This window comes from Pogona vitticeps, chromosome 3 (genome assembly GCF_051106095.1).
Source record: "Pogona vitticeps strain Pit_001003342236 chromosome 3, PviZW2.1, whole genome shotgun sequence".
NCBI classification, from domain to species: domain Eukaryota; kingdom Metazoa; phylum Chordata; class Lepidosauria; order Squamata; family Agamidae; genus Pogona; species Pogona vitticeps.
In genome coordinates, this window is record NC_135785.1 from 134,164,721 (window position 1) to 134,308,899 (window position 144,179).

A 144,179-nucleotide genomic window follows, 5' to 3' on the forward strand; every position below is an offset into this window, starting at 1 on the left:
CTACCAAGGAGAATTACTGTTTCTGAAGGCCATACACTGAGGCCCAGGAAATGCAACATAAACATCTCAATGAGATAAGGAGAACCAAAGAACATCCTCTTTTTTACTATTTAAATATTTTATTTTTAAACTACTAGGAATAGGGTAGGGAATACAAAAGGTAAAAGGAAGTGTAAGGGATGGGGAAAGGGTTTTAAGGATAGGAGAACACAGAGTATGCAATCATCCAATCTATTCATATTAGGTGTACATGGATCTGATCTATACATGCATCTGATCTATTCATTTTTCAATGCCAAAAACAACTTTATATTCTTTATAAAGATCTTCTACCTGGTTGAGGTGCTCATTTACCTGCTGAAATCCTGTTATTATTGTCATTTGCATGGTAACCAGCCATTCTATCTGGCAAAATTCCCAATCGTTGATATTTAAAATTTTCGGAGGTTGATAGATAGATAGATAGATAGATAGATAGATAGATAGATAGATAGATAGATAGATAGATAGATAGATAGATAGATAGACAGACAGACAGACAGACAGACAGACAGACAGACAGACAGACAGACAGACAGACAGACAGACAGACAGATAGATAGATAGATAGATAGATAGATAGATAGAGACAGACAGACAGACAGACAGACAGACAGACACACATACACACACACACACACACACACACACACAGTTTGGTTATCCTCTAAATATCAGCTTATATTCATGTTTTAATTTAAGTCTAAGTTATTCCAACTCTATCAGGAAATCAAGACCAGTTATAAAATACATCCCCTCTTTCAATTTCCTTCTGTATTGGATGTACATTCAGCCTGCCTGGAAAGTTATCCATTTCTAGCACTTCCCATATTTTCTCAGTATCCTTCTCTTGTTTCTGTGACTATTTTCTTCCAGTTTTGGGGAGATAAAATTGAATCCAGGACAATAGTTTGATTTTTAACATCACCTTTTCTGACTATTATAGCTGAATAACTCACAGGGTAACTCTTAATCTCATCTACGTTACCTGGCATCGCTCTTAATAAAAACTGTTCTGGAGTTTATACAGTTTCATTTAACTGTTGTTTAACGTCTGATGGTTTCCCTTTCATCACATCTTCTACCTCACTGGTTCTTAACCTTGGGTTACTCAGGAGTTTGGGACTGCAACTCTCAGAAGCCTTCACCACCAGTTGTGCTGACTGGGGTTTCTGGGAGTTGCAGTTCAAAAGCATCTGAGTAATAAAGGTTAAGAACCACTGTTCTACCTGGTTGAGGTGCTCATTTACCTGCTGAAATCTTGTTATTATTGTCATTTGCATGGTAACCAGCCATTCTTTATCTGGCAAAATTCCCAATCGTTGATATTTAAAATTTTCAGAGGTCATTTCCATCTTTCCAATACATATGGTTTGTATAAATAATATTTTTTCTTGATTCTATTATTTTATCAACAAACCAAACCCATCAATTTAAACCTCCCCTAGGTATGTCCTCTCCTCCTTGCCCAGATATTATAGCAATAGTATCAAAATCCACACAGTCCAACCAAGAGAGAGTCCAGACTAAACATCAAACACAGGGAACCAGTCTCTCTCTCTCTCAAAAAAACTTCGTAGTCCTTTAATAACTCCAGTCCTGATTTTCTTAGGCCCTCTGTCTATTTATTGTTATGTTCCTCTCGCTGATGAGCTGATGATTTACTGTCCGTTACTCCCAAAGATTTATTCTTCCTTCTAAAACCAAAGATGCTTCTATTATCAAAGTCCCATTCAACTCTAGTCCTGGCTTCTCCCGCTTTTCAATCTATGTCGCCACACTGATGATTCATCGCCTGCTTTTTATTCCCAAAAGCTTATGCCTCCTGCTCCAAAGACAAGATTTTATTTTCAAAGTCCCACTCAAACTAGGGAGAAAAATCCGGACTACACCGCATTGACAAGATTTCAGTCCCTTGAAGCCTGTTGAGTAGTATTTCCTCCTGGATTTTTTTCCAGATATACAAAATGTTTCCGTCTCACTGTCTATCTCAATGACCTTGAGCCAGCCTGCTAATTATAAACTTGCTGTTTAAGAGTCAGTTCGCTTTGAAGAAACAGGCCGGCAGGCATGGCTCACCGCTTCCTTTCTCTTCTTTTGGTCAAGTATTTTCACTTTAGTTTCTTTTACATCTTAATGAGGTTATTCATAAATCAAAGACTTACTTTGTTATTGCGTATTTTCGGCCGTATTTTTGTTCTCCTTCATTGGAAATTTGGAGGTGGAGTTTTCTCACAGCTTTCTGCCATAAAATGGCCTCCCGTCTCTGGTCTGTGCTTGGGTGAATTTTCAGAGGGAAGAAAGACCCCGTTGCTGCCAAATCTTCTACCTTCTAGGCTCACCATCTGCTTCAGGGTGACCTCTCCTGGCTTCCTCCTTTCTAGAGGGACCCGAAACCTTTCCCGGGAGCTGTTCCCGGGAGCTGCTGGCTTCACTGATATCAAGCTCTGCCTCCCAAAGAGCATTTGACTGCAAAAAACATCCTCTTCAGACATGCAGGCACATCCTGGGCATAGCATGACCTTAGGTCAAGGGAGTACGGGGGCACAGTATGGATATTCAGGTATAGCCTATAGTCATGTTTTACAAACTTCTTAGACCCAATAGGACGAAGGATCCAAACTTGGGATCCAAAGAACCAATAAGGAATGGTTTGCTGTATTGCCCTTTGTGTAAGAACATTATAAAATATCTATGCATTCTTTGTTCGGTGCCTCTTCTCTGCTTTTAAGATGAAGGGCCCAGCTATACTTCTCTAATAAAATTGACTCTGGAATCAGCTGTCTTATGCATCTTAGTCTGTCATCCTTACCAGAGATTCGAACTTAAAATCCAAAGTTAACACTTTCAGTAAGTTGACAAAAAACATCTGCTGCTGAGGGAGTAGAGAAAAGGGGATTAAGAAGACCCTGGTACAAGGATCCTCCAGAGCAAAGCAGATTCCACACCTGTCCTCTTTGATGGAAGACACATTAAGCATTCCATACTAATGTGCATGTCCAGCTGGCAACCTGCCTAAAAAGAATATAAAAAGAGGGTTCTAGGCAGCCATAATTTGTCTACTGCAACCAAAAGGCTTTTGGAACTAACTATTTTCTTTGGAACTTGGATGATGCAAATAAAGAATTCTTCTCTCTTTTGTGAGTATGTATGTGGTGTGAATGTGCTGAATGCATGAAACCCCTTTATTTAGAATTGTAATCAATTGTAATGCAAGCTATGAAGCAGAAAAGGAGAAGACTGGAGAGCATTTGGAGGTGGAATCCAACAGAAAATGATCTAAAAGCTGCTAGGATTGCATCTAACCTTTACCTTGCCAAGGTGAAGGCTGCCAGGAAAACTTACTTCACTGTCTGGATAAGCAAAGCTTCCAATCAGTAGGCAGAACTCTTCCACATAGTACGCAATCTATCCAGAATTGGTCATAATGATTGGCCTCCCCTTACCATCTCACCTGAGCAATTTGCAGCATTCTTTAAATCTAAAGAGGAGGCCATCCACCAGCACCTAACCCCCTATTTGAAAACAGTAGACATCCAGCACACTGTCTTATCTGATGAGAATCACTCAGTTTCAGCCAGTCACATCAGTAGAGGTGGACAAAATGCTTGATCACTGTCATGCCACCACCTCCTCCCTTGACCCTTGCCCAGCCTGGTTAATCAAAGCAGCCAGGCCTGTGACAACTGAATGGGCCACTGCAATAATTAATGGGTCTTTCCTCAAGGAGATGTTCATTAGACCGATTAGGAAGAAACCAAACTTGGTGGCGGACAAGTGGTGGTGGCCCCTCTCCTTTGGAACATCCTCCCCCATGAGATCAGCCTGGCTCCCTCACTGGAAGTTTTTAAGAATAAACTGAAGACCTGGCTCTTCAGGCTGGCCTTCCCTCCTGACATTACTTGGGTTTTTCTATCTTGTATTCTGTTTGCTTGTTTTAGTTTTTCAATTGATGATTTTAATTTTATTGCTTTTTTGGACTCTAAACCACCCAGAGTAGATTCATCTATCTGGGTGGTATAAAAGCCAAATAAAACAAACATCTATGTGTCTGAGTTGCCTTTGTTCCTTTTCACCACTTTGAGGGGAACATTCCCCCTACCAACACATAACATACCATATGGAAAAAGCATTGTGGAAGAGAAGAGCAAGCTAGATAGTCAGCTTTACACAGAGACCCAGTTATCTGAACAACTTAATATAGCTTCTGTCTGATGAATTTGACAATAAGCATACATTAACCCTTTTATCCCCATATGGTTATTTCTGCTTTAAGAGAGAAGTTATTTCCAGAACATACCACCTCAATGAGATGATGATGATGATTAGTTTTATTATACGTCTCATTTCTCCCAACAAAGGACCCAAAGTAGCTCACAACATTAAAATTCACACAATTTAAAAACACAGTAAGTTAAATATTAAAAGATAAATTAAATAATACAGTGCTGCCTCACTTAGCGATGTTAATCCATTCCAGGAAAAACATCGCTAAGGGATTTCGTTGCGAAGTGATTTTTAAAAACCCATAGAAACACATTAAAATGTGTTTAATGCGTTCTTATGGGCTTTAAAAACTGACCTTATGCGAAGATCCTCCATAGTTGTGGCCATTTTCGGTGCCTCTAAATCGAGGCAACACAGCAGGTGGCCATTTTGTTTACCCGGCGGCCATTTTGGAACCGCTGATCAGCTGTGCGAAAATGCGGGCTTTGAGATGATCGCTTCCCCGCGATCATTGCAAAGCCCCCGCTGATCAGCTGTGCAAAAATGGGGGCTTGATCGGCAGGGGCTTTGCGATGATCACGGGGAAGTGATCATCGCAAAGCCTGCATTTTCGCACAGCTGATTGGTGGGGGCTTTGCGATGATTGCGGGGAAAAGTCCATCGCAAAATGATTTCGTCATAAAACGGAGTGATCGCTATGCGAGGCACCACTGTATTTAATTTAACATTAAATTATCTTCAGAGGTCCTTCCATTGATTTTTTAAGTGTGTGAAATTTTAAGGTAAACAAAATGGAAGTAGAAATATTTTTATCCAGGCCTGATTAAACATACTCCCTTTGAGTACAATTCCACTTCACCAGATTCCAATAGTATTTTCAATCAGATTAATTATATATAACTTGGTTATAGCACAATCCTAGAATATTCAGAGTCCTATCAAGTTTAATATTTCATGTACACTATGCAATATCTATTTTTAACATGACAGATATTATCTAATTTTCTCTGTGATGGTAGAATCAGTTTGAGAAGTATGGAATTCTTGACAGAAATTATCTCAGCTGTCAATTTCATCTTGATTCCAGACATATGACCATGACCTGATGCATGATTATTGAAAGTTAATCTTCCTAGGACTGACTGGAGCTTTACCATTCCATGGCTAAAACATTCAGGAAGCTTCATACTATATTCACTACTCTCCAGAGAAGTGTTCCATTTAAATTATGTAATGGCCACAGTCCAATAAAGCTATTTCACATGCTTCACAGTGCTTCCTAGCTGTCAGCTCTGCAAAGTTTCTGTGTGCATGATAATTTGTCACTCCCTTCATCACCAACTGTATTGGATTCAAGGTAATAGGTGCATTGCAATTTTCTGTTTTATCCCCCATTCACAGAGTTTTCCTAGATAAAACATGCTCAAGAAATGTAGTGGTTTTGGACTGTTCATCTCCAACTAGCTGCACATAGACTGTTGAAGAGTCTGCATTGGGTCTTAGATAGTAGAACCATCACTGATACTAAAAGCAATGGACTAAATTGAGTGGGTTAAATCAGTGTTAGTTTCAATTAAGGTTGACACATTGGAACAAATGACACTTTTAGTCATTGTTTAAGCAAATTCCATTGATTTACTTCAACAGTGATATTTTTCTGCAGAATTGAGACAATCTTTGACTTCTCAATTCTCACTCAGAAGCATATCTCTCAAAGTAGCTTTCTAGATAGGAAACAAAAGATTGGGTTTTCTTTGTTCCTTTGCATTTAAAGCAAAGAAACAAATGTGTGGCCTCAGGTGTCCTGGAATGCAGGGACAGACTTCCCTAAACCTCTTTTTCTTACCATCTTTTTTCCTCATAGGGATGCTGTGCCTTTAGCAGCTATAGGCAATGCAAACATTCAACAGTTATAGCTTTTCCTGAAGTGGTGATTCTATATAGTTAGTTTGGGATCCTTCTTGATGGATCAAAACCAATGTATGTAAAATTTGCAGCAGAAATAAGTGAAAACCAGGAGAATTAAAAACAATTCCAGAGTAGGAAAACTTGTACAGCCCAGAAAAAAGTAACATATCTAAAGCACATATAGAGTACTGTATATCAGCAAATTAATAATAATTTTTACAGTCCATTCTATAGTTGAAAAAAAAATTCTGAGATTAGACATCTATAATATACCCAGGGAGTAAACATACTTTTCTACCAAGTACAAATACCCAATTCAGAACAGAAAATATTTCTAGTCCCAAAGATTATTCAAAATACACACTGTGTGAAAGCAAATGAACACAAACACTTCAGTCTCTTCCTCCCTGATCTCAATGCAGGGAAAATGAAGGAGTGGGCAAAATGTTAAGAGTTACTTTTTTCTGAAAAGTTAATTTACAGTGCAATTCTGTACATGTCCATTCAGAAGAAAATATTAAAGAATTCTATGTGACTTATTCCTGGATCAGTTCCTAAGTTGCTAAGTTACTTTGGAATTCTGTTGGAAAAACTGATGCCAAAAGACACTTAGCCCTACCCTATTTTCATGACTTCCCCTCCTCCCTCCTCATAGGAGACTTCCTCCCTGATCCCAATGAAGGAAAAATGAAAGATACCATTGCAAAATGCATGGAAGTGAACTTCCAATAACACTTATTTGGACTTATTCAGACATATTGCAGCCATTTAGTAGAAATACTAGTAAGGGTTTTCTACAGAGATCAGTGGGTCACTTTGCAGTGCCAAAATATGTCATAGCTGTGTTCACTCATTGGCTTAATACACTGAAGGCATGATTGTTTCTTGCACAAGATATGGGCAAAGGCTTTGTCTCATATATCACCTCTTAATAAAGACTTGAGATAATCAGATATATTAGCATTACACTGTGGAATTTCTTTTGTACCATTTGAAATACCATGCGTCCATCCTGAGGAATCTAGGGATCTGTAGCTTCACACTTAAAATTCTCTGCTAGAGAGCTCTAGGTCCACTCTCCTCAGCTACAGCTCCCAACATAGCCTGAATACTTGTCCAAACTACAGAACAAAGCAGATTCAATCTTCAGTCCTTTTTTTCTGAAAGTTCTATGGGACATTCTAAGTACATCACTGAACTATAAATTTCAGAATTTATTCTGATGGAACCATGGCTATTGTCATAATAAGAAATTAATATAACTGCATCTATAAGAAATATTAAATTCTTTAGATTTCTCATCTCCATATTCATTATGCCCTATCAAGTCAATTCTGACTTATGGCAATCCTTATTGGAGCTTCTAGGTAGAGGATACTCAGAAGTGGTTTACCATTCTCTTCTTCTGGGACTGTGCAGCTTGTACAAGGCCACACAGACGGGCTCTACTCTCAGGTGGTACAGTGGGGAATTACACTCCCAACCACTAGCTCTTCAGCCAGATACCTAAATGACTGAGTCAACCAACCAGCTTAACTCCATGTTAGAGTGAGTCAAATTTCTGGTGCTCCTGCCCTAGTCAATGCTTCTATATTACATGTAAAATGTATCTGATGTCCTTTACCTTTGAGAAGCAAAGTACTCAGAAACACAGTAAGTGTAGAAGGACTACCTTAAAATTATTAGAAAAAGCAACAGCCAGACTTGCTGTCGGTAGTTCAAACAATTTGTGCAGTTATGTGAATTGCACCACTTTGCAAGAAAAATTTGTAATTTTGTGCAAAAATATACAGAGGCATATTCCCACTAGTGTAAAAAGTCTATTAATCATGCTAAGAAATTCCTTATCTTCAGTGGGAAGAAGGTTGCATTTCTGTCTTCTTGTGTGCAAGTGAGGATTTATCTCCCTAAAACAGAACTGTGTATATTTAAAATGTGTTAGTCTAAATACTTCAGATCAACTTGTTTTGTTTTAATAATTTACAAAGACCCAATTCCTCAAGCATCCATGTCAAGGATGGGGAACATATGGTGCTCCAAACATTGATGGATTTGAGCCCCATAAATCCCTCATACTTATCTCTCATACTGGCTAAAACTGTTGGGAACTAAGCCCAACAAAATTTATGTGAATGCATATTCCCTATGTTTGAATTATCTAATTACATCTGCCCATATTAGAATTCTTGGGGGGAAATTGCTAGTCTCTGCAAAATTCAACTTTTTTATATTCCTTCCAAACTATTATAAGACACTCTACAACTGCTAGATTAATAACCTCTACTACTGCAGAGAAACCTCAAAATTCATCTTGGATTGTTTTGCCAACATTTGGTAACACTGCAACACCAGCTTCAAGGTCCTCATTGCTCTCTTCTATACTCCATGCCCTGTACTACTCATTGAATTTAGCTGAAGTTGGAGTTATGTGCAATTATTGATTTTGGTGTTGAGAAATGAACATTGGATGTGACAGATTCCCATCTGCCGGGCTTGAGAAATGCTACCTTATAGGGGAGGTCATTGGAGTGTGAAGTTCAGAAAATAGAATTTATACTTTAGATCTGGCACAAACATATTTGAGCTATAAGAAGTGATTGAATATCCTTAAAATTAATTATAACTTAAGATGCTATACAAGACACTGTGAAGAAGGATAATTGCACACTGTAGATCCTAGTTTCTTTTTCTAAGATTTTGATAATATGTAATAGCTTACTGCCCTATGCTCTCCTAAATGCTCCACAGTGCTGGCCATTTTCAGTAATTTTTCTGATATATCAGCTCAATTATATTACAGCAGACTTTTCGTAGGGACAGTCTAGTGTACTGGAGACAATTTTAATGAATATACTATAAATCATATTGGAATCAATGGCAAAACACCTAATGATTCAAAGGGGCAAGAAGTACCGACATGTTACCAACTGAGTTTGCTCAGGGTAGATTTGCCTCCTCCCAATCATTTGGGTAGGAATGGGAACACATAACATACCATATTTCCACATTGTGACACAGAGGTGTGAGAAGGCAGAAGCTTGTCTTCACAAAGCTGGCTCTCTTTTTTTGCACTCATACTTTTTCAGGTCAGTGTGTGAGTAGATAGTGCTATCATCAGGGAAAGGACTGAGCAGGAATGTTCTGGTGTATCCAGATTGACCAAAGGATGCAAAGGTGAATCTTCACATCTACTCGACACTGTCAATGATGAATTGTGATTTTGTTTTGATTATTGACTTTGCTCTTGGTTGTACCTGTAAGGTTGTAGGCAGATGAAAGAGAAGAGAGGTATTACCATCGGAAGTAGCCAGAGACAGCTGAATGGTAAAGAAGTGGGAAGTTCTAAACAAACTTAACTAATTTGAGAGTGCACTAGTAGATGAAGGATCTCACTGATCAACCACAGGCAAACAATAAACAGGAGCAATCATGGTGTACTTGCATGCTAGAGAAAAAGTGGGAAGCATTGATCACAATTTTCACAACTTCAAGCTGTGGTGAAATCACCATAAAGCATCATTCTCTTGTTAACCATAATCTTTGGGAAGGAACCTATGTCCCCACTTCACCTGTTTGATCATTTGGCTTGTTACAGATTCCTATACAGATATGGCTCTGTATGCCATTTGTCACAAAAGATTGACTACTGGATCTTTTGTATCCCAAGCAGAACAATATTAAACAGCAAAGGACCTCACAAGACACATTAATAAATGCAAAATGAATATATTTTGTTACCTATTCATTACAATTCTAAATACAGGGGTTTCATGCACATTCACACCACATATATACTCACCAAAGAGAGAATAATTCTTTATTTGCATTGTCAAAGTTCCAAAGAAAGTAGTTAGTTCCAAAAGTCTTTTTGGTCTCAGCAGACAAATTATGGTTGCCCAGACCCTTCTTTTTATATTCCTTTTAGGCAGGTTGCTAGCTGGGCATGCATATTAGATGTTTCTTTGTTTCCCCCTAGATATATGGTCCTTATCACTTATTGTGAAGTTTGGAATGTTTAATGTGTCTTCCATCACTTAGTGGACAGGTGTGGAATCTGCTTTGCTCAGGAGGATCCTCATACCAGGGTCTTCTTAATCCCCTTTGCTCCACTCCCTCAGCAGCAGATGTGTTCTGTCAACTTAGTTCAAAACGTTCACAGTTCAAAAGTTAATTTCTCACAATGAGGGCTTCTAGCCAGGAATACAAAGTCCATAGTTCCTCTGGTTCTGTTGGTCTCCATCTTTGTGTCCTAACACTCTCTCTGGTTCTTCACCTGATCCAGGCCAAACATGCACACATCTGACAATTTATGTATATTGTGTCATCATTCTGGTGGGTGCTCAATGTATTTTCCCAAGGAGGTAACACACACACAAACACACACAAATAGTGCAGATTAAGTTTACTGGTGTGGTTGTTATCACTCTCTTACACTTCCCTGTTCTATTTGCTTTATCTGCTTTGTATTCTTTATTGGAGAATAAAAATACTGGAAAAATTGATGGCCACAGATTTATTAGACATGGAGTTATTAAGACCACACCGTTGCTCATGGGGAACTGCTGTAGTGTGCTGCCAGGAACTATATATTACAGTGGTGCCTCGCTTAACAGGCGCCCCGTTTAAGGACGAATCCGCATACTGATGCGGATTTTGCGATCGCATTACGATGTTACCTATGGGGAAAAATTGCTTTGTGATTTTCCCCCATAGGCACCATTTCCCCCCAGCTGACCGGCGGGGGCATCAGAAGGACCGCGGGGGAGGGCTTCCCTGCAGTCCTTCTCAAGCTCCCACCAGTCACCTGGGGGAAAATGCAGGTGGGAGCTTGAGAAGGACCATGGGGGAGCCCTCTTCCTCCCAGGAGGCGGCGGCGGCCACTCATCCGAAGGCCGGCGGCGAGCGGTACTTCAGCCGGCTCGCTCCTCCTGGGCCGTGGAGGGGGAATGAGGAAGAGAAAGAGCCCTGGCACGGCCAGGCGCCTGGCTCCGCCTCCCCCTTCACCTCCTCCTCTTCTTCTTCAAGCCGGCAGCCAGCGGGCTTGTTCCTTCCCAGGCCGTGGAGGGGGAATGGGGAAGAGAAAGAGCCCTGGCACGGCCAGGCGCCTGGCTCCGCCTCCCCCTTCACCTCCTCCTCTTCTTCTTCAAGCCGGCAGCCAGCGGGCTTGTTCCTTCCCAGGCCGTGCAGGGGGAATGGAGAAGAGAAAGAGCCCTGGCGCGGCCGGGCGCCTGGCTCTGCCTCCCCCTTCACCTCCCCCTCTTCTTCTTCAAGCTGGCAGCCGGCCGGCTTGTTCCTTCCAGGGCGGCGGCGGCGGCAGGGGAAGGGCCAGGCGCCTGGCTTCCCATCTCCCACTTCACCTCCTCTTCCTCCAGAGGCTACTTCTGAAATGCCCGCCGGCCAGCTGGGGGGAAATGCCAGCTGATCGGCGGTTCCAAAATGGCTGCCCGCTGTTTTCTGGACAGATTCCTCGCTTACCGAGGCGGCGAAAATGGCCGCCCCTATGGAGGATCCTCGCTGAACGGTGAGTTTTTGCCCCATAGGAATGAATTAAACAGGGTTTAATTCTTTCCTATGGGGGTTTTCTTTCCGTTTAGCGATGTTTTCGTATAGCGACGTTAATCCTGGAACGGCTTAACGTCGCTATGCCGGGCACCACTGTATAAATGCAGCAACTTCTGATTGCAATCATGCTTCATACAAGAACATTTATCAGAGAGCTTAAAGACATCACCTGCATCTCTCATTGCAGGCCTTTGAAGCAATTGTGCTTGGGTCACATATAGTCTTCCAGATACTGGAAGAATATCAGCCTTAATCACTATCGCCTTATTCATTATAGCTAATTGTAAGGAATGAGCTGCACATCAACCATAATGGGGATGTTCCAGCAATCCTACTGACAAATGTGAACTACTGACCCTATAGTGAATATTACAACTTATACAGATGTCGGGGAAGCAGCCCTATGTACCAACAGGGTTAATTGGTTGAGGGTCAAACAGTACATATAGAGTAAATCTCAAGCAGACTTATTGCAGCCAAAGGCAAGAGATCCCCATCAAACTATATAGCAGTATGTATGTATCTCTGATCAAAGGCACTAATGCACTTTCATAGGGCTTTTAGTGGAAGGTTCCAGTACAAGCAATTGTGCATGTGCACATTTTCATACATTATCTGAAGACATAAGCAGCCTGTGAAAAGACAATGTGTCTCTCCCTGATAAGTTAACAGCTTGCATTGTGCTTATCCAGGGAGAGCTGCTAGTTATTAATGTTTAAAAAAAGAGTTTATGAGGTGCAGCAATGTTACCTTAGAAATGAAAACAGATTTTTAAAAGATTCTTCAGAGGTGCATTAAAAGTGAAACTACAGTTGAAAAGTTATAGCTGCACTATATATTACAAAAACTAAGATAGCAGGGCAGAAGATCATTCCATTTTGTGCCACTTTTTGCAGCGAATGAAGTAAACAATAGACGTAATGTGAACAGACAACAACAGTAAAAAAAGGAGTGCATTTTAAACTGCCACTTGAGCTGTGTTTTACCTAAAATGCTAATAAACAAAGAGATACCACAAAACAGATGTGATAACTTACATTAAACAAATGAGAATAACTATATTGTACAAGTTTTTATAGAATAGTATAAAAGGAGAAAAGAATGAATGTTATTTGTTCAATAAGCAAGAAGAAAAATGAAGGTGCCATTCATTTTATAAGGCTTTAGGCTGATAATTAATAATAATTAAGTTTTGAAATGAGTATAAAATCATATTATCTTATGTAACATTTATGGATGAATAGGCATTTGAATTGTATTGTATTGCCATTAAATTATAACATTCTAGCAAGTACGACTCAAGCAAGGGGGAATTTAACTCTGACTTTGAAACTGCCAAGGCTTGAAAAGGCCTAGAACTGGGCTCTCAAGAAGTTCGACCATTAGATCTGCGATGAGCAGATCTTGTGACCTTCAATATTTGAACTCTGACAAAAGTTTATTTTGACTACCGACAGGGAATGAAGTATATAAATATAGGAGGGATACACATTATTATGAATGAAGACATGGCTTATCCAATGAGGAAAAGCAAAGCAAAGCAAAAGCAAAGTGTGCTGCTTATATACCGCCCCATAATGCTTCAAGCACTCTCTGGGTGGTTTACAAGTTAATTATGCAGGCTACACATTGCGCCCTCCCCCCCAGTGAGCTGGATACTGATTTTACCGACTTTGGAAAGATAGAAGGCCGAGTCAACCTTGAGCCGGCTACGTGGGAATGAAGCCCGGGTCATGAGCACAGTTTTAGCTGCAGTACATCAGTTTAACCACTGTGCCACGAGACTCATCACATCACAAAATAGAACATAAGATACAGAAAATTGCTGGACATGTATTTTTACAGAATCAAAGAAGATGTAGCAGCACAGTTGGCAAGCTCTGCTGGCAAGGAACTTTGCCATGCAGATCATCTTTGCCCTCCTGACCGGAATATTGCGAAATGTGAAATTCACGTCCTGGCTATCTGGAGGGAGGGGGAGGAGTGCCTTGTTTAATTGGTGCTCCTTTCCCAATTGGCCTCTTTCGAGACTTGCACACTTCAGGAGAAGGGTGCTGTGACAGATCACTGTGCTTTCAACTTCGCTGTGATGCAGCAGCAGTTTTTGTAATCTTCTGAGGAATTGGGGGGTTGCATCTGCACATCCCACTGGTTTGGATTGGGGATTTCTCTGCATACATAAAGTTATATAGCATACAAAAAAGATAGAATTAAATAATAATTACTTGTGTATAAGAGGGTATAGGAAGAAAGGGGTGGGAAGTACAGAGGCAAAGACCTCCAAGGGTCTCACCCCACTGAGGGGAATGGCAGCAGACTGAAGCCCCCTTATTCTAGGAAAATAGATAGATAGATAGATAGATAGATAGATAGATAGATAGATAGATAGATAGATAGATAGATAGATAGATAGATAGATAGATAGATAGATAGACAGACAGACAGACAGACAGACAGACAGACAGACAGACAGACAGACAGATAGACAGACAAGCAAGCAAACAAACAAACAAACAAACAAACAAACAAACAAACAAATAAATAAATAAATATTCCTGAAGTCTTTCTAATGGTTGTTGAGAGTTTTTCAGGCTCTTTGGCCATGTTCTGAGGGTTGTTCTTCCTAACGTTTCACCAGTCTCTGTGGCCAGCATCTTGAAACAAACTGCACCAGAGCACGGAGTGCTACTCCTGTCCTCTGAAGATGCCAGCCATAGAGACTGGCAAAATGTTAGAAAGAACAACCTTCAGAACACAGCCAAAGAGCCCAAAAACCCACAACAACCAACCAACCAACCAACCAACCAACCAACCAACCAACCAACAACAAACAAACAGACAGACAAATAAATAAATAAATAAATAAATAAGTAAATAAGTAAATAAGTAAATAAGTAAATAAGTAAATAAATAGAATGGAGATAGAACATTATCCTCTAAGGAAAAAATTATTGACAAATTTTAATTAATTGAGGTCAGGGGCAAGGCCTTTAGAGGGCTCAGCCCTTTGAGTCTGAAGCAGTAGGCTGAGGGTCTAGGCAACTGGTGGAGAACTGCCCTCTTTTTTTCCAAACACCCATAAAATAAAAATAATAAAATAAATACAAAAACAAGGGGAAAGGATTATTGCATTGAATAATTAGTTTAATAATTAATACTAACTAAAAGGGTGGGGGAATTGAGGCAGCTATGATATATTTAAAAAAACAAGAACGGAAGGAGCTCTCCATCAAGCTAATTGAGACAGAGGGCCCACCCCTTCCCACATTTCATATTTTATGAATATATGAATACATATAAAGGAAGGCATTAGGAAGCTACCACATTTGAAATAGTGTTGTTTTAGAGGCTACTCCTGCAGATACACAGGTAAGGGGCTGTGGAAGTATTAAGGTTAGGCAAGTTGCCCTGTAAGGGTTATTGTTTGTTTAAGAAAGGGATAGTGAACATAACTATGGGTCCCAAGGAGGGCCAGCGTAAAGGAAAAGGAAAACAGCCAGCAAAACATAGGGCTGCTCATGCAGTCTCTCCACCCAGATCATCTTCAGACGAGGAGAGCTGGCCAGCTTGGGAAGTGTTACAAGCTAAAATTTTGGAGTGGGAGGCTGAACGTGCAGCTCAGAATAGACAAGGCCTTCAGCTGGACCGAGTAGGGCCAGACCACATCAGAGCAACATGGCTGGTCCGTGCAATATGTTGACGGAACCAGTCCAGGTCACCGAGGTGGTGAGTTTAGGGCAGGAGCCAGCTGTGGTTCCCCTTACAGGTGAGATAGCAGTTGCACCTGACACTAAGCCTACTCTGGTCACATGGCCTTAGTCTGGCTTTAGCCAGGCACAAGTGCCCAATACACAGCAGTATAGTGTGGGGAATCCAAGGAGCTCATTTTGTCAAGCACAGGCATTACCATTACAAGGATGGGCAGCTGGGACATGGAATGGACCTTCTCTGCTCCACTTGGGCTTCCTCCAGGAGTGGGGTTTTGGTCATATCCCTTGATGCCGAACACAGGTTATAACCCTGTTCCACTTAAGGCACTCACATTTGGGGATTATGCCATGGCCTTGGGGGAATCACCTGACTCCAGCCACAAAAGAAAAAAATAGCAAGGAGACTATGTTGATCTTTTCTGTTAAACAGAAAAGTGGATGTAAAGGATATAGAAAAGGAGGATAAAAGGAAGAAGGAAAGGCATAAGTGTAAGAAGCCTGAACGTTCTTGGGTGAATTGGTTGCCTGGTTCCCTCATCTACTTTGGGGTAATTGTGAAGGCACATCCTTGGAGTTCCCAATTGTTAGTACAGTATCTGGATTTGATCTATAGGGCATACGTGGACTACCCAGGCCACACATGGCTTCTTTATGATCAGGCATTCTAACATGCATTGGGATGAGTCTAAGCCGGGCCTATGGTTGCAGTTCATGACACCAGTGAGGCCAGCTGTGGAAGAAAGATTTGATAGTGGACATCTAATTCATAGAGCAGGCCAACCCAATAATCCCCATGTAGCCACGGGGCAGGTGGTTCAACCCCACCTGCTATGTTGGGAATTTAATTCAGCGAGAGCTGCTCTCGAAAAACATGTCAATATAGACACGAATGCTCTGTTTGTGGAGGCCAGCACGCAGGCTCCAATTGTTTTAAGAGAGGACAGAGAGCCAGGGGCAAGGAAGTATGTAGTGGAAAGAAAGCTGATGGGGGTAGGCATCCTCCTGTAGAAGGGCCCCGGCCCCATTAAGGTATCAGTGTTGGAAAGGTGGTTGAATTCTTATCCAAGGAAGGATGAGGCAGAATACCTGTTAGAAGGATTCAAATTTGGCTTTAGGATACCTGTAGTAGGGGAAAGAAAGAGTCTGTGATCTGAGAACTTGAAATCGGTTACGGGTATGGAACATGTAGTTAGAGAAAATATTGATAAGGGAGTTCATGAAGAGAGGATTTGGGGCACCTTTGAACAGTCACCCATGCCCCATCTTCTGATATTGCCCTTAGACATGGTACCTAAAAAGGTGTAGGGTTTAGATTGATACATCATCTTTCTTTTCCAGAGAGAGATTCAGTAAGTTACACCATACTTTGGGAGTTGTGCTCCATACATTATACATTATTTGACACCACAATATGCATGGTGAGGGCAAAATCAGACATTAAGTTGGCTTTTCATTTGCTGCCAGTACATCCAGGTGATTGTGATCTCCTTGCTGGGCTTCTTTTTCAAAGGTGTGTATTGTATAGAAAGGGCTCTCCCTATGGGCTGTTCCATCTCCTATGTGGCATTTGAGTGTTTCAGTTCCTTTTTGGAATGGAACCATAGATGCAGGACTGGACTGTCCAGTATGGCCCATTATTTGGATGATTTTTTATTATGAGGGGGGGCTTTTGAGAGTTTTCTAGGACGTGACTCAGGAATTGGGGCTGCTGTTAGCAGAAGAAAAGATGGAGGGATCATCATCGATTCTGACTTTCCTGGGAATAAAATTAGAAACAGAGACACAGACGTGTCATCTCCCAGATATTAAACTTTGGGAGCTTATCATGGGTAAGAAAAAGGTCACACTCAGGGAACTGCAGGAAACAGTGGGGCATTTGAAATTTGCTTGTTGAGTGGTAGCACCAGGCTGGCTTTCCTTAGGAGGCTATGTGATACCATGAGTGGATTATGGAGATCTTTGCATAGAACCAGAGTTATAGGAGGTATGAGGCAGGACCTACTGGTTTGGAACAAGTGTTTAGATGGCTTTAATGAAGTTTCGTTTTGGATGTCAGATTTCCAATGGGTGCTGACATCCATGTGCAAACTGATGCCTCACGTGCACAGGGTTTTGGCATTTACTTTAGAGGAAGATGGTACACAGGCAGGTGGCTGGTGAGCTGGCATGATTCAAGTTCACAATGACATTTCTGGAACTATTTCCTATTGTGGGAAAGAGGAGTAGGCCAATTCTGTAGTGTGCTTTTAGTATGACAACCATACAGTGGTTCATGTAGTTAACACTCTTTTGTCCAAGTCAAAACATGTCATTAGGTTGGTGAGAATGTTCACACTGCGCACCCTGCAGTTTAACTTAGTAGTACAAGCAAGGCATATTCCGGGGCTGGATAACAGTAAAGCAAATGCCCTGTCATATTTACAGATAGAACAGTTCAGGAAGTTGGTGCCAGGAGCCAGAAAGTGTCTTGAGAGTCTTTCTCTGGAGAGCTGACTAATTTGCACGATGAAGCCAAGTGTGCAATAGGGCTAACATTGGCTCCCAGGACTTGTAAGGGGTATTCAGCTGTGAGTTTAAAGACAGTAGTAGTAGGTCTACTGTGTGATTACAGGTGATATGGCCAGCCCCGATAGAACATTTGCAACTATTTGCAATATATCTGCATAGAAAGGGCTTATCACTTAGTTCTATTCAACGTAAGATGTTGGCTTTAGCATTTTATCCAAAAGTACAAGGATACCCCAATCACACAGGCAACTATCTTATTAGGAAAATGATTGAGGGATGGAGTAAGAAAAGGGTCAGGCTTCCAGATGACAGAACTCCATTTACACCTGCAATTCTAGTACAGCTTAGTGAAATTTGGGCAAATATCTGTATGGATAGTTTTGAAGTGGTTCTGTTTAGGGCTGCATCATTGCCTTTTATAGGGCTCTTCGAGTCAGTGAAGTTGTTGCCGCAAGTAAAACAAAAAGGAGGCTGGTAGCATTATAGAACGAGGAAGTACAAATGGTAGCAAACAAGGTTTCTATATGCATTAGGCACTCTAAGAGGTAAGGGAGTCAATAGCACTTCGAGTCAATGTTCAGTTAAAGAAATATGCCATGGTAGCTTATTTGACATTGAAGGGGGATCATCGCGGGTATTTATTTTGCCATAGCAATGGCCTCCCACTTACTTAATACCAATTTTGGAAGCTAACGGAGTTAGCACTGCAATGTATTGGGTTGCAAGAATTGCATTTTGGGACACACTCATTTAGAATAGGGGCAGCGTCTATGGCTGCTGCACTGGTATATGGTCCTGAAGCTATTAAAAGGATGGGGTGTGGGAAGCTTCTGCCCAAGGCCCTTAGCTGTTATCTGTTACAGTGAAGAGCAAACTCTCCTGGCAGAGAAGTGGCAGCTGCCAGCAGGTGGGGCGACCTACTCATTCTGCCTTTTCCCTTAGAGTTAGGGAATAAATTCAAAGATTTTCTCCAGCCAATCCTAGTGGCGATTAGGTAACTAGTGTCCTATCTGAATTCTTTCAATATTCTGTGTAATCGTGCTATGTTAATAAAAAGAGTTCTCAGGGCATCGCCTTGTGATCCCACTGGATTCAACATCTGTTGTTGACACTTCTTTGTTTTCTCTTTGAAGGCTAATTGCCTTCCCTTTGTTCTGTGATCACCCACATCATTTCAACCTTTGCTCCGTGATCATCTACAATGGGGCATTGATCATCAAACAAATGTCAGTTGTACATTCATATGCTATTACAGATGTAGGCTGATTGCTGGCCATCTTTGTGTTTGTTTTACAGGTGCAGGGAACTGTAGCAGTTGGAGATGATTTTTTTTAATTTTTTAATTTTATTTTCAAAACTATTGGGTAATGGGGAAGGAATACAAAAGGCAAAGGGCAGTGGGGGGATGGAAAAAGGGTTTTGAGAATAAGAAAACATCAAATGCATAATCATTCAATCTTTCATATCAAGTATATAAACATCTAATCTTTTCATGTTCCAATAAAGGTTCATCTTTCTTCTTCTTTTTCTTCTTCTTCTTTTGACTATTTTGTCTATGTATTAACCTCTTTAGCTTTCAACTTATACGTGTAATACAGCTTAAATCTATGTTATTCCCACAGCATCAGAACACCAAGGCCAATTGTGAAATATATCCCCTCTTTCACCCTCCTTTTTTCTTGAGAATACACTCGACAGACCCAAAATAATATAAATCCTGCTCTCCCCTCCCCTTTCCTCCCTGTGCTTGTTTTGTTTCTGCGACTCTTTTTTCTTCCATATTTTAAAAGGGGAAACAATATCATTCAAAGTTTGCTTTTCAACCTCAGTTTCCTTATCTGCTATCGCTACATCGCTTACTGGGTGGCCCTCCATCCCTTGTATATTATCTGATATCTTCATCAATACAGCCGGTTCTGAGATCTCTTTTTGGTGTAATTTAACCTCCGCTACCTTCCCTCCCCTAGAGCCTCCAATCACGTCTTCCATCTGGTCAATATAATAATTTACCTGCATGAATTTTTGCAACAGTGACATCTGAAAAGAGGTTTTCCAGTCTAGCCACCGATCTGTAATTTTCTCAGGGGGAGGTTCCATTTTCTGTTTCCACTATTTTCACTTAAAATTCCCTCTCCCCTTTACCCCAATACACAGCCAATATTTCTAATATTTCACCTTGCAACTATACCATATTAGCAATAAGATAGCAGGTACATTCAAGTAAGAGATGGAATCTAAAACATAAATCTCTCAAGTGTCTTTGTAGTCCAGTCCTTTTACACGTCGCTGATATCTTCAGACCGGTTGCTTCTTCTTTTCCCTTCTTTTCTCTTCTCCAAGTTTGTTTTAACCTTCACCCAGCAAGACTCTATTATTAGAATGTCATTTGTCAAGATCCCAGTTCAGTTCAAACCACATAGCCCCCAGTTCACAGCTCACAGTCCGTTTCTTCCTTTTACTTCCAGAGACTTCCTTCTCCTCCCCCGAAAAGGGAGGTCCAGCAATCAGAGTCCCGGCAAATATATTATCCACGGAAAGCAGAGTCCCACACAGTCTAAAAATATATATCCAAAGAGGAAAAGGGTCCAAAGTGAACAGCTTGCAACAGAATTTATTTTTTCAAAGCCTGTCAGTTGATTCTTCAAGAGTTATTTTTCCTCCTTTAATGGAGACACGAGCTATTTCTGCCTGGCTGTTCCTTTAGAAATAACTCGACCTTCAGCTTGAGTAAAGCTGGTATGCTAGGAATGCCGCTCCTTATCTCATTTGGTCATAAATTTGCACACAATCACTTGTTCTTTATTTAATGAGGTTTTTCATAGAACAAGGGCTTCCACTTACTTTGATGTATACTTTCGCCGTGCTTCTGTTTTCTTATTCTCGGCGAACGGAGCTGTCTTTGGCTAGTTGCCAAAAATGGCGCCCGTCTTCGTCTGTGCTGATGTGAATTTCCAGAAGAAAGAAAAATCGAGTTGCTGCCCAATCTTCTAACTTCTGTGGCTCACCAGCTGCTGCAGAAGGGTCTCTCCTGACTCTTCCTCGGTTCCCCCGTTTCTGGGAGGGTCCCAGACCGAAGTGGTTCTAGCTTTCCCCAGGAGCTATTCCCGAGAGCTGCTAGCTTCACCAAGACGAAGCTCCTCCTCCGCAGTTGGAGACGATTTAAATTGTTTTGGCATAGCTTCGTGTTCTGGGCAGCACAGTATGCCGGCAAATCATCCTGGGGGAGCAACTTAAGTCTAGGGGCTTCAGCGTTTATAGAACAGAAAGGCTGGACATCACTTCCGCTCGGGAGGGATGCACAGGTGAGAACTGGACCTCCATATTACTGACATGATAAACTAATTTTAAAATGCATTTCTTCCTATGGAAGACTGCTTTTATCTGCATAAACCTTCAAAGGGAAATACAGTGGTGCCTCCCAAGACAATTTTAATTCATTCAATGAAAATCGTTCTCTTGTGAAAAAATCGTCTTGTGAGGTTCCCTATGCATTGGTCTCCACAAAAAAAAAAAAATCTTGCGAAGCATCAGTCTAAAAAAACCAGCCCTCTTGCTGAAGCACAGTCATAGAAAAAATGTCTTGCGAGGCACCACAGTGATCGCAAAAAACAATCATCTTGTGGGTTTTTCATCCCACGAGGCAATCGTCTAGCGAGGCACCACTGTATAAGGAATGTGTACTTCTAGTTAAATTCTTTAAAGACTGTCTTGATTTAAAGTTGAACACTATTTTTGCTTTTGGGTCTGATAAGCTGCTAGAGTTTCTTTATAGCCCTGCTTCTGATGAAAAGCTTGCAACAACAATATTCACTCCTAAATTTACTATATTTAATGTGATTATATGAGTATGATTTGTACAAGACAAAGAGAGAGAAAAGTAAAGAACAAGAATAAAGTAGTATTCAATAAAACAGAAACAACCAACAACAATATCAAAAAATTAAAAGGGGGAAAAAGGGGGGGAGAAATATATATGTGCTCCTGCAGTGAAAATCAAATACAATCGTCACTTAAGGCATCCCCTATTCTAATGATAGTTTATCTCCCACTCATACTTGGGCCTTTAGTCATTCATCCTGGGCCACTTAAACCATCTTTTATAGTTTATATAACTCAGAAATGAGTACTCAAGTATCTTTCCCAACCTTAGCCCTCCTTTCCCTGTTCATATTGCTATTTTGGCAGTGTGATGTTGGTTCACCTTAAACCTGAGTTTTCCATTGAAACTAAGTTAAACTTAGTTTAACGCCAGTTCAACTGGGCAGGGCTTATAAGAGTGCAAACCACAGTCCTAACACAAACATCAGTGAACAAGAGGAAAAATGGAGAGAAATGATCCAATGGATTTGCTGAGTTTCAAAAGCCCTGGATTACGCAGCAAGGAAATAAACATCCAATGTAGGCCATTATCTTTGTTGGTCTGAGGGGCATTAATTCTAAATGGTTGACACTAATTCTAAATTATTGTACTTTAAATTTACAGTGAAGAAAGTTCTTGAAGCTTGTGTTCACTTCTGGGGAAAAGAAGAGGGGATGATGATTCTTGATTGATTGGATAATATAAATAAATTATTAGCCCTTACAGTAGCAGAAAAAGAATTAATCTTCTCAGTACAGTGAAATTAAAAGGTTTTGGCTTGCCTGATCTGAACAAAGTATGATGAATTTTTAATACTGTGAATTAATTAGGCACATAATGAGGAATAGTCAGCATTATAGCTCTAATTCTGATAAAGAGCAAAATAATCTAAATCCTGAAGGAAGTAAATACAATTCATCATAGGAACACTCAAAATTTGGTTTTCGGAGAGATATGAATGATAATAGCATCTACAAGAAGGTATTACAATAATTTGATTTGTTAGCTTTGCATTATGTAAAGTTATGTTATATGCAATTATGTTAGATGTTAACCCATATTTATAACTTTTGTGACATGGCTGTTAGGATATTACTCATTCTAGAAGGAGCTAATGTACCATAAAGGATGGGTATTATTATTAAACATATTGTCTATGCCAGGTGTTAATGTATTATTTGAATTTATTCAGAGAATTATTAAAGTACTTATACATCTTTAAGACTCTTGTATTTTCATCCTATAATCTGAACAATTGGCAAATCTAGAAAAAGTTAATACCCAGAGGAAATACATATCATTGACAGCAACAGGAAATTCAATACAAAACTAAACAGGTCTTCTCAGATGTAAGCCACATTAGGTTCAGTGGAATAAAAGGACTGTAGCTAGTAGCTAGAATCTTGTTGCATTACTCTGCATGCACAACATGATGTCATAATTACCTGCAAGTTGCTACTGATTAAAAGCAAATCACCATTGATTAAATACTTCCAAAATTTATTTTATTTATTAAGTCTCATTTGTAGACTGCCTTTCTCTGGATGGGAGGACTCAAGGGTGCATTCAGCTCATTCACAATGCAAAAAAGTTGTTTGTACCCCAAAATCCACAAAGGAAGCCTTTAATCAGAGCTGGATTTCAGCCAATGAATTTTGGTAAAATCCAATTGTGTTTACACAGCAATAAGTCCCTTTGAGCTGTGCAGGGTTTATTTCCATCAGCAGGGAAAATATAAACCTTCTACAATTAGAGAGGAGAAACAGATGCAGAAATATAAGAAGGGTGACAGTCAGCTTGGCTATAATAGATGCATGTGAAAAGTAGTTTGGTAGACCGTAGGCAGAAATCATAATGGGGCAGGCAAAGCCTGGCTGGAGGGGAACCTAGAGTGCTCAAGATGCTGTCGCCGCATGTTGAGATGGTCATACTTGCCCAGAATATTGTCAGTCGCAACAGATACACATTGCTATCTGGACAAACTTGGTGAACGGGCAAGACAGGAATCCAAGGAGCTACTGGGCTAGGTGGGCCCTAAAGGAAGGCAGGGCTTTTTTTCACATGGTACCTCATTAAAAGGCTTATATTGGAAGCAACTCCAATTTTTAATACAATCAGTATTGTGCAGAAGAAGTGATTTCTGAAAGCAAACAGGACCTTATTAAATCACCTTCAAGGAATCCCTTACCAATAAACAAGAGTTCTGCAGATATAGGCATGCTTTGAAGTCAGAGCTCACAATGCTTTGGGATGCTGCTTTTCATGGCATAGATAGAGGTCCTTTATTCCCCACCTTCCCAGTATGGTGAAGCCTGTCAAGTAAAATTTAATCTGGAGAAAGGAGTAGCTTTACAATGTCTTAAGTGGGATGGTATGAGAAACAGAGGGCTTACATGAAATCTCCTCCAAATCCAGGTGGATTATGAAAGCTTTCTAGAATTTTGTGGAAATGACAGCAAACAGTGTTGCAAAGAAAGCCCTTGTGAGGGGGATTCTCTCTCTCTCTCTCAGAAGGTATTCTCTATGTTCTATGGCCTGCTTCCTCACAGTAACTATTTCTTCTTGCCTCAGAAAGGAGAATAAAAATCCTATTTCCCTCTCTATTTTTCATAAGAACTTTGTTTACAATTTTATGTCAATGTGTTTTATTCCTAAAGCTGTCTCACAATTCCTTTATGCAGCCATAATTGGATGCAGCAGGACATGTGTGTATAATCGGGAAGAGACCTTGGTGACTGATTATGCATGAAGCACATCACACTTTAGTCTCTCATATTTCTTTCACGATAGATATACTTGGTGCACAACATACAATATAAGAATGTTATAGTAGAAAATCGGCATTGGAGCGCTATACAATGCATTAAAATCCTACTATTGTGTGTTAGCTTATGCATTCAGCAAGGTCATATGTTAAATCTTTTCCTGAATAGTACTGTTTTAACTTTTCATTCATTCATTCATTCTTTCTTTCTTTCTTTCTTTCTTTCTTTCTTTCTTTCTTTCTTTCTTTCTTTCTCTTTCTTTCTTTCTTTCTTTCTTTCTTTCTTTCTCTTTCTTTCTCTTCCTTCCTTCCTTCCTTTTTTGTCATTCATTCATTCATTCATTCATTCATTCATTCATTATTTATTTATTTGGTGTTTTCCCCATTGGAACGCATTAAACAGGTTTCAATGCATTCCAACAGGGGAATGGTTTTCGCTACATGATATTTCGCTAAACATTCACGGAATGAATTAACATTGTCATGCTGGGCACCACTGTATGGTCTTTGGTCTACAGCCTGATGTGGGAATTTACAGTTTCATCCCACTGCTTGTGTAAACTGGCATACTGTGTACTCTGTGTGTGTGTGTGTGTGTGTGTGTGTAAAAGTAGATCTAGCAGAGGTTTTATACCTATATCCTCAGATTTTTATTAATCAAACTGTCAAATTTCATTGCAAGTATCATATGCAGTAAAAAAAATGCTGCTCAAAGAAACAGAGACTTGGTTGGATGAGGCTGGGGGTATCAATCTCACCCATCTTTGTCCACCAGGATTTTCTGTGCAGCAGCAAGCAAGACCTGGGAGGTAGAGTTGCAGTGGTCTATTGTGGTTCTATCACCCTCACGAGGTGCCACATCCCCCCCAGTTTTTATTTATTTATTTATTTATTTATTTATTTATTTATTTGATTTTTACCCCACCCCTCTAGACCATGTCTACTCGGGGCGGCTTACAAAATAAAACAAAACAGTATAAAAATATATAAAATCATAAAAATTACAACTACAGTTTCAATTTAAAACAATTAATTTAAAGAGAGGATTACCAAGATGGAATAGCAAAGAAAAAGAAAAAGAGAAAGAGAAAGACTTAATTGACTGGAGGGAAGGCCTGCTTGAATAACCAAGTTTTTAACTGGCTTTTAAAAACACCCAGCGAGGGTGCCAGCCGAATTTCTGTTGGAAGGGCGTTCCACAGCCGAGGAGCCACCGCTGAGAAGGCCCGGTTTCTTGTTTTTTCCTTCCGGGCCTCTCTCGGCGTCAGACCCCTCAGCCGCCCCTGCTGGCTATGTCGGGTGATTTGGGTAGATCTGGGTGGGAGAAGACGGTCTGCCAAATATTGAGGTCCCAAACCGTTTAGGGCTTTATAAGTGATCATTAGCACTTTGAAGTCAACGCGGAAATGGATGGGTAACCAGTGCAAAGCAGCCAGGGTGGGGGAGATATGCTGGTGTTTTCTCACCCCACTAAGGAGCCTGGCTGCTGCATTCTGGACCATCTGAAGTTTCCGCGTCAGCCTCAAAGGCAGCCCCACGTAGAGCGCATTACAATGGTCTAATCTCGAGATTACGAGCGCATGGACTAGAGTAGTGAGGGCCCCCCGATCAAGATATGGTCGCAGCTGGGCAATCCGCCACAGATGAAAATAGGCGGAGCGGACCACGGACGCCACCTGGGTTTCCATGGTAAGCGCCGGGTCCAGATGTATTCCCAAGCTGCGGACCTCACTCTTTGCGGCAAGGGTCGTCCCTCCAAAGGAGAGGGAGTCACCTATGTCGCTGACGGAAGGGCCGCCCACCCTCAAGACCTCCGTCTTGTCCGGGTTCAGCCTCAATCCATTTGACTGCATCCATTCCAGTACAGTGTCCAGGCAGCGCTGCAGGGACCGGACGGCATCCACTGAAGTTGGTGTAAAGGAGATGTAGAGCTGTGTGTCATCAGCGTACTGATGACACGATGCCCCACACCCCCTGATGACCCCGCCCAGCGGCCTCATATAGATATTAAACAGCATTGGGGAGATGATCGACCCCTGTGGAACCCCACAATTGAGATTCCACGGGGCCGAGACTCTCTCCCCAAGCTGTACTCTCTGGGGGCGGTCCTCCAGGAAGGAGCGGAGCCAGGTGAGTGCCAGGCCACCGACTCCCAACTCGGAGAGCCTCCCCAGGAGGTTACCGTGGTCGACGGTATCAAAGGCAGCTGAGATGTCGAGGAGGACCAACAAGGACATGTTGCCCCCATCGGCCTCCCTCAACAGGTCATCCAACAGTGCGACCAGTGCCGTCTCTGTACCATAGCGCGGCCTGAAGCCCGACTGAAATGGGCCCAGAGCATTGGTTTCATCCAAGAGCGCCTGGAGCTGATCTGCCACCACCCTCTCAACCACTTTGCTGAGGAAGGAAACATTGGCGACGGGCCTATAATTGCCAATTTCGTCCGCCGCCAAATTTGGTTTCTTCCTAATGGGCCTAATGAGTGTCTCCTTGAGGGCGAGGGGGACCTTGCCCTCCTGGAGAGACCCATTAATTATTGCAGTGGCCCATTCAGTTGTTACCGGCCTGGCTGCTTTGATTAGCCAGGCCGGGCAAGGGTCGAGAGAAGAGGTGGTGGCCCGACAGCGATCAAGCGCCTTGCCTACCAAATCTGGTGTTACAGGCTGAAAGGAGTCAAGAATAACCGGGCAGGACGGAGTGCTGGACATCTCTGCTCGATCCATTGTATTTAAAAAAGGAGAAAGGTCACGGCGGATGGCCTCCACTTTGGATTTAAAAAACGCTGCAAATTGGTCAGGTGAGATGCTAGTGGGAGGCCCTTCACCCTGACCAATTCTGGATAGATCGCGAACTATACGGAAAAGTTCCGCCTGCTGGTTGGAAGCTTCGCTTATCCGGTCAGCGAGGTAAGATCTTCTAGCAGCCTTTACCTTGGCTAGGTAACGGTTAGTTGCGATCCTGACAGCTATCTTACTATAGTCCGTCGGTTTCTTTCTTCAAGCGCACTCTAGCCATCTCCTTATTCGCTTCATCGCTCGTAGATCCTGACTATACCAGGGTCCTGGCCGAGCTCTGCTTCTGAGAGGGCGTTTGGGTGCGATCGTGTCAACAGCCCTAGTAGCGGCGGAGAACCAACCATCGACCAGAGCTTCGACAGGAGCGCCAGACAGTTCTGCTGGAATCCCTCTCATGGTATCCTGAAAACCAATTGGATCCAGTAACCTTCGAGGGCGGACCATCAAAATAGATCCATGCTCCCTCCGAGGGGAGAGCGCCATTGTGAGGTTACATTTTATTAGGTAATGGTCTGACCATGACAAGGGGACTGACACAAGGTCAGTCACCATCAGACCACGCTCATTACACTCGGTGGAAAAAACCAAGTCGAGCATATTGCGGTCTGAATGTGTGCATTTGAAAGTGGAAGCCCAGGACAGAATAGGGATTCTGTTGGTGTACTTTCAACCCTGTTGCTCAGCAGTCTCCCTGCCTGAGCTTGCTGACCTGCTCTCAAGTGTGGTGTTGTAGTCCCCCTGGGTTTGTTATGCTGGGGCACAACAACATCCATGCTAAGGCATTGGCCTCCATGACAATGATGAAGCTGTCACAAATGGCATCTGCACACACTCATGTTGCAGGACACACTTTAGACTTGTTTTTTCTATACTGGGGTAAATGTTGGTGACCTAGCTGTGGAGGAACTATCTGTAGTTCCATTGTCATGGATAGATTGTTATCTCACTGGAACATGGAGCATCTGCAGAATGGGGGAACATTTAAGACCGTCTGCCCTAGGAGGATAATGTATTCAAATGGTTTCCTTGTGGCTCTTGAGGAGTTTCTGTCAAGGATTTGGTGACAGGAAAACGCAGAGTTATTGAAGACACTTACAAGTTCTTCTTCTTTTGCAAGACGGTTGTATTTACAGTATTTACAGGCAGGCATCACATCAGCATGGCAGGACATCATTACACAAATGGACATAGTGGATTGCAGCAAATGGTGGAGAGAGAAGAGAATGATACAAAGACACTGTTCACTTATATACATATACATGGCATCTCTAGTCCAATCAGAATACACATGACTTCATCTTCTGCACCTGGTGTCTTCTTATTTCCAGACATTGCATCATCTTCAGAGTGACTCAGCATACTCACATCTGTGCACAGTGGCAGCTCGTTAATAATACAGTTATTCAGGTTCAGGCCTACAAAATTTCTGTATTCTGACAGTTTCCTGTCACCTTGGCAGACGATTCTGTTGAAGCTCTGATTGATTTCTAGAATGGGAAAATGTCCAAGGCTGTTGATGCAACCACTCCTAAGCATCCTCTCCCATGCAATGGAGTCAAAATGCCTCCCTGGTTTATGCGGGAGCAGGTGGTGATGAAACGAATGGGACAGAGAATAGAGCGATGATGGCAGAAAACTCAGAGTGTGTCATGGAGTTGAAGCAGTGTGGGATATGTAGTCAGAGCAATATAAGATGGAGTCAGACAGGTTCTTTGTGAAGATTACTTGAGAGACATTGGGATGTGTTTTTCTAAGTGCTATGAGAGTGTTTTTCTGAAGAGTGGTACAGCATGGTTTGAGATAAAGCTGAAGGTAGGACCAAGGAGCCCGTGAAAGACTCAACATTCCGAGGCAATTGGAGAAGAGATAAAACACCTGGATCTCCATGGGAATTGAGGGAGGAGGAAGGTGTTATAGCCCCTTGAGGCTAATTGGTTAACAGCCATGAAGTGTCAAGAAGAAGGGAGGAGTTAGAGAATGTAGAAAATGATGGGAGAGAGAAAGAACTTGATGGCTTGAGTATGTGGCTTGAAGGAGAAAGAATGTAAGTAAGGAGAAAGAAAGAGGTGGGGCTAGCCCACCTTAGCCCAGCTTAGTAGTGTTTATTATTTTAGTGGGGATTAGTTATTTTATTTAACTGTAATGATCTTTGAATATGTTCTTTATGCTAAAGCTTGAGCAACATAAACTGATTCTGTGAAACAATATTTTTCTAATAAAATAATTGTAAAAATTCTTACAAAGGACTGGTCTCTTGCACAGCAGGGTCTGGAGAGGGCCACAAACTAGATATCATTAAGATTCCTACCTAACTGAGCTGTTGTGAGTTCTAAGGAATCACAAAGCCTATGTGTCTGTATTTGCAAAGTACTGGGTAAAAGTAAAGTGTTCTTTTAAGGTCAGACTTATTCAAGGGGCTTACGCTACACACTGCTGAGGTCTTGGGATTTGCCTCAGCACAAAGGTGGTAGGAAAGTGGCCTGTTGAATGCTCTGGCCGAGTGCTAAGCACTCAGGGAGGCTTGGGCACCACAGAGTGAATCTGACTGAACATGTGCTAGAATCCCTTGGAAGACCTATTCCATGGCAGTGGTGGCGGCTAAGAAGTCAATCTTCTCTGCTACCATTGCATCTGCATAGTCGCCCGTGAAATGGCCTTTTACATCCCAGCCCCCAGGAAGAGAATAAAGGCCACACTAGAGCTCACTGTGAGGAATTTGCATGGCACTTTGAAGGCAAAATCAATCAGATCTGCTCTGACTTAGATGCTGTAGTTAATACAGGTTCTGTAAATGTAACTGTGGCCCCTGCTTGTCTTTTATTAATGGATATCTTTCAGTTTTTGCAGCCTGATGATGTGGATAGGATGCTTGGAGAAGTGAAGGCTGCCACTAATCTCCTGGACCCCTGCCCTTCCTGACTTATAAAAGCTTTCAGAGAGGAACTAGACAAATGGGTTTGAGGAATGGTGAATGCCTCTTTATAGAGAAGGATCCTGGCATACTTAAAGGAGGTAGTAGTAAGACTACTATTGAAAAAAAAAACCCTCCTTGGACCCCACGGTGTTGTATAATTACCAGCCAGTCTGTAATATTCCATTCCTTGGCAAGATGCTGAAGGAGGTTGTGGCTTCTCAGCTTGAAGGGTTTCTGGAGCAGATGAAGTATCTAGATCCATTTCAATCTGGCTTCAGGCTTGGTTACGGCATGGAGACTGTTTTGCTTACATTGGTGGATGAACCTGTGCTGGGAACTGGACAGTGTGTCCCTTTTGATTCTGGAATGGAGGATCCAGAGGGTGTTTCTTGGGAACTCCTGCTTGACACCATGGCCATTGGTTTGTTGTGTCTCTCAGGGTTCTGTTTTGTTCGACATCCACATGAAACCACTGGGAGAGATTATTTTGAGTGTTTGGCTTCAGTTTCACCAATATGTGGGTGACACCCAACACTATCACTCCTTTCCATCTAACTCTCAAAAAAGAGAGCTTTTTTCAGCTCTAAAACAGTTTCTGGTGTCAGCAATGGAGTGGTTGAGGGCAAAACTTAATCCATACAAGACAGAAGTGTTCCTGGTCAGTTGAAATGCAAATCAAAGAATAGGGATTCAGCCTATGCTGAATGGGGTTACATTCCCTCTGAAAACACAGGTGTGCAGTTTGGGGGGTGCTCCTCGGTTTGTCTCTAAACCTGGATGCCCAGGTTTTGGCAATGGCCAGGAGTGCCTTTGCACAGTTAAAACTAGTGTGGCAGCTGTGCTCGTTTCTTGAGAGCTCTGATTTGGTGATGGTGGTGAAAAATGCCCCAGTTACATCTCAGCTTGATCACTGTATCACACTCTACTTGGGGCTGCCTCTGGAAAGTGTTTGGGAACTTCAGAGGGTCTAAAATGCCGCAAGCAGTTTGTTAACTGGTACTGGTTTCAGGGAACATATATCACCCCTGTTGGAACAGCTCTACTGGCTGTCTATCCATTTTTGCACAATTTAAAGTGCTGTTTTAACCTATAAACCCTTAAAAAGCATAGGCCCAAGCTATCTAAAAGGCTGCATGTCCCTTTATGAGCCTGCCAGGCATTAAGATAATCAGAGGAAGCCTTTCTCCCCTCACAGGTGCATTTGGTGGGGACACAGGAAAGGGCCTTCTCTGTTGCTGCTCCCAGACTCTGGGAGTAATGGCAGGCCAGGCTGGCCCCATCTTTGCTGTCCTTCTGCAAACAGGCAAAAACCTTTTAATGATGTAAGCCACCTTGGGCCCTTTCAAGGAAAAAGGCTGGTTAAAAATGTTTTAAATAATAAAATAATATTTTCCTGTGGTCTGGAGCTCTAGGCATTTATGTTCGAGCTCATTTACTTCTGAATCCTAGCTTTGGGGAAATAGTTTGATGACCAGCTATGGTGGAGTGGGCATTTTCCGAAGACTTGAGGACACCTAGTGCCTTGGATGTAAAACTGTGTGTTTTAGGTGCCATGTGGCCAATTGCACCCTGTAAAAGGGACAATTGGTTGATTGGAGCCACACACCCCAATTTTATCTGGAGGCTGCTTTTGTTTAAAACTAAAAGAATCTACACAGAGTCTGGGGGTGTCCACTGGGTTGTGGGGTATTAGAGGCTTCAGTGGGGAACTGAAAACACTATGATCCATGGGGTGCATCTTGATCACTCCTCTAAAATGGGAATGGGAATAGCTCAACTCTCTTTACCCACACATTCCTTTTGATGTTAAAAAAATGCTGTCCATTTAATCTACCTGGATTTCCATTTCAAAATGCCCGCAAAGAATTGGCATCACATCAGTTTGGAGATGTGAAAAGCAAGACATCCAAGGAAATGGACTTAATAGACTTGCCCATTCCTAAATTTAAATGGTCAGTAATGTTCTTATTTTCTTATTGCACTTGAGGTTTGGGCCCTTAATTGAATTTAAGTTAAAGTTTTATGGTTGTTCATAGTTTCTTCTTCTTCTTCTTCTTCTTCTTCTTCTTCTTCTTCTTCTTCTTCTTCTTCTTCTTCTTCTTCTTCTTATCCCAACAATTAAAATAATGAGGTAATGAAGAAAGTCAGTTGGAAGACAAAACAAAGAGCTACATTATTAACATAAATATAAAGGGCTAGTTTAGGCAGTTCATAATGTGACATTTGAAAATTTTGCAGTAATCAGAAGTCTTTCCCATTGTGCAGGAACTGGCATTGACTGACAATGATAAATGATATTCTTTTCTGTTATTCATTTGATGATAATGTGATGTTCACATCTGAATAACTTTATCTACCCATAGTATTCTCCAAAGTTCTTTTGCATTGTTCAATGGTTATTTGGAAACAGACATTTTTTGAAAAGCATGCAGGAGTTGCAGAGTTGACATTGCTTTTAAATCTACAACTGAGAAGATTTTGCATGTTTTATTTATTTAAAGAGTAAAGGATGATTTCCAATGAGAAGTGGAACTCTGGTAAAGTCTAATGACCTGTATAATACTTATGCATTCTTTCTACACTCCATCCTATCTTGTTTCCCTCTGCTTCCTGCCCCATTCTTTACAATGGGATATACTGCTGAAAATTATCTGAGCACTGGAGCGGCAACAAAAATATTATATACCATTTTCTCCAATGGATAAAAATGTTTGATTGTGTTTTCAGTAGTACTACAACTATATATATTTTAGATATAGGTTAGGCATCCTTCAGTCTCGAAAGACTATGGTAGCGTGCTCTGTATGGAGGGCTTGGAACAGCGCCTAGTGTGGCTGAGAAGGCCAATTCGAGAGTGACAGTCCCTTCCACACTGAAGACAAATCCAGTCTGTCCCCTGTCCGGCTCCCTGGTTTTGCTGCTTTTGTGACTTCCTCTTTGCCTCAGCCTGCTGGGCAAGGGTCTCTTCAAATTGGGAGAGGCCGTGATGCACCGCCTGCTTCCAGGCTGAACGCTCAGATGTCAGGTTTTCCCATCTGTTGAGGTCTATTCCTAAGGCCTTCAGATCTCGCTTGCAGATGTCCTTGTATCGCAGTTGTGGTCTCCCTCTGGGGCGCTTTCCCTGCACTAATTCTCCATAGAGGAGATCCTTTGGAATCCGACCATCAGCCATTCTCACGATGTGCCCGAGCCAATGTAGACGTTGCTGTTTCAGTAATGTGTTCATGCTGAAAATTCCAGCTCGTTCTAGGACTGCTCTGTTTGGAACTTTGTCCTGCCAGGTGATGCCAAAAATCCGTCGGAGGCAACGCATATGGAAGGTGTTCAGCTTCTTCTCCTGCCGTGCACAAAGGGTCCATGACTCACTGCAGTACAGGAGTGTGCTTAGAACACAGGCTCTATAAACCTGGATCTTCGTATGTGTCGTCAGCTTCTTATTGAGCCATACTCTCTTTGTGAGTCTAGAGAACATGGTGGCTGCTTTGCCAATGCGTTTATCCAGCTCGACATCTAGAGAGAGGGTGTCAGAGATGGTTGAGCCGAGGTACACAAAGTCATGAACAACCTCCAATTCTTGTGTGGAGATGGTAATAGAGGGAGGTGAGTCCACGCCCTGGCCCATGACTTGTGTTTTCTTCAGGCTGATTGTTAGTCCAAAGTCTTGGCAGGCCTTGCTGAAATGATTCATGAGTTGTTGGAGGTCTTCAGCAGAGTGGGCAACAATGGCTGCATCATCTGCGAAGAGGAAGTCCCGCATGCATTTCAGTTGGACTTTGGTCTTCGCTCTCAATCTAGAGAGATTAAAGAGCTTTCCGTCTGATCTAGTCCGGAGATAGACGCCCTCGGTTGCAGCTCCAAAGGCATGCTTCAGCATGACAGCAAAAAAGATCCCAAAAAGTGTTGGTGCAAGGACACAGCCCTATTTCACTCCACTTTGGATGTCAAAGGGGTCTGATGTTGAGCCGTCAAAAACTACAGTGGAACCTTACAACAAATATAGGTGCTTTTACATATATGCTTGATTTTTTTCTCCTAACATTTTCCTAACATTCTTACTTGATAATGAAAATATGTTTACAGGATCTAATCAATCAAAGTGGAGTCAGTTCAGAATATTAACAATCATGAAGTTCCCTGTCATAAAACAGTCTCTCTTGAGAAGTGGCAAATAAGTGAAAAAAATAATGAATATTCATTTCATAATGTGTCACATCTAAAAGTAACTGATTAAACAATAAAAACAAAATAAATATCTTTTAATTATAATTTCATATAGAAACTAAAAAACAGAAACAGTTCCCCCATGACTTTTAAAAATGAGTCTGTTCACACCCATTGAATCCTACTATAGGTATGCTCTTGCTCTATGACATGTGTAAAATATATCTTTTCTTACTTAAGTATGAGCTGCCCCAGGCTCTGTATCCATGATGAGGCAGCAAGTTCTGGTGATCAGTTAAGCTTTATTGGACTCAGCATACAAAGGAAAGAAGAAAAACACAGTATCTGTGTAGTCCTTTGCAGGATGGGGCCTCTAGCCCCAAGCAACAGGGATGGAACTGGTAGCTTTCTGTCCTTCCAGTCCTTCCAGGGCTGAGAGAATATTCTGTCCCAGCCCCCAGCTGCAAAGGAGTTACTTCGCTCTTGTGGCAGCTTGTCCTGACTGAAAGGTCCAGGCTGTTAAACAGTCTTTGCCAGCGGAATCCCCCAGCATAGTGTCCAGCAAGCAGAGGAGGCTGTGCAGCACCGGCTATCCCCAGGAGCTTCTTTCTTTCAGCTTTCAACTTGCCTTCAGATAAGCTGACTGACTTCTGGAGATACCGCCCTCTTATAAGCTCCTTCCAGTGTCTCCCCTGGTGACGGAAATTCCCAGGCATCCTCCCAAATGTCCGGTTCCCCTCTCCTTGCTCACTCCCCACAGCCACAGCTGTGTCAGCACCACGATCCCCTAAAGGATTCTTGATGGTCAAACAGAGAGGGTCCAAGTGTATGTGCACTCCTAATTAGCTGAGCAGAGTCCGGGTAACCCAGCCAGGCAGTGACACAAACCCCTTACCACAAATCTGTTCTAATAAATAATTAAGAGAGAAAAAACAAAGATAAAATCATGAGCTTTGGAGTCTGCCAGGACAAACAAAGGACAAAAAGGACTCTAGTAGCATTCTGTGACCCTTCTATTATTCTGGAAGCAGGCTCAGCAGATTTGCTGTTCAAGAGACCAAACTTAGGATTTTAAGAATAATTGTTTTATTAAAAAATAAAGTGTTTAGAGATATTCAGTTTGTTACATAAGCAAACCATAAGTTACATTTACATAAGATATTGCAGTTAGAATCTTAACAAATTCCATCTAGCAAAAATAAAAGTTCCAAAAAGCTGCTTGGAAGGCAGGAAATGCATAGCCCCCCCTTCCTCTATTCTTTCTCTAAACTACATCTTAACAAGACACTAAAAATTAGCATCTAGAACTCAATCCTCCATTCTAGTTCTCAGATCTACAGTCAAGTCAAGTCAAGTCTCTAGTTCCTGTCCACATCCTCCATTTTCTTCCTCGTTGGACTGCCCTTCTCTATTCTTCCAAGATGTTGACCAATAGGTGTAAAGGACAATCTCTCCTCACCATGCCTCCAGTTCCCATGAGAATTACAGGTGTTTTTTCCCCTCGTCTCGGGTCTTGATCCAAACAAGAGTGTTGTGTCTTGGCTCCTTATCATCTCAGGACAAGGCTGCTTACATGGAACTTTCCATTCACCTCATGGAGAAAACATTTTCAAAGCACAAAATCATGCTAACAAAGAACCAATATGGATTCTTTCCACAACTTTCCATGACTACATATCCCATTCATAATTCACATTTTAACTTTAATAATCCATACCATGACATTTCTCTGGGTGTGGGTTTAGGGCCTCCACCCTCATCTGCCTCAGGTGTTTCCTTCAAGGCCAACAACTCTTCTGCTGTTGCTGAGGGGGCCTGCCCATACTGGCATTTAGCTCCTTCACCTCAGCTGACTGTAGCTGGCTCATATTAAGAAAAAGTAGTACTCAGATTAATGTCCACATTAACACTTTGCAGTCTGATCCTCAATATGTTTTCTTACAAGTTAGATCCACAGAGTTCAGCTACATCCATAATGTGTTCACAGGATCAGAATCTAAGAGGTTTTGAAGGGATGTTTCATTTGTATGTAAAATAAATGTCTTTATATAGTTCTATTTTTATTGTCAAATTACTAGATAAGTGTAAAGAAAACTGATGAAATGTAAGTGTTCTGAATGTAGCAGTTAGGAAGATGTACTTTCTTTGAATAAATGCACAAAATGCAAAAGAATCAAGGATATTTATATGATTCTTTGACAACTGCAAGGGTGAAGAAATAGCCACTGATTGAACATGGGGTGGAATTACACTGTCAAAGATTTTTCATGTTGCATCCAGCAATTTTTAACCGAAGATGCTGTGACAGACAACACTGGTGCCCGACTTCTCTTGGTCTCAGACTGTCAAAGTCTTTGAATGCTATGAAGAACATCTACAAGTAGAAGGGTAGGCAGAGTTAGGTGGTCAGAAAGAATTTGCAGTTAAGGAGAGGATGCTTAGTTATTAGAAAAGAGTGTGATTGGAGAAAGAATGGTGTAGTACTGAGAAATGTTGAAAAAGATACAAGAACAAGAACACAAGAAATGAAAGTGCCAGTAAAGCAACTTAATAGGCTTTACTGCTGTGTTCCAGTCTTGTAAATACATTGCTCTGTTTGTATTTTAACCACTGTCTGCAGTATCTGGTAGAAACCATGGCTACATATAGAAAACCAAGAATAAAATCTTAACCTTTGCTGGAGTTCCTTTATTACCCTCAAATGCCTTTAATGGTTCTGAGAGAAGAAATAAGTGGTTCCATAGGAGCCTAGAGGAATAAAATTTTGCCAAGGGCATGTTCAGTGTCATAGATAACCAGTGATTTGAACAGAGGGTGTAGAATTTGAAATATCTGAACTATGGGCACCAAAACAGAAGGTGAATAGCAGCTGAATCGTCAAAGATATACCAAGGTATTCCCTGGATTGTACAATCACTGAGATATGAGGAGGGCGCATACTGAGGTTATTATCTACTATATATCCCCTTCCAGCTCCTCCATGAGCCATTTCATGTAAGTGTGTACTTAAGTAAAAGATGTGTCATCAATATAACCTAAGGTTCACCTTCTAGTGCAGGGGTCAGGGAAATTTTTTACCTTTTACTCCCCTCAAAAAAATTTATATATGCCAACATTACCCCCTTAATTTGAAAGGAAGGAAATCATAAATTATTTGAATTCAAAATCTTATTGAATCTTCACAGGCTGTGTACCAAACTAGCAGGATATATCATCAGTATCAATGGCCGCCAGGCTATGTACTGAACTAGCAGGATGCACCAAATTTAATAAAGATGTACACTATTTTTGCTGGAACACATTACACACCAGCCATAGGGTGGTATAGGGAGTAGTAAGGTGTCCAATGTGCCTAGCAAGTTGCATTCAATTTTTGTTAGCTCACAGAGGCTTTAATCATCATCAATGGCTGCCAGAATGGTGCTAGCAATGACGTGCTTGCTAGAGACAGCCAAGGCAGAGGGGGGCACGCTTTTCTTAAAACTTTAATCATTCTGTGTGTGGTGTGCAAAAAGGAACAAACCAGGCAGTGGCCAGAGGACTGAAAAAGATCAGTCTACATCCCAATCCCAAAGAAGGACAGTGCCAGAGAATGCTCCAAGTACTGTACAACTGAGCTTATTTTGCATGCTAGCAAGGTTATATTCAAAATTCTAAAAGGTAGCCTTCCGCAGTATGTGGACTGAGAACTCCCAGAAGTACAAGCTGGATTTCGAAGGGGCAGAGGAACTAGAGACGAAATTGCTAACATGCACTGTATTATGCAGAAAGACAGAGAGTTCTGGAAAAAACATCTACTTCTGCTTCATTGACCATACAAAAGCATGGCAGAAAGTGAGGAGGAATTAAAGAACCTCTTTATGAGGGTGAAAGAGGAGAGCGCAAAAATAGTCTGAAGCTCAACATTAAAAAAAACTAAGATCATGGCCACTGGTCCCATCACCTCCTGGCAACAGAAGGGGAACATATGGAGGCAGTGACAGATTTTACCTTCTTGGGCTCCATGACCACTGCAGATGGTGACAGCAGCCACGAAATTAAAAGATGCCTGCTTCTTGGGAGGAAAGCGATGACGAACCTAGCATGACTTGTCAGAAAGATAAGTAAAGCAAATTAAGTGTGGACTTTCACTACAAGCTAAAATAACCAAATGGTACTTGACTACAGTGGCATCATAAGAAGACAAGCTCACTGGAAAAGGCAGCAATACAGGAAAAAGTGCAATGCAGTAAGAAAAGAGGAAGACTGCACATGAGATGGATTGACTCAATAAAGAAACCCACAGTCTTTTTTTTTGGTGCTGCAGTCAAAGTAGGAATAGGAGCAGAAAGAATGGGATTCAGATTTTGGGAATAAACTATGATACTCTTGTCTGCTTTGGGGATGAGAAATAAAGAAACGTGATTGCTACACACTTCAGACTTCTGCTGTTCTCAGCAGAAGCTTCAGAGCTAAATGCAGTGGAGATTACATTTTAGAAGGTTTCTTTTTTCATGGTTTTATGAAAGAGTCAAGTCTCTCTCTCTCTCTCTCTCTCTCTCTCTCACACACACACACACACACACACACACACACACAAACACACACACCCTCCTTCCCTCAATTTTCAACAATTAGTATCTTCAGTTCAGTATGTCCATTTCCTCTCATTACATTTAAACAAGCTTGATGAAGCCACCCTTCCCCCCCTTAATTCAAGCCTTTTGTCCTGCTTGCCTCTGTTCCTTTTTTCATAGTTTTGAGTCAGTCTCTCTCGCTTTCTCATACACACATACACCAACCCACCGACCTTCCCTTCCTCTCTCCATTTTCTACATACATTTAAACAAGCCTGATGAAGCCACCCTTTCCCCCCTTAATTCAAGCCTTCTGTCCTGTTTGCCTGTTCCTTTTTGAAGTTCTGAGTCCGTCTCTCTCATACACACATCCTCCCTCCATCCATTTTCTACATACATTTAAACAAGCTGATGAAGCCACCCGTTGCTCTCTTGCACCTTCCTTCCCTCCTTAATTGCAGCTTTCCCTTGTCCTGCTTGCATTCACCTCCAACAGAAGCAGTCATTCACAAGCCAGATTGACTGCCCGGGGCTGTTCTACAGCTGTAACCAATCAAGCAGCCTTATTTCAGATCTCTGAAAGAATGGATTTATAAGTGCCGCAACCAAAGAAGATAGCAGGGAGAGGTGGCTTCCAGTTTGAGGTTCGGCTGCAGGGGGTGGGAGTGGGGGGTAGGGGTAGTGCTCTGCTCATTACCCCCAGGATTTTCATTTTTACCCGATTTGGGGTAATTTACCCCTGTTCCATGACCACTGTCCTAGTGGTTTCATTTTTTCCTTTCTCCTCTAACTTCATTAGTTTACTAAATCATTCACTACTAGTGATGTGCATGTGCATATGCCAAGCCCAATGAGGAACATTTGGAAGAACTGGACTGAACTGGACTGAACTTAGCCTAGAGAAAAGAAGACTGAGGGAAAATATGATAGCACTTTTCATATACTTGAAAGACTATCATACAGAGGTGGGGTGGGATCTGTTCTTAATCATCATAGAGGTCAGGACATGTAATAATGGGCTCAAGCTACAGGAAACCAATTTTTGGTTGAATATTAGGAAAAACAGAGCAGTATGACAGTTAACCAATTATCCTGGGAGGTAGTGAGTACTCCAATTCTAGAGGCAATCAAGAGAAAATTAGACATCCCTTGTGGCAATCACCCTGCTTTGGCTTATTTTCATACACAAATGAAAGCTGTTGGGAGGTGGAGCCAGATAAACCAGAAGGAATGGTTGAGTCAGATAAGGAAAGTTTTAGAGAGTTTGAGGAGTTCAGTCAGAGAAAGTCAGAGAGGAGAGTCTGAAGTAGAAGTTAGTCTGTGGTAGTTTGAAAAGGCAGCCGAGTTAGGTGTTAAGAGTGTGGAATTTATAGAGAGCTAAAAGAGTTAAGAGTGAAACAGGTTATTAATAATCTAATGAATATATAAAAGTTTGTAAAGAACCTGTTTAAGCAAACTGTAATCAATAAACCTGTGTTATTCAACTTTATACTCTGTTTGGACCTCAGTCTTTCTAATTAAAGGGTTTTGACAGAGGTCAACTGGTGGGAGCAGAAAGAAGAGAATATGTCATGGGCCTCAGGCTAGTGAAACAAGCAGGGGCTGCGGAATAAACGTCACACTGCTCTGTAAGGTATACTTTGATTTGATTCCTGCATTGAGGATGAGGTTGGATTCAGTTGACTTATAAGCCACTTTCAACACCATTATTCTATGTTTTTATGATACTTGTCTGGAATTAGATTGTCTTGGGGATGGGGAATGCCATGTGGCATTTTAATTGCAGCTGCAGACAAGTGAGCATAGCCAGCATGGTTTTCTGCTTTCAGATAGAAGATTTCAAGGAGGATTAGCAGAAGAGACAAGTGCGTTGGCCGCAACATCTAAATGTGGCATGTGATGGCAATTTTGTTTTTGTTTTTTCTTCAGGGCATCAAAATTATTACAGGAACAGATGGGTCTTTGGTCTGATCCAGCTGGGCTATTCTTACGTTCTTATCAATGTTTAAGCAACATCAAGTGGTACAGATGAATAATTTAGCATGACAGAAATAACAGTTCAGATATAATATTGATAGGTGCCCTTTTCCTGCATTATATGAAGGAGCAAAGTAATTGTGCTGCTTCCCCTGTTGTTAATAACCAACGCATACCATCACTGGATTCAGTGGCCCTGTGCATGTCTGTGGGTAGATATTGTGATGATCTGAAGGAGAATAGGATTTGTAGTCAGAGAAAATGGAGATTGTTAGGTTCAAAGTGAAATGATTTTAAGGTATTGGAATGTGTTAGGTCCTTATACTGTTTTTCAGTTTCTTGTTTGCCTGGTACAGAGAGGACTCAGATAAGTATGCAAGGAAGAAGAGACCCAGTGAAGATGAAAACAAGCATGCCCGCCTGATTGGGAGAGGATAATGCACTTGGGACTTCATGAGAATTCTGGGTGGAGAGTTGTGTTACGGCTCTTTGAAGTTAATTCGGTTACAGCTATTGAGTGTCAAAAGTGGGAGGTCTGAGAGATGTAAGAAAAAGATGGATGATAAGATGTGTTTAAGTTTTTCTTTAAGCTTCTTTTAGCCTTTTAAGCTTCTTGGAGTTTTTTGAATGGATTGTGCTATGTGAGGGAATGCTTACAGAACGTAACAGCTGAATGGGCCACCGCAATAATTAATGGGTCTCTCCAGGAGGGCAATGTACCCCTTGCCCTCAAGGAGACACTTATTAGGCCCATTAGGAAGAAACCAAATTTGGCGGCGGATGAAATTGGCAACTATAGGCCCATCGCCAGTGTTTCCTTCTTCTGCAAAGTGGTTGAGAGGGTGGTGGCAGATCAGCTTCAGGCACTCTTAGACGAAACCAATGCTCTGGGCCCATTTCAGTCGGGCTTCAGGCCGCGCTATGGTACAGAGACGGCACTGGTCGCACTGCTGGATGACCTGTTGAGGGAGGCCGATGGGGGCAATGTGTCCTTGTTGGTCCTCCTCGACATCTCAGCTGCCTTTGATACCGTCGACCACGGTATCCTCCTGGGGAGGCTCTCCGAGCTGGGAGTCGGTGGCCTTGCACTTGCCTGGCTCCGCTCCTTCCTGGAGGACCGCCCCCAGAGAGTACAGATTGGGGAGAATGTCTCGGCCCCATGGAATCTCAATTGTGGGGTTCCACAGGGGTCAATCATCTCCCCAATGCTGTTTAACATCTTCATGAGGCCGCTGGGTGGGGTCATCAGAGGGTGTGGCACATCGTGTCCCCAGTACACTGATGACACACAGCTCTACATCTCTTTTACTCCAACTTCAGTGGATGCCGTCCAGTTCCTCCAGCACTGCCTGGAGACTGTACTGGAATGGATGCAGTCAAATGGATTGAGGCTGAACCCGGACAAGACGGAGGTCTTGAGGGTGGGTGGCCCTCCCATCAGCAGCATAGGTGACTCCCTTTCTTTTGGAGGATGACCCTTGCCGCAAAGAGTGAGGTCCACAGCTTGGGGATACATCTGGACCCGGCGCTTACCATGGAAACCCAGGTGGCATCTGTGGTCTGTTCCGCCTATTTTCATCTATGGTGGATTGTCCAGCTGCGGCCATATCTTGATTGGGGGGCTCTCACTACTCTAGTCCATGCGCTCGTAATCTCGAGATTAGACCATTGTAACACACTCTACGTGGGGCTGCCTTTGAGGCTCATGCGGAAACTTCAGATGGTCCAGAATGCAGCAGCCAGGCTTATTAGTGGAATGAGAAAATATCAGCACATCTCCCCCACTCTGGTTGCACTGCATTGGTTACCTATTCGTTTCCGCATCGACTTCAAAGTGTTAATGATTACATATAAAGCCCTAAACGGTTTGGGACCTCAATATTTGGCAGATCACCTCCTCCCACCCAGATCTACCCGAATCACTTGACATAGCCAGCAGGGACGGCTGAGGGAACTGATGCCGAGGGAGGCCCGGAAGGAGAAAACAAGAAAACGGGCCTTCTCAGCGGTCACCCCTCGGCTGTGGAACACACTTCCCACTGAAATTCGGCTGGCACCCTCGCTGGGTGTGTTCAAAAACCAACTAAAACTTGGTTATTCAAACAGGCCTTCCCCCCAGTCACCTAAGTTCTTTTCTTTCCTTTTCTTCTGGTTCTTAATTTTGTCATCTTGGATAGTGTTAATTATAATAATGCACTATGCTCATTATTTTACGTTGTTTTAATGTGTTTTAATCTTTGTAAGCCGCCCTGAGTAGACGTTGTCTAGAGGGGCGGGGTAAAAATTGAATAAATAAATAAATAAAATAAAGCATGGAAAAGGAGGTGAGAATAGCCCACCTTAGCTTCGATTTTAGTATTTCTTATTTTGATAAGAAATAGCAGCTTTATTTAACCATTGTAATCTTTGGATATGTGTTAATGCTTTTGCAGACAAACTGTTTCTAAGAATCTGTATTTTCTTAATAAAGATAATTATAAACCTCATTGAGGACTAGTCTCTTGAACAGCAAGATTACACTTATATCCAGTGGAATGGAATAGGTCACTAACTTGCTACTATTGAGAGGTCCTTCCTAGCAGAGCTGTTGTGTGTTCTGAGGAAACACAGAGCCCATGCTTAAGTGCTTTAAGAGTAAGCAAAAGTTTTCTTTAATGGTCAGGCTTAGCCATGAGGCAGATGCTATGCACTTCTGAGGCTTAGAGGACCTACTTCAGAAAAAGGAGGTAGATCTGCGCCCACAGTGACTCCCTGTCCAAACATCATAATCTCCTTAGGAAGAGGTGATTGTTACAGATATCAAATATATTGATCTATCTTTTCCCTTTCTCCATGCTTTATCAACATTTTCCTTTGAAGATTTGAGATGGAACCTCCTTCCATGCCATGGTAGCCTCTCAATTGGAGCATGAAATTACACTTCTTATGGGCAGTCTTTGAAGACTGTTTAGGAACTCTAACTGTTCTGGCTTATGATGGCCAGAATATACAGTGCTGCAGGCTGTAATGATAAATGATTATCACTGTTCATCCATTCCTTTGGGCTGAATTCAATAGGCTGCTTTTGGCTTTTAAACTCTGGTCATAGAGCTCTCTCCCTTCAGAAATTTACTTGGGAACATTGCCATTGAACATTAGGAAAAGAAATGACATTGACTGACATTTTTTAAAATATAAACTGTCCCATTAGAATTATTTAATTCTTGAATATTTCCACTTCAATTCTAGAATTAACTTAATTTCAATTAATTCCAACATTTGTTTTAAAAAAATCATAATTCACACTGGCTTTGAGTTTTATTGTTGTGAATATTGGAAATATTATTTTGTTTTGTTATAAATACTCTCAATCATTCAGAGAACTATGCTGTGGACAGACATAAACATTAAATTGACCTGCCAGTTAGTCATTAATCAGTGTCCAGTTAATTCTAAAATATTTTTTTTTGTATAAAAAAACAATAAAACCATTTTGGAAATATTTTATGGTCATATTTAATAGGAGAAAGAAGTAAATGGATGACTCAAAGTCCTACTAACAGGAGAGTGCTGGTCTGCGAGGAGGAAATATGGGAACTTTGCATGAATGTCACTATACCTTCTTTGAACTTGTTATACTGAGAAAATGAAAAGCTGAGAATAAAATGACAATCGTGTCACCTTTAGGAAAGCTGATTTCTACAAGCTTAAGGATAAGGGTCATATCCTTTATTCAAGAAAGAGGGGACTCCATCGTCAATGGGAATATTGTAAGGGCAGGAAGCTGAAAACACCAACACAAGGTGGAGAGGTGGAGAAATTCATAGAGAAGGCAAAATGGCTGAACTCCTACCTTGTCTCTGTATTCTCCTATAAGCAAAACGGTGCTCAGTCCAGTGCAGGAGGAACAAAGGAAGAAAGAAGAGGACCGCCACCCAAGAGCTGCTACAGAAGTACCTATCTACTTTGAAAGAGCTCAAGTCATCTAGGCCAAATGAGCTGAATGTAAGGTTACTAAAGGAAACTGCAGCTTTACTCTTGGCCCTTCTGCCTATAGTATTTGAGAATTCTTGGATAACACATGAGGTCCCTGGGGACTGGAGCCAGGCAAATGTCACCTGCATCTTCAAAAAGCCCAAAAAGAATCTCAGGAACTACTGACTGATTAGCTTGGCATTGATATCAAGAAATGCTATAGAACAGATAATTATAGAACAGGAATTTATGGTTAGTCTGTGAGCAATGAGGAAAAAATACTTTAGTTTTTAAGATCCAGCATGGATTTCTCAAAAAGAATAGGAAGTCAAGCTAATCTTATTACAAGCTTGGTAGGTGAGCAAAATGCTGTGGGTATAATATATGTTGATTTTAGCAAGGCTTTTGATAAAGTCTCTCAGAATATTATTGTGGCCAAAGTGTTAAAATGTGGGTTACATTATGCTATTGTTAGGTGAGTTGATGGGCCATACCCAAAGAGAGAGACGAGAAGTGGGGTGCTACACAGTTCTGTCTTAAACCCAGAATTGCTCATTATCTTTATAAACATCTTGGATGAGGGCATGGAGAATAACATCAAACTAGCTAATATATTCGCAAAGGCTTTCACGGCCAGGATCTAATGGTTGTTGTGGGTTTTTCGGGCTCTTTGGCCGTGTTCTGAAGGTTGTTCTTCCTAACGTTTCATCAGTCTCTGTGGCCGGCATCTTCAGAGGACAGCTAATACTTCAAAAGAGAGTTAGGATTCATTTGGAGAATTTAGTCACAACAAACAAAATGAATTTCAACAGGGTACAATATAAACATTCTGCAATTAGGGGGGAATTAAATGCAGAAATGTGAGATGAATGACATCTGACTTGATAATAATACATGTAGGAAAGATTTCAGTAGGATTTAATAGGCTAAACATGACTCAATAATGCAATGTGGTGACAAAATTTGTTTTTAAAAAATAAAATAAAATGCAATACAGTGGTTCCTCGCTAGATGATGATAATCCATTCCACTGAAATCGCTGTTTAGCAAAACCATCATCTAGCGAAAAGCATTTCCCCATTGGAATGCATTGAAACCTGCTTAATGCATTCCAATGGGAAAGAATCGTCGTTGTCTAGTGAAGATCAGCCATAGGAAAGCTGCTTTGGGAACCGCCGATCAGCTGTTTAAATCGCTGTCTTGCAAAGCTTAGGTCCTGAAAACACCTGTTTTGCGACCACGGAGGGAGCTGTCAAAATCGTTGTCTACCGAAAATCTGTTTGCGAAGCAGGGACCAAACATTGTCCAGCGAAATTTCCCCCATAGGAATCACTGTTTTGCGAATGACTATAGCGATCACAAAAAGTCAATGTCTAGCGGAAAAACTGTCATGCGGGGTAACTGTCTAGCGAGGCACCACTGTATTCAGTTCCATCAAGTACTGTGCCTAAGTCAAGGGAAATAATAGCACCAATCTGTTTTGCTTTGGTAAGAGGCATATCAACAAGACAGAAGATGTCCAGAGGATGGTGTCCAGGATGGTAAGAATTCCAGAAATGTAGTCCTGAGACTGAGGAAGAAAACTGCAAAGCAATATGGTAGTAATCTTCAAATATTGGAAGGACCATCTGTGAAAGATGTAGTAAGAGAGCAGGAATCAAAGTAATGGATTTAAGTTAGGACAAAAGAGGCTTTTGTAAACATTAAGAAAAACTTCACAGTAAGAATTCTTCAAGTTCTCGCTGATCTTGAAAGGGAATTGTTAGATCACCCACTTTTCTTTATTTGGAAAGAACTGAGGCTATAGGAGGTGAAATATTGGACTTCAGAAAAATGGATTTTGATTTACTCTGAGATTCTGTGGTGCAGCCTTGCCAGGAACAGCTTTGGGAAAGGATATATTATTGTTAAGAACTAAAAGTACTAAAGTTCACTGCTATGATGAATGAAGTAAAAAATGGGTTTGCTTTAAAAAAAGTAATGGAGTGACAGTCTTCCAGAAAGGGGGGCATTTTGCCATGCATCTTCAGGGAATTAGCATACAATTTTAAACATGTAGAATATTCCATTCTATGTCCTGCCACATTTTCACACTGTGCGTTTCTGACCCTCTGTTAGTAGCAGCTGATGATATGAAGCATGTGTGAAGGGAATGGGAGAGTTAGTGATCCTGCACATTGTGGCACAACAGAGCCTTCACTTGGGGTTGCCTGTTTTATTTTCTTTCACTGCTTTCTCCCTTTCTCATGAAGAATGTCTGTCATTTTATCTCTGAGGCCCTCACTGAATTTTTTCCTTCAGATAGTGAACAGAGCCCAGTCCTTACTGCAAATCAGTTACAACAGTAAAAAAGAAAAGTTTGGAGGGTTTATTTGGCTGTAACTGTGTTGATGTTTTGTAATATTTAGTTCTAAAGCAAGCCTCTGGGAACAGGGAAGAAAACATGCCTTTTGTTAATGATGCAAACTATTCTAAAGGAGCAAACACACAATGAATTGTGTGATCAATATTATAATCAATAGACCAGGAGAACGATAAAATGGAAGATAAGCTAACCTCATAATTAGTAAGCAGACAACAATTCATAACAGCATCCCTAAGCAAAACACAATCAATGGCCTTAATATTCTGAGAAGGTAGAACCTAGCAGTTGACTGAATATAACTCTTGGGAATCGACCAAAGGTATAGATTGCAGAATACAAAACCATGCATACCTGTACCCAGAGGCAATAGGGAAGCACGGGCAAGGAGAAATAAGCAGGGCAACTGCTTCCACCATATAATAAAAGCTCTCATTAAGTTCTCCGTCCTCATTAACAAAGGCAAACTGACTGAAATAATGAACGTCAGTGTTCCTGTTTTCTGAGGAGCAGTTTTGATATCTGTCCCTGTTGGATCATTGTCTCTGTTTTCCTTTTGATGGAGACGTCTGGGATGCCTGTTTGAAGTGGTATCATTTATTAGCATATATTTACATCCACAAGAGTTGCATCCACAGTTTCTGCATGCATGCCAAATTGCTTATGAATATTTGTTTATTTAATTTATGATATACTTCTTTATTATATTTATTACATCAATTGTGTTTAGATCCTGCTATTATGCAAATGAGCTCAAGGAAGCACACGTAGTTGCCTTGTCACCATTTTATTCTTACTATGGTCCTGTGAGATTGCCCACTTGGGAACAGAATGGCTTTCCTCAGACATGACTAACCCTAATCATGGGCTAGACCCTGGATATTCCAGGCACAACTGCAGTTCCCACTGCCAGCAAACACGGGTTCGAAAACACACGTGTAAGCCTGGACAGAGAGCAATCAGGAGTTTGCACATGCTAAAATGGGCTGAGTGAGTCCAAACTCAGCTAGCCATGCTACAACACTCCCTCTTACAGGTCTGCCCACATAGGAACACCCTTGTACTCTCAGATATTATTATGAAAAGGTCAAGTGGGCTTTGTAGTCCTTAGACTTAACTTGCACCACTGACAGGACTCTAAGTAAGCTAGGCCGAGGCAGCACTCTCAGATGACCCTATGACAAGTGTACCGTTCAGGAAACCAATTGAGTTTTATAATCTTTATTTTATTAAAGAATAAGCATGTTACTAAGTATCAAAGCCAAATTAAACCAAAGCAAATAAACTAGCATTGTGCTGGTTAGTTACAAAGATGTAGTGAGGCAAAGAAAACATGAAAAATAGAAAAGTGTTCAAAAACCTTACAAAAACAGAAAAAGCCATTAAAAAGAATAAAAACAGTTCCAGTCCAGGAATTCATTAGTAAAAACAAAATAATCCAAGTAGGTTATAAAAAGGCTATAGTCCTCAGTGATCCTGTAGAACAAGAATCCTGTACTAAAAAGAAAAATTCAGTAAAAGTCCCATTGTCCTTAGAAAAGTCCAAGAGTATAGTCCACATGAAGTATTTCAAGAAAAGAAGTTCATAAAGAATATTCCATAGGTAACAGTCCATAGAAAATAGTCCATGCATAGTCCTTAGGAAAAAGCCCATAAATCCATAAGTAATCCAGTATAGTAAAGGATAGTCCCATGTGTCACGAATGAATGAAGAGTCGGTCTTGAAAGACAATGTCCATAGGCAAAAAGTTCCTTTTTCAAGAGTAACTGGCAAGGGCTTATCGCACCTTCCCACGATGTCATCCAATCAGAGTTCGTTACTAGGCAAACAGTCCTGTTACACCACATGACTTCTTTCCCATACACAGCAGATGTTATTTGGGTTTACTGTGGTTTATCAAAGAGTCACAACAATTCCCATCTAATCACACCGAGTCCTTTTCTCAGGCTATCAGAATAACATTCTCTCCGCTCGCCTAGAAAACAACCTGTCAGCATAGCAAAGATACTTTATACAAAGAAACAAGATGGAACCTCTCTGGCTCATTTCTTAATTACAAAACCCATATTCCTTAAAAGATTTTAACTCAAAAACCCATCTCATCACACCCACTACGCCACATGGGATGCCATTATGCATGCTGGAAGAAGTATAGCAAGCTCTCCCATTTCAGACAGTGCCTGACAGTAGATATATGTAGTTTGACCAATTGTAAATAGCACCCATAGTACATTTTAGCAAGTCATTATGCATATTGCTCTCAATCATCCTCATATCAAAATGATCAGGAAAATCTATTGTTGTTCTTTATTTTCTGTGCATTTATTTACAGTAATCTATAGTTCCCCAGTCCTTCTAGCCAGGAAATTCATAAAAGACAGTCATTTGCCAAGTGCATAAAGACTGTCATTAACTATGCATATACTTGCTTTCTGGAAATGCAATCTGACCTCAGGTTTTCTTAAAGAGGTCATCAATTTTTTGTAAGATGGTATTGTGTTTAGAAAGCATGCACTGATTCAGATAACTAGCTCTTTGTAAGAAAGTATTGTGTTTATAAATTGATACTTTGATTCACATAGAGTTGTTTTAAAGGAATAAACAAACAGCAAAGTACTAGAAGCTTATGACCTATGGATATTCTTTTATGAATATAACCCATAATTTTCACTTAATGTTATTTCTGTTTGTGCAGAGAGAAGAATTGACTTCAAGTGTCAGGACCTTTAGAAAAATGCCTTTCAAAACAGTTAGCTGACTGATTGCCTTTGCTTGACTTGTTTAGAGTTCACTGTTGTTCTCAGTAATAACTCTGGCTTTTGATAAGCTGTTTAAACATGAATCAAAGGGGCTGTCAATGGCTGTAAGAAGAACAGGCTGTTTTCCAACAAAATACGTGCTATCTTGGAAAACTGCATGCTGCTGCCTGGAGGCATACTTTTACAGACCTATACTAGTTTTCGATCACTGAACTACTTTTTGTCATTTGGATAGCTATTTATTCTAGACATTCTGGGAGATACTGTCTGAATTAAATACACACACAAAGATGTAGGGGTGGAAGCTTGAGTGCATCAAACAGAAAGTGGATGTCAGACCTGGGGGGGAGAAACAGTTTTTGGACAACAGTACGAAAATTCATTCCCCATGCCCTTCACCAACACAATTGCTGGGTGTTCTGGAGTTGTAGTCCCCCAAATAATGTTCCTAGGGTCTCACAGCTTCTCCAAGTAGAAGTAGTGACTTCTGTCCCAATCCAATTTGGGATTTGGCATATTAAGTTCTGGATATGTCATTATGCTGATGGTGGTGTGGGAACTTGGTGCAATTTTTATTACAATCAGAGAAGTGATATGTGTAGCGAAGTTAATTTGAATCTGATATCTAATAAAGTGGTGGCCAAAATCCTGTTGCTTAACATAGTCAATCATATAAGACAAGCCCCATTGAATTAATTGGAATTTGATGAGTCAACTCCTCTTTAAGTTCTATTGTGCCTATACTAACTATATCATACTTTAGTCATAGTTAGTCCCTGTTGATTTACTAAATACTCATTGATTATATGGGCCTGCCCTATTGCTGTTTAACATGCTGAACTACAGGGTTTTGACCAATGTGTTGAACAAAGAATGATAAAAAGATAAAAAAGAGGAAAACACTTGACTTTCTCTTGTTTGCTGTTCAAGTCAGCCTGCCTCTCACCACCTTTATTCAGAGATGCTAATCTCTATTATAGTAGCATGATAGTGCAGCTATATTGTTGTGCAGTAGAGTAAATCAGCATTCCAAACACAATTCTAAAGAGGGAGGAATAAAAAAAAACCAATATGCTGACGATACTCAGCTCTACCTCTCATTTTCCACCAATCCAGGTGAGGCAGTTTCTGTGCTGAGCTCGTGTCTGGACCTGATAATGGACTGGATGAGGGTTAATATGTTCCACCAGGGAACATATCAAGCCGATTCTGTTTAAGTTACATTGGCTACCAGTTGCTGCCCGGGCCCAATTCAAAGTGCTTGTTTTGACATATAAAGCTCTAAATGGCTTGGGTCCTGGATAACTGAAGGACCACCTCCTTCCATATGAATCTACCCGGCAATTAAGATCTAGCCAGGGGGGCCTTTTGAAAGAGCCATCCCTTAAGGAGGTAAGAGGGACGGCTTGTAAACAAAGGGCCTTTTGGCAGCTGCCCCCAAACTATGGAGTGCCCTCCCAACTGAGATTCTTCTGGTGCCGATGCTGATGACATTTCGGCGCCAGGTCAAAACCTTCCTGTTTCAGAAGGCTTTTAAATAATATTAGCTGTGGGTCCAATGGCAATTTATATATATATATTAATTGTATTTTAATTGTTCTGAATTTTTATTGTATTTTAAATGTTGTAAGCCACCCAGAGACCTTTGGATAGTGTGGGCAGCAAATAAACAAACAAACAAACAACAACAACAACAACAACACTGAAACTGGTTAGTGAATCAGCACCAATTTTTTGAACATTCGCAGCAGATTGTCTGCTCTTGTTCTGTGCTATATTTGAGGACATTTGGGCAAAGGATGATTTTCTTTAAAAATATGTTTAACCCTCATGCAGAAACAAGCAACCCTGAACACCCCTGATTGAAAAAATTCATACAATTTGAAAAGTTCAATCTTGTTTATCTTGAAAGTGAAAAAATTGGCCCTATTTACTTTTTTATTTGAAAAGAATCCAGGCTACAGGGGCTGAAATATTGATCAGAAGGGGGGGACACACTGTGTTAGACTATGTATGGAATAGGCATGAATGTAGCAAAGTATATACAGTGGTGCCTCGCTTAACGATTGCCTCGTTTAGCGATGAACTCATATAACGATGTGTTTTTTTAGAAAATAATATGCACCGTATAACGATGTTTCCTATGGACGATTTTTGCTTAGTGAAGTTTGGGACCATGCTTCGCATAACGAATGCGATTTTAGGTCCCCTGCTTCACTTAACGATGTTTCTTTTTTCAATTAAAAAAGTGTCTTAGAAGGGTCAAAAACGGTTCTAAATGCTTGGATTCGTTAGAGGACCCCTTAAGTCATGTGCAAACCTGATTTGGCTTTGATCTGACTTTTTGTTAATTTTTTGTGAATTTTTTTTTTGGCCCATAGGAACCAATGGACCTGTCAAAATCTGACAGCTCCATGCTTTCCTATGGGGGAGAAAACAATTCACCATAAATTAACGAAAGTTCAGATCAAAGCCAAATCAGGTTTGCACATGACTTAGGGGGTCCTCTAACGAACCCAATAATTTAGAACAGTTGCTGAGTCTTCGTTAATTTTTTGTGAATTTTTTCTTCCCCCATAGGAAATAATGGAGCTGTCAGATTTTGATAGCTGTCAAAAGTTGGGGGAAAAAAATTCAGAAAAAATTAACGAAAAGTCAGATCAAAGCCAAATTAACTTTTGCATCCGTTTTAGAGGGTGCAGAAGCTAATCCAAGCATTTAAACCCATTTTTGCCCCTTGTATGACACATTTAAAATTGCAAAACATTGACTTCGCAAAGCCATTGAAATGTATTGAGTCAGCTTCAATACATTCCAATGGAGGAAACATTGTTTCACTTAGCGATGTTTCCTATGGGTTTTTTCGCTTAACAACGGCAATCCGTTCCAATTGGAACGGATTAACCGGTTTCCAATGCATTCCTATGGGAAATGGTGTTTTGCATAGCAATGGTTTCACATAGCGATGTTTTTTTTGGAACCAATTAATATCGCTATGCAAGGTACCACTGTACATTGAACTTTATGGACCAGAAAAGGAGATGCTTGGAGGAAGATGAGAGGTCACAGAAACAGTCAAAGAGAGTTGGTTGTTGTGGGTTTTTGGGCTCTTTGGGTTCTTCCTAATGTTTTGCCAGTCTCTGTGGCTGGCCTCTTCAGAGGACAGTGCTCTGTGCTCTGGTGCAATTTGTTTGGGAGTTGAGTATTTATGGCTGTGAGATCAGCTTTTGTCCTTTTCAAGAGATGGGTGATTAGTGTGTCTTGTTGTGTGTGTATTGTTGTGATAAGGAGGAGAAATTATCTGTCACCGTGATTGATGGGTGTCATTAGCTGGTCTTTTGTGTGTAGTGAGCCCCGATCCTTGCGGCTGGGTTGAGTTTGTTGACCTTTTGCACCACTGTATTTTTCAGAGCTGGGAGCCAGGTTTTGTTGAGTTTCAAACTTTCCTCTTTTTTGTTGATGTTCTGCTGGTGCTTGTGGATTTCAATGGTTCCCCTGTGCAGTCTAATGTAATGATTGTTGGTATTGTCCAGTATTTCAGTATTTTGAAATAGAATTTCATGTCCAGCTTGTTTTAGGGCATGTTCAGCTACTGCAGATTTTTCTGGTTGTTTTAGTCTGCAGTGTCTCTCATGTTCTTTTATTCTGGTGTGGATGCTTCGTTTTGTGGTTCCAATATATACCTGGCCACAACTACAAGGTATCCGGTATACTCCTGCAATGGTGAGAGGGGCCCTTCTGTCCTTTGCTGATCATAACATTTGTTGTATTTTTGTGGTGGGCTTGAATACTATTTGTAGGTTGTGTTTTTTCAAAAGTTTCCCCATGCGGCCCGTGACCCCTTTGATGTATGGCAGAAATGCTTTATTTGTGGGTGGATGTTTTTCCTCTTTAGTTTGGTGTTGTTTTCTTGGTTTGATGGCTTTTGTGATTTCAGTTTTGGAGTAGCCATTTGCCTGTAGGGCCAGATTCAGATGGTTGAGTTCAGTGCTGAGAAATTGAGCTTCACAGTTCCGATTTGCATGGTCTACCAGTGTCTTGATTATACCTCTTTTTTTGTTGTGGGTGGTGGTTGGAGTTTTTGTGTAGGTGCCAGTCTGTGTGGGTGGGTTTTCTGTATATCTTGTGTCCTAATAGGAGGTCAGTTTTGTGTATGACCATGACATCTAAGAAAGGGAGTTGACCCTCTATTTCTTTTTCCATGGTGAATTGTATATTTGGGTGGATGCTGTTGAGATGATTTAGAAATTCTTCCAGTTTTCCTTCACCATGGTTCCAAATTGCAAAGGTGTCATCCACGTATCGGAACCAGACTGTGGGTGTGAAGGGTGCCAAAGCCAAGGCCTGTTTTTCTAAATGTTCCATGGAGAAGTTTGCTATAACCAGGCTGAGGGTGCTCCCTATGGTCACTCCATCTTCTGCTCATAGAACTTGTTATTCCACTGAAAATAGCTGGTTGTTACGCAGTGTTGGAAAAGGGCATTGGTGTCTTCTGGAAAGATCTGCTGAATGAGTGTCAGGGTGTCCTTTATCGGTACCTTAGTGAATAGGGATACTACATCAAAGCTGATCAGTATGTCCACAGGTTTGAGTTTTAGGGTGCTGATCTTGCATATGAAAAGTCCTGAGTCTTTGATGTAGGATGAGGTTTGTCCAATGTGGGTCTGTAGGAGGGTCACTAGGTATTTGGCTAATTCATATGTTGGGGAGCCGATGGCACTTACAATGGGCTTGAGTGGGATTGAGTCCTTGTGGATTTTGGGGAGTCTGTATAGTCTTGGTGGGAGAGCTTCTGTCTTGCAGATTCATTGAAGGACGTTGGGGTGCAGGGAGGAACTCCTGATCAGCATGTTTGTTTGTTTTGTGATTTTGTTGGTTGGGTCCTGTTTCAGTTTTCTGTAGGTGGTGGGGTCTAGAAGTCCCCTGATTTTGTCTTTGTATTCTTCTGTTTCCATGATTACTGTGGTGTTGCCTTTGTCTGCTGGCAGGATGATGATGTCTGAGTCTGAGTTCAGGGACTTGATGGCATTTCCTCTTTCTTGTTACGTTGCTTTTGGGGATTTTTGCTTTCCGTAGGATCCTAGTCATTTCACCTCTTATTTCATCTGCTTTTTCTTCCGGAAGATGATATAGTGCTGATTCCATGTTGGCAGTGATGTCTTCCACTGGAATTTTACTGAGTGTGACTGCAAAATTTACTCCTTTGGCTAAGAGGGGTTTTGTCAAAGAGAGGTTTTCTTTAAAGAGTGAAAAAAAATCAGGCTTGCTTTAAAGAAAGAAATGAAATATTTTGCAATGCATCTCCAGAGAATTAGCATACAATTTTATAAGGCACATTTAAACTATTTTTGCATTACAAAAACAAAGACCAATTGTATTTTTCCCAGCTCTCAGTGCTTTCAGTAAATGTTCTCTCAAGATTTCTGAGACCAGCTCCTGGCACCAGTCTTCAAAGATGTAATCAGCTCTAGGTTTCAGGCAATCTCAAGTTTTGACCCTGTCAGATCGAACTCAATTAGGTCACTCTTAGGAGAAGAAGCTTTAACTCCTTTGTACCCAAACAGGCATTCATACTGTCAAAGGGATTCTATGTCTGCTTGTAAAAATAGCAAAGAGTAGCCTGAATGTTGTTGAGCATTAACAGATACCTTTTAGAAATTTCTCTCATTTTTCAGCCTGTGGCCCCTGTCGAGAATGGCTGCTTCATAGGATTCACTCTTGTGCTCACTACCATTCACAAACTGACACTAAGCAAAGAAAAATCCCAGAATTGCTCATCTTTTTTCATCAATTAGCCACTTTTCACCCAAACACAAAGCAATTGTTAGGACTGTTTTTCAACAAGTGTGAATGGTAATGACCAGAAGAAATTATCCTCTAGACCATCTTGACTGTTGCTATAGGTGCCAATATTCGGACTGCCCTTTGTTATGTAAAATTTGACAACGTTTTTCGTGCTGTCAACACGGGCTCAATATTGTTCAGCAATATTGAGCCATTTTCCAGCACTTTGAATTGTGGATATAGAAGCACAGCATGCCACATTCATAAAGTGAGCTCTTTGTTTTGTTTTGATGAACTGAATTTCATTTCCTGCATCACAAACTGGATACAGTTGGACCAACAATAATGAATAGCTTTTTTATGGTTGTTGTAGGTTTTTTGGGCTGCTTGGCCATGTTCTGAAGGTTTTTCTTCCTAACGTTTTACCAGTCTCTGTGGATGACATCTTCAGAAGACAAGGGTTAGAGGACAGGCGTTAGAACTCTGACAGAGTTCTAACTCCTGTCCTCTGAAGATGCCAGCCACAGAGACTAGTGAAACATTTGGAAGAAAAACCTTCAGAACATGGGCAAACAGCCAAAAAAAACCCTACAACAACCATTGGATCCCAGCCATGAAAGTCTTTGAAAATACAATATTGCCTTATATTCTCAAACGTCATCCATGTGATGATCTGAAGGAGAGTGGGATCTGTAGTCAGAGAAAATGGAAACTGTTTGGTTCAAAGTGACATGGTTTTAGGGTATTGGAATGTGTTAGGCCGTGAGACTGTTTTTCAGATTCACTGACCGCTAGTACAGAGAGAACTGTGATAAGGCAAGGATAAAGAGTCCCAGTGAAACCTAAACACGCAAACTGTCTTAATTGGCAGCAAAATAACATACTTGGACTTCATGAGAATTCTGAGTGGAGAGTCATGTTAAACCTCTATGAAGTTAATTGGTTTATAACTGTTGAGTGTCAAAAGTATTTGAGTGTCTTTTGATTAGTCTTTAAGTTGTGTCTGACTCTTCCTGACCCCATGGACCAGAGCACGCCAGGCCCTCCTGTCTTCCACTGCCTCCCAGAGTTTCGTCAAATTCATGTTGGTAGCTTTGATGACAATGTCCAACCATCTCTGTCATCGCCTTCTCCTTTTGCCCTCACACTTTCCTAACATCTGGGTCTTTTCCAGGGAGTCTTCTCTTCTCATGAGATGGCCAAAGTACTGGAGCCTCAGCTTCAGGATCTGTCCTTCCAGTGAGCACTCAGGGTTAATTTCCTTTAGAATTGACTCAGGATTGATTTCCTTCAAAATGGATGTTTCTTCTCCTTGCAGTCCAGGGAACTCTCAAGAGTCTCCTCCAGCATCACAATTCAAAACCATCAATTCTTCGGTGGGCAGCCTTATTTATGGTCCAGTTCTCATTTCCATACATTGCTACTGGAAAAACCATAGCTTAACATACTTAGAAAAAAGGCAGCGGAACTTTGTTGGAAAGGTGATGTCTGCTTTTTAAGATGCTGGCTGGGTTTGCATTGCTTTCCTCCCCAGAAGTACAGTAGGTGCCTTTTAATTTCATGCCTGCTGTTGCCATCTTCAGTGATCATGGAGGCCAAGAAAGTAAAATCTGTCACTGCCTCCATATCTTCTCCTTCTATTTGCCAGGAGGTGATGGGACCAGTGGCCATGATCTTAGTTTTTTTGATGCTGAGTTTCAGGCCATTTTTTGCACTCTCCTCTTTCATTCTGATTAAGAAGTTCTTTAATTCCTCCTCACTTTCCACCATCAGAGTGGTATCATCTGCATATCTGAGGTTCTTGATATTTCTTCTGGCAGTCTTCATTCTGGCTTGGGTTTCATCCAGTCCTGCCTTTCACATGTTGTATTCTGTATATAAGTTAAATAAACAGGGAGATGATATACAACCTTGTTGTACTCCCTTCCCAATTTTGAACCAATCAGTTGTTACATATCCAGATCTAACTGTTGCTTCCTGTGTAAGCTACACCTGTCTCCAGGGAGATTAGATGAGCCGGGAATAGAGAGATTCCAGAGTTTAGTCAGTCCCTATGTGGCTAAGATGAGCCCAAAACTCACCCAGGCCACTGCACTAAACCTCTTTATTCAAGTCCATCCCCTTTGTTAAGATAAGTCAGAACCACAACCAAACCATGAGTTAGTATTCAGGTGAAATATGGGCTCGATGGTAGCAAAATACTTGGCCAATTAATCTGGCTATTCTGTTCAAGAGACCAAAACATAAGATCTTAAACATTACTGCTTTTATTAAGAAATATAGCTCTAAATAGAATTCAGTTTATTGCAAAGGAAAGCACTTAGTAACATTTCCAACCAAGACATCTAGATCACCCCACAAACTCCAGCTAAGAAAAATAAAACAAGAAATGCATACTAAGCTAGAATAAAGTATAGGCTTAGCCATCCTTCTCTTAAGGAAAAGGCATTCTTACGTATCCAGGAATTCCATAGTCCATAGTCCATCAGGAAAGGTAGAATCCAATTGTAATCCAAAAGTCTGTTATTATCCATGTTAGGAAAAAGGCTTCAGTTCAGGAGTTATAATCCATTTTGGGGGAAAAGGCTCATCTCTCTCTATTTCTCAGCCAAACGCCATCTTACCACTCTTTTCTCCTTCTCCTTCCTCCACAGAATGACCAATTAGGAACAAGCAACTAGTGTCTTGTCCCGCCTCAAGTTCTCATGAGAATTTGCAGGTGTTATGATGTTTGTGGCAGATTTATTATGACTACAAGCAGTCCAGCTCTCCAGCCATCCTAGCAACCAGATAAGGGCTAAGAGCTATGCAGTCTGAAAACAGCATGTGAAATTCCTGTCACAGACACAGACATCAATTCAAAATGGGTGCCATTAAGACAATCTTATGACTACATAAACCATTCTAATAAACACACAAATAACTTCAAAAACACATATCATTACATGCCACCCCTGATAACCTTTAAAATTCAAAGCAGTTAATCTGATCTAATTTTAAGTAATCAATCAAAAGTAACTAAAAAGTAATTCAAAGTAAATAACTGGTTATATATCAGGATTCAAGTACAGATTAACTATAATAATACTGAAACATAGCATACTGTTGGAAACATTGTTTCAACGTTCAGGTTCATATGAATCTTCACAGTACATTCTAGAAAGACCATCTGCCACAACATTCAATTTTCCAGGAATGTGTTGAACTTCAAAATCAAAATCATGCAATGCTAGACTCCATCTCAACAATTTTTGGTTGTGAGATTTCATCTTCTGCAACCAAACTAAAGCTCTGTGATCTGTTTGGAGTGTAAATTTACACCCCCATAAGTAAGGTCTAAGTAAATTTAGAGACCAAAATATAGAAAGTGCCTCTTTCTCAGGTACTGCATAATTTCTCTTTCCAATAGTTTTCTAGAGAAGTATGAGATAGGGTAAATGTTCCCATCTTCTCCTTGCTGTAAGAATACGGCACCAAGGCCTAATTCAGAGGCATCAGTCTGTAAAATGAATGGTTTGTCAAAATCAGGGGATTTCAGTATAGGTGCATCCATAATCTGAGCTTTTAAAGCATCAAAGGCACCTTGACACTCCGGTGTCCATTTTACCTTGACAAGCTGTCTCTTCTTAGTTAGCTCTGCCAGAGGTGAAGCCAAATGACTGAAATCAGGGATGAATTTTCTGTAGTAGCCAACTAGGCCCAAAAATGAACGTACCTGTTTCTTAGTTTTTGGAATAGGCCAATCATTAATAGATTGTACTTTGGCATGCAGAGTCTGAATCTCTCCTTGCATCTATTGACATTTGCTTGCTTTGACTGTCAGTCCTGCTTGCTGAATTCTAGACAAAACAGTTTCAATGTGAGACATGCGAGAATCAAAATCAGAACTGAAAATAGCAACATCATCAAGATAAGCACTTGCAAAAGGTAAACCTTGTAAAAGTTTGTCTATCATCCTTTGAAATGAAGCACCAGCATTCTTCAAACCAAATGGCAAATGTTGGAAATGAAAAGTTCCCACGTGCGTGATGAAAGCGGTCTTATCTCGTGAATCTTCGGCCAAATCGAGCTGCCAATAAGTATTCTTTAGATCGAGAATGCTGATAAACTTAGCCTTTGAAAGATGTTCAATTAAATCATCCATTCTAGGTAATGAGTATGGATCTGGAACAGTAACACTGTTTAACTTTCTGTAGTCAACACAAAATCTTACTTCCTCGAGAATTTCACCCATAGCATTACGTTTTGGCACCAATACCACCGGAGAAGCCCAAGGGGAGAATGACGGTTCAATCACCCCCAAAGATAACATCTTTTGTATCTCTTGTTCAATCTGGATAGCATGATTACCAATTGCTCTATATGGGCCAGACCGTATGGGCTGGGCATTGTTCTCAGTAGTTATCCCGTGACTGATCAAATTGGTGTAACCTGGTTTATCTGAAAACACATCTTGGTATTGTTCTAAAATTTGAAACAAGATTTCTTTCTGATCAGTGGTACCTGTTAAAACAAGATTATCAGACCATGTACCTGCCTCTTGTAACTCAGTTAACATATCAATAGGTTCATTTACAGCGTGAAAATATTCAGCATGACATTGAAAAACCATTGCAGATCTATCTTTGTACAATTTCAAACTATTAACATGATAAAGAACAGGTTTCTTCCCAGAATTCAACATTTTGACAAGGTAATTGACATTTCCCAATTTTTGAACAATTTCCCCTGACAACTTCTAACTTAGAAGGTCTGAGTGGGTTCAGAACAAGTACCAAATCACCCACAGAAAATTCCCTGTGTCTGCATCTCTTGTCGTGGAAGAACTTCTGTCTTGCTTGTGCATCCAACAAGTTATCTCTGGCCAACTCCTGGACAGCCAAGAGTCTCTCTTGAAGTTTTCTGACAAAATCAGCAACTGGGACAGTACTACTTTTAACCACTCCTTCCCAATCAGATTTCAGGAAGTCCAAAGGTCCTTGTAGGTTTCTCCCAAATACCACCTCATTTGGAGAAAAGCCCCCTAGTGAAGAATGGGCTGCACTGCGGTAGGCAAACAAAGCAAAAGGCAAGAGTTCATCCCAAATGTTTCCATATTCTTGAACCAAAGTTTTAATCATCCTAAGCAAAGTTTGTTGACCTCTCTCCACCATTCCATGAGATTGGGGATGATGGGTAGTGCTGAAACTGATGGTTATTCTGCTTATCTCACAAATCTTACACATAAGTTCACTTTTAAAAGCTCCAGCTTCATCTCAAATTATTTTAGACGGTACTCCAATGCGTGAGCAGAAGTCCACAATAAGTCGAGCTATGGTGGTAGCTGTAAGGTTGCTAATAGCATAGGCCTCAATCCATCTACTGGCTGAACAGATGAAAGAAATGATGTATTTCTTCTTAGATTTAGTAGGAACAAAAGGTCCTAGCACATCCATTTGCAAACACTGGAACACTTGGTCAGGAATTTCCATAATCTGCATATCGGCCTTGACCTTATCTGTCTGATGCCCGGTGCATTGGCAATAGTCACAAGAACTGACAGTCCCTTAGAGTTTTTGAAATGCCAGGCCAGTAAAAATGTTGAGAAATTCTCTTTAAAGTTTTTTGTATTCCTTGGTGGCCACTACTAGGATGGTCATGAGCCAATTCTAGTATTCTCAGTCTATATTCAGAAGGCACAACTAACTGCTGCACAGGTTGTGCATCCACTTTGGATTTGGGAAAATATTCTCTGTACAAAAGTCCATTTTCACCCCACAGAAAACTAACTTGTTGTTGCACAGGTTGCTCAGCATAGCTGTCTGCTTGTGACCTTAAAGAAGCTAAAGTAGGATCATTAAGTTGCTTCAATCTAAAATCAGCTGATCCCATTGGGGTCACATCCTCCATTTTAGTCTCTGTAGTTGCTGCATTATCAGGTTTGGTCACAAGAGGCTGCTGTTGCATCAGGTTTCCATCTAAGCTATCCTCAGTGGATTCCTGCTCCAGTTCTGGATCCTGCATCTCCCGGCTTTGAGAATGGGTGACCACCTGCATTGAAGCTGAATTCTGACTTTGCATGTGATCCAAATAGGCAAGATCATTTCCCAGTAGAAAATCAGGTTTTCCCTCATGAGTTAGAATATGCTGGAAACTGGACCAACTTTTGTGAGTTAGGTGGACATAAGCCAAAGGAACATACTTCTCAGTTTTCTTAGACCCATAGGTTTTCACAGGACACCTCAGATTGTTCAAAATCAAGGTGGGGTCTAGAAATTGTTTACTTATCGACGAAATATCAGCTCCCGAATCCCAAAAAGCACTTAAAGCAATATCACCTCCAGGTGTGTGAAGAAAAACAACCTCAGATTGTTGCCCAATCTCTTTGTGCTTCTGGAACTATGCAACCAGGGTCCATAACTGAAAATCTCTCTCCTGATTCTGTCTGTTTTACATATTCTGATGAAATTTCAGCAATTTGTAAGTCCAAAATCCTAGGCACATATTGGTTTACTGCTGCCTGCATTCCGCTGGCTTGTGAAGAGGTTACAGTTAAGTTAACTCCTTCCTGTCTCTGTGTAGGCACAATGCTTGACTGGTTAGGCACAGGAACTGCATTGCTTTTGGCTGGCACTTCCTGAGTTCCCGCTGGCACAGAACTTAAGTACGCCATCTTGGGAGTGCCTGGTTTAGATTAACGTGGGGCTGGAATAGGGGTTTTTCTAGCTGGTGCCTTAACTTGGCTGGCTGGCACCTTTAACCTTGGGCAATCCCTTCTAAGATGAGAGCCACCACATTCAAACAATTAAAAGGCGTTTTACTTTGGCTAGGAGCTAGGCTCCTGCGTTGCTCAAATGAGGTTTGTCTGGGCTCTTGAGAAAAAGGTTTTCTAAAATCATACTGGTTCTGTCTCTTAGGCACTTCTGGCACAGTCTTTGCCCTAACAACTGGTTCAGGCTTCTTAAAGGACAAAATCTCATCTGTTTTTAACGCCAAAGTCTGTAAGTCTTTGTAATCTCTCTCCAACAAAGTACTCCTTATTTCTGAAGGCACCATGTTCATGAAATGCTCCATATACAACACCATTTTTAAGTCATCATAGGTGCTAACACCCAAAGAGTCCAACCACTGGTCACCTAGATGCTCTATCTTGTCTGCTAACACAGAATAACACTCATTAGGCAGTTTTTTCAGTTTTCTAAAGTTCTGCCTGTGTATTTCGGAAGTAAAACCAAATTTTTTCAGTACCAAAACTTTAAAAACAGACCAGTCCACATCCTCATCAGACAATCTGGCTAGAATAGTTGCAAGCTGCCCGCCACACTGTGTACGCAATAATTTAACGTACCAGTCCTCGGGTATCTTGAGATCTCTACAAGCCTCTTCAAAAAGGGTTAAAAAGCTTAAAATGTCATCGCCTTCATGGTAGTAAGGCAAGTTACTTCTATCAACACTGGCTAATGAGTTTTTGGCTTTCTCTTTTTCCTTCAAATCTCTAAGCAAGAGTTCCACTTTCTGCTCTCGGTACTTCCTCAACAACTTCTCATTAACGTTCTGAGAGTTCATCGCCTGAGCATGACAAGCCATAAAATCAGCAAACATCAGGGTTAACTTATCCACTGGTGGTAAACTCTGTCTCCTCTGATCAGCATCTGTCCCAACAGCACCTGCTGAGTTCTCACCCACAGCTGCTCCCACTGTCGCATCAGGAAATTCTCTAGCTGGCAGACACTTTTGGACTGGAATGCTGGTGCCCTCCAAGTCCAGCGACTGATCCATTTGCCTCAATTTAGACCATGTTGGATCTGGATCCGATGCAAGTAGATCCTGGATGTCATCTTCTGTGAGAAGAGTCGATATTTTGCCTGTAAAACTAGGTTTTACTGTCCTCTGGGTCACAAACTGTCCTTCAGGTAGTTCCAAGGAACTCAGGCCCCCAGACTGATTATTCATACTGGCTGCATTCAGCTCAGCAGCTGGTTACCAAAAATCCTTTCTCTCCCTTTACTTTCAGTTCTCCTTCTGCCGTGGCCGAAGCGTTAGTGCAGGGATAGCCATAAAACCATAAAACTGTCCTGATGAAAAACAGACCTACTCTGGAGTTCTGCAAAGTATCTTTTGCAGTGCTTGGAAATGCATCTGAATTCCCATATGTATAAATAAAAATATATGGGATTGGTCCCTTAACAGACTTCGCCCTTGAGCTACTGTCTTATCTATGAGACCCATTAGCTGAAAAGAAAAATGCAATTTAGCTATGACTTATGGTAACATCAAAGTAAAACCCAGCATGGGGATTTTCCTGTAGCCGAAGCTTGAAATCTTCCAGCTGTGAATTAAAGCAAGACAGCACGTGCATCGTAACACACTGCTGCTTTCCACTTAAGCAAAACTAAAGTTAGCAAGTGTATTGTGACACACTGCCAACAATATAAATTACAACCACACAGCACGTGGAATCATCGCGCCGCGCCACCATGTAGACACGGTGCGTGATTAAGATCCCAAGCTGACACCATGTAAGCTACACCCATCTCCAGGGAGATCAGATGAGCCGGGAATAGAGAGATTCCAGAGTTTAGTCAGTCCCTATGTGGCTAAGATGAGCCCAAAACTCACCCAGGCCACTGCACTAAACCTCTTTCCTTTTCCTTCCTTTGTTAAGTCAGAACCACAACCAAACCATGAGTTAGTACTCAGGTGAAATATGGGCTCGATGGTAGCAAAATACTTGGCCAATTAATCTGGCCATTCTGTTCAAGAGACCAAAACATAAGATCTTAAACATTACTGCTTTTATTAAGAAATATAGCTCTAAATAGAATTCAGTTTATTGCAAAGGAAAGCACTTAGTAACATTTCCAACCAAGTGTGACAAACCCAGACCTACTGGGACCTGCCACACGTTAACTAAGCTGCCACCAACCATTCCCTGTAAGAAGTCACACAGACCAGGGATGGATTTTTAACCAATAAAAGGATAAGGTTTATTTAAAACAACACACAGGGAAAATAAAATGATTAGGTGAATAAGATATAGTAACGTGGCTTAGTTTCACTCATACATACACACAGTTTGGTTCACACAGAACCCTTAACTTGAAGCACAGACCCTGAACCTATCAGTTCTGGCTAACCATTCAGACACCTGAACCTATCAGGTTGGTACTCTGACACACAGTAGTACCCTGTCTGACACACAGACTCCCACACCAGCTTCTTCTTCCCAGCTGCTGCTTCGTCACATCCCAGCGTCTGAACTTCACCACACAGGCTTCACATATATATACAGTACAGCCCCTCCTCCTGATGTCCCGCCTTCCACTCCCCATAGGATGGAACTTTCCCTCCAAACCCATGACAGACAGGTAACATCAGTGCTGTATGTAACACCTCCCCTCTTTATAAGTTGTTTTGTAGGGGGAAAGCTAAGGTGCTTTTCTCCAAAAAACAACCTGAATAAAACACACAAAACAGTTATACATACAATATCATACTTACTTATACTTACATTCTAAGTTAACCATATCAATTAGGCATTTGAACATTTACCATATACATTACATCAATTTACCTTTATTCATACAAACCAAATTCAAAAAAACAGGTACATTTAACTTTTTGTTCACCAAAATATATACATAGTCCATGTTCTTTCGCCGTCTTCATTCTTCAGGTCTTCTTGACAAGGCGTCAGCAACACAGTTCACTGACCCTCTGACCACCTTCACTTCAAAGTCATAGTCCTGTAGGTTTAAAGCCCACCTCATAAGTTTGCTATTGTGGGTTTTCATTGTCTTTAACCATTGCAGTGGTGAATGGTCAGTGCACAGAACAAAATGTCTTCCCCAGATGTAAGGCTTGGCCTTCTGGATCGCGTAGACTATGGCCAAACACTCCTTCTCCACGGTTGCCAAATGTCTCTCACCTTTCTGGAGTTTCCTACTCAGGTAGGACACTGGATGCTGGTCACCATTCTCATCCTCCTGGCAAAGAACTGCTCCTACCCCGCTGTTAGACGCATCGGTGTAGATGATGAACTCCCGGTCGAAGTCTGGAGCACGCAGCACTGGATAGTTGATTAGCGCCTGCTTCAACCTCTGGAACGCCTCCTCACAGTTGCTGGTCCACGGGATGCGGTCATCAGCCTTCTTCCTCGTCAGATCGGTCAGCGGAGCCGCAATCTCGCTAAACCTCGGGATGAACTTTCTGTAGTAGCCCACCAACCCAAGAAATGATTTGACTTTTTTCTTGGTGTTGGGTCTGGGCCAATCACGAACAGCTTCTATTTTGGCCTCCAGGGGTTTTATCACTCCTCCCCCTACCATGTGACCCAAGTATTTTATTTCTGGGCTACCCAGCTGACACTTGCTGGCCTTTACTGTTAGCCCTGCTGCACTTAACCTCTGCAGCACTAATTCCAGGTGTATCAGGTGATCTTCCCAGGTATTACTGAAGATCCCTATGTCGTCAATGTAGGCCACTGTAAAGTCACTGAGCCCTGCCAAGGTCTGGTCCATCAGCCTTTGGAATGTGGCTGGTGCATTTCTGAGACCAAAGCTCAGGACTCGAAACTCATAGAGACCAAAAGGGCTGCAAAAGGCGGTCTTTTCTTGATCCCTGGGATCAATTCTTAATTGCCAATATCCCTTTACCAGGTCCAATGATGAGATGAACCGACAACCCCCTATGGTTTCAATCAGGTTGTCTAGCCTGGGCATTGGGTAGGCATCAGGAGTGGTTACACGGTTTAATTTCCTGTAATCGACACAAAACCTAATGCTCCCATCAGGCTTGTCCACAAGGACTATCGGAGAGGACCAAGGACTAGAAGAGGGGACGATTATGTTCTCCCTAAGCATCTCGTCCAGCTCCTTCCGCACCTTGTCCCTATAGGGTCCCGTAACTCGGTATGGGGATACTGCCTGCGGGGGTGCATCCCCTGTGTGGATCCGATGCATCACTCCCTTCACTATCCCCGGCTTGTTGGAAAACACCTGTTGATATTTACTGAGCAGCATTTTTAGTTCTTGCTGCTGGTCTTGGGTGAGTGCAGGACTGATCTTTACCTCCTCTGGGTTGTATTTTACTTCCCCTCTACCCTCCCAGAAGGGTAATTCAGCTTCCTCACTCTCAGCTGCTTTTATCGCAAATAAAACCCTCTGTTCCCCTCTGTAGTAGGGTTTTAGGGCATTCACATGAACCACCCTCCTTGCTTGGTTCTCCTCCTGCTCTATAAGGTAGTTCAGGTCTGACATCTTGGAAATGACCCTATATGGTCCTGCCCATTTGAGCTGCAGTTTATTCTCTCTGCAGGGCCTAAGCCAAAGCACTTCCTCCCCTGGGTCAAAGTGCCTCTCTCTAGCTTTGTGGTCATACCATGTTTTCTGTCTGACCTTCTGAGCTTGCAGGTTTTCTGCTGCCAGTTCTAGGTTTCTCTTTAGGTCATTCATCAAGGTGTCTATGTATGTCACAATGTCTTGTGGGTCATCCTGGGTGATCTGCTCCCAATTTTGTTTGATCAAATCAAGGGGCCCTTTCACCCTTCTCCCAAATAAAAGTTCAAATGGACTGAACCCGGTACTGGCTTGTGGCACTGATCGATAAGCAAACAAAAGGGATTGCAGCTTCTGGTCCCAATTGTTTGGATTCTCTGCCAAGTAAGCCCTAATCATGCGCATTAGAGTCCCATTGAACTTCTCAGTTAACCCATTACTTTCAGGATGATAGGCAGTGGTTTCCTTGTGCTTAATTCCACAGATTTGCCATAAGCGTTTCATGAGCTTTGATGTGAACGATGCTCCCAAATCTGTGATTATTTCTGAGGCAAATCCCATCCTGGACATATACCCCACCAAGGCATCTGCCACTGTGTTAGTTTCAATGTTAGTCAAGGGTATGGCTTCAGGGTACCTCGTGGCATGGTCCACAATGGTGAGAATGAACCTGTTCCCCCTCTTTGTGGCCTTGGGCAAAGGTCCCACAATATCCACCCCTATGCATTTGAACGGAGTGTCAATCACAGGCAAAGGGCACAACTTTGCTTTGGTCCTGTCGCGGCTATTCCCCTGCCTTTGACACACATCACATTGTTTACAGAACTCCCTGATCTGCTTCCCTATGTCAGGCCAGTAAAAATTCTGTGTGATTCTCTGCTGTGTTTTGTTCACCCCTAAGTGCGCAGCAAACATGTCAGAGTGCCCCCTTTGTAAGATCATGGGGCGATACTTTTCAGGTACCACTAGCTGACTTCTGATCCCATCTCCCCCTTTTGAGATATTCCTCAGGGTCTCTCTATATAAAATCCCCTTTTTCTCCAGAAATCTCACTGGGGTTTCAGGTGTTAGCTGGGCGTCAGTCACCTGTTCAAAACACTTTTGGAGAGTGGCGTCTGCCTTTTGCTCTTGTCCAAATCTGCTGTCTGTGGTTAAGGTTTCCACCACAGCTTCTGAACTCCCCTCTGCTTCCGTCTCTGGCTCATCATTACCCCCCTGAACTGTCCCCGTGGTGGCTTGTGAACGTGTAATCACTAGCACCCGTTTCACATGTTCAGCCAGGTCATTTCCCACGAGCACGGCTGCTGGCAGAGTCGATGAAATTGCTAACCGCCAAACTCCCCTCCAGCCTTGAAAGTTGACAGGTACCTCCGCTACTGGCAGTGAGATCGCCTGCCCCTCAATCCCTGCCACCTTCATGCTCTCATTTGGGATTACATATTCCCTAGGAATAATATCTGGATGGCACAGGGTCACCTGAGAACAAGTGTCCCGCAGCCCCCGATACTGATAGCCAAGTATTCCTACGTCCACCCCTGCTGTCTCAAACAACTGAGAATCTGTTCTCACCAGCAGGCAGCGCCTGACCTCTACAAGAGGACCATTTTCCTCAGCCTGATCAGCAGATGTAGCTGTTTCAGATTGAGTAGCCATGGCAACAGGCTCCCTCAGTGACAATGAGCCTTGCTCTTTCTGGACACAGAACACAGCTTTTGGCTTGGTCCCACTCGAATCCTGAGGCACAATTCCTTTTAGCTGCTTTAATTTCTCACACTCTGAGATTAGATGGCCCTTTCCCTGACAGAAATAACATTTTCTGGTGTATTTTGAGTCTTTCTCATCTTGTTTTGGTTTTCCCTCCAAAATCTGAGGTTTTAGTTTCATGTCTGAGGGCTTCCCTTCACCATGGGCCCCTCCCCCTTGCTGGCTTTTCCCTGGTCCCTGAGAGTACTTGCTGTAGGTTTCTTTAGGTTTCCCCATCGCTTTCCCCTCACCCAAGGGCTTTCTTATTTGGGAAATAAAATCTGCGATCTCGGCTGCTTCTGCCACAGATCTAGGTTTCCTTTCCCTCACCTGGAATTTCAGTTCCCCATGCAGGACTGAATAGAACTGTTCCAGCGCTATCAAGTCTTTGAGCTGCTGAAAGGTCTCTGTCCCCTCCTGAGATAGCCATTTCTCTAGCAGCCTCACCAATTGAGCCCCCACTTGGGTAAAAGTCTGCTCTGGTTTCTTTGTGAGGGACCTGAATCTTTGCCTCAGCTGTTCCGCATTTATCCCATGTCTTGCAAACACCAGTTTTTTAAACTCTGCAAAATCTCTCATCAGTCCCTCTGGCATCTCTGAATAGACTTCGGCCAGGCTACCACTGATTAAAGATCGCATGATGGTCATCTTCTCAGTTTCCCTCACTGAGAAGTCCACAAACGCTCTTTCCACTAAGGAAAAGAACACCTCAGGACAATCTCCCTTGTGGTACACAGGGAATTTCTTCAGGTCAGCCTTAGACAATTGGCCTCCCTCAGAATCCCTATTGTTATTATTGTTCTGGTTCATCAGTTCCAATTTTCTTAATTCAAACGCCATTCTCTCTCTCTCCAATCTTTCCTCCCTCTCCATTCTCTCTCTCTCTAATTCAAATTGCCTTTGTTTCTCTCTTTCCCTTTCCTCCACTTCAAATTGCCTCATCCTCAGTTCATGCTGTTGGGCTAGGAGTATTTTTCTGGTTCTGGGTTTTGTTCTCCCGTGCTGTCACCTTGCACTGAGCCAAATTCATCCTCAGAACCTTGGTCAACCTGGGGGTCTTTCACTTCACCCATTTCTGCCATCTGGCTTCGAGTCAAGGGCATAATCCCCCCTCAGAACAGGCTGCTTTAAAAAGTCAAGCCTCAAAATAAAACGACCACTTTTTTTTTCTTTTGCCTCAGCACCAGCTTTCCCTATAGATTGCTGCTGTCCTTCAGCACTACTTGCAACAGTTGCGAGCTAGAGTCTACCCCCCTCTGCTGGGCCTCTCAGCAGGCAGGCTAAATCACTGTTACTATACAGTTTTGCCTCAGCTTTTTTCCCGCCAAAAACAGGCTGCCTCAGAGCTCCCTAATCTAGCCCCCAATCTGAGGTTACACGTTCTTCTACTAGTGCACCCCCCCGTGAGGCACACCTAGAAGATTACCTACGCGCTCTCAGATTGTCCCTGACTAGACCCCCCTTGCTCTGGGCACACTTGCCAAGGCTTTGCTGGACCGCTGGACAACTGGACCAGTCGTATCCCACACGCTGGACACCAATCAATGTGACAAACCCAGACCTACTGGGACCTGCCACACGTTAACTAAGCTGCCACCAACCATTCCCTGTAAGAAGTCACACAGACCAGGGATGGATTTTTAACCAATAAAAGGATAAGGTTTATTTAAAACAACACACAGGGAAAATAAAATGATTAGGTGAATAAGATATAGTAACGTGGCTTAGTTTCACTCATACATACACACAGTTTGGTTCACACAGAACCCTTAACTTGAAGCACAGACCCTGAACCTATCAGTTCTGGCTAACCATTCAGACACCTGAACCTATCAGGTTGGTACTCTGACACACAGTAGTACCCTGTCTGACACACAGACTCCCACACCAGCTTCTTCTTCCCAGCTGCTGCTTCGTCACATCCCAGCGTCTGAACTTCACCACACAGGCTTCACATATATATACAGTACAGCCCCTCCTCCTGATGTCCCGCCTTCCACTCCCCATAGGATGGAACTTTCCCTCCAAACCCATGACAGACAGGTAACATCAGTGCTGTATGTAACACCTCCCCTCTTTATAAGTTGTTTTGTAGGGGGAAAGCTAAGGTGCTTTTCTCCAAAAAACAACCTGAATAAAACACACAAAACAGTTATACATACAATATCATACTTACTTATACTTACATTCTAAGTTAACCATATCAATTAGGCATTTGAACATTTACCATATACATTACATCAATTTACCTTTATTCATACAAACCAAATTCAAAAAAACAGGTACATTTAACTTTTTGTTCACCAAAATATATACATAGTCCATGTTCTTTCGCCGTCTTCATTCTTCAGGTCTTCTTGACAAGGCGTCAGCAACACAGTTCACTGACCCTCTGACCACCTTCACTTCAAAGTCATAGTCCTGTAGGTTTAAAGCCCACCTCATAAGTTTGCTATTGTGGGTTTTCATTGTCTTTAACCATTGCAGTGGTGAATGGTCAGTGCACAGAACAAAATGTCTTCCCCAGATGTAAGGCTTGGCCTTCTGGATCGCGTAGACTATGGCCAAACACTCCTTCTCCACGGTTGCCAAATGTCTCTCACCTTTCTGGAGTTTCCTACTCAGGTAGGACACTGGATGCTGGTCACCATTCTCATCCTCCTGGCAAAGAACTGCTCCTACCCCGCTGTTAGACGCATCGGTGTAGATGATGAACTCCCGGTCGAAGTCTGGAGCACGCAGCACTGGATAGTTGATTAGCGCCTGCTTCAACCTCTGGAACGCCTCCTCACAGTCGCTGGTCCACGGGATGCGGTCATCAGCCTTCTTCCTCGTCAGATCGGTCAGCGGAGCCGCAATCTCGCTAAACCTCGGGATGAACTTTCTGTAGTAGCCCACCAACCCAAGAAATGATTTGACTTTTTTCTTGGTGTTGGGTCTGGGCCAATCACGAACAGCTTCTATTTTGGCCTCCAGGGGTTTTATCACTCCTCCCCCTACCATGTGACCCAAGTATTTTATTTCTGGGCTACCCAGCTGACACTTGCTGGCCTTTACTGTTAGCCCTGCTGCACTTAACCTCTGCAGCACTAATTCCAGGTGTATCAGGTGATCTTCCCAGGTATTACTGAAGATCCCTATGTCGTCAATGTAGGCCACTGTAAAGTCACTGAGCCCTGCCAAGGTCTGGTCCATCAGCCTTTGGAATGTGGCTGGTGCATTTCTGAGACCAAAGCTCAGGACTCGAAACTCATAGAGACCAAAAGGGCTGCAAAAGGCGGTCTTTTCTTGATCCCTGGGATCAATTCTTAATTGCCAATATCCCTTTACCAGGTCCAATGATGAGATGAACCGACAACCCCCTATGGTTTCAATCAGGTTGTCTAGCCTGGGCATTGGGTAGGCATCAGGAGTGGTTACACGGTTTAATTTCCTGTAATCGACACAAAACCTAATGCTCCCATCAGGCTTGTCCACAAGGACTATCGGAGAGGACCAAGGACTAGAAGAGGGGACGATTATGTTCTCCCTAAGCATCTCGTCCAGCTCCTTCCGCACCTTGTCCCTATAGGGTCCCGTAACTCGGTATGGGGATACTGCCTGCGGGGGTGCATCCCCTGTGTGGATCCGATGCATCACTCCCTTCACTATCCCCGGCTTGTTGGAAAACACCTGTTGATATTTACTGAGCAGCATTTTTAGTTCTTGCTGCTGGTCTTGGGTGAGTGCAGGACTGATCTTTACCTCCTCTGGGTTGTATTTTACTTCCCCTCTACCCTCCCAGAAGGGTAATTCAGCTTCCTCACTCTCAGCTGCTTTTATCGCAAATAAAACCCTCTGTTCCCCTCTGTAGTAGGGTTTTAGGGCATTCACATGAACCACCCTCCTTGCTTGGTTCTCCTCCTGCTCTATAAGGTAGTTCAGGTCTGACATCTTGGAAATGACCCTATATGGTCCTGCCCATTTGAGCTGCAGTTTATTCTCTCTGCAGGGCCTAAGCCAAAGCACTTCCTCCCCTGGGTCAAAGTGCCTCTCTCTAGCTTTGTGGTCATACCATGTTTTCTGTCTGACCTTCTGAGCTTGCAGGTTTTCTGCTGCCAGTTCTAGGTTTCTCTTTAGGTCATTCATCAAGGTGTCTATGTATGTCACAACGTCTTGTGGGTCATCCTGGGTGATCTGCTCCCAATTTTGTTTGATCAAATCAAGGGGCCCTTTCACCCTTCTCCCAAATAAAAGTTCAAATGGACTGAACCCGGTACTGGCTTGTGGCACTGATCGATAAGCAAACAAAAGGGATTGCAGCTTCTGGTCCCAATTGTTTGGATTCTCTGCCAAGTAAGCCCTAATCATGCGCATTAGAGTCCCATTGAACTTCTCAGTTAACCCATTACTTTCAGGATGATAGGCAGTGGTTTCCTTGTGCTTAATTCCACAGATTTGCCATAAGCGTTTCATGAGCTTTGATGTGAACGATGCTCCCAAATCTGTGATTATTTCTGAGGCAAATCCCATCCTGGACATATACCCCACCAAGGCATCTGCCACTGTGTTAGTTTCAATGTTAGTCAAGGGTATGGCTTCAGGGTACCTCGTGGCATGGTCCACAATGGTGAGAATGAACCTGTTCCCCCTCTTTGTGGCCTTGGGCAAAGGTCCCACAATATCCACCCCTATGCATTTGAACGGAGTGTCAATCACAGGCAAAGGGCACAACTTTGCTTTGGTCCTGTCGCGGCTATTCCCCTGCCTTTGACACACATCACATTGTTTACAGAACTCCCTGATCTGCTTCCCTATGTCAGGCCAGTAAAAATTCTGTGTGATTCTCTGCTGTGTTTTGTTCACCCCTAAGTGCGCAGCAAACATGTCAGAGTGCCCCCTTTGTAAGATCATGGGGCGATACTTTTCAGGTACCACTAGCTGACTTCTGATCCCATCTCCCCCTTTTGAGATATTCCTCAGGGTCTCTCTATATAAAATCCCCTTTTTCTCCAGAAATCTCACTGGGGTTTCAGGTGTTAGCTGGGCGTCAGTCACCTGTTCAAAACACTTTTGGAGAGTGGCGTCTGCCTTTTGCTCTTGTCCAAATCTGCTGTCTGTGGTTAAGGTTTCCACCACAGCTTCTGAACTCCCCTCTGCTTCCGTCTCTGGCTCATCATTACCCCCCTGAACTGTCCCCGTGGTGGCTTGTGAACGTGTAATCACTAGCACCCGTTTCACATGTTCAGCCAGGTCATTTCCCACGAGCACGGCTGCTGGCAGAGTCGATGAAATTGCTAACCGCCAAACTCCCCTCCAGCCTTGAAAGTTGACAGGTACCTCCGCTACTGGCAGTGAGATCGCCTGCCCCTCAATCCCTGCCACCTTCATGCTCTCATTTGGGATTACATATTCCCTAGGAATAATATCTGGATGGCACAGGGTCACCTGAGAACAAGTGTCCCGCAGCCCCCGATACTGATAGCCAAGTATTCCTACGTCCACCCCTGCTGTCTCAAACAACTGAGAATCTGTTCTCACCAGCAGGCAGCGCCTGACCTCTACAAGAGGACCATTTTCCTCAGCCTGATCAGCAGATGTAGCTGTTTCAGATTGAGTAGCCATGGCAACAGGCTCCCTCAGTGACAATGAGCCTTGCTCTTTCTGGACACAGAACACAGCTTTTGGCTTGGTCCCACTCGAATCCTGAGGCACAATTCCTTTTAGCTGCTTTAATTTCTCACACTCTGAGATTAGATGGCCCTTTCCCTGACAGAAATAACATTTTCTGGTGTATTTTGAGTCTTTCTCATCTTGTTTTGGTTTTCCCTCCAAAATCTGAGGTTTTAGTTTCATGTCTGAGGGCTTCCCTTCACCATGGGCCCCTCCCCCTTGCTGGCTTTTCCCTGGTCCCTGAGAGTACTTGCTGTAGGTTTCTTTAGGTTTCCCCATCGCTTTCCCCTCACCCAAGGGCTTTCTTATTTGGGAAATAAAATCTGCGATCTCGGCTGCTTCTGCCACAGATCTAGGTTTCCTTTCCCTCACCTGGAATTTCAGTTCCCCATGCAGGACTGAATAGAACTGTTCCAGCGCTATCAAGTCTTTGAGCTGCTGAAAGGTCTCTGTCCCCTCCTGAGATAGCCATTTCTCTAGCAGCCTCACCAATTGAGCCCCCACTTGGGTAAAAGTCTGCTCTGGTTTCTTTGTGAGGGACCTGAATCTTTGCCTCAGCTGTTCCGCATTTATCCCATGTCTTGCAAACACCAGTTTTTTAAACTCTGCAAAATCTCTCATCAGTCCCTCTGGCATCTCTGAATAGACTTCGGCCAGGCTACCACTGATTAAAGATCGCATGATGGTCATCTTCTCAGTTTCCCTCACTGAGAAGTCCACAAACGCTCTTTCCACTAAGGAAAAGAACACCTCAGGACAATCTCCCTTGTGGTACACAGGGAATTTCTTCAGGTCAGCCTTAGACAATTGGCCTCCCTCAGAATCCCTATTGTTATTATTGTTCTGGTTCATCAGTTCCAATTTTCTTAATTCAAACGCCATTCTCTCTCTCTCCAATCTTTCCTCCCTCTCCATTCTCTCTCTCTCTAATTCAAATTGCCTTTGTTTCTCTCTTTCCCTTTCCTCCACTTCAAATTGCCTCATCCTCAGTTCATGCTGTTGGGCTAGGAGTATTTTTCTGGTTCTGGGTTTTGTTCTCCCGTGCTGTCACCTTGCACTGAGCCAAATTCATCCTCAGAACCTTGGTCAACCTGGGGGTCTTTCACTTCACCCATTTCTGCCATCTGGCTTCGAGTCAAGGGCATAATCCCCCCTCAGAACAGGCTGCTTTAAAAAGTCAAGCCTCAAAATAAAACGACCACTTTTTTTTTCTTTTGCCTCAGCACCAGCTTTCCCTATAGATTGCTGCTGTCCTTCAGCACTACTTGCAACAGTTGCGAGCTAGAGTCTACCCCCCTCTGCTGGGCCTCTCAGCAGGCAGGCTAAATCACTGTTACTATACAGTTTTGCCTCAGCTTTTTTCCCGCCAAAAACAGGCTGCCTCAGAGCTCCCTAATCTAGCCCCCAATCTGAGGTTACACGTTCTTCTACTAGTGCACCCCCCCGTGAGGCACACCTAGAAGATTACCTACGCGCTCTCAGATTGTCCCTGACTAGACCCCCCTTGCTCTGGGCACACTTGCCAAGGCTTTGCTGGACCGCTGGACAACTGGACCAGTCGTATCCCACACGCTGGACACCAATCAATGTGACAAACCCAGACCTACTGGGACCTGCCACACGTTAACTAAGCTGCCACCAACCATTCCCTGTAAGAAGTCACACAGACCAGGGATGGATTTTTAACCAATAAAAGGATAAGGTTTATTTAAAACAACACACAGGGAAAATAAAATGATTAGGTGAATAAGATATAGTAACGTGGCTTAGTTTCACTCATACATACACACAGTTTGGTTCACACAGAACCCTTAACTTGAAGCACAGACCCTGAACCTATCAGTTCTGGCTAACCATTCAGACACCTGAACCTATCAGGTTGGTACTCTGACACACAGTAGTACCCTGTCTGACACACAGACTCCCACACCAGCTTCTTCTTCCCAGCTGCTGCTTCGTCACATCCCAGCGTCTGAACTTCACCACACAGGCTTCACATATATATACAGTACAGCCCCTCCTCCTGATGTCCCGCCTTCCACTCCCCATAGGATGGAACTTTCCCTCCAAACCCATGACAGACAGGTAACATCAGTGCTGTATGTAACACCAAGACATCTAGATCACCCCACAAACTCCAGCTAAGAAAAATAAAACAAGAAATGCATACTAAGCTAGAATAAAGTATAGGCTTAGCCATCCTTCTCTTAAGGAAAAGGCATTCTTACGTATCCAGGAATTCCATAGTCCATAGTCCATCAGGAAAGGTAGAATCCAATTGTAATCCAAAAGTCCGTTATAATCCATGTTAGGAAAAAGGCTTCAGTTCAGGAGTTATAATCCATTTTGGGGGAAAAGGCTCTTCTCTCTCTTTCTCAGCCAAATGCCATCTTACCACTCTTTTCTCCTTCTCCTTCCTCCACAGAATGACCAATTAGGAACAAGCAACTAGTGTCTTGTCCCGCCTCAAGTTCTCATGAGAATTTGCAGGTGTTATGATGTTTGTGGCAGATTTATTATGACTATGAGCAGTCCAGCTCTCCAGCCATCCTAGCAACCAGATAAGGGCTAAGAGCTATGCAGTCTGAAAACAGCATGTGAAATTCCTGTCACAGACACAGACATCAATTCAAAATGGATGCCATTAAGACAATCTTATGACTACATAAACCATTCTAATAAACACACAAATAACTTCAAAAACACATATCATTACATCCTGTCCCACATATAGATTTCTCAGGAAATAAATAAGGGGGCCAGGCAGTCCCATTTCTTTAAGAACTTGCCATAGTTTGTTGTGGTCGACACAGTCAAAGACTTTTGTATAGTCAATGAAGCAGAAGTAGATGTTTTTGTGGAAATCTCTAGCTTTCTCCATAATCCAGTGCATATTAGCAATTTGGTCTCTAGTTCCTCTTGTTCATGGGGCTTATGCTATGCACTTTTGATGCTTAGAGGACCTACATCAGAGAAAAGGTGGTAGATTTGCGCCCACAGTGACTCCCTGTCCAAGCCTTATCCGCTCTTTAGGGAGAGCTTGAGCATCCCAATCCACATTATTCCCATTCATTTATTTGTTTATTATACCATTATTATACCATTATTTCTATCTCTGTCTGCATGGTCTGCTATTGCATTGTAAGAGCAAATGCTGCTGAAATTTAGTAATGATTTTTCATCACAGTGCTACCTCATTATTTGGGAGGAACAGTCTCCTTTGTATTTTTACAATAGTGCAATAAATACAATCACATATCTTCCTTTTTTCTATTGCTAAATAAACAGGTACACTTTTTTTCAGAGAGGATGGTGGTTGTGGTGTACATGGGAGGAGAGAAAGTATTTTATTAGATGCATGAATTGGGTTTATTCATACATACATGCATACAGACAGACATACAGACAGGCAGGCAGGCAGGCAGGCAGGCAGGCGCGCACGCACGCACGCACGCACGCACGCACACACACACACACACACACACATACATACATACATACATACATACATACATACATACATACATACATACATACATACATACATACATACATACATACATACATACATACATACATATGAAGGTATGATCAACTGTAATGTCAGATTAGGTACCTTTGACCCTGCTCTCATTTGCTGGATGTAATGTAGAATGACTTACCTGTAGCGTTCATCCCTGCCCTCACCTGTCCGTCACAGCTGAGCAGTGAAACAGCAGCCAATGATGGGACGGAAGGTGGTGCTAAAGGGGGAGTTGCTGGGATATAAATAAGGGTGTATGGTGTATGAGCGAGGAGATTTTTGAGTGATTTGAGAATTGTGAGTGAGTCTGTGGGCCTGTGAGCCAAAAAGTCAGTGAGAGAAGGGTCTGTGTGTCAGTGAGTGAGAGATATTGATTATCAACTTGTGATGTAACTATTTTATTTTGTTAATCAAATAAACAAGTTTTTAGTTTCAAAGCAACACTTGTCTCCTTATATAATTGATACTGAACTGAAGTATTGGTGGCAGCAACTGAGTGAAAGAGTGAGCACCTCCTGGAGGCCTGAGATATTAGAGGCTTCAGCGTGCTCGCTACATACATACATACATACATACATACATACATACATACATACATACATACATACATACATACATACATACATACATACATACATACATACATACATACATACATACATACATACATACATACATACATACATACATACATACATACATACATACATATGAAGGTATGACCAACTGTAATGTCAGATTAGGTACCTTTGACCCTGCTCTCATTTGCTGGATGTAATGTAGAATGACTTACCTTGGGTCAGGGCTGGCTTTTTTCTAAGTATGTTAGGCGACCTACTCTTTTCTGAATTTGTTAGGTGACCTATTACTACTGATAAGTAGGTAGTTCAGATTCCCAGCATGGGGCAGTGGATAGACTGATGGGCTAGGATCTGGAGAATATGGTTTGAATCCCCACTTGGCCTTGGAAACTCACGAGGGAAGTGCAACTGGTAAAACCACTGGTTTTACTTACTTACCTTAGAAGTTCTATTACAGTCACTTTAAGTTGGTTCCAGCTTGACTGCACAAAACATACGCAAGACAAAACTGTGCCATTGTATACATGCATCCTTGAAAACAAGAGCCATTAAGTTCAACAAGATTTTCTAACTCCCAGAAATAGCACTGTAGCCTAAAAACCAACAAAAGCATCAACAAGATATTTGATACTGAAGCACATAAATAGGCTTGACTTTTTCTGATCCATAAAAGACAAGATTCCACAAATGGGAATTCTTCACAGCAAGAAATTTCACTATTTGCCCTCACTTGCCAAGGTGCCAATCCAGTTCTTTTCTTCTCAAAATCAGTATGTCCATTGCATGATGCACATTCTAAAAAACACTGATGTCTGTTTAAAGAGTGAAGCAAGTATTATAAAATTTTCTTTTGCATTGGGAATAATAAATTTTCAAGTGGCCAAACCTCCTAAAAATTTAGATTGGAAAACTAGTTTTGACAAGGTGATCCTTCTTATCACTATCTGTCAAAGAAGGAGAGAAAGGGTAAAGAAGGGATCTGGCACTGGGGACAGAAAATTCCATTTGTCTTCCCAAAAGGAAAAATGTTAAGATAAAAACTTGAGATTTACTGCCTCTTTGTGACACTCCAGATCAGCTAAGTGAGATGCCTCCTTGACAGGGGCTGTACTCGATGATCCAGTGTTCCCTTCAATTTCATGGTGATGACAACAATGATTATGACTTTCTCGTTCTGTCTAATAGCTAAGACCTTGATCTAACAAGGCAAAAGCATCTCACCAGGCCCAAACATTATGTTTTTCTCATTTTTCCTGGTAGAGAAATGTGCTACTTCAAAACTTGTCAGTTTCTAGCTAATATAGACAAATGTGTTGAAATAAGTGCTCACAGGACAGACTTCCTCATGTTCTTGGGGTTTTATAAAGCTTTTATAACAGCTGCTTCCAGCACTGAAAAGGCAAGCTAATGATGAGATTAAAAGTGTCTTGCTTCAATGATAATCAGAGCTGCACACTTCAGTTCTGGTTAACGTACATGGGGGGGGGGCTGTCTGGCAGTAGTTGCCTTGCTGAGTTACATTCTGTTTGTCATATAATAATAAATCTATGTTAACCAAATGTACGTATGTTGCATCATAATGACAAAAGCTCAAGACATAAACTTTAAAGATTGCATGGCACTCAAAGACAATTTTTTATTTTCAGAAAGTTAAAAGCAATTACTTTATGAGTTCATTTAAAAGCAACATATAAATCTTGAAGTTAATATAATTATTTTGTATGGCTTACCAGTAGCCATTGTTTAATGTTGCATTGGGCTTGCTAGACTATCACATATCATTGTTTTTTTGCACATAAAAATGACTCCAACTTAAGAAAGTCAGCCTTTCAGGTGGTGTATAAGAGTTACACTTTTAAGGTACCACTTACTATACATGAAAAGCATAAACAAGTGATTTTTCATTGTGTTCCTTACAAAGGAAATTTCCTTCCCAAAGTGTCAAGAGATCTTTCAGATTTGGAAGCAATAAAAACACATGTTTAGAAGGAAAGCAAAATGATTAAGGCCTTCCAGTGAGAAAAGAAAGGAATATTACAGATTACAGAACAGGGGCAGGAGCTGTTCTTGATCATTCCAGAGTGCAGGAAATGCAACAACAGGCTCAAGTTATAGGAAGCCAGATTTTGGTTGAATATCAGGAAAAATGTCCTAACTGTTAGAGCAGCAAGACTGTGGAAACAATTATCTTGAGAGGTGGTAAGTATTCCAACACTGGAGGCATTCAAGAGAAACTTAGACAACTACCTGGCAGATATCATTTGATTTTGTATTACTGCATCAAGCAGGGGGTGGGACTTGATGGCCTTATAGGCCACTTCCAACTTCACTATTCTATGATTCTATGAATGCTTATGGCCCTACACTGCTGTCAGGAACCCCAAAAACAACAATGGGCAAACACCTTGGATCAGCACCACTCCACAGTTCAGTCTTAACTGAGGTTTAGTTAAATGTGAATCTTTTAGTACTTACAGTATATAGGATATATGGCTTGGGTTTTTCTCACTATCACATTTGGACAAGAACTGTGCATTCAAAGAGCATTCAGGCCTGACCTGCAACGCCTGATGTGTAAAAGATGAAGCAAACTGTAGCACACCAAATCTAACCCCTCAGTTTACAATTCTCTTCCACATGTGCCATTACAAGAGGTTTGCAGCCGTTCTACACTGTTTCCCTGAAAATAAGACCCAACCTGAAAATAAGCCCTAGTATGATTTTTCAGGATGCTCGTAATATAAGCCCTACCCCAAAAATAAGCCCAAGTTAAGTGAAAGCCCGCCCTCTACCATAGTGCAGCAACCATAAAAAGATGACATGATTGTGTTTCAATAAACGTAGATTGTTGTACATGAAAAAAAATAAAACATCTAATGAAAATAAGCTCTAATGAATTTTTTGGAGGAAAATTTAATACCGTGTTTCCCCGATAATAAGACCTATCCCGAAAATAAGCCCTCCCCTTACTGTGTAACATTCCTCTAAAATAAGCCCTCCCCCGAAAATAAGCCCTATTGAGATTGATTTTCGCGCCACACCGTCCCATTGCTGGGCAGCGAAAGGAGGGCAGGTGGGCAAGGTCAGGCAGGGCAGCGGTGGGCGCGGGCTCGGCAAGAAAGGCGCGCCTGGGCGAGAGAAAGGGCAGCGGAGCCTCTTCGCCCCGCCGGTGGTGACCAGTGGGCGGAGAGAAAGGCCGCCGGCCAGTCGGGTGGGGGAAAGACGGGGCTTCCTTTTGTGACATCACCCTCCACCTGACCCACCACCGCCGGGGGAGGAGCTGCTGCCCATCTAGCAGCCCCGCCGTCCCATTGCCGGGCAGCGAAAGGAGGGCAGGCGGGGCAGGCGCGGGCTCAGCAAGAAAGGCGCGCCTGGGCGAGAGAAAGCGCGGACCGGCTGGGCCAGCCTTCCAGCTCCCGGGAGCAGCAGCAGCAGCAAGATCAGGAGCCGGCCGGCTCCGCAAGAGGAATTGCCGGCTTCCCATAGCGAGCAGGGGCGGCAGGAGATTCCTTCCTCCCCCCGCCCACCTCACCCTCCGGCCGGCTTCCGAAGGACCAACAAGGGCGAGATGAGTGCTGTCAATGTTCATTAAAATAAGCCCTCCCCTGAAAATAAGCCCTCTGGTGTTTTTCTTTCCCCCAAAAATAATAAGACAGTGTCTTATTATCAGGGAAACACGGTATAAGACCCTGTCTTATTTTCGGGGAAACACGATATCTGAAGCTATACTATGTAGCTACTGTAGCAGTAATAGAAGCAGGGCAGCAAAGAAACTGGTCGTCCTTTGAACTTTCTCCCCCAAAAACCAGATGCCTGGTTTGGCCTCCCCTCCCCTCCCCTCCCCTCCCCTCCCCTCCTTTCTTTCTTTCTTTCTTTCTTTCTTTCTTTCTTTCTTTCTTTCTTTCTTTCTTTCGCTTGCTGCCTAGTGCTAATTTCGGGGGGGGGGAAGAATGAGGAATTGGCAGAAAAAGAGAGGAGAAAGTTTATAAGTATTGTTTGCAGCTTGTTAACAAACTCCGTTCTAACTATTCCTTCTATAAATTTGGACAACCAGCTCAGAGCCACCTTAAGCTGCAAACAAGGCTTTTCAGTGCCAGTAGTGCCCAGGAGTGTGCATACTCTGGTTTAGCATGATACCAAGATTGTCATGGTGAGCTGAGTGTGACCCCAGATCATGCCAAATGGGAAGTCAATCGTGAAGTTGTGAGAGCTGTGAGGGATGGCCTGGAGTCAGTGGTTTTGCGCCTGGACATACAGGTGAGGCGGCCCGAATTGTACAGCAATGATGGTGTCCATTTGTCTGAGTTGATTTTGGACCTTTTCCTACATGATTTACAGGAGGCCTTCAGGCCAAAATTTTCAGTGAAGGTGGCAGGCATGGAGCATATGAATAGACCCTATGCCATGGTGTGTAATGCGAAAAGTAAGAGCTTTGGTGAATTCAACTAGGACACCTGAGGAGGGTGCCGGTCATCCCATCTCCCTGATTGGTGGAACCAGGAGTTATATGAAGGGCAAAGGGACTTAAGGGCAGCAGTGCACCTAAGGTCATGAGGCTTGGTGGCTGAAGCATATGGGGGATTCCTGCAGCTGAAGACATGCTAGACAGAGGTCAGTGTGCTTCAGTAAAAGGAACTCACCCTCGGTGGTCTGATCCAGAGGTAAAAGGTACACCGGAGTCAGAATATAATTTCTCACTACAGTAGGCCGCCTTGTGAAAGGAGGATGCAACATTTAAGTAGTTTAATAAAGTTGTGGCCCTAGTTTTATCTGTTCCCCGTGCCTCAACTCTTTATTCCAGGCTGGATAGGCAAAATATACTTAACTACCTGCCAATCTATCTTTAAAATCCTCCAGCAGCTTCCAAGTAATGCATTACACTTCTGAACAGCTGTAATTGTAAGAAATTCTCCTTAATATTCAGTTGAAATGTCCTTTCTCCTACTTTTATTAATTAATTCAGACCCATCCCTGCATCCCTCTGCAGTATTTATCACTGAAGATGGGTATCATAACACATCTTAGGGAGTAGCCAGAGAAGCGTTTATCCTTCTGTTTGGTTTGCTGTGGGGAATGGGGATTGGCTTGTTTTCTCCTTTTTCCCGTGATTGGCTTGTTTTCTCCTTTTTCCCGTGAAAGTCTGAACCTTACCAGACTTTAAGTGACAATATTTCACTCAATACAGTCTTCTAAGATTGAGTTGGTGTAGATGAGCCTTCAGTCTGTACTTCTCCAGGTAAAACATCCTTTAACCATTCTACATAGGGTTTTGTTTTCAGCTCTTTGACCAGCTTGATTACCCTCTAGTGAATGTGTTACATCTTGTCAATGTTGAATTTGGTGCCAAAAATAGGACACAGCATTCCCAGTGAGTTCTGGCCAAAGAGAACTGATCTGGGCACTATACCTCTGTTGGATCCTTTTTTCACCCCCTTTCTGTAAAACGGGATGACTACTCATGTCCAGTCTTCATAGATCTCATCTGGTGGCAATGATCCTCAAACAGTATAAAGAGAGTTTGAAATAAAATTTGCAAATTCCTTTAGTGCTTTTGGATGAAGTTCAACTGGCCACAGAGACCATTGTTGTTTAGTCATTTAGTTGTGTCTGACTCTTTGTGACCCCATGGACCAGAGCACGCCAGGCCCTCCTGTCTTCCACTGCCTCCTGGAGTTGGGTCAAATTCATGTTGGAAGCACCGATGACAGTATTCAACCATCTCATCCTCTGTTGTCCCCTTCTCCTATTGCCTTCACACTTTCACAACATCAGAGTTTTTTCCAGGGAGTCTTCTCTTCTCATCAGATGGCCAACGTATTGCAGCCTCCGCTTCAGGATCTGTCCTTCCAGTGAGCACTCAGGGTTGATTTCTTTCAGAATGGATATGTTTGTTCTCCTTGCAATCCAGGGGACTCTCAAGAGTCTCCTCCAGCACCATAATTCAAAAGCATCAATTCTTTGGCGGTTAGACTTCTTTATGGTTCAGCTCCCACTTCCATACATAGTTACTGGAAAAACCATAGCTTTGACTATGGGGACTTTTGACGGCAAAGTGATGTCTCTGCTTTTTAAGATGCTGTCTAGGTTTCTCATCGCTTGCCTCCCAAGAAGCAGGAGTCTTTTAATTTCTTGGGTGCTGTCACCATCTGCAATAATCATGGAGCCCAAGAAAGTAAAATCTGTCACTACCTCTATATCTTCCCCTTCTATTTGCCAGGAGGTGATGGGACCAGTGGCCAAGATCTTAGTTTTTTTTGATGCTGAGTTTCAGGCCATTTTTTGCACTCTCCTCTTTCACCCTCATTAAGAAGTTCTTTAATTCCTCCTCACTTTCTGCCATCAGAGTGGTATCACCTGCATATCTGAGGTTGTTGATATTTCTTCCAGCATTCTTAATTCCGGCTTGGGATTCCTCCAGTCCAGCCTTCCGCATGATGTATTCTGCATATAAGTTAAAAAAGCTGGGGGACAATATACAGCCTTGTCATACTCCTTTCACAATTTTGAACTAAACAGGTCTTCCATATCCAGTTCTAACTGTTGCTTCCTCTCCCACATATAGATTTCTCAGGAGACATATAAGGTGGTCAGGCACTCCCATTTCTTTCTTTAAGAAGATAACATAGTTTGCTGTGGTCCACACAGTCAAAGGCTTTTGCATAGTCAATGAAGCACAAGTAGATGTTTTTCTGAAACTCTCTGGCTTTCTCCATAATCCAGTGCATGTTAGCAATTTGGTCTCTAGTTCGTCTGCCCCTTCAAAAACCAGCTTTTATTTCTGGGAGTTCTAAGTCCACATACTGCTGAAGCCTACCTTGGAGGATTTTGAGCATAGCCTTACTAGCATGTGAAATGAGTGCAATTGCATGGTAGTTGGAGCATTCTTTGGCACTGCCCTTCTTTGGGATTGGGATATAGACTGATCTTTTCCAATGCTCTGGCCACTGTTGAATTTTCTAAACTTGCTGGCATATTGAGTGTAGCACATTAACAGCATCATCTTTTAAGATTTTAAATAGTTCAACTAGAATCCCATCACCTCCACTGGCCTTGTTGTTAGCCATGTTTTCTATGGCCCACTTGACTTCACTCTCCAGGATATCTGGCTCAGGGTCAGGAACCACATTATCCGCATTGTCCAGGACATCCAGAACTTTCTGGTATAATTCCTCTGTGTATTCTTGCCACCTCTTCTTGATGTCTTCTGCTTCTGTGAGGTCCCTCCCATTTTTGTCCTTTATCATGTCCATTTTTCCACGAAACGTTCCTTTAATAGCTCCAATTTTCTTGAACAGATCTCTGTTTTTTCCCCTTTCTATTCTTTTCCTGTATTTCTTTGCACAGTTCATTTAAGAAGGCCCTCTTGTTTCTCCTTTCTGTTCTTTGGAATTCTGCATTTAATTTTCTGTAACTTCCCCTATCTCCATTGCATTTTCTTTCCCTTCCCTTATCTGCTATTTGTAAGGCCTCGTTGGACAGCCACTTTGCTTTCTTGCATTTCCTTTCCTTTGGAATGGTTTTTCTTGCTGCCTCCTGTACAATGTTACAAGCCTCCATCCATAGTTCTTCAGGCACCCTGTCCACCAAATCTAGTTCCTTAAATCTGTTCTTCACTTCCACTTTGTATTTATAAGGGATTTGGTTTAGATTATACCTGACTAGACAAGTGGTTTTTCCTCCTTTCTTCAGTTTAAGCTTGAGTTTTGCTATAAGAAGCTGATGATCAGAGGCACAAACAGCTTCAGGTCTTGTTTTTGCTGACTGTATAGAGCTTCTCCATCTTTGGCTGCAAATAACATTAGATTAGATTAGGCATCCTTCAGGCTTGAGAGATTATGGCAATGTGCTCTGTATGGAGGACTTGGAACAGCGTCTAGTGCGGCTGAGGAGTGACAATTCGAGAGTGACAATCCCTTCCACACCGAAGACAAATACAATCTGTCCCCTGTCCAGCTCCCTGATGTTGCTGCTTTTGTGACTGCCTCTTTGCCTCAGTCTACTGGACAAGGGTTTGTTTGAATTGGGAGAGTCTGTGATGCACCACCTGTCTCCAGGCTGAAAGCTAAAATGTTAAGTTTTCCTATCTGTTGAGGTCCATTCCTAAGGCCTTCAGATCCCACTTGCAGATATACTTTTATCTCAGTTGTGGTCTCCTTCTGGGGCGATTTCCCTGCACTAATTCTCCATATAGGAGATCTTTTGGAATCCAGCAATCAGCCAGATGTCACTTTTCCAGGAATGTATACATGCTAAAAATTCCAGCTCCATCTAGGACTACTCTATTTGGAACTTTGTCCTGTCAGGTGATACCAAAAATGTGTCAGAGACAATGCATATGGAATGTGTTCAGCTTCCTCTCCTTCCATGCACAAAGGGTCCAGGACTCACTGCAGTACAGGAGTGTGCTGAGGACACAGACTCTACTGACCTGAATCTTGGTATATGCCATCAACTTCTTATTGAGCCATACTTGCTTTGTGAGTCTAGAGAACATGGTAGCTGCTTTGTCAATGTGTTTATCCAGCTTGACATCTAGGGAGAGAATGTCAGGGATCATTGAACCAAGGTACACAAAGTCATGAACAACCTCCAATTCTTGCATGGAGATAATAATAGAGGGAGGTGAGTCCACGCCCTGGCCCATGACTTGTGTTTTTTCAGGCTGATTGTTAGTCCAAAGTCTTGGCAGGCCTTGCTTAAACGGTTCATAAGTTGTTGGAGGTCTTCAGTAGAGTGCGCAACAATGGCTGCATCATTGGTGAAAGGGAGGTCCTGCATGCATTTCAGCTGGACATTGGTCTTTGCTCTCAATTTAGAGAGATTAAAGAGCTTTCCATTTGATCTAGTCCAAATATAGACATCTTCTGTGCTTCAGCATGACAGCAAAAATGATCCCAAAAAAGGGTTGGCACACGGACATAGTTGTGTTTCATTCTGCTTCGGATGTCAAAGGGATCTGATGTTGAGCCATCAAAAACTACAGTGCCCTTCATTCCCTCATGAAAGGACCTGATGATATTAAGGAGTCGAGGTGGACATCCAATCTTGGGTAGTATTTTTAAAAGGCCATCCCTGCTAACCAAATCAAAGGCCTTTGTGAGATCTATGAAGGCCACAAAGAGTGGCTGTTGTTGTTCTCTACATTTCTCCTGCAAATTTCTGAGGGAGAATACCTTGTCAGTGGTGGATCTATTAACTTGAAATCCACACTGTGATTCTGGATAGACACTGTCTGCAAGCACTTGGAGTCTCTCAGTACAACATGGGCAAGCAGCTTCCCTACAACACTGAGAAGAGAGATGCCATGGTAGTTATTGCAGTTGCCCCTGTTTCCTTTGTTCTTACACAATGTGACGATGTTTGCATCCTTCATGTCCTGTGATACTCAACCTTCGCTCCAGCAAAGACAAAAGACTTCATACAGTTCGGTGGTGATGATCTCTTTACAGCACTTCAACAGAGATGTTATCCTTTCCAGGTGCCTTGCCGGAGGTGAGGGAATCCAAGGCCACTTTTATTTCTGCTAAAGTTGGTTCGCTGTCCAACTCTTCCGCTACAGGCAGGCACTCAATGTTATTTAATGCCTCTTCAGTAACTGCATTCTCTCTGGAATATAGCTCAGAGTAGTGCTGCACCCAGCATTCCATCTGCTGTGCTTGGTCCTGGATGATCAAGCCTGTAGCAAACTTCAAGCGAGCAAATTTCTTCTGTATTGGACCTAAAGTCTGCTTGATACCATCATACATTTCTTTGATGTTACCTTTGTCCGCTGCTATCTGTATCTGAGAGCAGAGCTGAAGCCAATGATCATTAAGATTATCTCCTGGCAGTCTGTTGGACTTTGTTATGAGCAACTCAAAAAAACCTGCAAGTTGTACTTACTAGGACAGGCTTTGTAAGCTGCTAGAGCTCTCCTCTTATCTTTGGTGGCTGGCATCAAATCGGCTTTGAACCAGTCAGCCGTCTTTTTGGTCTTCTTGCCAAATGAGGACACGGCCGTGTTATACACAGCATTCCTATCATTCAGATACATTTGCATCAGCTGTGCCTGGAAGGCTTTCCTCAAGCACTTGGGCAAATTCCTCCACTTTTCTTTGATCATGAGTCTTGCTGATGTCAATACGTGCTCTTCCTTCCTTATTCATGTGGTACAATATCTTTGTTCGTAGTTTTACTCTGGTAACTGCTTGTGATTATAATACTAGGAAGGCTAGAACGTCTAGTGAGGATCAGATCATGCTGATGCCAATGCTTGGATCTTGGATGTCTCCAGGAAACTCTGTGTTGAAGTTTCATATTAAAGAACGTGTTGGTGACACAAAGACTACAATAACAGCAAAACTCCAGCAAGTGTTGGCCATTTTCGTTCATCTTCCCAATGCCAAAACGGCCTAGACAAGTGGGCCTAAAATTGTGGGTCAGCACCAACTCTAGCATTAAAGTCTCCAAGAATGAACAGTGGCTCCCTCTCAGGGACTTTTTTGATAGTAGCTGGCAGATTGTCATAGAATTTGTCTTTGACTTCTGTTGTGGAGGACAGTGTTGGTGCATATGCACTAATGAGGGTGACCAGTCCTGCTGATGAGTGGAGTTGCAGAGACAGGATTCTTTCACTCCCCACAGTGGGTGGAACAATGGATCTCAGCAGAGTATTTCTGACTGCAGAACCAACAACGTATTCCCTGGTATCATTCAGTGGTGTTCCCTGCCAGAAGAATGAGAAGTTTTATTCTTTGACAGATCCCGAGTCTGCAATCTTGTTTCTTGCAGGGCAACAATGTCCATCTGCAGTCTACTCAGTTCCATGTTGATGACAGCTGTCTTGTGCACATCATCTATTTCCTACAAGTCATCAGAAAAGCCGTTGTCAGAAAAGCCAGGGGTTGTTGTCCGAACATTCCAGGTGCCCAACTTTAGGGCAGAAGTTTTCTTATGATTGTTGCATGGTGCAACAATCTGCTTTTCGGATGACATCCTAAATCCCACACACCCAGTTCGTTTAACAGACCGTGGCGAGGTAATACCTTACTGGCTGGGAACTGCCCAGCTTAAGGTGGGTGGTAGCTACCTAGTGAGGTGCAATTCATGTGGTGATGGAGAAGAAAGGTCAGCCTAGAAAAAAATACCTCACCAAAATCTCTATCCAAACATACATGATCTTCTGCCTCCACTTCTTCTTTAAGAAAAAGGCTTAGAGCTTCTGCTCACCCACATTTAAAGCTGAAACCCCACCCCCTCACACCATGTGGTGAGGGAGAACAAAGGCAGCCTAGAAAAAATACCTCACCAAAATGTCTATCCAAACATACCTGACTCCTGCCTCAGCTTCTTCAAGAAATGGGCTTAGAGCTTCTGCTCACCCTCATTTAAAGCTGAAACCCTCCCCCTCATACTATGCAGTGAGGGAGAAAAAAGGTCTGCCTAGAAAAAATATCTCACCAACATGTCTACCCAAACATACCTGCCCTCCTGCCTCAGGAGCAATTACAGTTCAACAGGGGTTACAACAGCCGAAGTCCAATAAACCAGTCCAGGGTCAAGGATACCAAGAATGCAAAGCCAATGTCCATAAATCAACTCACAGAATGAAGTCCAGTGTCAAAGTCCAGAGTCCGATACACAGCGTAGTCCAGCGTCAGAGTCCGAAGTCCAATACCAGCATAGTCCGGGGGCAGAGTCCAGAGTTCAGAGTCAGGAACACAGTTCAAGAAGCGTGGATGCAAGCCAAGGTTTTGACTCTTTGCTTCCACAGAATTTCTGGCTTCACTGGGAGCTGTTTTATAGTAAAACAGCTCCTTAAGCTGCTGGAAAGCTTTCTATCCTGTTAATACTCAGGACTAGATGAACGTAGGTTTCTGTGGACAGCCTTTGAGTGCTCCTCTGATCTTCTTGTCCTAAGTCTTTCCCGAAGCCCGGCCCGAAGCTTGTCTGCTGTGGAAGGAGAATCTGGAGGCGGTTCAGGTGTTTCCGATCTCTCAGCATTCTCTTCAGCCTCAGTTAACCCTTCTGGTTCCAGGTCTTCGGGTGCACTCATGACACTATCCCCCTCCCCAGGACTCCCCCCTTCAGTTGGGCCGGGTCAATCGGGGTAGGTAGCATGGAACTGCTGTATCAAATCAGGGGCATGTAGATTACTGGCGGGTTCACACGATTGTTCCTCAGGACCATAACCTTCCCAATCTACAAAATACTGAAGATCCCCTCGGTGGATTCGGGAGACCAGAACCTGACAAACCTCATATTCTTTCTCACCATCAATCAGAACAGGTGGAGGTGGAGCTGGGGGCAAGGGTCGAGCAGGGTCCGGGGCTGAGATAGGAACAAGGAGGGATCGATGGAAAACCGGGTGGATACGGAGAGTATCTGGAAGTTGTAGCCGGAAGGCAACAGGGTTGATTTGTTCCATGATTACATAGGGTCCTATAAAACGAGGGTCCAAATTACGGCTTTGGCCAAGTTGGCGAAGGTGACGGGTAGAAAGCCAGACCTGGTCTCCTGGTTTCAGAGATGGCCCTTCTTGTCGCTTCCATTCGGCCGCTGTTTTATAAGCTTCTTTAGCCTGCTGAAGCTGTGCTCAGAGTAAGTCTTGGAGGGCCTGCAACTCGTGTATATGGGCACTGGCAGCAGGAACCATGGTCGAGGGTAGAGTAGCTGGGAAAAAGCAAGGATGGTACCCATAGTTGGCTTCAAAGGGTGTCTGTTCTGTAGATCTGTGTACAGTGTTATTGTAAGCAAATTCCGCCAGGGGTAACAGGGTAGCCCAATTATCTTGCTGATAACAGGTGTAGCAACGGAGATACTGTTCCAGGGTGGCATTGATACGCTCAGTCTGTCCATCTGTTTGAGGGTGATATGCTGATGACAAGTGCACCTGGGTACCTAAACTGGAGTGTAAGGCTTGCCAGAACCGTGAAGTGAACTGGGAACCACAATCAGAAATTTGGTGCGTTGGGAGACCATGTAGACAGAAAAAATGATGGAGGTAGAATTGAGCGGTGTCAGGAGCTGTGGGAAGTTTGGAACATGGGACAAAAGGAGCCATCTTAGTAAACAGGTCCACTATTACTAAGATACAGGTATACCCTTGTGACCGTGGGAGATCTGTGATGAAATCCAAGGATACTGTGTCCCAAGGGCCGGCCGGTACAGGTAATGGTTGCAGCAGACCTGAAGGTTTAGCTGGTACATCCTTGGCTTGACGGCAAACCTCACAGGAACCAACATATCGGGCGACGTCAGCTCAAACCTGGGGCCACCAGAACTCTCATGTGAGCAAGTGCAGAGTTTTGTATTGACCAAAAAGTCCTGCAGGAGGGGAATCATGAGTCAGATGGAGGACCTGAGCTCAGAGGGGCCCCAGAGGAATATATACGCATCCACGATGTAATAGGAGGCCCTGGTGGTTGGTAAAGTCATTGACCGAGCCCTCTTGAAGTTCCTGCAGATGTTGCTTGGCCCAGGAATCTCGAGCTTGGCTGGCTCGAATCTCTTCAGCCAGGGAGTGAGTGGTTACGGCTGCAAAGACTGAAGGAGGCAGGATCAGTGAAATCGGGGTTTCTTCAGAGGTCGAAATGGCGTATTCTGGTTTGCGGGACAAGGCATCAGCTTTCCGATTCTGGGTATGCGGGACATAAGTAATACGGAAGTCAAATCGGGTGAAAAAGAGACTCCATCAGATTTGGCATTGGTTAAGGCATCAAGCTGTTTGTAAGTGTTCCAGGTTTCGATGATCTGTCAAAACTTGGACTGGGTGACGGGCCCCTTCGAGGTAATGCCTCCAAACCTTGAACGCCGTTTTGATGGCCAAAGGTTCTCGCTCCCAGATGGTGTAATTACGCTCTGAGGGTGTAAACTGCTGGGAGTAGAATGCACAGGGCTGCAGTGGTTGTGAGGGGTCCTCCCGCTGAGATAGTATTGCACCCAGGGCAACACTGGAGGCATCTGTTTCCATGGTAAACGGAAGCCAGGGATCCGGATAGTGTAGGATGGGCTCAGTGGTAAAACGGGTCTTTAGGGTGGTAAAGGCATGGTCTGCCTCCGGACTCCAAAGGAATGGCTCTTTGGGCCGGAGGAGGCGGGACAGTGGCGTGGTTACATCCGCGTAAGATGGTATGAACTGACGGTAGTAATTTGCGAAGCTGAGAAACCGTTGCACATCCTTACGATTCCGAGGTTTCTGCCAGTTCAGTACCGTCTCGATCTTCTTTGGGTCCATCTGGATCCCTTGGAGAGATACAATGTGACCCAGGAACTCAACTTCTCGCAGGTTAAATTCACATTTTTCCAGCTTTGCGTAGAGTCAATGTTCTCGTAACTGTTGTAAAACCTGGCGAACATGTTCCATATGCCGAGCGGGGTCTCGGGAATAAATCAGAATGTCATCCAGGTAAACGATTACAAAGCGATCGAGCAAGTCCCAAAAGATGACATTCATGAATCGCTGGAACACCGCTGGAGCGTTGGTTAATCAGAAAGGCATGACTAGATAGTCATACTGGCCATTACATGTTCAAAAAGCCGTCTTCCACTCATCGCCATCACGAATTTGCACCAAATTATAGGCGCCACGGAGATCCAACTTGGTGTAGACTTGGGCCCCTTTAAGGCGATCCAGAAGCTCACTGATCAAGGGTAGAGGGTAGCGGTCTCTAACAGTTGTCTTGTTCAAAGCTCTGTAATCATTGCAGGGGCGGAGCTCCCCACCCTTCTTTTTAACAAAGATGACAGGGGCAGACAGAGGTGATGTGGATGGCCGGATGAATCCCCATTTCAGATTTTTATCCAGAAAGGCCCTCAAGGCTGCGAGTTCAGGTTCCGACATGGGGTAAATCCGTGCCACAGGAAGGGGCGCCCCAGACACCAAATTAATAGCACAGTCAAAGGGTCGGTGTGGAGGTAGTTGGTCAGCCCCCTTCTCCTCGAAGACATCAGCAAAGTCCTCATACTCCGAGGGTATTATGGACTTGTCTGCTGACCCTGCTGAGACCAAGGTAGCTGGTGGATCCAGATGCGGACACGGATCCCTGAAACATAACTCTCCTTGTGTCCAGTCCATTAGGGTGTTATGGGTTCAGAGCCAGGAAAATCCCCAAATAAGTGGATGTTGAACTGTAATTGCTCCTGATGCTGTTGAACCTGGAGGATGACCGGTTGGGTTTCTTGGGTCACGGGACCGGAGCGAAGAAGATGTCCATCTATGGATTCGACTAGAGTCGAGATCGCTTTATCTTGTACAGGGAACCGGTGCTGTTTCACAAAAGTGGTGTTGATGAAACAGGGATCTGCCCCAGAGTTGACCATGGCATGAACAAACAACCAACGTCCATCTGGCAGGCAGAGTTTAACTGGGACAAGGAATTGTCCTGGGATGCTAAGGTATGGTTCAGGAGACCCAGCTAAGTGCCCCATGTCTGAGGGTCCATTCAAACATGGGGGAATTCTTTTACTGGCAATGGTTTCACAGAGTCTAGGTTACGGCACTTAACCAAACAGCCAGAAGCAAAGTGTCCTGCTCCCCCACAATACAAAGATTCTGGGAGCGGCGTTGTGTCTTTTCCTCAGGGCTGAGGCGGGGCCGACCTGCTCCCAATTGCATAGGTTCAGAATCCTCTGGTCTGATATTGGGGGCTAGCAAGGGTGACTGCAGGAGGCGGGAACCGCTCTGTGCTAAGCGTCGGCTCTCCAAGCAGCCATCAATGCGTAAGCATAGAGTGATTAGCTCTTGAGCATGTTGGGTCAATCTACACGTGCCAGCTCATCCAGGATCCCATCAGGTAACCCCTCCATATATTGGTCCATAAGAACTGCCTCATTCCAGAGTAAATCTTGAGCTAGAAGTTTGAACACGGTAGAATACTGGGAGACTGAATCCTTTCCCTGTTTCAGGGCCCAAATCTTTCTGTTAGCTGTGGCAGCTTGCAAGGGGTTAGCAAACGGGGCTGAGATATGTTCCAGAAAACCCTGGTAGTTAGTTAACAGGGGTGAAGGAGCAAGGAGCATAGGAGTAGCCCATTTAGCTGCCTGACCCTTGAGTAAGCTGATTATAAAGCATACCTTGGTTTTGTCTGTGGGAAAGTCTCTGGCGCGCAGCTTACACTGTGCCAAGAATGCTGGAAACTCCTCCACATTTCCTTCATATTTTTCAGGAGGAAGCACAGGACACTTAGCTTGAGAAGCAGCATCGGCTTGTAATTGTATTTGTTGCTGTTGAAGCTGGCCGACTGTCTGGGTAAGGAACTACACCTGAGCAAGCACAGCATTCAGCGGACCTGAGTCTTTGTTTGCTTTTCCCTCCATGTTGGGAAAAGTGTGGGGGTGGAAGCAATCTGTCACGTTCCCGGGGTTACAACAGCCGAAGTCCAATAAACCAGTCCAGGGTCAAGGATACCAAGAATGCAAAGCCAATGTCCATAAATCGACTCACAGAATGAAGTCCAGTGTCAAAGTCCAGAGTCCGATACACAGCGTAGTCCAGCGTCAGAGTCCGAAGTCCAATACCTGCGTAGTCCGGCGTCAGAGTCCAGAGTCAGGAACACAGTTCAAGAAGCGTGGATGCAAGCCAAGGTTTTGACTCTTTGCTTCGACAGAATTTCTGGCTTCACTGGGAGCTGTTTTATAGTAAAACAGCTCCTTGAGCTGCTGGAAAGCTTTCTATCCTGTTAATACTCAGGACTAGATGAACGTAGGTTTCTGTGGACAGCCTTTGAGTGCTCCTCTGATCTTCTTGTCCTAAGTCTTTCCCAAAGCCTGGCCTGAAGCTTGTCTCCTGTGGAAGGAGAATCTGGAGGCGGTTCAGGTGTTTCCGATCTCTCAGCATTCTCTTCAGCTTCAGTTAACCCTTCTAGTTCCAGGTCTTCGGATGCACTCATGACACTCAGCTACTTCTTCAAAAAAAGGGCTTAGAGCTTCTGCTCACCCTCATTTAAATCTGAAACCCCAGCCCCTCAAACCATGTGGTGAGGGAGATAAAAAAATCATCCTAGAAAAAATACCTCACCAAAATGTCTACCCAAACATACCTGAACTCCTGCCTCCACTTCTTCTTCAAGAAAAGGGCTTAGAGCTTCTTCTCAACCTCATTTAAAGCTGAAACCCCACCCCCTCAGATCATGCGGTGAGGGAGAACAAAGATCTGCCTAGAAAAAAATTCCTCACCAAAATATCTACCCAAACATACCTGACCTCCTGCCTCAGCTTCTTCTTCAAGGAAAGGTCTTAGAACTTCTGCTCACTCTCATTTAAAGCTGAAACCCTATCCCCTCAAACCATGCGGTGAGGGAGAACAAAGGTCTGCAGAGAACATAATCAATCTGATTTCAGTATTGCCCATCTGGTGATGTCCATGTGTAGGGTCACCTCTCAGAGACCTAAATTAATGAAAAATTGCTATGTGGTCCCTTACATGCTCTTTATGAGTTTTGGGCTATAGCTCCTCATGAAATAAGAGTCTATGTTTGCCAGAATGAACACTGGGTTTTGTTTTGCTTTTTTTGTGACATCACATAGGCAAAGTAGATGTTGAGTAATCCACCTTGTCAACTGTTAGAATCTCTCTAGGCTACACATGTATAAGCCAACATGATTAGTAAATTAATTGGCTTCTTAATGGAACAAAACTTTCTATTCACTGTGGATTCTCATTTTTGTAAAGCCTGAATAATTCACATGTGTCATAGTTAGCTATCAGGTTTATGCTTATCTGCAACCATTAAATCATCTTATCCTTTTCCTCATATAGTTGATGATCTATGCATACTTTTTTTTGCTCCTTCTTTCACCCTGCTGCAAGGAATAATCAGTTTTCCCCATTAGCAAAAGGTCATTCTCTTCATTAATATCTTCGAGAAATGGCAAGAACTATCACAGTGTGAAGTCTATCTGCGCTTTAGGTCACTCTTACATATTAGTAGGCTTAACTGAATCTTGCTGGTTGCTTGCATTTGTTGATTATTCAGGCTGTCAGTCCCTTCCTTTTTGTAGGAAAGTAAAGAAAATGTAACTAATAGTCAGATCTCATTTTCTCTGTCTAATGTGAAGGTTCACATGCTCACTGGTGACAAGTTCAGAGTTGTTAATATGACATAGCTGTCGCAAACACGGGTTCGAAAACACACGTGTAAGCTTGGACAGAGAGCAATCAGGAGTTTGCACATGCTAAAATGGGCTGAAGAGTCCAAATTCAGCTAGCCATGATACAACACTCCTTCTCGCAGGTCTGCCCACATAAGAACACCCTGGTACTTTCAGATATTATTGTGAAAAGGTCAAGTGGGCTTTGTAGTCCTTAGACTTAACTTGCACCACTGACAGGACTCTAAGTAAGCTAGGCTGAGGCAGCACTCTCAGATGACCCTATGACAAGTGTACTGTTCAGGAAAACAAATGAGTTTTATAATCTTTATTTTATTAAAGAAAAAGCATGTTACTAAGTATCAGAGCCAAATTAACCCAAAACAAATAAACTAGCATTGTGCTGTTTAGTTACAAAGATGTAGTGAGACAAAGAAAACATGAAAAATATAAAAGAGTTCAAAAACCTTATTAAAAACACAAAAAGACATTAAAAAGAATCAAAACAGTTCCAGTCTAGGAAATCATTAGTAAAAACAAAATAATCCAAGTAGATTATAAAAAGGCTATAGTCCTCAGTGATCCTATAGAATAAAAACCCCTAAGCAAAAGTAAAAATCCATTATATGTCCCATAGTCCTTAGAAAAGAAAAATCCAGTAAATATACCATAGTCCTTACAACATTACAAGAGCATAGTCCATATGGAGTATTCCAAGAAAAGAAGTCCATAAAGAATATTCCATAGAACAGTCCATAGAAAATAGTCCATGCACAGTCCTTAGGAAAAATCCCATAAATCCAAAAGTAATCCAGCAAAGCATAGGAACCAGACTATGTAGGTAGGCCACCAGTCCCAAATGGCTGAAGAGTAGGTCACGAATGACTGAAAGGTCGGTCTTGGAAAGACAATGTCTATAGGCAAAAAGTTCCTTTTTCAAGAGTAACTGGCAAGGGCTTAATGCACCTTCCCACGATGTCATCCAATCAGAGTTCGTTACTAGGCAAACAGTCCTGTTGTACCACATGACTTCTTTCTCATACACAGCAGATGTTATTTGGGTTACGGTGGTTTCTCAAAGAGTCACAACAATTCCCATCTATCTAATCACACAGAGTCCTTTCTCAGGCTCTCAGAATAACATTCTCTCGGCTCCCCTGGAAAACACTTGTCAGCATAGCAAAGATACTTTATACAAAGAAACAAGATGGAACCTCTCTGGCTTATTTCTTAATTACAAAACCCATATGCCTTTAAAAGATTTTAACTCAAAAACCCATCTCATCACAATAGGTACTTTCTCAGATTTTGGAAAAATTATGGCCAACATCCAAATAACATATTTCTTTATTTCTTTCTTCCTTCCATATGAAGACGCATGCTAATCTGTTGCCGTAAGAATAGTAAAGTGCTTCATGTCACCTTAAAAGACACTGTCTTCACAGTGAGTTAGAAAAATAAATTGAATTTTTTCTAAAAATGAAATCTCATTCATGCATGCTGGTCCTGAACAAGATTGTGGTTACAATATTTACTAGAGAGCAACTAGCCATGTAAGACTTGATAACATCCAAGTCATGCAGTAGTAGTTTCTTGAGACAGAGTCATTACTATTTCACAAGAACCATCACAGTATGTGATGGAACATGTACTTTAGACTACTTTGGTTATTCCAGACAGTCTGCTCTTCCTTTGCATAAAATTTAGGGAAGTTTGGACAGTTTCAAATTAGGATTTTTTTAAAAGTAGAATTCATTAACAACTACCAACCATTCAGAAATAGGCAGCCCACAGCTACTCCAGATTTAAAATAGCTCATACAAATTGAAAGGAGAAATCTTGCTTATCTTGAAACAGGTTTTTCAGGTACCTTTATTTGGAGCATGTCTTTCAGAATTCAGATGAATTGTTCCACTGAACTATTGGCTTGAGGATGATGCACTTATTTTTTTAGGGAATGTATGCCCAGAAGTGCCCACCTCTGTTGCAATTTCAGAGTCATGATGTTTGTACCTTAATCTGTCAACACCTCATGGGGAAATCCCAAACTTCCAAAAAAGGGACCCCAACTCCTGAGCCTTAGCAGAAACTGGGCCTTCTCAGTAGTGGTCTCCCTACTCTGGAACTCCCTCACTATGGAGGGAGTGAGATTGGCCCCCCACCCTCCTGAGCTTCTGAAAGCAAGTGAAAAATCTGGCTTTTAACCGAGGCCTTTACAAACCTCACCCCTTTGCAATATTAATTTTGTAGTGAGTTCCTGTTAGTCCATGGTTTGCCAAAGGTTTTTATATGTTAATTTTTTATATTGATGTTTATTTTTGTTATTTCTTGGAAGCTGCCCAGAGTACTGGCATTTCAACTAAATTGGCAGGGCATACATTCAAACAAACAGACAGACAGACAGACAGACAGGCAAGCAAGCAAGTAAACACAAACAAACCAACAAACAATGGATAAGTTGACTGCAGACTTTTCCAGAGCACCTACAATGTCTGACACTATCCTTTCAAATGGTTGGTCTACTAAGAGCATCAAGATAAGAGGCTCTACAGGGTAACTTGATTGTACTTTTTGACACTTGTGACTTTCACCCCTCATGCCCCTTGCCTGACTCTCCAAACACAGAGCACACAAATGCAACCTAATACTCCTTTTTACCCGCTACCACCAGTTGATCACTAAATCAACAGTAATTATGGAAGAATGAAGATGCAGGTCCAAACTTCACTTTCTTTTAAATAAAACTTGTTTATTGATTACAGATGTTTGATTATTAATCATAGGTAACTTCTATTATCATCAATCTCAACCTATTTGTCATAACAGTTCTTATTCACTCTTCACTCTGATCACACCTCAGATCTCCCAAATACCACACTCTATCTTTCCACTCTCTCACTGACTCTCTGACTGACTGACTGTCACATACAGCACTGATGGTACCTGTCTGTCATGGGTTTGGAGGGAAAGTTCCATCCTATGGGGAGTGGAAGGCGGGACATCAGGGGGGAGGAGCTGTACTGTATATATATTTGGAGCTTGTGTGGAGAAGGGGAGTTGGAGTCTGTGTGTCAGACTGGGTACAACTGTTTGTCAGTTAGTACATACCTGATAGGTTCAGGTTTCTATCTAGGTAGCCAGAACTGATAGGTTCAGGGTCTGTGCGTTACCTTAAAGTGTTCCGTGGGAACCAAGCTGTTGTATGTGTGTGATTGGGGCTATGCCACGTTCCAGTTTCCTATTTACCTGATTCTTTTATTTACCCTGTTTGTTGTTTCAATAAACCTTGTTCTTTTGTTTATTAAAATCCATTCCTGGTCTTTGTGACTCCTTATAGGGAATGGTTGGTGGCAGCATAACTACAGGGTGGGATACTCCAGTAGGTCTGGGGTTGTCACACTGACTTTCTGACTCTGACTCTTTATTACATATCTCTCTGCTCTGCCTCTCAGGAACATTAGCCTGCAACATGAATAATGCATAACTATTCAACATAATAGGGAGAACGCTACAATTCTCTCAGTGGATGCTTCAGTATTTAGCTGTTTCCTTATACATTCCTGGTCAATAAAAGTGCTGTAAAACAGGAGCCAGAGTATTTTCAGCAGTTACATCACTCACAGCTGGCAAGTCATGAGGTACTTTAAGAATAGTCTGCTGCAACTTCTGGGGAACTACTTACTGGGTCCCCCAAGTCCCCAGACCCTTGCTTGAGTAGTGACACAAGAGCCCATCCCAGAGTTCAAAAGAGAGGTACAGGGTTTTCCCCTCTCCCTCTAGCTAAGTGTGCTGCTTATACTGTATACTGCCCCTTTGTGTTTAAGGCAGTTTACAATTTAATTATGCAGGCTACACATTAACTCACACATCCACCTCCCAACCTGCCTGTCATGTGTATACATCTGTGCACTCATAAATTGCAAAGCCCAGGAACACTCCATAAGCGGATATTCTTTCCAGGAGATATGCAAGTGGGCTTATACAGCAGAAGCCTTGGTTCTATGGTAGTCAGTTGTTGGTTGAAGGTAGTGGAGGTGGGTGACGACACTCCTGTCTTTGATCATGGGTATTGCCACCTTCACTGGCAAGGTGAAAGCCAGGTGTGTAGCCAGTTCAACATTTTTCTCTGTGGTTTCTCCTCCTGCAGTAGACCAACAGAGCTATTTATGGGCTCTTCAGCAACCCAAAGGCCTCCATTAATTTTACTGCTTCCTCAATGGAATTCAGGCTGTGATGATTTACCCAATTGCTGGGGGAGGGGCTTAGGGTAGATACCTACTGCTCAAGCAGTACTAGGTCCAGCATTTAATTGGAGGACTGTGCTGCCAGATTCAATGACATAGGTCATAGAAGCCAGAAAGTAATTTCTAAGATGGGATTTGTAGTCATGGAATTAGCCAGAAAGAATCCATCCTTGGTCTGTGTAATTCTAATGGAAGTTTCCAGATGCTGTTTTCTTTCACAGAAGTCAGTGTTCTTATCTAGTAACCAGAATACGGAATTCTAAACATTCCATTCTCACTGAAGTCTAAACATTCCAGCAGCTAAACCTAAACAACACCTGTGTTCCCATGGGATAGAAGGACTAAGAGAGATAATTATTTCTTCTTCCTGATTGGCTATCGACGGGTGAGAAGAAGAAGGGTTTTTTTCCAGCACGGGAGAGAAAGGAGGAATGCAGAGGGAGAGAAGGATCTTTTCACCTCATGGATTTCTAAAAGGACTTTTGCATCATGGATTTCTAAAAGGATTTTTAATTTTATGGATTATAGAAGGACTGGTATGGTTTCTATGGACTTTGGATTTTTAATGGACTATGGAGTTCCTGAAATTCTTTTAGGATGTAGTTCTTCAGTAGTTAGAGGGGAAGCAATGCTTTTCCTAATTTTTCTTAGATAACAATTTTATTGTTTTATTTTTCTAGCTGGAGTTTGTTAGATTTCCAACTGTATTGTTATGGAAATGTTTCTGATTGCTTTGCTTTTGCATAAACTGAATTCTTTAAAACCTTTATTTTTCTAATAAAACAAATATACCAAAGATCTTATGTTTGATCTCTTGAACAGACACAATCCTGCTACCAAATACTTGATGCTTAATTTGATTTCTTCTAGGCTACGGAACTAGCTACCTTGAATCCAATATTTTCTTGAGTACTGAGAGATCTTAATGACTCTGAGGCTCATGATTATATCCTGGTTCTCAATGGAATAAACTTGGAAAAAGGTTCTGGTGAGACAGCCTGGTTGAGACTGGGACTCATCTCAGCTTAAATAGGGGTCAACCAGACCTTGAACCTCTTTATTCCGAGCTGTCTGATTCTTTTAGGAGAACGGATATGCTGACAGAGACACATTGGCTTTCATTTGTTGAGCCATTGTCCATGGGTAGAGCTCAACCTTAAGGCACAATTCTCAAAACCGTCACTGGTAGGTTTCCTCCAACAGATTCAAAGTCCTAAACACAGCTTGTTTTGGTTTCTTATAATCATTAACATCAGCTGGAACCAGGAATTCTACAAGCCCTTATGATGGACCCATAAGGCAAGGCACCACAATAATCACTCAGTGATTCTGAGGCCAAATTGAGAGGAGAGTGTAATTGTGGCTTCTGAACCTTGCTCAAAATAGGCCACCTATAAAGCATTTTTCTGTCTACAAAACTAGTCCCCTGCCCCACCCATGGAATGGTAAGTAGATATACCCATCAAGTGTAGCGAGCGCACTGAAGCCTCTATTAACTCAGGCCTCCAGGAGGTGCTCACTCTTCTACTCAGTTGCTGCCACCAATATTTAAGTTTCAATACTAATTATTCAGTGAGACGTGTTGCTTTAAAACTCAAACGTGTTTATTTGATCAGCAATATGTAAGTAAATCACAAGTTGATAATTTCTCTCACTCACTGAACTCACTGACACACAGAACCCTACTCTCACTGATTTTCTCACTCACAGACTCACAGATCTCTCTCACATACTCCATACACCCCTTTATATCCCAGTCCCTCCCCCTTTTGCCCCACCTTCCATTCCCTCATTGGCTCCTTTTCGACTGCTCAGCAGTGACGGACAGATGAGGGCAGGGCTGAACGCTACACCAAGCAAACTAGAATAGGCTACTTGATCATAGACACAAGCAATCCATCTAAAGCTGCTACATTTACTACAAGGCAGATTACCTCTATTATTGTGAAATTTATAAATAGTGAAACATTTTCACTGTGGCTTGTTTAAATGCACTCCCTTCAGCCCTCTTAGAAGGAAGATATTCAAGTGTTCCATACAAATGATGTCTTTGCCCCTGTATTGTGGAAACTAATGACCATTTCCTTCTATATTGTTTACACTACAAGGACATTCACAGTCAATATATCAAAATTATAGTAAAAAACATGCCAGACAGATCAGATACATGTTATACTTCCTTGCTGCTCACTGTTGCTGCAAGAGGAACTACTATCAATGTGGCAAAATTCTCTGCTTCAATATGCATAACAAATAAGTAGGTAAAACAAATGTATTTGTGTATAGCTGTAGCCATTACAAAAAATGTTTGAATGGGATAAAATATCAAATATAGAATACAAATAAAACCATCTAAAAACAACATTATCATGTGAAACAGTTCAATCCTCAGTTAAAACATGATCATTATAACTGCAAAACTTCTTTCTTAAAGCCATTGCTCTAAAAGCAAAGCCAGCTGCCTTTTCAAAAATGTATTGCACCTTGTCCCCCAATAGAAATTTAATAAAATATGCACCAGATCTATCAAATGTGAGACCTAACTCTTGGAACAAAGCTACTCTCTGATCTTTATAGATTGAACAGTCAGTTAAATAGTGGGTTAGATCTTCAACTGCATTAGTTTCACATAGGTAAACTCTTTCCTCCAAAGGAATTCATTGGTAATGTCCTTCAACCACTGCAGAACTCATAGACTGGCAACAGAATGCTGTAAAAGCATTTCTCCATTTAAAATGTGATTTATTAGTTAAATACTGTAGGTGAGGTGTTTGAATCTGTAACTTAGCATACCAGGGTGCACATTTTGACAGACAGGCAGAAATACAGTCAGTTCATAAATCATATTTTAAAATATGGGACTTCAAGTATTGTGCTGCCATTTCTAAATTAAAACCATTTTAAAAATCATGAGAAAGACCATACATGTCAATAATTTGTAAAAATTTCCTGATTAAAAGATAAAATTGTCCTATTGTTAAAACTTAGCATCTCTTTAAAAGCAGCCAGTACTAGATCCAATCCGATCCCCTTTTTCAATTTCAGCCAGAATTTAATAGCATGGGTGCGAAGGCCTGCTTCCAACCAGAGAATATGTCTCAGTTCCTTTAGAAAGGCCTACGATAGCTCACAGATATTTATTCTGGGTTGTTTCTAGGTACATTTTCTGGGTGGACCCCCATATTTCAGCACCGTAGTATATCTGTGATATACGTTTGGCCTCGTAAATTTTAAGAGCAGGTGGGAACTGCCTGCCACCTCTGCCCCAATAGAACATTAATAGTTAATAGTGTTGGTGGCAATTTTATTGGTATTCTCTAGGTGGGTTTTCGAGGAGCCAGCTGAGTAGTTTAGTCCTAAATATTTAAAGGACTTCACTTGTTCTATAGGGTGGCCAGCAATCTGCCATACATGATTTCCATGTCCACCCATGTCCTTTGTTTATTTTACCTAAACCCAAGTCCACACTCTGGATGCGTTTCCTCACTTCACGCTGCCACCAGATATTATTCCCTCAATACCACATAGATAGATCTTAGACATGTGCTGGCCATAAAACACATTTACTAATTTTATAGATGTTATGCAAATCACAGGATAAAATCACAAATCCCTTTTCTATAATTCGTTCTCTGTACTTAGTAGGGATTATCAGTTCTTTGTGAATGTTTTCCCCTCCCCTCTGCGGATTTACTAAGACCTCTCTATATAATAGGCCTTTCTCCACAAAGTAACTTTTGGGGTTCTCAGGGGTTAATGGTCCTTCTTTATCCATTTTAAAGTATGGTTCTAGGGTTCAATCTTTTTGTTCCTTTTTAAAAGAATTATCATGAGGATTCCTTATTGTTACTACATCAGCTGTCTCATCTGCTTCATTCGCACTCATTATTTCATTAGGGAGTTCATCTTTTTCCTCAGATGCTTCCTTTTTTCTTTCTGGGAGTGAGTAGATACTAAAACATTCTTAACATGCTCAGTTAAATCTAGCACAATTAAACAAGGTGTAGGAATCTGGTCTGTAATAGCTACTTTCCACATACCGGTCCACTCTTTATACTTTATATGTACTTTAGCCACAGGTAGATTAATCAATTCTGTCCCAGTTCCTTTTACTGTAATTTTCTCATTTGGAATGATGTCCCCCTGTGGGATAATCTCAGTATGACATAAAGTTATTTGAGTCCAAGAGTCCCTCAATGCCAGATATTTGATGTTATTAATATAAATGTTTTCTCCAGAACAATGCATCAACTCCATGTTGCTTTTAATATAGTAGCAGTGAACAATCTCTGCTACATGTGGCAGTTGTCCTGACACTCTGTTCTGTCAGTTAAAATGCCATTTAGGCATTATTATTACTTGGACATAGTAAACCTTTGGCACATTTCCTCCTTCTTTCTGTAGATTAAAGGCTTTATTCTTTGATGTTAGACATTGAGAAATGAAGTGCCCTGGTTTTCCACAGCCATAACATGTTTTTGGGGCCCTTTGTTCAGAGAAAGCGGGCTTGTCACCCTTCCCTTCACTGCTTTTATACTTCTGTTGATTTTGCTCTGCAAGTTTGTCCCTAACATGGCTTCCTGTTGCTTGTTTGTTTCTGGGGTAATCCCTGGTCTCTTTCTTTCTGTCCTCCCAGCTTTTACCACCAAATTTTACCTCAGAAAATTTTGGATTTTTAATTTCAGAAATAAAATCTGCTGTCTCGCTTGCTTGTTGTACTATTTTGGGCTGTTTGTCCCTGACTAAATATCTAGCTCTCCAGGCAACACCGAATAAAACTGTTCTAGCCCTATAATATTTTTTCATGTCCTCTAAAGCAGTGTTCCTCAACCTTGGGCCTCCAGACGTTCTTCGACTTCAACTCCCAGAAATCCTGGCTAGCAGAGGTGGTGGTGAAGGCTTCTGGGAGTTGTAGTCCAAGAACATCTGGAGGCCCAAAGTTGGGGACCACTGCTCTAAAGATTCAACATTAGCATGTTCTAACCTTTTTTTCAGGTATCTGATCATATTGGCTCCTAATTGGGAACATGATTCCTCAGGTCTCTTTGTCAATGCTCTGAACTTCCTTCTGAGATGTTCAGCATTTATCCCAAACCTCATGAAAACCAACTTTCTAAAAGCCTCATATTCTCTGGCTTGGTTTTGGCGCATTTGGGAATGTATTTAACCCAAGTTCTCCACTTATTTGAGTTCTTAAAATGATCATTTTCTCTCATTCTCCCACCCCATAGTCCCAGCAGGCTCTCTCAAACAGAATTAAGAAGGCTTTAGGGTTGTCACCCTTTCTGAATTGAGGGAATTTCTTAAGGTCTACTTTTGAGATCCCCTCAGCCACTGAATTTATTATTATTATTATTATTATTATTATTATTATTATTATTATTATTATTATTATTATTATTATTGTTGTTGTTGTTGTTGTTGTTGTTGTTGTTGTTGTTGTTGTTGTTGTTGTTGTTGTTGTTGTTGTTGTTGTTGTTGTTGTTGTTGTTGTTGTTGTTGTTGTTGTTGTTGTTGTTGTTGTTATAAGGGCTGTTAATTCTAATTGTCTCATTTTTAATTGGTGTTCCATCTCTTTTCCCCTCGTGGCCATTTCTTTTTCTCTCATTTCTATTTCCCGTTGTCTGGCTTTCTCTTTCTCTCTCAAACTCGAACAGTCTGGCTTCCATCTCAGCTTTAGCTTTAGCCCTTATTTGTAATTCTTTTAATATAAACACCTTCACCAATTTCCACTTCTCAAACTCTATTGATGTTAACCCAGTTCCTCCCCTTGAGGTTTCCTCCTGCTGAGCCTCCCCTGGCTCTATCAATTCAGGAGAGCTTTCCTCTTCCTGAGGTAAACTTTGCATATCAGCAGCTCCCTCCATAGCATACTTTTTCCATCTCTTGGAAGGCATTTATGTATTCCTTTTTCATTGGGTAAGTTGGTTTATTCTTATTGAAATCAATAATCAAGCAATGTCAAGCCTCAATTTAAAGTGCTTTTTCCTTTGTAAAGTTAGAGAGAGAGAGAGAGAGAGAGAGAGAGAGAGAGAGAGAGAGAGATTTAGTTACTTTGTAGCGCTTCACTGGCAGCCCCCATGAATTGCTACTTTGTAACTTTTAGGAACCTAGCCTTGCTGTTCCATGTATGAAACACTGTTTATTTTGGCCTCCAGCCACCCAGCTATTTCAGATTACTTTAGAGCTTTTGGAAAAAGCTTAGTAGAGGGGCTCCTAAACACAGATCAGGGACTAAGATAGGGAATGACTCTGAGGGAAAATTTCTGTTAGAGGTTTACCTTAAGATTTTGAAAGACCAGTGGGCTAGCTTTGGATTCTAGGCTCTAAGAAGGGAGCACTGAAGGGGACAAAAGCAGAAGCCGGGGTCAGACACAGATCTGAGGGAACTGGAACAAGCAGAGGCTTGGAAAAACAGAAAAATAAAAGTAATCTGAAATAGCTGGGTGGCTGGAGAGTTTCCCCACTCCATCCATGACAGACCTCCCTGGCTAATAGGTATCTTTGACTCAGGAAACTTTCTTCTTTTCTTTGGCCTTACTGGACTCTATTCAAATCCCGCCACTGGTCACCACTTTGTAGTGTCCACCTAGTGCCCTTTGTTTATTTTCCCTAAACCCAAGTCCACCCTCTGGATGCATTTCCTCACTTCACGCTGCCACCAGGAATTATTCCCTCAATGCCACATAAACAGATCTTAGACATGTGCTGCCAATACAACAGATTTATTGATTCAAATCACAGGAGAAAATCACAGATGTTTAGGATTATTCATTAAATATCATTTGATTTAACTTTGGTTTGTGTGGTGTGCTTATTCACTTTTACAATATTCTTTGACTATCACTTTATTCTTTATGCATTTGAACTCTTTCCTATTCTCTTTAGCATTCCAACTTTCCAATTTCTGTCTTAACTTTCTCAATTCAATCTCCTAACTCTCTCTCTCTTCAATTCCCTATTACCAACCTCTTTTCTCTCACTCTTTTCTCTAACTCCTAACCAACTGTCTAATTCTTCTTCTGGTCCTGCCCCTCCTGTCCTCTCATAGGCTCCTGCCCTTGAGCTTCCCATGATGGACAGGTACGAAGTGGGGGTTTCGCTACAATGATTTTTAAACCTATTGGCAAATACTAGTATTTTTGTTTTTCCATAATTAATTTTCTATGTTTCTTGTGTTGCTAGATGATTAAAAGCTTTCAGCAGCCTCCTTAGCCCTTGTTGTGTTTGTGATAATAAAATAGTCTCATCAGCATAAATGAGTTAATTTTCTAGTTCCTTGTTTGGGAGGTACCTAGTTATCATTGTTACTCAACTCAGTAATTAATGAGTTGACATAAATATTAAACAGAGCTGGAGCTAACAAACATCCAACAAATTTGTTGGATACATCTGTAGAAAACAAATCTCAGATTATTCATGATCTTATTCTGGAAGAGGATGCAGATCTGGCATGTATAACCAAGACTTGGATGGGCGGGGAAAGGGGTGTTCCCTTGACTCTTGCCTGTCCTCCAGATTATGCAGTTCAACACCAGAGTAGACTGGAGGGGTGGGGGGAGTAGCCATTGTCTATAAAAACAATCTAGAGTTTGTTAGGCACTCCTCGGTGGATATGCCAGGTCTTGAGGCCCTTCACATGTTGATTGGGGCCAGGGATGATCTCAGCATGTAGAATCAAAAGCAGCTCTGAAATCAATAAATGTTACATATAGAAGGATATGGTTTAGCTTTACATACTTAGATACTAAGTGAGACATAACAAAGCAGTGATCTGTTGTTGAGTGATTACAAAAGCCTGCATGCTCTTCTGCAATCATCTCACTAAACTCAAGCCAAGAATTTTTAAAAAATTCCAGATATTTAGTATATATATATTGATGAGATATCCAGCTAAGGGTGACTGTTGGCTGGATTGCTTGGTTCATTTTTTTGTATATCGTCATTGTTTAGTCGTTTAGTCATGTCCGACTCTTCATGACCCCATGGACCAGAGCACGCCAGGCCCTCCTATCTTCCACTGCCTCCCGGAGTTGTGTCAAATTCATGTTGGTTGCTTCGATGACACTGTCCAACCATCTCGTCCTCTGTCGTCCCCTTTTCCTCTTGCTTTAACACCTTCACACATCAAGGTCTTTTCCAAGGAGTCTTCTCTTCTCATGAGATGGCCAAAGTATTGGAGCCTCAGCTTCAGGATCTGTCCTTCCAGTGAGCACTCAGGGTTGATTTCTTTTAGAATTGATAGGTTTGTTCTCGGACCAATATACTCATGTTCCATTGTGGGGGGAAACAACCACTCTCATTAATTTCTGTAAATAAAGCTGAAAGGATAGAAGCCCACCAGTTTGGGGCTGCTTTGTAGATTTCACCCACAATTCTGTCCTTACCAGGTATCTTCTTGTTCTTTAGAGTAGCAATTGTTTCACAGAGCCCCATACTGACAAATCCTTTCCCAACTCAGCAGTAGGTCTATTACTCTCCACAGAAATTTTCAAAATATTATTTTAATGTGGGGTTCATTGAATAAGTCCTTAAGATGGACCTCCCATACACATGAAGGTATTTTGGGTTCAGTCAGTAAATGGCCATTGGTACTTGATTTGTTAATAAGTTTCCAAAATTTTGACCATAACCTTGCTAGTGTGAAATGAGTGCAATTGTATGGTAGTTGGAATGCCATCACCTCCACTGGCCTTGTTATCCATGCTTTTTCAGGTTCACTTGACTTCACTCTCTGGGATGTCTGGCTCAAGGTCAGCAGCCACACTACGTCCATTGTCCAGGACATCCAGATCCTTCTGGAATAATTTCTCTGTATATTCTTGCCACCTCTTCTTGATGTCTTCTTCTTCTGATAGGTCCCTACCATTTTTGTCCTTTATCATGTCCATCTTTCCACAAAATGTTCCTTTAATAGCTCCAATTTTCTTATATAGACACGTGTTGTCAAATATAACTGATTATTTATTATTTGGTTGTTGAATGACACAAGTAGGTTCATATATGTTCTATTATGTTGCACTCATTAAAATTGGATATTAAACACGTTTCTTTATTTGTATTACTTCACATCAATCACTGGAATAAGATCTGATGTCTATCTATTTTATTATACTTCTGTCTTTAACACATCAACCAACTACACCAACTTTCCAATTGCTCTCATAAACCTTCAAAACCTCCTCTCTCCTTCTCTCTCAGTCTCCAACTGTCTCTCTGACTCCGCCCACCTGTCCTCTCATAGGCTCCAGCTCTAGAGCTCCACATGATGGACACATGGGACATGAGCGTTCTGCCACACTTGGCTAGTCTACTCTACTGACCTACTATATTAATTTTTTAATTTTTAATTTTTAAAATTATTACTATATAAAATTACAACATAAATAACCCATATATTCCCCACAACACATTTGTGTTATATTGCCCTCCACCCTCAGGATTATATAACAATACATATACTACATGTACCCATAATTATTTTCAGAATTTTATTTCTTGTTTTAACTTGTGCATCCTATCTCCTTCCAAACATATTGATTCTTCTGGAGGGGTATATCCTCTCTGTTTTAAAAATACATGTTCCTTAAATTTGTTCTAAATTTGACTAAAAGCATTCTCTTTCAACTGTCCTTTTCTAATTTTTAGTTCACATGTCAGTTGACCTATTATATTTAGAGCAGAGATGGGAATGGATATAAAAACGGATCGGCTTTTTCAACAAGAACAGCTGATTCATTAAGTATTCATCCATTCATATTCATGGGTTCCAGAGACCCCCCACAAATATGAAGGGATGAATATTTACCCATTTTTATTCATCCTTCGCATCCATCCTTATTATTATTTAAAAAACATTTTGCCTACTGGCCACCGATCAGCTAATCGGTGGCAGATAGGTAGTTGCCACCCCCACAGTCAACCACCCCAACAGTCTATGCCCACACCCCCTTCCTCTCCTTACCTTTGCCCCCAACCCACTGACATCCCCCTAACTTATTGGCTGCTGCCAATGTCTCCTTCTGGCCTCCCAGCCACTGCATGTAAAAAGGAGACTATCAGCCCTTTGCAAAGTTGGCAGCTGCAGCTTTATTCCGAGTAGGGAAGCTGCAGCTCCCATTTTTGCAAACGGCAGCCTGTATTCCCTTAGCTACTCTACATGAAGCCGCAGCCACCATCTTTGCAAAAGGCAGCCAGTCTCCCTTTTTACATGCCATGGCTGGGAGGCCTGAAGGAGATCTTGGTAGCAGCCATTAAAGTAAGGGGGTGTTGGTGGGGTGGGGGCTAATGTAGGAAGAGGAAGGTGGTGGTGTTTATGCTGTTGGGGTGGCTGGCTGTGTGTGTGGGGTGGCTGCCTATCTGCTGCTGATCAGCTGAATGGTAGGCAGAATGGTGTTTAAAAAATAGGGGAGGTGGTGGAGGGCTAATGTAGGGAAAGGGAGGGGTGGGCTAGGTTGTGGGGTTGGGTTGCTGCCTATCACTGCCAATCAGGTGATTGGTGGCAAGTAGGCAGAATGGTGGGGTGTTTTTTTGTAAAAGCAAAGGGGTGGGTGGGGGGTCCCATCATACATTACTCTTGATTAGGCTGGGAAGACTGATGGGAATTTGAATTCAGCTGGAGTTTCACCACCACTTTTCCAGTAAGTATACAAAAGGCATGAGGTATTTGTATTTATATCCCTCCACCCAAACTGGCAAATCCAATTACCGAGTGCGGAAATTCATCATTCTGCCTCCTAGCTGGAGTGGTCAGCTGCACAGTAAGGTGGGGAAGTGCCAGCAGGGCTATTTCTGCTATTGGTGCAATGGGAGTGACAACCAGTAATTGGATCTGCCAGTTTAGGAAGGGGGGACTGGACTTCCCAGGCACCTGTGGTGTCAATATTCATATTCATATCCCCAGAGATATGAATGCAAATACAGATATCTCATCTCTAGTATTCAGCCTTTTTCTATTAAGGCTTCCAGGGCAAGTAGTGGAGCAAGGTATGTGAAAAATACCGAACATGATATAAAATAGCTTTATCTTCAGAAATGATTAATATTGTAACAGCAGAAGATACTCACAAGTGAGTCATCATCATCATCTTCAGTCTTCAGGCCAAAATAGAGGAATTCATATGAAATCTATGACAAAGGTATCTGCACCAGGTACGAATAGAAAATAATTATGAAACAAGGTGTAAATGATATACATAGGGCTGGGAAAGATGTAAAGAAACAATCATGTCACAGCTGTATGCCCTATGCATGTGCAGATAGTATGTACAGGCATAACCGAGTTGCAAATCATTTTTCAGCAATTGGCTAAATCTAATGGATTACTCACATCTTTTCCTCCATATGATGAATTCTGGCCAACTCCAGTTTGAGAAAGCAAAACCACAAGCAAGGCATAATGTATGAAATAGATGAGTTTAATAAACTGGATATAAAACTTTTAGATAAACAGAGAAAAGCAGACTTTGCGGGATTCCATAAACAACCTCCAAAGCACAGAAGGTACAAAATACACAAAATACCAAACACTGAGGTAAGAATCTGAAAGATTATCAAAACAAAATCATGCTATTCTCTTCCTCATGCCAATTTCAGCACCTGGAGCCATTTCCAAATCTCCAGTTACTGATTTACAATTGGCAATAACTACAAATTTGCTTCTGATATTCAGCTAACAGTGATTTTGAAAGAAAAAATATTATTTTACCCGCAAATTATTAGGACTTGACAAATAATGTTTAGGGTTAACCCTTTTTTTTCTCCCCCATACACAACAATGACAACAATAATGTAAGTTGTGGCCGATTCCAAGGCCATGCTCTGTAAAGAGATGTTGTTCCAAACTTCCATTTTCTCTGCCCTTTTGTTACAGAAGCCCTGACAAGAAAAGAGACAAAATACCCTCTCCTCCTTTTCCTGGCTCCTTGTTTATGTTCCTATCTTCAGTCTGATGTGCCATCAACTATTTTATTATTATACTAATGTTTCTTCTTTTCTGACAAACAGCAAAGAGAGAGCTGTTTACATTTCCAAATGATTTTTATAGCTTTTTAAAATAGATTTGGCAGGGCAATAAAGCTCAAAATTTTCCCAAAATAAATAAGAGGCATATTAACCTCCCCAATCATCTGAAATTTCCTCCAGCACTTTTTGAAAATTATTCTGTTTGTTCCTATCTTTCTCTATATCTCATCAAATCATGTCTGATTATGATTTGGGATCCCTGGTATTTAACTTTTATTGAATATAGTGATGAAAGGAACCATGCAGCCACTTAATTATCCACCCTGTTGGTGTCCAATGGTGAAGTTTCTTTGTAACCTTTCCCCCTTCTTATCTGATAAGATAATTACTGTCGATGCAATTGCTGTTAATATAAATACTCACTGATTGCAAACTGTGGCCGCAAGGCACTTTGATAAAAAGACTCCAACGCAAATCAGCAGGAGTGCTATTGCTCATTTCTCAACATATACAGACTCATAGACATGGAAAGCTGTATTACCACATGAAAAATAGCTAAGAGGACTATCAAAATTTCTATAATGTGTTCAGAGCATTTCATCAGCAAAGTAATTTTTTCAACACTATTTTTTTTTTGTGCAGCTTTATTTATACTTATTATCAAGCATATTGCCAAGTACCATGCCAGGACTAGATGGTACTGTTCCAGACGGAAAGACAATGAGCTCTGAATCTATTTGGAAATAGTGGCAGACCTGTTGATTGGAAAGATCAGTGATTCAATTTTATGTATTTACTTGGAGTTTACCTTTGAAATATTTTGCACTATGCAAACTCCAAAACTTTAAAAGAGAGAACCTAAAATTATGTACTGAATCATTACACAAATATTAAATATATTAACCTTTCACTGCATCATAACTTACAGTTACAAAAAAAAGTGTAGTCACTTTTCGTATATGTTCTATTGATGTCTCTATGCACAATATGACCTAGCCTCCTCATAATCACAGCTCATATATTCAGTTTAGTGTAGGTGGTACTCTGGATCTATGCTTTCCATTCCAGACTGGGGAAAAAACTCTTAAATTATTTCATATGGAACAGTATAGATCTCACTGTAGCAGAAAGAGAATCTGTAAAGGTAAGAAATAGAAAATGGATGTAATGAACTACTGTACTCTGAATTAAGCCAATAGGACTCTCAAGAGCAGCTGGAACTCTGGACCAATGATGAGAACATCTGTGTGATCCTCCTTGGATATTGTTTTCAATCCACATCATTTACACTTCACTTGCTTTTTAAAGACAAAATATATTTGTGTGGGAGTCTGCTGACCATTAAAGCTGAGCAAGGAGGTCATGTAGGCAGAAGAATGCATTAGCCGAATGCCTAGCTCTTTAATACAGTTAATTTATGTATGTGTCAGTTGTTGCTAGGCAGAACATATTTGATGCCTCATTGGTTGTAATATTCCTGTGTAACCTGAGTTTTGAATAAAAGGAGGTGCCGGGCATGGCCAAAAGAGTTTTGCTTTTCCTACAGGCACAACCGAGCATGCTTTGTTGTTGAATCCTTGACTGCAGTCTCCATTGTTTTTCTTCAGAGTACTCTCCCATTTACTGATGTCAGAGCTGGACTCTGACATGTGGTGCCCCGTGTGAGTTTGCTTTTTGTTTGAACTTGTTTTTTGTGTAAGCTTGCTTTTTGTGTAAAGCTTGCTTTTGGTGTGAGCTTACTTTTGTGTAAGGCCTGCTTTTTGTATGAGGCTGCTTTTTGAGTGCTGCCTGTTTTTATGAGGTTCATTTTTCTGTGTGAGGCCTAAATTTTTGTGTGAGGCTTGACAACTGAACCGGCTGGCACTCACCCACGCCCGGCAAGTGGTTATAGACGCGTCATACAGCCTTAAGGATTCCGGGTGAGTGTTTGTTTGTCCAGGTGGAACATAGCCATTATGGGTTCATCTTTGTCTTCAGCCCAGAAACAATATGTGGATGACCTCCTCTATTTGCTAACTAAAAATGGACACACAGTTACAAAGAAAGAGGTCGAAGATTTAGTTTTTGCCATAAAAGATGTGTGTCCCTGGGTGCCAGAAAGTGGCACAATAAAGCTGGAAGATTGGTGTAAAATTGGCTGCAACTTTCAGAATTATCCAAAAATTTCATCAAAAGTGCTTTTTACATGGTGTCAGGTCCGTGTTTGTTTAAAGGGACTGACACCCAATAACATCTTATTTGCCCAACAACAAGAAGCAGGCTGTTTTACTCTTCCTCCATTACCTCAACTGTTGCCACCTGCTCCTACAGTGCATTTAGTGTCACCGCCTTGTTATGAGCCACAAAAATGCAAACCTCTTGATATTGGACTTAATGACAATGGTGACTTTGTTGCCCCTGATTTATTTCCAGCAGATAATCATGGTGAGGGGCCAAGGTCTAATTTTTTTGCTGCAACAGTTGCTTCTGCTTTATTAGATTCAGGGGATGCAGGAAATACCACTGTTTCTGTTTTCCCTGTAATCTGTGGTACACCTGCAGTAGGAAATAACCCTGGTGTCCCAGATAGATATGACCCTTTGGGATATCAATTTATTAAGGAGTTGCAATGCAGCATTAAGGATAATGGCATTCAAGCTCCATACACCAGGGCTATTCTTGATAATTTGGCTCAACAACGCCTTCTTCCTGCTGATTGGAAAATACTCATTAGGTCCCTTCTTCCCCCTGCCCAAAATTTGTTATGTATGGATGAGTGGCGGCAAAGAGCACAAGAACAGTTTGAAAAGAATCAAAGGGCTAACCTCAGAATTAACATTACTAGAGACATGCTTTGGGGGGAAGGAAATTTTTCTACTTCGACTCAACAACTTGCTCTAACAGATCAAGCATTGAATCAAATAGCAAACATTGTGGTAAAATCATGGAAAAAGATCCCAGTTCAGGGAGAGACAGTTGCTAGCTTTGCTAATATATGCCAAGGCCCCAAAAAGCCCTATACTGACTTTGTGAATCGTCTTATTATAGCAATAGAACGCCAAGTTGAAAGCTATGCTGCTAGAACCATGCTTATAAAACAGTTGGCGTTTGAAAATTGCAACCAGGATTGTAGGGCCGCCTTGACGCCTATCTATAATAAGCCAGAAACTTCCATAAATGACATGTTGAGGGTCTGCCAAAACGTTGGAACTCACAGCCACAAAGCTCAACTCTTGGCTGCTGCAATTCATATTACTAGCAACATCTTGGTAGCCAGAAAGGATGTTGGCAAAAATCATCTTGAATTCCGCACAGCCTCTGTGATTTCTTTTGGCCTTTGCATTGCTTCTGAGAAGGTTCAAACAACTTTGTCTTATGAATATCTAGGACACAAACTGTCGGATATGGCTTCTATACCATCTTTGCCACAAATGAAGGTACCTTTGTCTTTTATTCTTGTGGAACTTCAAAGTTTACTTGGCAACATTAACTGGGCTCGCTCATTTTTAGCCCTTTCTTCACAAGGGCTTTCTCCATTTTTTGTTGCTCTCTCCGGTCACACCTCGCCTGCAGACATCATCCCTGTTACTCCCAATATGCGGTCAGCGCTTCAACTTGTTGCTCAACGTCTTCGGATCCAAGTTGTTGACAGAGTCCCAAAGTATGGCTCTCCACTCTCCTGTGCAATTTTATCCACGCCATCTCTTCCGACTGCAATCCTATATACACCTGACACCAAGGATTGGATTGCTATAGTTGAGTGGCTTCATCTTCCTCACACGCCTTCTAGGAATTTGTACCCTTGGATTGAAACTGTTGCTGACTTGTTTTCTAAAGCTTGTTCCCGATGTTGTCAACTGTCGGGGATGGACATTCATTTTGTGCATTTTCTTTTTCCACAGGGTGATGTTGAGAAGCTTTTACAGACTTCTTCTGCATTCCAGATTGCCTTCGTGGATTTCTTTGGAACTGTTCTTCCCAATCCACCGAAGGACAAGCGTTTAGCCTTTCTTCTGTTTCCTATCAATTAACTACGTACTTGTTTTTCTCTACAGCCATTAGTAAATGCAAGAACTCTCTTCACAGATGGTTTGCCTACCCATGGTGTGGTGGTGTGGAAAGATTCAGAGGGTCAGTGGATGTCAAAATTTACGGATCATCAGTCATCTGCACAGTGTTCTGAATTGGCTGCAGTGATATTGGCTTTCGATATCTTTGCTCATGATGATTTCAATCTTGTTGTGGATACCCAGTATGTTTACAAACTTCTCCTTCATTTGCCTTTCTCATACTTGTCCCCTTCTATTGATAAAGACCTCTTTTCACTGTTTTCACGTTTACAGGCCTTATTGCAAAGCCGAACAGCTTTTTGTTTTGTTACTCACATTCGTTCTCATTCTGGACTTCCTGGTTTCCTAACTGAAGGCAATGCTAGAGCAGATTCTGCCCTTAGACAATCTGCCTGTACTTTCAACCTTTTTGATGATCCTTTTGTTTCCCATGACATGTTTCATCAATCTGCTAAAATTCTCCATAGGATGTTTTCTATCCCCATGTCTCGGGCCCGGGATATAGTTGCTGCCTGCCCTTCATGTAGAAAGTCTCCACTCAACTTACCTTTTGAGGCCATGAATCCACGTGGAACATTGGCTAATGAGGTTTGGCAGATGGATGTTACACAGGTACCACTTCTTGCTCCTTTTTCTAAATTGCATCTGACCGTTGACACCTTTTCTGGTTTCACCTGGGCTACCCCTTTTCGGGGGTACGCCTTTGCTGTTATGGGAAGACCACAAACTCTAAAGACTGATAACAGGCCTGCTTACACTTCACCTGCCTGCAAGGACTTTTGTGTCCAATGGGGAATAACTCTCAAGCATGGTATTTCTTTCAACTCAACCGGACAGGCAATTGTTGAGTGTGCTCACTTGACTTTCAAATCTTTGTTACATAAACAAACTGGGGGAAAAGGGATCCCCACGACAGATGTCCAGATGGTTGTTGCTAAGGTCTTGTACACATTAAATTTCCTGCTTGCTCTCCATAATAGGTCTTATACTCCAGTCGAGATTCATTTTAGGTCTGAAGAGCAACTCCCTCGGCCTCTGGTGTCCTACCGCCAACTTCCAGATCCTGAATGGAAAGGACCAGTGCCACTTATTACCTGGGGACGTGGATATGCCACTGTTGCCTTAGACAAGGGTCCTCTGTGGATTCCAACTCGATGTGTCTGTCCATGCCGCTCTCCTGTTCTGCCACAGAAGGGATTTTTTTAATTGTTATATTAGTTTCTTATTGTGATTTTAATTTTTGTATGTTTTATTCAATGTATTTGTTTATTAATTCAAATATGTACTAATTGTTTTGGCCATTTTTCTGCTCTGTTTGTAAGTTTCAATTTGGGTTAAATATTATGTATTGAATTTTGTGGATCCTGATGAATGTCAGGGTCTTTTTTGATAATTTCAATAATGTTGACCCTTCGTGATCTGGCCATCTCTCACGCTCCTCTCTTTTGATGGGCCTTACGGCTGGAATCCAATGATTCGGCCTCTTAGAATTAAGAAGAAAGAGAGGAGATGTGGGAGTCTGCTGACCATTAAAGCTGAGCAAGGAGGTCATGTAGGCAGAAGAATGCATTAGCCGAATGCCTAGCTCTTTAATACAGTTAATTTATGTATGTGTCAGTTGTTGCTAGGCAGAACATATTTGATGCCTCATTGGTTGTAATATTCCTGTGTAACCTGAGTTTTGAATAAAAGGAGGTGCCGGGCATGGCCAAAAGAGTTTTGCTTTTCCTACAGGCACGACCGAGCATGCTTTGTTGTTGAATCCTTGACTGCAGTCTCCATTGTTTTTCTTCAGAGTACTCTCCCATTTACTGATGTCAGAGCTGGACTCTGACATATTTGAAAGCATTAAATTCCTTAGTTCTGCTGTGATGAATATTTAAACTCATTACAAATACAGACTTTTTCTAAATAAGCTCCTGATTAGCATTTGGGTTCTTTTTAAGGAGAAAGGTGGGATAAAATATTTTAAATAAATAAATAAATAGCTTCCTTAGTCATTTATTTCATCCAATTCCAAAAGAGACAAGGTTTATTTTATCATTGGTCCATACTATATGTTCTTTCAATTAATGGCTGAAATCCTGTTGCTTAGTGCAGTAAGTTGGAACTAAAGCAGGCCCAATGAATCAATGTAACTTACAAAGTTTCCATTACTCACTAAATACCCACAGATTTAATAGGCCTGCTGTAACTTGACTTACTATGCTAAGCAACAGGATTTCAGCAAATACGTTGGTCATCACCAACTTCAGACTCTTGTGACTTTGTTCTTGTTTAGTTGTTTAGTCATGTCCGACTCTTCATGACCCCATGGACGAGAGGATGCTAGGCCCTCCTGTCTTCCACTGCCTCCTGGAGTTTGGTCAAATTCATATTTCTAGCTCTGATGACACTGTCCAACCATCTAATCCTCTGTCATCCCCTTCTCATCTTGCTTTCACACTTTCTCAACATCAAGGTCTTTTCCAGGGAGTCTTCTCTTCTCATGAGATGGCCAAAGTATTGGAGCCTCAGCTTCAGGATCTGTCCTTCCAGTGAGCACTCAGGGTTGATTTCCTTCAAAATGGATAGGTTTGTTCTCCTTGCAGTTCAGGGGACTCTCAAGAGTCTCCTCCTGCATCACAATTCAAAAACATCAATTCTTTTGCAGTCAGCCTTCTTTATGGTTCAGCTCTCACTTCCATACATCACTACTGGAAAACCATAGCTTTGACTATGCGGACCTTTGTTGGTAGGGTGATGTCTCTGCTTTTTAGGTTTCTCATCGCTTTCCACCTAAAAAGCAGGAGTCTTGTAATTTCGTGGCTGCCGTCTCCATCTGCAGTGATCATGGAGCCCAAGAAAATAAAATCTGTCACTGCCTCCATATCTTCCCCTTCTATTTGCCAGGAGGTGATGGAACCAGTGGCCAAGATCTTAGGGTTTTTTTATGTTGAGCTTCAGACCATTTTTTGAGCTTTCTTCTTTCACCCCCATTAAGAGGTTCTTTAATTCCTCCTCACTTTCTCCAACCAGAGTGGTATCATCTGGTTGTTGATATTTCTTCCAGCAATCTTAATTCTGGCTTGGGATTCCTCCAGTCCTACCTTTTCGCATGATGTCTTCTTCATGTAAGGTAAATAAGCAGGGAGACAATATACAGCCTTGTCATTCTCCTTTCCTAATTTTGAACCAATCAGTTGTTGCATATCCAGTTCTTACTGTTGCTTGCTGTCCCACGTATAGGTTTCTCAGGAGACATATAAGGTAGTCAGTTACTGCCATTTCTTTAAGGACTTGCTATAGTTTGTTGTGGTCCACACAGTCAAAGGCTTTTGCGTAGTCAATGAAGCAGAAGTAGATGTTTTCTGGAACTCTCTGGCTTTCTCCATAATCCAGCGCATGCTACCCATTTGGTCCCTAGTTCCTCTACCCCTTCGAAATCCTGCTTGTACTTCTGGGAGTTCTTTTGCGACTATATAGGCCATTATCCATGGCCTTGTCTTCCATGATGTGCCTGAAATAAAAAAGCTTTTCGTTAGTCTTTTTTTAAAAATATGGGATATTTGTATTCACCTCCCAAGGGAAATGAATATGAATATTGGCACCATAAGGGACTGGGCCCTTTGTACTCACCCCCCCCAAACCAGTTGGTCAACTTACTGCTCACAGCAGAGCACTCAGGGTTGTCATAGTTCATGCCATACCAATCACCAAAGTAGTCTGACTGGCACTTCCTTGCCTTCCTGCACTCTCCCTGGTTTTTTCCTTTGTGACTGGGGATTATGTCCAAGCAAGTTTTACTGGATTTACTCACAAGCAAGTTTACTAATGATTGTGCCTCCTTTGTTGTATCAACTCATCTCATGTTAGATCTTCCTCTTTTTCTACTCTTCCACCCCACTTTCCCAAGCAATATAGCCTATTGGTTGCTGTGGGTTTTTTGGGCTCTTTGGCTGTGTTCTGAAGGTTGTTCTTCCTAATGTTTTGCCAGTCTCTGTGGCCAGCATCTTCAGAGGACAGGAGTCAGAACACTGTCTGTGTTCTGTTGTAGTTTGTTGGATAGTTAAGTATTTATAGCTGTGGGAACAGCTTTTGTCCTTTTCAGGAGATTGGGTGATTATGGTGATCAGTGTTTTTGTTGTTGTTGTGGATGTATTGTTTTGATGGGGGGGGAGAGATGATCTGTCATTATGATTGATGGGTGTCATTAGCTGGATCATGTCTCCACCGGGAGCCTTGCTATTCCAAAGAGTTAGAATCAAGTCCCCAATTTCTATGGGGGCTACAGGTGGCCATTCAGGGGAATTAGAGAGACTCTCATGTGTAATGTTTGCATGAATATTGCCCCTCAAAATACTATTGAAGTGGGAGACCCATACTTCTGGTGTGATGGAGTTGGCAGTCACAAAGGCTTTCTGTGAGAAGCCTCTTTCAATCTGCATCCAGAATTTGGGCTTATTACCCTTGATGAGGACCCGGCCCAAAAATTTCCAGTTATCAGAATAGAAAGCTTTCTTTTTTCCTCTAAGAAAGGATTTATATTCTCTCTGTAGATGTTGCAGGAAAGCCATAGCTTCATCAGTGCTGACATGTTTCACCTGTCTTGTTTCTCTGCTCAGTTCTTTTTTCTTGATTTTACATTCCCTATTGAACCAGGACCATTGAGTTTCAGACATTCTTTCTGAGTGTGTTATGGTTAAGAGTGGTCTAAGTGTAAGAATTATATCCTGGTAAACCTTGCAAATGTTCTGGGTCCCCAAAAGAGCATTTTTTTTTGTAGCTCTTGGAGTTTATCAGTGCCCAGCATCTGCCTTATACTGTCATCAGTTTTAATAGACCATATAAACCTTTTCTCACCTAGAACATGTCCCAGCATTTTATGGTCTGTTAATGCCCCTGATTAGATTTGTCAGAATCTTAAGGACGCTCTAAGGAGGAGATGGTCACTTTCTGGCCTGTCATCGATTGCTAGGGAGTATACATAGGGGAGAACAGCAGAAGATCCTATAACATAATCTATTACACTAGCACCCTTATCTGTTAGAAAAGTATAGTAGCCATTTGAGATATCCATATGAGATCCATTTAAGCATGCCAGGTGAAATTTGTAAATCAATTGAAAAAGGAATTTGCCATACTTGTTGTGATGAAATTGGTTATGAAAGCTAAAAAACTGATTTACTGATGGAACTTTGTAGTTACAAAGTTAGCCTGAAAGAATCCATTTTGGTTTCTGTGTGTGCTGGAGAGTGGAAAATTCCAAAGTTAGTTTCTCTGCTTCACTGAAATGGTCAAGCTGACCTCTTATCTCGTCACCTGGGTAACTGGAGCTAGTCAGCTAGTGAAAGACATAACATTCCAGGGTTCTCAGAGAGAGAAGGAGAAAGGAGGGGTAAGAGAGAAGCAGCATGTGAATGGAGAAGATGGACGACATCACAAAAGACACCGGAGAGTCTTTACTTTGAAATGGACATTATAACAGGACTTTTCCTATTGGGCTGTTGGATTTTTGGATTTTCCAGAAGTTTGGTATGTTGTTGTTTTCATTATGGACAATGGGATTTACAGTTTTGTTTTAAAATGTAGATTTTGCCGAAGTTGGAGGGAAGGGCCGCCTTCCCCTAATTTTATTACTTAGTAATTTGTTATTTTCATTTTTTATAGAGGAATCCCGTTACTTGTTAAATGGATGGGGTTGGAAATATGTACATAGATGCTTTGCTTGGCTTAAACTTTATTCTTTCAGAACTTTATTTTTCTAATAAAACAAAATATGCTTAATGTCTGGAAGTTGGCTTCTTGGATAGAACATAAGCTACAATAATTAATTGGCTTACTTAAATTGATGTACTTTATAAGGCCACGTATACTTAAAACTACCATTTGGGTCCAACATATTCCTGAGTGCTAGGAGAATTAGATTCCCTAGAACTCATGTGTGTGCCTTGATTCTCAATGAAATCGGGTCAGACTTGGTGCAGGACTGATTTAGTTGCCCTAAGGTAAAATTAGTGGACCCTGTTTTGCCTGGTAAAGGAGCTAATCATTCTGAATCCTCTCTGTCCCGTGGCTGAGCAGTTTCTCAGGAAACTGGCTTTGCTCACACTTGTTGATTACCTTGTCTTGGAAAGTTCGGGAGGTGTTTTTATTGTCTCCAAGCTCCAAGCCAAGGGTTTTTTCCATCATACAAAAACTGTTTCCCATTCCAGCATTACAGTCACCACAAATTATAAAAAGATGGTTGGGATACTCAGAAAATAATGTATCAAGAAGGTCCTCCAGTTTAGCCCAAGCCTCTGTAGCAGGACCAATTGTTCTCAGTGGGAGATAGACGATGACACAGATCAAAGGACCTGGTTTGCAGCCATGTATTATTAAAATTTGCCAATAGCTAGAGTTAAGTTCAGCTACCTCTGTTCTCTTCAAGCCAGTAGTGGAGGAGATTGAAATAGCGAGGCCCCCACTTCCTCAGCCTGAAGTTGAATTTTTTTTGAGCTGGGGATTCCCATGTCTTATATCCCTGTAAACTTAAAGTGTCATTCTTCAAAAGCCAAGTCTCTTGCAGGCAAATTACATCAAATGACTGAAGGTACTGTATGAAATCTGAGTCAACCAGTTTATTCTTCCATCCTGCAATGTTCCAAGATAGAAAGTTCAGAGGCTGACTTTGCATCTTATCTGATGTTAATCAGTCTTGGGAAAGGGTGGCTGGAGAGGCATATCTGTTATCCAAGTGCCATTCAGAGATAGACCTACTGGAAGTTCTGAAGTGACTGGGCATGTGGCTCTTCCCCTTAGAGGTTTGATAAATCATGTTTCTACTGGGAGACTTGTTACTTATTTGGGTGACACCTATCCTTGGAGCTTCTCTTATCTGTGTTCTCTGGCTGTTATATTTGTTTATGAAACCATGGGGATGATTAATCAAGATGTTATTGAGGGCAGATACAAAAGGGGGGGCATACTTTCCATGGGGTATTGGAGTCCTTTTTAAAATTACATCATGTCCAAATTCATCAGCCATAACCCTCCCATCAAAAGTACCTCTGTGATTCACAACATAAGGCTGTCTGCTTGTTTTGAATGGTCTTTGGATGTTTCATTTTACAGTTGACTTGAAGTTAGGCCCACAATGTCTTATATGTGTTCCCCATTTGAATGATACTGATATGTCTTCAAACTTATATATTAAACTCCAAAAATGATAATGCATCTTTGTTATCTTTGAATGATATATGCACCCTCACCCTCCACATTTCAGGCTTTATAGGATACATACATGAGCAATGCATATACAGTGGAGTCTCGACTTACGAATGGCTCCACTTACGTACTTTTCGACTTACGTACTTCTCCGGTCGCAAAGTTTTACTTCGACTTGCGGCCAGAGAAACGACCTATGGACCAGAAGAGGGAGGCGGGAAAAGTGCCAAATTCAAATTTGGTGCTTTCCCCACCTCCCCCTTCCAGTCTGTAGGCTGTGGATCTGCCTCTGGATGCCTTCCAGGGCTTCTCTGCCACCATGGGAGGCATCTTTGAGGTCCCCCCACCGCTGATAGTGCCTTCGAAGCACTATCAGTGGTGGTGGTGGGAATCTCCACATGCCTTCCAGGGTGGCGAAGAAACCATGGAACACATCCGGAGGTCCCCCACTGCCGTCGCTGCTGCTGGGAGCTGAGCTGTGCTGGGCAATCCCAGCCATGCTTGGACTCCCAGGAGCCCGAGCATGGCCGAGATCGCCTGGCGCGGCATGGCTCCCAACGGCAGCAGCGGGGAGAACCTCCAGATGCCTTCCATGGCTTCTCCGCTGCCCTGGAAGGCATGCGGAAGTCCACCACCACCACCACCACTGCTGCTGGGAGCCTTCCAAGGCCTCAAAGGGCTTCCCCCCAACATTGGAGAAAGCCGTTTGGGAGCTCCGAAGGCAAACAGGCAGGGAGAATGGGCTGGAAATTCGAATTTCCTGCCCTTTCTCCCTTTCTTTTTGCCTTTGGAGCTTTCCGCCTGACATCGGAGGAAGCCCTTTGAGAGCTCAGAAGGCAAAAAGGCAGGGAGAAAGGGCAGGAAATTCAAATTTCCATTCCTTTCTCCCTGCCTTTTTGCCTTCAGAGGTCTCAGACAGTGGCGATGGCAGCGGCGGTGGCGTAGCTCGAGAGGCCTCCGGCAGCGGCACCAAAGCCCTCGGCGTCCTCTGGCAGTGGCGACGACGGTGGCGGGGGACCCTGGAAGGCTTCGAAAAGGTAAGTTTAAAATTTTTATATTTATTTTAATTTTGTGTATGCATGGAGGGTGTTTCTTGGGCGGGTTACGAATTAATTGGTTTTCAGTGCATTCCTATGAGGAATGCATTTTCGACCTGCGGACTTTTCGACCTACGGATCCCGTTCCAATATGGATTATTCCGTAGGTCGAGACCCCACTGTATATTGAAGGATCCCAGTCTTTACCCAAAATGTCCAAAATGTCCTGTGTTACATCAATGTTAGTTTTCCATTTATTGTCTGACCTTCTTAAAGGCCAATTGTATATGGTAATATGACTCAGAGTGTTGGATGGTGGAGCTATAGGCTGTGGCATCTCTGTTCCAGAGTCTACTTCTGCAAGAAGTTGTTGATAGAGATTATCCAGCAATATGTTGTTCCTATCTGTAGGAGCTATAAATGAAGATTGCGAGCCATTTGCGTCTTGCCATCCATCAATTACTATGAAATCTACATTTGATAAGGTTGTATTAAGGTCCTCAACAGCTTTTCTTGTGTTGCAGTTATCACCGTGAGTTTCTGAAGCCCTTCCAGAGTTAACAGCCAACTCTGTGTCCTTTAATTGCTGTATAAGATGCTGTTCTTTTGGAGTTAGGCAGGGAGTGTTCTTATTTGTTTCTAATGTGTCATTCTCACTTCCTGCTTGGTGGAAGCATTGCACTGTGGTTAAGAAATGTCCAGGGAGATCCTGCTGTCAAAATCCCTGTTTTTATCAAGGTGGCTATGAGTTGGAGTGTTGCTTTCAGGTCGGATATTTCTTGATGTAGAGCATGTAGTTTATTTAAGATGTTTCAATTGGATTTTGCAGATAGGAAACACTGGTCATGTAATTCAGTATAAATAATTTTGATGTCTTCATTATCAGGTCCATGGGATTTGTCTATTGGTTTCTCCATGGATTTATTCTTTAGATCAGTACAGTGGTGCCCCGCATAGTGAGGTTAATCCGTTCCGGATTAACCTTCGCTATGATGAAACATCGCTAAACGGGACGGAAAAAGCCATTGGAACACATTAAACTTAGTTTAATGCGTTCCAATTGCTTCTTTACTCACCGTTATGCGATGTTTCCTCATTGCGACGCCATTTTCGCGCCATTGGTAAGCGAGGGCAGGGCACGAAAATGGTTGCGGTGGCCATTTTGGGTCACGCGGCGGCCATTTTAGAACCGCCGAACAGCTGATTGTTGGGCGTCGCAATGCGAAGATCGGTAAGCGTTTCGCTTACCGGTCTTCGCAATGCGATTTTCGCCCATTGGGGCCATTGGTAAGCGATCGCATTAGCGATCCCAAAAAATGGATTGCTATGCGATTTCATCGTTATACGGTGCGCTCGTTAAGCGAGGCACCACCATACTTGGTAAATTTGGATTCTTATCAGGCAAATCCACTGATAGAATTGATGACCCTTCCGGTAATCCTGGGCTCACTGACTGATTGCCAACCAAGTAACCAGAAAAGTCTTCAACATCATTTCTTTGGGAGTCTCTGATGATCATTAAAATCTTGATTGTCCAAAGTAGATGAGGTACTTGAGACAAATTCCCTTGGAAGCCTTTGCCCAGTGGAATTGGAGAAGTCATGATATCTAACAGAGGTTAAAGGCATGCAGAAGTCTACTGTTGCCCTTTGACTTTTACTTTTTGGAACATTGTTAGACCCAGCACGAGTTTTCTGGGCTCTTGTAACTACCATTTGCAATGTTTATATGTGCTGTTGGGTCATGCCTGCAACCAAGAGAGTTAGAGCCTTCTGCTCTAGTGTTGTCTCTTTATTTTGCGAACCTTGCCTTCTGTGATATCTCCTTAGGCAACTCAGGCAACACCCAACATTTAACTTCTAAATAGCTTCTAAATAATTCCGGTATTACGGTGTGATTCTTCTATGGCCTTGAATTTTCCTAGTAATGTTCTCTGTTCTCTTCCAACATTGTGTTGTGGGGAAACTCCAATGCTTTGCTCTCTTTAGCTCCAGCCATCACCAGGAAACAAGCTCTTTAACTTAAACAGTGGAAATGAAAAAAAAGTATTTATAAAAAAATTAAAATAAAGTCTAAAGATTTAAAAGGGAGAAAAGCTCAATACAAATGCTGTTCCTCATCCCTCAAAGTGGAACTGGAACTCCCTTATAAGCTTATAGCCCAACCATATGTGAAGTCAGTCTGTATCCAATTCTAAATACACAATACCAGCTTATAATATTCCAGCGCATGACAGAAAGTGGGAAAACAACAGTACCATTCACCTGGAGATTTTTTTACTTTCAAAGCACAATATTGGATGGAATGATATTGAACATTTATCTGACCCCAGAGGCCTATAAATCACTCATCAAAGTGATGAATATCCCAGTTGTTCCTTCTATAGTCTAACATCAGAAAAAAAATCAGTCAAATCAATAACTATTTTTCACAAATTGAACAAAATCCTTTGAGCAAAGTAACTATTTTGATCAGGCAGCAATTAATTTCTTTGATCTCAAAAACTAAAGAGAAAGTTGGATAAAATGTATGGAAGAAGTGAACATAGCACAAAATAGTAAAGGAGATTATTGAAGTAGATTAACAACTACTCAACAAAATGCCTTAGGAATGCAACCATTTCAGCAAATAAAAAACTCATCTGTGAGCAAAGCCAGTTCCCTGAGAAACTGCTTAGCCACGGGACAGAGAGGATTCAGAGTAAATAGCTCCTTTACCAGGCAAAACAGGGTCCATAAATTTTACCTTAGGGCAGCTAAATTTACTCTTGCACCAAGTCTGACCCGATTTCATTGAGAACCAAGCCACACACGTGAGTACCAAGGAAATCCATCCTTCTAGCACTCAGGAATATGTTGGACCCAATATGGTAGCATTAAGTATAAGAGGCCTTATAAAGTATATCAATTTAGGTAAGCCAATTAGTCATTAAGCTTGTTCTATTCAAGAAGTCAAATTCCAGATCTTAAGCATATTTATTTTTATTAGAAAAATAAAGTTCTGAAAGAAATAAGTTTAAGCAAAGCAAAGCAAAGCATATTTACATATTTCCAATTCCATCCAATCGACAAGAGATTGAATTCCTCTGTAAAAACGAAAATAACAAACAGCTAACTAACAAAAGTAGGGGAAGGCGGACCTTCCCTCCAACTTCAGAAAAATCTACATTTTAAAACGAAACTGTGAATCCTATTGTTCATCATGAAAACAACAATACATTAAGCTTCTGGAAAATCCAAAAATCCATTAGCTCAATAGGAAAAGCTCAGTCTTACTGTCCTTAGCGAAACATAGTCCATCCTAAGTTGTTAGGGTTTTGGCTACAGTAGAATACGCAGAGTTATTGAAGACACTTACAAGTTCTTCTTTCTTGCAAGACAGTTGTATTTACACGTATTTACAGTTATATACAGGCAGGTATCTTAACAGCACAGCAGGAACTCTTTATACAAACGGACAGCATGCGTGGCAGCAAGTGATAGTGGAGGAAGAGAAAGACACAAAGACATAGTCCACTTATATACATGTACATGGCATATTTTGTCCAATCAGAAAACAGATGACTTCATGCTTTGCACCTGGTCTTCTCCTGGTTTCAAGTCATTACATCATGTCCAGAGTGATTCAGCACTCTCACATCTGTGCACAATGGCAGCTCGTTAATGAAACACATATACAGGTTCAGGCTTATAAAATTTCTATACTCTGACACCTAATTTTTTTATGCCTTAACATAACACATTCCCAGCTCATTTACACATTTCTCATGCTTCTGTGTTTTACTCTTTCTGTTTCAGCCATGTAGTGTTGTCTTGCATTACCTTTTATTGCACCATTTGTTTTATTCAAAACCCATATATTTTCTAACTTTTATTTAAACACATATTTGTTACCTGTAACCTCTGTGTTCTGTATGCAGCTTTATTTCTGTAAACACCTTGTGTTTTTCCATGTACTCCATTTTCTCATCCAAGGCACCTAGCCATTTTCTCTTTTCAAAAACAGGAAGTTTCAAAACCTCTTTGTTATTTCTGGGTTCTACATAAACATGACAGACTCATGCTCCACCCACTCCAAATCTCTTGGGTGGCACACCCTTGTTTGTCCTTTCAGACCTTCTAGGACGTTGTGTTTCTGTCTCTATCTCTGACTCACTAATCTCACTAATGTGTTTTTCTTCGTGTTCTTCGTGTCCTTCATCATCTTCTTCATCTTCACCAGCAGAGGACGTCGTGTCTTGCTCATGTGTTTCTGTCTGTCTAAACTGACTTCTTCTTCTGTCATTCAATGGGATATATATTTGTGAATTTGCATGTACCTTGTCCCAGTTCTCTCCCTCATTGAAACTAGCAGACCTGGAAATTACAATGTTTCTGTCACCATCCACAAATCTATACGCTTTTGATCCAGGCTCATAACCCAGGAACCTCATTTTCTTTGTTTTCGCTTTACCTTTTCTCCTTAGCTGCTTTGGCACATGTACCCAAGCGGTACATCCAAACACTCTTAAATGCTTCAAAGAAGGTTCCTTCCCAAATAACATGAAATATGGGGTCTGATCTATGGCGGATGACCAAATTCTGTTCACCAAAAAATTCGATGTCTTCAACACCTCCGCCCAGAACCCATGATGCATCCCTGCGTCCGCTAGCAGTGCATCCTTCATTTCCTGGAGCACCCCATTTCTCCTTTCGGCCAAACCATTCTGAAATGGACTATATGGGCTTGTTTTTCTGTGTCAGATTCCTGTGCATTCTAGCCACCTTTAAATTGTGTATTCATGAACTCTGAACCTCTGTCAGACTGCAATTGCGCCACCTGGTGGCCAAAGTGCCGTTCAACTGATTTCAGCCAATTCCTAAATGTCTGGAAAACCTCTGTTTTTGACTTCAGTGTGAAACAATATGAAAAACGCGTATAATCATCAATTATCACCAGTGCATATTTTGCCCCTCCTAATGAGGGTGGAAATGGCCCTATCAGATCAGCATGTACCAACTCAAATGGCCTGCTTGTCTCTCTGACACTCTTTCTCCCTTTTGGAGCCACATGCGTTTTGCTCTGTTTACAAACTTGGCAATCCAAGTAATTTTTACAATCCTTTATCTTCACACCTCTAGCCATGTTCTGCATTCTCTGCACAGTTTTAAAGTTTACATGACCCAGTCTCCTGTGTAGTAAGTGGATGCAACTGTCATGTTGGGGCTTGTTTTTATGTACCATGTGTGTGTCTCTATGTGCTCTGCCTTTTAACACATATAAATTGTCTTCTTGCTTTGCTCTTGCAATTACTCTGTTATTTTTCTTAATTATACATTCCCCTTTTTCAAATATCACGCAAAAACCCTGTCTGTCGAGGGTTGAGACGCTTAAAATATGATAATCGATTGTGGGTGTCAGTAAAACATTACTTATCTCTTCCTTCAGGCTGGGAACATACACTTTCCCTTCTGCTTCAACGTCTGCTTTCTGTCCATTTGCCAGCGTCACGCTCCTCAGCGCCGCCTTTCCTAGAAAAGAAAACATCTCTACATCATTAGTGAGGTGATTTACGGCTCCCGAGTCTATCAACCACTCAGCTGTGCTTGCGACATTGGACGCCTTATCTCTTGTTTTGCTAACAAGAGAAATGCCTTTTCTGCTGCCTTCTCTGGAGCGTCTGTAAACTGCTGCTTCTCTGTTGTTTGGAAACGTCTCTCCTTTCAAACAGCCTTGTTTCTCTTCACAGTTTTTCAAAAGATGACTCCTGGATCCACATCGAAAACAGGCTTTGATCATCTTGGCACGCCCACGCTGCTCTCTGTCTGTAGCCGGCGTCCTTTTATTCATGCTGCCTTCTGGAATCTGTCTCCGTCTCTCCCGGTCAGCTCCCACGTGGCTTCCTTCAGCAGCCTGGAATCTCTCCTTCCAGTGTTCCTCCTGCTGCAAAATTCTGCTTGTAACATACTCAAGAGTTAGTTGTGTATCAGGCAGACTTTCCAAACTTGTAATAAGCATACTAAATTCAGGAGATAAACTGCTCAAAATCAGGTAGACCTTCTGCTCCTCTGGGGAAATAACATTCATTAACTGCAGTTCATTGAACAGTCCCTTCATGGTTTGTAGATGCTTTGAGGCACTCTCCCCAGACTTCATCTGACACTTATACAGTCTTCTGGTTAGGGAAATCTTGGTGCCTGCTGTTTCTCTTAAGTAAATGCCTCTCATTCTGTCCCAGACTGCCTTGGCTGTGGTCAGTCCTTGTATATGCACTAACTGTTCATCTTCAAGGGACAAAATAAGGGTACTCAGAGCCCTCTCATGCTCTTCCTCTTACTCCTCTGTTAATTGGGCTGGAGGATGACTCACATATGACCACAGAGATTCTCTTCGTAATAGCATTTCTGCTTTCACTGCCCATGTTCTATAGTTTCTATCATTCAGCCTGTTTATAGCCAATCCTCCTATGCTTCCTGTGCTGTGTGCCATCCTGCCTTCTCTAGCAGTTCTCTGTTTCCTTTCCCCTCCTGGGCTAACAGACAAACTGTCTTCTCCCAAATCTTCTATATCACTGCCACTTTTGCTCTCCTCCTTCATTAATATACTTCACCCACGTTACTCACGTGACTTTATCTGGCTTGCGCAGCACACGTTGCTGGGCACATGACCTCTGTTGGGGTTTTGGCTATAGTAGAATACGCAGAGTTATTGAAGACACTTACAAGTTCTTCTTTGTTGCAAGACAGTTGTATTTACATGTATTTACAGTTATATACAGGCAGGTATCTTAACAGCACAGCAGGAACTCTTTATACAAACGGACAGCATGCGTGGCAGCAAGTGATAGTGGAGGAAGAGAAAGACACAAAGACATAGTCCACTTATATACATGTACATGGCATATTTTGTCCAATCAGAAAACAGATGACTTCATGCTTTGCACCTGGTCTTCTCCTGGTTTCAAGTCATTACATCATGTCCAGAGTGATTCAGCACTCTCACATCTGTGCACAATGGCAGCTCGTTAATGAAACACATATACAGGTTCAGGCTTATAAAATTTCTATACTCTGACATAAGTCCTTTCTGCTAGCATCCATCTTCTTTTCTTCTCCTCGTGCTGGAATTCTTCTCCCCCTTCTTGTTCCCAGGAGCCTTAAGGAAAATGTTGTGTCTTTGCTCCCTCTGTACTAGCTAAGTTGCTAAGTTACGAGATAAGGTCACACTGAACTGTACAGAGGTGCTAACAGGAACCGTCTTTGGAATTTTCCACTCTCAACTCACACACAGAAACCAAAATGGATTCATTCAGGTTAACTTTGTGATTGCAAATCCCATCAGTAAATCATTTTTAAGCTTTCATAACCAAGTTTATCACATCATCAACTCCTCATTAATGTTGCCATAGGAAATTAGAATTTGAATTTGAAAGAAAGAAGCAACTGGAGAGTACTTACTTTTCATATGCACTCATTTTAAGCAAATTGGGAAAGTATTTTTAGCTGAAAAATGGCAAGGCAGCAGACCTGGGTGATACCCGCTTAGAACAGAGAAAATATTTTTTGCACATAAACAAAAAAAGTAGATCCTTTTTTTTTATCTTGACTCTAGATTTCTGCGGTTTTGAAACCAAATAAAAACCTGCAGATCCAATTAAATTTCAAGGTAATATCACTAATTTGTGATATTTATAAATTCTGAGGAATAATGACTCTTAACTGTTTAATGGAAGTAGTGGAAAGACTCATCATCACATAACGGGATGGTTTTGATCTGAAAAGAATTTTACTGCACATATCCTGCACTTAATGCAACACATTAAAGAGAGCCTCAAATTGAGGAAGATCACCGGGATAGCTTATGTCAACCTCCCAGTCACCTAGGACACTTTTTAGTATCAAGAATTATTGTAAAATTCTACAAGATAACTAAGGATTGTAAGCTAACAAGAAAGAGCAACCCTTTGCAAAAATCAGTTTTTAAAAAGTTAATTTTCAGGACAACACAGTTGATAGAAGACTCAAAGAACTCCTTACTCCAGAGTAATGTACTGGCTCCTGTTTGTTCACCATCTACATCAATGATCAATCACTCTCTCAAGGAAGCAAAACATTTAATAATACTGATGATCTCACATTGGCTGCTCAGTTGGACAGTTTGCAGACAACAGATGCATTAGAAGAACTTAATGCATATTCAACTCTTTTAAAAATATCCAGTTTATGAATATGGGATATTGTGCTTCTATATCCATGATTCAAAACATCAGGAAATGTCCCAACATTGTTGTAGAATATTGTGTCTGTGCTGAAGCAGGAAAAAGGATGGCAAACATTGTATAGGAAAGGGCAGCCTGCAAATTGATGACACCACAATTAGCTGTCAAGATAACCTCTTAGTTTATTTCTGAGAAAACAGACTTGTCCTCAAAAGCTCACATTAAAACATAGCAGTTATTCTTTAAGGTGCCATAATTTTTCTTCTTCTTCATATTTATATTTTTATTTTTATGCTCACTGTGATTCACAAAGACTCAACAAATAGGGGGAAATCCCAGAACCTGACTCCTTTTTTTACATCAGGTGGGACCATGCAAAATGTATGTCGATATAGCACTAACCTATAGAATAATTATTGGATGCCTGAAGCCATATCATATTGATATACAGTGTGTTAGTATATAAAATGAGAAAGAAACTCAACTGTAAAAGACAGATTTATCAATGGATGAGTGAGTTTCATTAGTTTCGAAAATAGAGGAGATGCAGTACAGTATTGTGCTTGTGGTTCTGTCATGAGTTACTAATGCTGGCTTGTCAGACATACACTCTGTGTAACCTTAAAAAAATAATGAGCTGCATAGTCGCAAATTCTTGACTGAATTGGGGAGAGGTTTTCTGTTTATTTAAAAATCTAGAATCATTTTGCTTCATATTGGAAGGGAGAAATTAATTCTGTGAAGGGAAATAAAAGTCATTATCAAAGGCTAATAGCTTTGTTCTTCATTGTGACCCAACAAATTTCAAGTGCAAGTTTTAGTATCACTTAAAGAGCTTCTCCACTGTTAGTAATATTGTCTGTACTGTGGTAATTAGCAGTGAGATGTTATTCATTCTCATCCTAATAAAGGCTTCATTCTTACCTTTATAAGAAGTTCTAGTATCAAGTGTTTGGTAGACAGTACAACTCACAATTCCTTCTAGGTGTTTTTAAGGGATTACTGAACTGGAATCCATTTCAGGTATTTTAGGTTTCAGATGTCCTGCACTACAGAAAGAATCTGGAAGTGCTTGCCAGTTGTTCCAAAACAGTTATCATGGTGGCAGATCACATTCTTACATGCCTAAGATTCAAAATTCTCTTTGTGGCAGTTCCCATTAAAAGACCCTCCAAGATGTTTTGTGACCTTCGTGAAGCAAAGGACAAAGTGGAGTTTGCTTCCCTTTTCATGCACTGACACCAACTGGACTGGAAGTTCAATATTATTACAACATGAAGATAGGGTCTTCCACCCCACTTGAATGTAGCAGGATGGTTTTGGGCAGGGAGGGCAAGTTGTGTGACATACACAGTCCTGTCCTCTAATAGTAAGGAACTATTAATGCCCTAAGAGGAGAAACTAGACCGTTTCTTCTTCTGCTTCTGCTCTCTCCCTGCCCCCCCCCATTCTGCTTAATGGTATGGATAGTGCTAGCACCTTTTTAAAGAGAAGTCATAAAGCTCATAAGCTCTCTTAGGCTTGTCCAGACAAACCTACAGTGGTGCCTTGCTTAACGATGTTAATTGGTTCCAAAAAACATCGCTATGGGAAAACATCGTTAAGCGAAACGCGTTTTCCCATAGAGATGCATTGAAAACCAGTAAATCCATTCCAATAGGCACAGATTGCCGTCCTTAAGCGAAAAAACCCATAGGAAACATCGTTAAGAGATACAATGTTTCCTCCATTAGAATGCATTGAAGCCTATTCAATGCATTTCAATGGTTTTGCGATGTCCATTTTTGCAAATTTAAGTGTGTCTTAAAAGGTTCAAAAACTGTTTTAAATGCTTGGAATCGTTAGTGCACCTTCTAAAACGGGTGCAAACTTAATTTGGCTTTGATTTGACTTTTCGTTAATTTTTGCTGAATTCTTCCCCCCACCACCTTTTGACAGCTGTCAAAATTTGACAGCTCCATGCTTTCCTATGGGGGAGAAAAGAAATTCACAAAAAATTAACAAAGACTCCGAACGAAGCCAAACTAAGTTTGCACAGGTTTTGCAAGGTGCCCTAACGAATCCAACCATTTAAAACAGTTTCTGAGTCTTCGTTAATTTATTGTGAATTTTTCTCCCCCATAGGAAACAATGGAGCTGTCAAAAGTTGGGCTCCATTGTTTCCAATGGGGGAGAAAAAAATTCACAAAAGATTAACGAAAAGTCAGCAACTGTTTTAAATGCTTGGGTTCATTAGAGCACCTTCTAAATCATGTGCAAACTTAGTTTGGCTTTGTTCTGAGTCTTCATTAATTTTTTGTGAATTTTTTCCTCCCCCATTGAAATGCATTGAGCCCAACAGCTGTCAAAAGTTGGTTTCAATGCTTTCCTATGGGGGAGAAAAAAAATTAGCAAAAATTAACGAAAAGTCAGATCAAAGCCAAATTAAGTTTGCACACGTTTTAGAAGGTGCACTAACGATTCCAAGCATTTAAAACATTTTTGAACATTTTAAGACACTTTTAAACTTGAAAAAACGGACATCGTTAAGCAAAACAGGGGACCTAAAAATGCATTCGCTATGTGAAGCATGGTCCCGAAATCGCTAAGCGAGAATCGCCCATAGGAAACATTGTTAAATGATGTATAGAATTCTTTTTAAAAAACCATAGTTAAGCAAAAATATCGCTAAACGAGGCAATCGCTAAGCGAGGCACCACTGTAATTGAATTATACATAACTGCATACATAACTGATCTTCTTGGTGGGGGCTGCAAGATTGTGCCACTCTATGACAAGGAAGTCTGGACTGACTTCTTCCCTGTTATCCTTCACCTGGCAGGCAAATATATTTCAGCTATATATTTAGTAAGCAAGAAAGGGGATTTTAATAAACCATGCTGTACTTTTAAAACTGTATTTTAAAAGAGTATTATTAAATTAACAATAGCTGAAATCCTGTTGCTTAGCATAGCAAATCACATTAGAGTAACCCCACTGAATCAGTGGACATGAATCAACTCTACCATAAGTTCAATTGATTCCAATGAGACTACTCTAGTTGCCACTTGCTTTAGCACAATACGATTCAACTAGAGTAGACCAATTTGAATCAACAAAAGTTATGGAGAAGTTGACTCACCAGATGTACATTGATTCAATTGGCCTATTGTAGTGTGACTCTTACTATGCTAAGCAATAGGAATTCAACCAGAGTTAATAGTATGATTCCTTTTTTTTCATATTATTCCATTGTTTTGTCTCTTTTATTAGTATTGGGTTCTATCAGGTTTTGTTTGTTTACCTGTTTTAAACCTATTATAAACCACCATGAATTCTAGTCATAGGAGAAACTGGGCTATACATCAAATACATGCTAATAAATAATAATAATTATCCTTGCTTATTTAGTAACTAGGTTTAGCAGTGTTTAGAATTTCATATGGTTCAGTTTGAGTACTGCTTACCATTTCTAACAGCTGCTCTCTAGAAATCATTACATTATGCCGCTTTAAAATCTGAATAACTGTAAGAACTTTCCATGTGTACAAGGCATGCTTCTCTGAATTCTTTTCCAGGATCATTGTGTTTTTAAAATATATTCTTAGTTGCTTCTCATTTCTTCCCTGTGAATTTTGAATATGCATTTGTACTGGGCATAAACATTTATTGAAAGGCCTAGGGAGGATAATTGGAAGCCTGGTCTTTAAGCTGTTTTCAGTAACTTAATTATCATCAGGATGGGTCACCATTAAATTTGTTTTTGTTTTTATTCCCGATTCAGTGAACTGTTAATGAGAAAGAAATACTATTGACGTAGGAGCAGAATTCACTGGAGATTTCCAGACAAAAATTTCAATTTATATCTGGCTTATTTAGAATGAAACAATGTACAATGGGAATGATGAGACTGATAACTATTCCTTACTACAGATTTTGCTTCCATTGGAAAAAAAGTCAAATAATGAACAAATAACAAGAATGATGTTTAACACTTCACAATTAATACTATGTTTCTTAGAAATGAGCTGTGGTTTGCTAAGCTGTTCGGCACTAAAGTTTTCTGCATAAAATGTAATGTTGCGAGTAAAAGTGACCTGATTAAAGGACTCTTTGGGAACCAGTAGAGACGTGGTGGCGCTGTGGGCTAAACCGCAGAAGCCTGTGCTGCAGGGTCAGAAGACCAGCAGTCGTAAGATCGAATCCACGCGATGGAGTGAGCTCCCCTTGCTTGTCCCAGCTCCTGCCAACCTAGCGGTTCGAAAGCATGCACATGCGAGTAGATAAATAGGGACCACCTTGGTGGGAAGGTAACAGCGGTCCATGTCTAAGTCGCACTGGCCATGTGACCATGGAAGATTGTCTTCGGACAAAACACTGGCTCTATGGCTTGGAAACGGGGATGAGCACCACCCCCTAGAGTCGAACATGACTGGACAAAAAGTGTCAAGGGGAACCTTTACCTTTACCTTAGGATACATTTGCATTCTCTACCACTCTCCCATTGCCCCCAACCCTGGAATAAAGAAACGAGACAAGTACAGTATTATGGATTCAGACATGGGCCACACTTTATTAACTGTAATTCAACATTTGCCAATCATTTGGCAAAGAGAGGCCTGTGGTAGTGCGGGAACAGGTAAAGCCATACACATATGGGCGAGTCCCCAGCCCCCTGCTCTCATGGTCTTAAAGACTGCAGGAACCCAGCTGGCCGCTAAATAAACACCTCCAGACCTCGAGCCATCTTTACTTGATGACTGTTCGTCTGGAAGTGGTCCTGCACATGTTTCTCCCCCAGGTGCTGTAATCACATGATCCACAGCCCTGGAGGGTCCAATGTGCTGTTGGCTTACCTGATGTTACAGTGGGACTCACCAGAAAATACCTGTTATTTTCACACTACCTGCCAGTGTGACTGAATTTCCACCATAAACTTACTAATGACCCGTACCAGTGTGAGACAGGCAAAAAATCCCCCCATCCAAAGGCCAATCAAGATGAGGGTAAAAAAATCCTATCCAGCCCCACAAGGCAACAAAAGTCATTATACAATTAGAAAGGAAGTTTTTGGTCATCTAGTCTAACTCCATGTTGGGAAAGTGTGAAGGCAAGAGGAGAAGGGGATGACAGAGGACAAGATGGTTGGACAGTATCATCAAAGCTACCAGCATGAATTTGACTAAACTCTGGGAGGCAGTGGAATTTATTTTATTAATTTATTGGATTTATACCCCGCCCATCTGGTCTAAAAGACCACTCTAGCCAGCTAGAAACCAGGAGGGCCTGGCATGCTGTGGTCCATGGGGTCATGAAGAGTTGGACACATCTTAACGACTAAACACCAACAACAGCATGATCACTGCAAGTTTAGAATGCAATTACAGCATCTCTACTTCCTCCATCTCACAAAGTAGTGTGCTCGACTGTTAAACATCTTACGTCATAGAAAGATTTCTCCTAATGTTCTACCAAGATCTTGTTTACTGTTATTTCCAGACACAGTTTCTAGCAATGCCCTGTGGAACAACACATCTCCTATATCTCCTGTGCATTAACTCTTCAGATGTTTGAAGTGAGATATCCTGTCTCTCAGTATCTTATCTGTAAGATAAAGTTACCCATCTCTGTAATGGGACAGTTTTTGTTACCCTGCCTATCCTGAATGTCTTTATCCAGACATGCACTGTCGCGAACACGGGTTCGAAAACACACGTGTAAGCTTGGACAGAGAGCAATCAGAAGCTTGCACATGCTAAAATGAGCTGAAGAGTCCTAATTCAGCTAGCCATGATACAACACTCCTTCTCGCAGGTCTGCCCACATAAGAACACCCTGGTACTCTCAGATATTATTGTGAAAAGGTCAAGTGGGCTTTGTAGTCCTTAGACTTAACTTGCACCACTGACAGGACTCTTAAGTAAGCTAGGCCGAGGTTGCACTCTCAGATGACCCTATGGCAAGTGTACTGTTCAGGAAAACAAATGAGTTTTATAATCTTTATTTTATTAAAGAAAAAGCATGTTACTAAGCCAAATTAAACCAAAACAAATAAACTAGCATTGTGCTGTTTAGTTACACAGATGTAGTGAGGCAAAGAAAACATGAAAAATAGAAAAGTATTCAAAAACCCAAAAAGCCATTAAAAAGAATACAAACAGTTCCAGTCCAGGAAATCATTAGTAAACAAAATAATCCAAGTTGGTTATAACAAGGCTATAGTCCTCAGTGATACTATAGAATAAAAACCCCTAAACAAAAGTAAAAATCCATTATATGTCCCATAGTCCTTAGAAAAGAAAAATCCAGTAAATATACCATAGTCCTTACAAAATTACAAGAGCATAGTCCATATGGAGTATTCCAAGAAAAGAAGTCCATAAAGAATATTCCATAGGTAACAGTCCATAGGAAATAGTTCATGCACAGTCCTTAGGAAAAATCCCATAAGTCCAAAAGTAATCCAGCAAATCATAGAAACCAGTCCATGTAGGTAGTCCCAAATGGCTGAAGTGTAGGTCACGAATGAATGAAAGGTCGGTCTTGGAAAGACAATGTCCATAGGTAAAAAGTTCCTTTTTCAAGAGTAACTGGCAAGGGCCTAATGCACCTTCCCACGATGTCATCCAATCAGAGTTCGTTACTAGGCAAACAGTCCTGTTACATCACATGAATTCTTTCTCATACACAGCAGATGTTATTTGGGTTACGGTGGTTTATCAAAGAGTCACAACAATTCCCATCTATCTAATCACACAGTCCTTTCTCAGGCCTTCAGAATAACATTCTCTCTGCTCGCCTAGAAAACAACTTGTCAGCATAGCACAGATACTATATACAAAGAAACAAAATGGAACCTCTCTGGCTTATTTCTTAATTACAAAACCCATATGCCTTAAAAGATTTTAACTCAAAAACCCATCTCATCACAAGCCCCCTGAAGATTAACAAAATTCCTAAACAATTTAAGTTTTAATTTTGATAACTGAATAAGATGAGATGTCATAATTAAGCATTAACAAAATAGAGAAAGATATTAACATGAGCATAAAGTAATACATTTCAAATATGATTCTAAAATAGCAAAACAAGTGATACATGAGAACTATTATAATTACAGTATTTACCATACATGAGAGAAATTTGCGTTAGACACTCCTACTAGTCTGAAAAACAGAAGAATAAACAAGTTAGTATACTTATACTTATACACTCTGCATATGCTCAGATAATACTCTAGTCATCAAACAGTAAAATAGTGAAACCAGGGTTAACATCATAATAACTTGCTAAACCAATATACTGATATGAAGTAATAATAGTGAAAACACTCTATGTATGCTCAGGAACATTGTCATACAGAATATCAAGAAAATTAAACATCAGAGCTTTAACAATTCTAGCCATTTTCTCCCCTTGCATCTGCACTAAACATTCGAGATAAACAGTGGGGAATTAACAGTAGATGTTCAACATCAAAATCATATTTTTGCAATCTGAAATACCACTGCGTTAATCTTGAGCCTCGATGTCCCTGCTTCTCTAAGAATGTCAAAGCATTTTGGTCTGCTTGAATTGGATCAGGGCTGTAAATTACAAAGTTGCCTACATAGCCAATCACATAATATAAATCACCAAACAATTCATCAACCAATTTCTGAAAAGTAACATAGGTATTTTTCATTCCAGGTGCTATTTTTCTGAGTTGGTAAATTCCCTGAGGGCAAGTAAATGATGTATAAGGGCGATGTTCCTCTTTAATTAAAATCTGATAAAGCCCTCCTTTTATTCCAATCACAGAAATATAATCAGCGTTTGCAACAATTTCTACCAACATCTCAACATTGATTGTAGGGATTGATTCAGTCTTCGTGAACTCATTTAACTGGCTAAAATCTAATTCCACTTTAGGATTAGCTAACACAGACTCCAATATCTGCCCTGGGTTGAATTGATCAATGCCTTCCACGCCTTGGTCCAGAAATGCCACACCCCTGGACACATGTATCACTGAATTAGCTGTGCTATCAGGTTTGGTCACAAGAGGCCGCTGTTGCATCCAAGTTCCCTCGGGAGTACTCTGCATAGCCTCAGAAACAGTATCAGCATTCTCACCACTTCCTTGGAAAATAGGCTGTTGAAAATAAGAATGGTCCCCAACCTCCGTTTTTCTCTCTAAAGATCTTTCTGAGAAGATTAACTGTGGTACTGGGCCAAAGCTTCCAGATATGATTTCAGTCTCTGGAGAAACATCACTACTTTGTAATCCCAAAAAGTTAGCGCTTCCCCCTACATTGGTTGTGTTAGAAACAGTCTCACCATCTGACAGGTTCAAATGCAGTTTCTTATCTTGAACCAAGTTTACAGGATCAGTCCCATATTCACTTGTACTATTAAAACAATGTGAAAGTTCATGCTGCAAGGTCTCTGTACAAATAACTCCTTCTGTAACATTACTTCCGAACTGCCATGAAGTACACGGGGTCCCTGCCAACCTAACAGTGTCTGATTTCGCTGTTCCCTCTGGGCTAAGAGAAGGGGGGTTGTTTGAGATCTGACATGCATCAAAATCTGCTGACACAAGTCCTAGCGAAGAATTAAGCTGAGTCTCTATTTCATCATCTCGGTATTTCACTCCCCCATGAACTGCTGTTGCTTCTAAGCTTTCAGTCCCAGCAATTGCTTTATTACTTTGGAAAATCCCTTGCTCTCCTTCTTCTAGCAAACCCATAGTCTCCTCCCGAATTATTTCAGAACTTCTCACCTGTCCTGTGCTCTGAAAAAGAGCTGAGGTTGGTGCTGAGCTGAATTCCAATGCACTGCAGTTCTCTGGAGCACTGCAGTTTTCCCTTGGGTCGCCCGATGCTATTTCCTTCAAGTTCCCTTCTCGGCAAACTTTCTCCTGCATTCCTTCCTCTGCGCGCGGCTCCAGGGCCTGTGAATCCTCTGTTTGGACGGGCGATGAATCGCTGTCTTCTCTGGAATGCTCCTTAGCCTTCCACTGGGCCTCGTTAACTCTTTCCACACAAGCATCTTGCATCTCCGGATCGCTCCCAATTGTTTGGAGCGTCTCGTTGCAGTAATCCCCTAAGGAACCCTGCTGAGCCTGGAAAAACTTTTTCATCAAGCCAGGTTCTGTGCTAAGAAAACGTTTTAAAAGGACGTTTTCCTGATAAAGCTCACGTATCAGGAAATCTCTTTCCCTAATTTTCTGCTTGGCTTGCTCGAAAAATCCCGAAGCCACTTCCAAGAGTATATCCACAGTTTTCGACTGGTTTTTCTCCTCCATCTTCTGCTGGCAATCTAGCCTTGGCTAGGTCAGCAAACAAAACTCTAATAATAGAAAGGAAAATTTAAAAATCTCCTCTGCACTTCTGACCAACTGCTGTCCCTTCTGCTATCCTAAGATAGGCGAGAGAACAAACAGCTGCCAAACCAAAATAAAATTAAAAATCTCTTCTGCACTTTTGACCAACTGCTGTGTCTCTGTGACCCTAAGATCTGTGAGTAGACAGACAGCTGCCAAACCAAAATACTGAAAAATCCAAAAGGAAGAGAAAAGAAAAACTGTGATCACTTTGTGAACCCTAAAGTTACAGAGATGATCAATGACTGAACTGGGTGCAGATAGATACCTCTAAGATCATAGGGCATGACTCTAGGCCAAGCCAGATGCAACTAGGTACTCCTGACAGATCCTAAGATCGTAGTGGGGAGACCCAGAGCTAGTCTGGAACACGGCCAGGTGCTCCGGCAAATCCTAAGATTATAGGAGTACGCTTAGGCCAAAACAAACAAACAAACAAAAAAACCTGGATGCAAGTCCCAAAACAATGTAGCCAGAGTCATTTATACAATCCTAAGATTGTGAAATGACCTGCTCAACTTGGGTGCAAGCACTCCAAAAATAAAGGACATGCATCTTGGAATTTCTTCACTACAACGTTGTAACAACCTGCACATGCCTACTGATTAAATCCAATTGTTTCCTAACAGTTTGCTTGTCCCACTGGGAATCTCTTTCTTAAAAGAGCACCCCAGATTCTAACACACATTACCACAGCCTGAAGATTTAACACCTCTCACCACAGCCTTTAGATCTAACTGCTGGCAAACAGTGTTTCCTAGGAATCTACTGTTTACACCCAGGGAAGCACCTAGCTCCTTGAAGCCTCAGTGTCCCACTGCAATCAAAACTTAGCTTGTGGATCAGAGTCACTCAAGCTGCCAGATAGAACAAAAATTGGTCATCCTGAGGTACTACAAAACCCAGCACGTGGTCCATCCCACCGCTGCCACCATGTCGCGAACACGGGTTCGAAAACACACGTGTAAGCTTGGACAGAGAGCAATCAGAAGCTTGCACATGCTAAAATGAGCTGAAGAGTCCTAATTCAGCTAGCCATGATACAACACTCCTTCTCGCAGGTCTGCCCACATAAGAACACCCTGGTACTCTCAGATATTATTGTGAAAAGGTCAAGTGGGCTTTGTAGTCCTTAGACTTAACTTGCACCACTGACAGGACTCTTAAGTAAGCTAGGCCGAGGTTGCACTCTCAGATGACCCTATGGCAAGTGTACTGTTCAGGAAAACAAATGAGTTTTATAATCTTTATTTTATTAAAGAAAAAGCATGTTACTAAGCCAAATTAAACCAAAACAAATAAACTAGCATTGTGCTGTTTAGTTACACAGATGTAGTGAGGCAAAGAAAACATGAAAAATAGAAAAGTATTCAAAAACCCAAAAAGCCATTAAAAAGAATACAAACAGTTCCAGTCCAGGAAATCATTAGTAAACAAAATAATCCAAGTTGGTTATAACAAGGCTATAGTCCTCAGTGATACTATAGAATA

At 41.8% G+C, this 144,179-nt stretch overlaps 1 long non-coding RNA gene across 1 annotated transcript; it reads right to left on the bottom strand.

Moving 5' to 3' along the window:
- Positions 1-15,472: 15,472 nt before the first annotated feature.
- On the bottom strand, positions 15,473-100,002 carry LOC144588275 (uncharacterized). The gene is made up of 2 exons (XR_013543766.1): positions 99,583-100,002; positions 15,473-19,440 (listed from the first exon to the last, which is right to left on the bottom strand). It is a non-coding gene; the product is annotated as an uncharacterized LOC144588275 (long non-coding RNA).
- Between the last annotated feature and the right edge of the window lie 44,177 nt (positions 100,003-144,179).